The sequence below is a fragment of the Mirounga leonina genome, unplaced genomic scaffold, assembly GCF_011800145.1.
Source record: "Mirounga leonina isolate KUSES-001 unplaced genomic scaffold, KU_Mleo_1.0 Mir_91, whole genome shotgun sequence".
Lineage (NCBI taxonomy): Eukaryota > Metazoa > Chordata > Mammalia > Carnivora > Phocidae > Mirounga > Mirounga leonina.
The window spans coordinates 24,882,201-25,026,379 of record NW_023270839.1 but is presented as its reverse complement, the minus strand read 5'-3'; the positions used below and the strand labels follow the sequence as shown (position 1 = coordinate 25,026,379).

Below are 144,179 nucleotides of genomic sequence, written 5' to 3'. Positions count from 1 at the left end.
GGTTTAGAGAAAGTATCATCTCCCTCAGTACAGAGCCAGAGAATGAATCATTGTCGGAGCCTGCACTAGATCATTTTCACTCTGAATCCCCGAACCTCGGCCTACGTGGATGACTTCACGTCTCCCTTCGCTGGGAAGACCAGGGCTGGCCAACATGGGATGCTCAACATCACCCTTCCCCGCCTCCAGTCTTGCTCTGTTCTCCTTGCTGCTCATCCTTAGCTGCTGCCTTCACAGCCAATCCTGCCCCTGAGCTCCTGACCTCATCCCCTCCTGCCAACCCTCTGCCCTGGTTCTGTCCATCAACCCCTGTCTCAGTCTTTATTTTCTCTTTGTCTACCAGTTATCTCTCTTCCGTCTGCAAATAAATTTGGACTCCTCCAACCAACTCGTAATGTCTTACCCCCTTCTCATCTTCCTTTTACCCCACAAACTTCTAGAAAACATTGTCTCTATCCCAGTTTTCACATCAGCACTACATTTCTAAGATCTGAATTCTGCTTGACTGCTTGAAATGACTTTTATAGTGGTCACCAGTGGTTTTTTGGTCACCGATGGTTCAATTGCTAAGTCAGTTTTCTTCTTCAATACTCTGAATCTGTCTACAATCTGCCTCTTCCTTTTTTTTTTTTAGACATCTTCTGTTATCTTCTAAAGCAGTTCTATTCTTCCAGGAAAGTTGAAAGAATTACGCAGTGAACACTCATACACTCACCATCTAGAGTCTACAATTAACCACAATTAATATTTCACTAAATTTGCCCTGTCATCCTGTGTAGCTGTCTATCATCCATCAACACATCTTATTTTTGGTGTGTTTCCAAGTAAGTTACATTTTTCTTTTTTTTAGTATCTTTTTTTAAGTTTAAATTTTGCTAGTTAATATATAGTGCAATACTGGTTTCTGGACTAGAATTCAGTGATCCATCACTTACATACAACACCCAGTGCTCATCATAGCAAGTGTCCTCCTTAGTACCCATCACCCATCTAGCCCATCCCCCACCACCACCCTCCATCAACCAAGAGTATGTCCTCTGTTATTAAGAGTCACTTATGGCTCGTTTCCCTCTTTCCTTCCTTCCCCCCTTCCCATATGTTCATCTGATTTCTTTCTTAAATTCCACATGTAAGTGAGATCATATGGGATTTGTTTTTCTCTGACTGACTTATTTCACTTAGCATAATACACTCTGGCTCTCTGGCTCCATCCATGTCTACCACATCTTCTTTATCCATTCTATCAGTTGATGGACCTTTAGGCTCTCTCCATAGTTTGGCTGTTGTTGATAATGCTGCTATAATATCTTTCCTTTATATCTTATTTTCTTCCACTCCTTCCCCTGCAAACCCAAGCCCTTGCCCTTACCACCCTTTCTCTGTCTTTGGCCTTGCCCTTGGTTTCTCTTCTGGCAGAACATCTGTGTACAAACTCCTCCAGCTTCTCTGTTTTCAGCCATTACCTATTTCTCCAGCTATAATGCCATAAGCATTACATTGCTTGTGTTAGGATTGAACTCAGCATTTTCTCCTTGACTCCAAAGCACAATCCTCTACTGATTTACTCATGTTTATTAATGGCACTGCTATTCTTTCATTAATCTGCAGTCTTTTGTTTTTCTCACACTCTGGGCTCCATATCAACTCAGTCTTCAAGACCTAGGAGTCTACCATGAAATCTTTTGAATCTACCCAACCTCTCACATTCCTATTGCACCTTTCTAAGTCCTGGTCCTCACTTGCTCACATGATTCTGAAAACCCCTTCCTTGTCTCCAGTTTCATTCCTCTAAACCCTTCTGTATGGTACTGCCAGATTAATCCTTCTGGAGGATAGATATTGCCCTTTTCAAAGGCATCAGTGATCTCATTCCATTATTGAAGACATCTATCTATCTATCTATCTATCTATCTATCTATCTATCATCTATCTATCTATCATCTTTGGGATCATTGCAATCCTTTGATGGATGAGACTTTCAAGGATGAAAAGTGAGCCTGGCATAAACCTCAGTAGAGTAGGGCTCCAATCTGTCTCTGTTAGATAAGGGTTTGCTAAATACTGAGTGTTTATACAAGTGTCCTGGAAATCACACTTTCTGGCTGAGACTTGGATTGAGTCCTGGAATGGGACCTCCCAAGCAAAAGCAGTAACCCTAAGGCTATAGGCCTTATATTGACAGCCTTTATGACTCTCCCCCTTCAAACCCACCTCTGCAGCCCCCAACCAATGCACTATCACAGGAGTCTCTGCTCCCCACCCAAAATCCCAGTTTCCTGTCAGACACTTCCTGTGTCAGAAAGTGAAGTTGTCTGCCATATTCTGCCGGGAGCATTACTAGTGTTCTGTTTGTTCTGTTTGTTTTTTGAAAGTATGACTGTATACCACATTTGTAAGTGTTTCACAATTTGTTGTTTGCGCAGCCTGGAAACTCCAAGTGTAGCAGTGTATACGAGAACTGTTTAGAACAAAGCCAGGCAACAGGTAAGTACAATTGTCCTTCCCCATCTGCCTCTGTCCTTATCCCTTGCAAGTCGTATGGTTGTGTGCGGCCCTGGCTCTTAAATACTTCATGGGGAAGGCGGGTGTATATAACCAAACACATAATGCTTCGGCTGCAGGCTTCCCACGTTCTGAGAGGCCCAGAATTACCACATGTGTGTAGTTTGGTTTTGCCTCGCACTTCTGTGCTCTACCACACCATCGTTCTACCTTAGGAGGTCTTGCACTGCTGTCACGTCATGAAAAGTCTTCCGGGAAAACTGCTTTCTCTGCTTACAACTCAAGGGAGTTCCACTTCAAAGAAGATCAGACATTAAGCTAATATGAAAATTGATGCGTGTCAAATCCATTAGGATTAAGATAAAATCTTTAAGCAGAAAACAAAAAGAAATCTGAAATATGAGAGTCCCAATTAGGGGCCCATGTAGCCCACACTTTCCAGGGCATTAAGTGTCTTATTACTGCCGGTGATAATTGATGTTGGGCACAACTTTTCCGCAATACAAATGTAGAACGTCAACCATCAGATTGGAAATATTTTTCATGAGGTTATACTGCTAGTTAGTCATTTAATTCTTATAAATTGTTGAAAGTACTTATTTCTTTGGGAAGCAAAGTTTTGCAGCATTAGAGGGTGAGAGAATTAGATGGTATAAGTAATAGGGTGGAGGATAAAGTTGGATAACCACACTTAGGGACTCAAATTAAATTAGCAGGAACTTGCCACCTAGAAGGTAGTCGCTTCTAAAGATACCTTTATACTTCTCATGGAATTATGCCAATGTAATCTATTAATTTTATTATTATTTGAGAGAAAGAGAGAGTGGAGAGGTGGGGGCAGAGGGAGAGAGAGAGAGAGAGAGAATCCCAAGCAAGCTCTGCCCAGCGTGGAGCCTAATGCAGGGCTCCATCTCAGAACCCTGAGATCATGACCTGAGCTGAAATCAAGAGTCAGACGCTTAACTGACTGAGCCACCCAGGCTCCCCTAATTTTATTATTTCCTATACAAGGGGGATACATGAAAATTTATCATTTTAAAATATATTTTTTTAAGATTTTATTTATTCATTTGAGACAGAGAGAGAAGTGCATGAGCAGGGGGAGAGGCAGAGGGAGAGGGAGAAGCAGGCTCCCCACTGAGTCAAGAGCCTGATGTGGGACTCGATCCTGGGACCCCAGGACCACAACCTGAGCCGAAGGCGGACGCTCAACCATCTGAGCCACCCAGGCGCTCCTGAAAATTTATCATTTTAGGTACAGCTATGATTGCTATCTTTCTCCACTGTGCAAAAATAATAGGAGTAGTGAGTTAAGACAGTATTGTTAATTCTTTAAAAATATGGTTCTTTTTGATAGATATTAAAATTCCCTGCCATTCTTTAAAGTCATTTACAACTTTAACCTAACTTTTAATAATATGACTAAAACAAATTAAATTAATGGGAAATGTAAATGTCTTTTTACAACTATGCTCCCTAGGAGCTATATTCCTCCCTCCCTCCTTTCCCTTAGTCGGAAATCCCTAACCTAAGGATTTAATAGTCAGGAACATATCACATATGCCCAGTATTACAGTCATTTCCTACCTGTGTTGAAGCTCACTTGGAAATATCTCTACATCCTGTTTCATCTCATTCTATATTCTTCATTTATACAACACTTCACTCAGTGGCTATTTACGAGGACCTCCTGTGGATCTGGCACTACGCAAGGAAGTAGGAATGGAATCACAACCAGTACTCATGTTGTTTGCAGTTTAAGCAGGAAGACACACCTTAAGCAAATGCTTACAAATAGGATGACTGTTTCAAAGCCCAACATGTCATGAGAACAAATAACAAGGAAACCTAACTTGATCTGAGGGGCTATAGAGGGTCTCCCTAAACTTTCTACTAGCAAACAACCAAACCAGGACCCGAGGGATTAGTGGGAATTATCCAGGCACAGAGAAGGAAACGGGGAAGGAGGGGCGAGAGAGGGAGGGAGAGAGAGAGAAAAGTATAAATGGGAACCAGAATTCCTGGTGTGGTGGGACCGCTTCCTAGATCACTGCAGAGAGAGGACAGGGGAGAGAGAGAGTCTTGGACCTAGATAGAGTCCTAAGGAACTCCAGAATTTTGAGTCCTATACAAATCCCTCTCTCCCAGCTCATCCTCCTCCTTTCCATTAAATAGTCATCGTGGCACATCCTCCTGTCCTCAGTCACCTGGCTTCTGAAGGGAACTCACTGAAGGAAAACCCTCGACCTTCCTAGACTGATGTAACATATGCTAAATCACAACACGACCATTGGAGAAAAGGAGTATGGTCTCCTTTTTTCCCATCAAGAACCCCAAAACATACATTTATGAAGGAATTAATGGATATAGAGGTACTGTCTCAATCTTATTCAAGATATTTCTTTTTGTAAGTGTAACCTTGTCATAGAATCCGATTTATTGTTTCTGTTTATCTTGGTTTTAATTCTCCTTCAAACCCAACAAACAATGTAACCCCTTATTCTTTCATGGTATATATATGCCTTGAGCCAATATAAGCAGATCCAAACTTACGAACAGACTTTATTTGGAGCCTGGAATATACTTTTCCAGAATTAGTTAATTCCAGAATTAATTTTAGCCATGATGGCTATCTCCTAGACAAGTGCACCATGTTCTTGTATTCTGGTTTGCTTGTACTAGAGCTTAAATGTATATTTTGGAATGACAGATACAATGATAGAAGATTCTATTGCAAGTGCCTGTTCTTCAGTTGCACTCCAACTGTAGGATAGCCTGGAACCAATACAGAGCTACCTTCCTTGTGGTGGCCTTGAGCTAACAGTTTGTAACTGGGAACCTTTCAGAATCTTGGGGAGGTGAGAGATGGTTTTTGTAGTTTGGAAAAAGTCCTCCAGCTGGATACTTTTTCCCCCTGAAAATCATAGAGCTACAACATTGTTTCCTTAGAAAAGCAGGTTCTAAGTTCCAGTGAGGAGCCAGAATGCTAGGAAGCCATCTCCCTAGACCTCAGCCACTAAGACCATAGAGGGATAGAAGAGCTCAACCCCTGCTCCAGGGGCCACAATAATTAAGGCCACTTCTATTGTGGTAGGAAGGACTTTGCTACTATGGTGTCCATTCATTCACAGATACCCAGAAATCAGGTGTTGCTAGCTTGGGGCCTGCCTGTGACTACTTGGGCCTATGTTTAAAAACTATTCTGAAATTCTTGACCAGTGAGCAAATTAATAGCAGTTGCCAGAATAGCAAATACAAGTATTTTATGGCTTTTCCTAGAGATTTATACATAAGCATTTGAGAGACACCTATACAAATATTTTCAATAAGGTTTGGCTCTTTTCCTCCCAAGACATTTATTTATTCAAATACTGACTTAAAACTTGAATTCCAGTATATTATAAATACTGCAATAGGCTTCTGCTTATTGAAGAAGTTAATTATATTTATCACCAGACTTATAAAAGAAGTCTATCCCTACTATTAAATTCCCTTATGGAAAAAATTAATTAGCAAAACAGAATAATGTTTCCCTGACCCTCAAGTTAAAATGGAAATAAGATACTTTTAATCAAAAAGACATTAAATTCCCACAAACCCTAAAGGTTTGCACTTAAAAACTTTGGTACTTAAAGTATATACACTGTGTACACCGTGTATTTGTTTTCTGCCACCAATCTTCTTTTCGGCAGGTTGCATAGGTTCTTGGAGTAATAGTTGGCAGAAAGAAATTTTGGAATGCATAATGGCTGGCATATGTGGTTAAGCTCTTGTCATCCACACACTTGACCCAAGAAAGATTTTAAATTTGTGTATAGAGTGAAGTACATATATATTTTTTAAGGCAACATTGCTGAGTTAAATATAATAGTGCAGTTGAAGAAAAGGAATAGTCGTTTTCAAGAGAGACTGGGCAAGATATGAATGCTTTTGTGTAATCCTGTGGAATGGTAAACCTGATGTGGTCAGCTCATGCCATGCTCTCTAAGGGGCAGATGAGTCAATGCCCCGTGCTAAAGGTTGATTCAGAACATAGTGCTGAGAAAGGAAAACCAGGTAGACATTCAGCATCTGTTCATTCTGCTGACAAACATTTTTCTTTTGAGCACCTGCTTCACACCAGGCATTGAAGATGCAGAAAAATCACAGATAAATGGGTTCTAGTCTCTTTTCAAGGACTCGAGGAATTTGCAGTCTCAAGGGGAAGACAGACAGACAAGGAAACAGATACCTACATTATGTTATGGAGTGGTACCTGACCCAGCCTGGGGGAGGGAGGGACTAAGAGAAAGACTTCTTGAAGGAGGTGGATTCAGAACAGAATCATAAAGGACAAATAGGGATTAGGTACAGAAAGGGATGGGAGGAGATAAGAACCATGTGCAGAGCCCCAGCATCAATGAATAAATAGGTAACTGAGCAGCTATTATCTATTAAGCAGGCACTATTCTCAGTGAGTGTCTCACCCACATTCTTTCATTTATCCTCACAACCATATTTTAAGCTAGGCACCCCCATTTTACAGATATGAAAACTGACACTTAGAGACATTAAGTAACTTGCTCCAGGCCACACCAACAGTAAGAAGTATCACAGGGATTTGGACTCAGGTCCATGTTAATTTAGAAGCAGACCTCTTACAAACACTTTTGAGCATAGTCTACTTTCAGTAAATTTTTATCAGCAGACACTCCTAAATAAGTGATAATTCAATCACATATAAGTTATATATATATGCTAATATGTTATGCATGTCTTATAACACACAAAAATTGAGCATTTCAAAGTTAGAGTTAATTAATAAAGACATTTTAAAATGTCTTGCTCGAACCATGAGAGACTATGGACCCTGAGAAACAAACTGAGGGTTTTAGAAATGAGTTGGGTGCGGGGATGGGTTAGCCTGGTGATGGGTATTAAGGAGAGCACGTACTGCATGGAGCACTGGGTGTTATACGCAAGCAGTGAATCATGGAACACTTCATCAAAAACTAATGATGTAATGTATGGTGATTAACATAATAAAATAAAATTTTAAAAAATGTCTTGCTGACATTCATAGAAAATGTTAATATGTTATGTTAAATATGTTAATATGTTAATAAAATTATGCTAATATGTTATGCATGTATTATAACACACACCCAAAACAGACAATTTCAAAGTTAGAGTTAATGATAATAAAGACATTTAAAAAATGTCTTGCTAATTATAGTGGCTGAATACTATCATTAGATAATATCTCAATATCTCAAGATGATATCTAAGTGTATACTGGGATGTACACTGGGATGTATATTGGGATAATGTGTCCCAGGATACATTTAGAGCATTTACTGACAAAGAAAATAAACATAAATCCACATTTTGAATCTTAATCATTTTAACTTTTGGGAGGCCAAAGTTCTGATCTAATTAGATCATTCTTATTTATAAGCTCATAAGGCAACTGAGGAAGAGTTTGTAATAAAAGAATGATCTTAAATCTTTGATTTATTTGCAGTGATCTTTTAGCCACTTATCCATTTACAAAAGTAAGTTTAGTTTAAACTAGATAATATAATTCATAAATCCATGTAACCAAGCAAATGGAGGAGGCTGTCATGTGTTGTAAAATGCAACAAAGAAGCGAGGTGCCCTGACCCCCTGTCCTTCTTTAGAAATCCCACGCCTCCCTCAGGATATCCCACATACGGAGTGTGATGGGGGACAGCATGATGCCCAAGAGCTGGCAGACCAAGAGAAAAGAAGGAGTAGGTAGTAAGGCTGTAGTCTTCTGACTGGGCTTCCCCTATTTGGTGTACCCTTGAGTTTCTGTATTTTATATTATAAGAATTATAGCACTATTCATCATGATGTGAAATCCAATATAAAGTTGGTCCTTTTGGGGCCACATTAAAGGGATTTAATGACAGAGACAATAAAAGGACTGATGTTTTATGGTAAGACAATGGAATGTCAGTGTCACCACTTCAGGTCAGCCTCGTAGGAATCTTGTAGCACATACGGCCAAAAATATAAATGTACTTGTTTAAACAGAAAAACAAAAACATTCTCTCCTGGCATTCTGAGGACAGAACCGTCAGGATGGTACAAAATACCTCACACCATTAGGTAGTGAAATATGGTGCTAGCATCCATTCATTCAGTAACTATTTGTTGTCATCTTATGTGCTGGGTGTGTGCTAGGAGACAGGATCGCTCCCTACCTTCATGGAACATGCAGTCTAGATGCAGCTCAGGCATTAAACAAAATGACATAATAAAATTAATTACTCTTGTGAAAAGGTCTCCGAAGGTGAAGAATAAACTTCTAGGAAAGTGGAGAGACTTAGTGTAGTCTGAGAATGTCAGAGAAGGCTCTGTTGAGAAAAGAGATGTTTAAACTGACACCTGAAGAGGGAGAGTCATGGAGGAGAGTGGGAAGAGCATGTCAATCAGAGAAGATGGCCTTATGGTGGAGACTGTCCTTCAAGAAGGTCAATGTGACAGAGGGGCACGGGGGTACAAGGGAAGCTGGGTAGGCGGAACCAGGGCTTGGGGCTTGTTGAAGAGTTTGAGTTTTATCCAAAGAGCAATGGGAGGCAGTTAAGGGGTTTTTAAACCACTGGAAAATATGATCAGATTTCAGTAAAAAGATCATTTTGGCCACCGTGTATAGCATAGAATGGAAGAGGAGGGAAGAGTAAGAGGGAAGAAGGAGATTACCCGAGGGGTGAGTTCTTTCCATTGTATACCAGAATAAACATCAACAGTTGGTTTGAGGCTGAGCTTGGCAAAACAAAACTTTGGGCATAGAGAGAAGACAGACTTTCCATTCTTAATAATTTAAGTAATGAGGCTTTTGAAAAGCAGTTTAGGGGCGTCTGAGTGGCTCAGTCGTTTCGGCATCCAACTCTTGATTTTGGCTCAGATTATGATCTCAGGTCGTGAGATTGAGGCCCATATTGGGCTTCACAGTGGGTGTGGAGCCTGCTTAAGATTCTCTCCCTCTGCCCCTCCCACCCCAGCTCGTGTGTGCATGCTATCTCTCTAAAAAAATAGTGGGGTGCCTGGGTGGCTCGGTGGGTTAAGCGTCCGACTCTTGGTTTCAGCTCAGGTCATGATCTCAGGGTCGAGGGCTTGAGCCCCACACTGCGCTCTGCACTCAGTGCAGAATCCACTTGTCCCTCTCCCCCTGCTTGCTCTCTCTCTCTCAAGTAAATAGAGAAATATATAAAAAATCTTTTTAAAAACGCAGTTTAAATAATAGATATTCAAGTTCTGTATGGCACATGTGTTTTCTCGGTTCCTGGACCGCAGCCCTGAGCAGTGTTAAGTGCAGGTTTGTGTTGTTTGCTGGACAGTTGTCTCTTTTTTTTTTCTCTCGCCGTTCCTCTCAGGTCTTCCTGGTTTGTTTCCTGTCTGGTGTTGAAGCAGTGGGTCAGCTGAGGGGCCGGCAGGGAGAGTCTGGGAGGCCAAGGAAAGGGTGCTTTCTCTCAAAGCCTGGTGCTTATCTTGTTTTTACAGGTCAAATCTAGAAGTCAGTATTCAAATCTGTATAGGATGGGGGTGGCTCTTCCTATCAGTTCTAGACTCAAACATGATTTTACTTACTGTTTACAAGGTAAAAGTATGATACGTTGATCATTAATCACTGCAGGTAATACACTGGAGAGAGGAGTGCAGTCCCATCGAGATGCCTCATTAATGAAGCACACCTATCGAGTGGATTTCTTCAATGACCCCTGCTACATAAATACACAGGCTCTTCAAAGTACACTTGGCTCTGCCCCAAATCAAAGCTCAGCTCACCCCCTGGGGAGCCCATGGCACCGTGAAAGTAAGTAGCTGCTCACCGTCTGTATTAGCTTCCTGTGGCTCCTGTAACAAGTTACCACAAACCGGATGTCTTGAGGCAACAGAAATTTATTCCCTCACAGTTCTGGAGTGGTTCCTTCTGGAGGCTCTGGAGGAGGATCCATTCCATGCCTCTCTCGTAGCTTCTGGTTGGCAATTCTTGGTGTTCCTTGGCTTATAGACACATCAGTCTCTGCCTCAGTCTTCACATGGCCTTCAACCTCTGTGTCTCAAACCTCTCTCTCCTGTGTCTTCCAAGACAATACCTTTCTCTTCTAGGTCGGCCCTAAATCCAGGAAGATCTCATCTTGAGATCCTTAACTTAATTACACTGCAAAGACCCTTTTTTTCAGATGAAGTCACATTCACAGAGACTAGGGATCAGGAATTGAATGTACGGGGGCCACTGATGAACTCACCACATTGTCTCTCATTTTCAGGAAGGCTATTTCATTGGCCTCATTTTCAGGGGACGAAAATGATTCTTTCTTACTAATTGTGGAGATGTTATGGATTTCAAGGTTTTGCGACTTTGATTTTGAATAATCTTTTCAGATACTTTAATGGCTCCCAACTTTTTGTTTCTGCTGTGTGCTTTTGCTAAAGGAAGGACTGTCAAAGCCAGGAGATAATTTTGAATTTGTTGGCTTGCATGAGGAACAGTGACCATTACTTGGCTCTGCTTAGTGATGGTTTTAATTTTATTCATTTCAAAACTTCTTGGTGAGTCATCTATACAGCACTAAAATAAAATGGCTCCTTTCTTCAGCCATATACTCTGAGTAAAATACAGTAAGACAAATATCATTTTCCTGCTAAATTGCTTCCAGGGGTAAATACATAAACAGGAACATAAATAAATAAAAGCAAAACAAACCAAAAGCCTACAATCAATTAAAAAATAAGTAAGCCAAAAAATGCTTTTTATAAAATATTAAAGTCTGTTGGGTTCAAATTTGGGTGAGCCAAATTTGGTTCACTCCAAAGATGGAGAGCCAATCATTCAGAAAGTCCTTTTGCTAGCCGAGGAAGTCTCTCCAGACTGCCAAGGGCAACTTTCCAGCTGGTGTGAGCAATGACAAGATGAAATTTAGAAGGAGATTTTGCTGAGCCTGGGGCTTCACCAGACCACCTTAACTCCTAAACTAAGAAACAAAGGTCCTCATTGCCCAGCCACGTGACAAGTGAGCCATCCTCTTGTAAGCTTTCTAAGATCAGTCTTGGCACCCAAACAACCTGGTTGGATTCTCTGGAAGCAAACACTGAGATGGGGCTTTGGCATGTGGGGGAGGGGTCTTTATTGGGATCACTATCAGAAAGGGAGGGGGAAGAAGTAGGCTTGGGCAGAGGGAGCAGCAGGCCTGACAGAGCCTCAGCTAACCCTATTGAGAGTATGTGGGGCCCATCCTAGTTGTCCCACACTGGGCCCAAAGGGCTGGCCTTTTATCCCACTTGTCTCAGTCTTTAGGTATAGGCTGTGTGAGGAAGGGCAAGCCTTTGGGCAAGGCAGCTCTCTGCAGGTGAGGCAGACCCTGAAGGAGCAGTCATCTGCAGGCTGTCTGATGACATCTGGGGACTTGGTCCTTCACTGAAGAGTTACAGGGGTAGTGCATCTCCGTGTTCACCACAGACGGTATCTTGTATCATGGATGATGGGATATGCAGTCAATTCATATTTCTGCAAGGAACTTAACTGTTCAGTGTACAGTGACCAGTGTGGATAAGGCGATATTTGTTGGAGGGACAGTTTTTTGAAAAAAGTTTCTGGAACTCAGGTATTAAAAGTAACTTGCTAAGAATATATACTTGATAGCTTCCATTTCATGGACTTTTCAAAGCAACAATGAATTATTAGAAAACTCATTTAGTGGGTGGCCCAAATTAGGTGATCTGGGATATTCATTGATTCATAACTGCAATTCCTTTATAAACAGGTCTCTAATGTCAAAAATCTTTATAACTCAGCCAGGATATGGAAGCAACCTAAGTGTCCATTGATAGACGAATAGATAAGGAAGATATGGTGTGTGTGTGTGTGTGTGTGTGTGTTATGGAATATTACACAACCATAAAAAAAGGATGGGAGTGTGCCATTTGCAACAACATGGATGGACCTTGAGAGTATTAGTCAGAAATAAGTCAGACTGAGAAAGACAAATGCTGTATGATTTCACTCATATGTGGAATCTAAAAAGAAAGCAAATGAATAGACAAACAAAGAGCAGAATCAGACCTATAAATACAAGGGAAAAAACTGATGGTTGCCAGAGGGGAGAGGGTTGAGGGGATGGCAAAATGGGTGGAGGAGAGTGGGAGATACAGGCCTCCAGTTATGGAATGAATAAGTCCTGGGAATAAAAGGCACAGCATAGGGGGAAAAAATCTGTATAATTTAAGCAAAGAAACGTTGCCTTTTGCCATAGACAACTCAAGGTAAAAATCAACCTATAGTAACATTCCTGTCATTAGTTGAAAGTAAATAAAGCCAGTTTTGTCCAAAATTGCACTGTCAAAATGTGTTTTCACTGATTTCAGCCTTCTTTCTTCATCCTTTTGCCTCTCCCTGCATTGATGGCAACATGTTTAATAATTTAGGCTTCTGGTACTTTTTCACTCTTTATTTTACTTCCTACTAGGCTATAATGTACCATAGCCCTCCTGGGCTTCTTGCTACCATTGCTCTTTCAAAAAAAAATAATTCCAACTCCAAAAGTATAAATACTGTTGATTTAATAAAAATGAAGTAAGATGGAATAGGGATAACTTTATACATACTTTTTTGCAAAATGTCTTAAATACACTTTTTAACCTTTTCTCCTTAATGTTTCCTGCTATTTCTTTCCTTACTTCCTCAAATATCCTCGTTAGCTTCTTTAGACCTACTTAGCCTCCTTTTCCAGACAGAAGCTTACTGATTAGTTCAGTAAGACAAAACAAAAACAAATCTAGAGACATGAACCTAGTATCTCTCAAGCATGCCTCCTGGGCTCCTCAATCCATCCTATCACACCACCATTATAAGAAAAGCTCAACACAATCTTTATTTTTATCAAACATGGCAGAAGGAAATTATTAGCATTGATATGATCTAATTTGTGTATCAATTTATTGTTTCAGTATAAGCAGTCATAACAAAGAAACTCCCTCAATATAACTGTAAAAAAGAGCAAAGTTTACTTTCCCGGTAGCCCACAGATTGGTGGTACAGGACTGGTAAGACAGACTGCTTTGTGATTCTCAACACCTGGCTTCTATCTCTGGTCTAAGGTGTTGCATCTCTGATCTAAGAGTTTCAGTATGGTCTGAGATCTTTAATCTGGTCTAAGGTCTTTGATCTCTCATCTACAAGCTTGGGCTCTCACTATCACATGAGCATTCAGCCAGTAGGAAGAGAGAAAGGCAAGAAGAGTGTGCATACATTTCTTGAAAAGACAGGACCCAGAAGTGGCAGGCATCGTTTCTTTTCACCTGCCCTCAGCACAGCTTAGATATGTGGTCATACCTAGCTTCAAAGGACCTAGAATAGTTGTTCTGGCTGGGTGGCCATGTGCCCAGCTATAACTTAGGAACTCTATAATGTCATGCAAGGGAGAACAGATATTGGTATACAACTAACTGCCTGCTGCAAATATCCATGAGCTGTTCTTTTCACGTAGAACACACTTGCCCTCTCCCAAGGGGAGACCTTCAAATATCTCATACAATTAGTGCATCCAGCTTAAAGCCCAGGACATCTGGATGATGTGAAGTCCTCTTGATCAAGATTGGATGGGGATCCTTATTATTTGCCAAGTTGTCTGTCCCTTCCCACACCCAAAATTAGTGCTGAAAAGAGGGATAAGATAACCGTAACAAAAAACATATGTTCACAAAAGGGAAGCACGCAAGACACACAGGGGTCACTGGTACATAGCAATAACTGAATCCCATCGCTCAGGAATTGTGAAGCCTCCCTGAGCTGGAAGTAAAGAAAATGATTTGCTTGGACTCTGGTTCAGCTTTATGAGCGGAATCTCCTTGTCTGTTGTTATCTGTGGGCCTGGGCTTTATCCTTTGGGTTGTTCCCGTCATTATGCTCTGTGGACACATCTAAAGTCCATGTTGGAGAAAGCGCCTTTCTTAGGGGCGTCACCACATTTGCAGCCTACTTTCTGTAGGTGTGGGCTTGATAAATTTAGAAGCCAAAAGCCATAGACAAGGAGGGATTGTGATTCATTGGCAATGTAATTTCTTTAAAAACCTAGTAGGATTCTACTTTATTTGCTTAGAGTCAGTTCCTCATGAAATTTCCTACAACGTTACTTTACTATCCTCCTATTGCCTGAAGGATGCCTTCTCTCTTTCCTGTTATTGGTAATTTTTGTGTTCTCTCTTCTTGATCAGTGTTCTTTGAGATTTATGAATTTAATTGATCTTTCTAAAGGACCCAGGTTTCGGTTTCATTTTCTCTATTGTTTTCTATTTTCTGGTTCATTGATTTCCATTTTTATCTTTTTTTATGCTTTCCTTCTACTCTTGGTTAAATTTTCTCTTCTTTATCCAATGTATACTATATTTTCTTCTATTGGCTTTATAGTTTTATTTCCATAATAAAATATTTACTGCACATGAACTTTATATTTTCTGTGAGGTAGGGGGTCTAACTTCATTTTGCCTATGTAAGTGATCCAATTTTGCAAACACCATTGACTAAATAATCTCCTCTTTTTCTAATGTCACTTTCCATTGGACTAGATTCTTTCTATGTATGTGAATCTGTTTCTGGGCCTTATTGCCCTACTTACCTGTTTAATACCAGTATATTAATTAGTATAGCTTTGTAATATATCTTAATAGACACAATTCTTCCTTTATATTACAAATAATTTTTCTCTGGGTACTATCTCAAACTTTCACTTATTATTGACATTATACCAACTTTTTAGACACTTTGTAGAGGTGAATGTATTTTTCCCCTCAATAATTCAAATAAATTCCTATTTTATAATTTTCACACACCCAAGATTCCATACTGATAAACAATATATGGTCAAACAAGGTAATGCTCTGCCTTCCTGTTCCAGCTCTCACATTGTAAAGAAGTATCCTTTTGCAGTCCATTTAGTGCCATGTATTTTGCATTTTGTGCTATTTGTTGATGGTTTTGCCCTTTAGAATAGTCTCTGAGTGTTGTGTGGAAGTGCTATCTATTGTTCCCAAGTGCAGAAGATTGTGATGTACCTGATAGAGAAAATCCACATATTAGATAAGCTTCATTCAGGCAGGCGTTGGCTGTAAGTTCAGTGTTCTTGAATCAACAATATACATGAAATAAGGTGTCTTTAAACAGGAACACACATAAAACAAGGTTATGTATTGATCGAATGATGAACATGTTCTGACCTGAGGCTTGGAGGAATCTAACCCTGGGAACAGTGTTTCAGTTTTGACTAATTCAGCGTTCGTAGCAACTTTGTAAAAAAAAACAAAACAAAACTACCATCAATGAAGAGAATTAACTACTTACAGTCCTCTCAGATCAGAGATGGAGTCATTTTAACATGATGTGGCGGGGGAAGGGTTGGCTTTTCTTCCCACAACAGAAAACTGAAGATTGTCCCCCAACCCCAACACTTTTCTCATGAATTTAATCCCTCTTCTGAATTTATCCTTAGTTATATGACTATCCTGACATTTGTATACCTTTTTTTATTCTATAAATAGATTTTTTAAAATTCAAAAGTAACACAAGTGCTCATGGAAGAAATCCAAATAATAAATACGGTATAAAAACTAAGACAAAATGTACCTCCTCAAGTTTCAATACTGGATTCAACTCCTAGATAGTAACAGTTTCTTCTGATTACTACCAGAATGTTAATGCATAGTTAAGTACCTGTCTACCTACTTATGCATATCTATCCATCTATATACCTACCTATCATCTATCTATCTCCTTTAAAAATAAAGTTATTTTCTTTCTATACTTGCTTACTTCACTCTTCCATTTTAGACATTTGTCCAAATTAGCATGTAATATCCTTATTTTCTTTTTTCCAGTTTTACTGAGGTATAATTGACATATAACATTGTACTAGTGATTTGATATATGTATATATTGCAAAACAATTAACACACTAACTTTAGTGTGGTATCCATCCGTCACCTCACATAGTTATAAAATTTCTTTTCTTGTGATGAGGACTTTGAAGATTTACTCTCTTAGCAACTTTCAAATATGCAACACAGTATTGTTAACTATAGGTGTTATATCCCCATTCCTATTTATCTTATAACTGAAAGACTAACTTTTTACCACCTTCACCCATTTCTCCCACCCCTCACTCCCTGCCTTTGGCAGTCATCAGTCTGTTTTCTGTTTCTGTGAGGTTTGTTTTTTTTTTATTACACATATAAATGGGATCATGCAGTATTTGTCTTTCTCTGTCTGACATATTTCACTTAGCATAATGCCCTCAAGGTCCATCCATGTTGCAAATGGCAGGATTTCCTACCTTTTTATGGCTGAATAATATTGTGTGTGTGTGTGTGTGTGTGTGTGTGTGTGTGTGTGTAGAATCAACCAATCACATTTCCCTTATCCATTCATCCATCAGTGGATATTTAGGTTGTTGCCATGTCTTGGCTTTTATAAATCATGCTGCAGTGAACATGGGGGCACAGGTATCTCTTTGAGATAGTGATTTTTTTCCTTTGGATATATACCAAGAAGTGGAATTTCTGCATCATATAATATTCTACTTTCAATTTTTTGAAGAACCTCCATACCATTTTCCACAGTGGCTGCAGCAATTTACATTCCCACCAATAGTGCATGAGGGTTTTTTTTTTTCCTCCATATCCTTGCCAACATTTATTTCCCATCTTTTTGATGATATTCATTCTAACAGGTGTGAGGTGTTATTTCATTGTGGTTTTGATTTGCATTTCTCTGATGATTAGTGATGTTGAGAACCTTTTTATGTACCTGTTAGCCATTTGTATGTCTTCTCTACAAAAATATCTATTCAGTTCCTCTGATCATTTTTTTATTTGGATTGTTTGGGGTTTTTTGCCATTGAGTTGTATGTGTTCTTTGGATATTAACCCCTTATCAGATCAATGATTTGCAAATATTTTCTCCTATTCCATAGGTTGCCTTTTTGTTTTGTTTATGGTTTCCTTTGCTGTGCAGATTTTTGTTCTGATGTGCCCCTTACCTGTTTATTTTTGCTTTTGTCACTTTTACTTTTGGTGTCAAATCTAAAAAATCATTGTCAAGACATGTCAAGGAGCTTACACCTTATGTTCTCTTCTAGAAGTTATATGGGTTCAGGTCTTACATTCAAGTCTTTAATCCATTTTGAGTTGGTTTTTGTGTATGGTGTAAGACAGGGGTCCAATTTCATTCATTTGCATATGGCTGTCAAGTTTTCTCAACATCATCTAGTAAAGACACTATTCTTTCCCCATTGTATGTTGTTAGCTCCTTTGTCATAAGTTAATTGGCCACATAACTGTGGGTTTATTTGTGGGCTTTCTATTCTGTTTCATTGATCTATGTGTCTGTTTTTGTGCCAATACCACACGGTTTTGATTACTATAGCTTTGTAATATAGTTCAAAATCAGGAAACATGATGCCTCTAGCTTTGTTCTTTTTTCTGAAGTTTGCTCTGGCTATTTGAAGCCTTTTACGGTTCCACACAAATTTTAGTATTGTTTGTTCTAGTTCTGTGAAAAATGCCATTGAAATTTTTGATAGGGATTGCATTGAATCTGTACATTGTTTTGGGTATTATGGATACTTTAACAATGTTAATTCTTCCAATCTATGAGCACAGACTATTTTTCCATTTATTTCTGTCTTCAATTTTTTCATCAATATGTTAGAATGTTCAGTGTACAGATCTTTAACTCCCTTGCTTAAATTTATTCTTAAGTATTTTATTTTTTTTAAGTTTTATTTATTTAAGTAATCTCTACACCCAATGTGGGGCTTGAACTCACAACTCTGAGATCAAGAGTCACATACTCTTTGGACTGAGCCAGCCAGGTGTCCCAGTATATTATTAATTTTGATGCTATTTTAACGGGGATTGTTTTCTTAATCTCTCTTTCTGGTAGTTTATTAGTGTATAGAAATACAACTAATTTTCATAGATTGACTTTTTATCCTACAACTTTACTGAATTCATTTATTAGTTCTAATTTTTTTTTTTTTTGGTGGAGTCTTTAGGGTTTTCTAGATATAATATTATGTCACCTGCAAATAGAAACAGATTTACTTCTTCCCATTCAATTTTTATTTCTTTTATTCTTTTTATTTTTATTTTATTATTTTTAAATTTAATTATTATTTTTACATTTTATTCCTTTTATTTCTTTTTCTTGCCTAATTACTCTGGCAAGGACTTCCAATACTATGTTGAATAAAAGTGGGGAGAGTGGGCATCCTTTTATTCCTAATCTTAGAAGAAAAGCTTTCAGCTTTTCACTGATGAGCATGATGTTAGCTGTGGGCTTGTCATATATGGCCTTTATTATGTAGAGGTACATTTCCATCATACTGACTTTGTTGAGAGCTTTTATCATGAGTGGATATTGAATTTTGTCAAATGCCTTTTCTGCATCTTTTGAGATGATCATTTGGTTTTATCCTTCATTAATGTGATGTATCATATTGATTGATTTGTGGATGTTGAACGATCCTACATCCCTAGAATACATCTCATTTGATCATGGTGTATGATCCCTTTCTTTTGATGTATTGTTGAATTTGGTTTGCTACTATTTTGTTGAGGACTTTGCATCTATGTTCATCAGGGATATTGTCCTGTAATTTATTATTATTTTTTGTGTTGTATCCTTGTCTGATTTTGGTATCAGGGTAATGCTGGCCTTGTAAAGTGAGTTTGGAAGTGTTACCTCCTATTTTTTTTAGAAGAGTTTGAGAAAGATTGGAATTAATTTCTCTTTAAATGTTTGGTAAAATTCACCTGTGAAGCTATCTGGTTCTGGACTTTTCTTTGCAGGAAGGTTTTTGATTAGTAATTCAATCTTTTTACTACTAATTCATCTGTTCAGATTTTCAATTTCTTCATGATTCAGTCTTGATAGTTTGTATGTTTTTAGGAATTTACCCATTTTTCTAGGTTATCCAATTTGTTGGCATATAATTGTCAGAGTAGTCTCTTACGATCCTTTGTATTTGTGTGGTTCACTTGTAATGTCTCCTCTTTCATTTTTAATTTTACTTGAGTCCTCTCTTTTTTTTCTTGGTAAGTCTAGCTAAAAGTTTATTTATTTATCTTAGTTTAATTGAGTATTTTGTGTTGTCTTTTTACTCTCTATTTCATTTATTCCTGCTCTGATCTTGGATATTTTTTTTCTTCTATTAAATTTGGGCTTAGTTTGTTCATTTTAGATTAGCCTTGAGTGTATAGTTAGGTTATTTATTTGAGATCTTTCTTTTTTCTTAATATAGGGTTAATTGCTTTGAACTCAAACTGCCTTTGATAGCATCCCATAAATTTTGGTGTGTAGTATTTTCATTTTCATTTGTCTCAAGATATTTTCTGTTTATCTTTTGATTTATCCTTTGACCCATTTGCTGTTTAATTTTCACATATTTGTGAATTCCCTAGTTTTCTTCTTGAAATTGATTTCTAGTTTCATATCATTGTGGTCAGAAAAGATGCTTGATATTATTTCATTCTTTTAAACTTTATTAAGGCTTGTATGTGGCCTAACATATGATCTAACCTGGAAAATGTCCCATATGCACTTGAGAAGAATGTATATTCTATTGCTTTTGGGTGAAATGTTTTGTAAATGTCTGCTGAGTCAATCTGGTCTAATGTATAGTTTATGTCCAAAGTTTCCTTACTGATATACTGTCTGGATGATCTATCTATTGCTGAAAATGGGATATTGAAGTCCCCTACTACTACTGTGTTGCTGTCTATTTCTCCCTTTGCATCTGTTAATATTCACTTTACATATTTATGTCCTCCTATGTTGGATGAACAAAGCTTTGTTATTTTCAATTGTTTTATAGTATTCTATTGTATGAGTACATCATAGTTTATATAACCATTTCCTTACTGATGGACGTCTAATTTTTTTCAGTCCTTTGCTAATATAATCATTACTACCCAAAAATATCCAGTTGCATGTGCTTTTTAAAAATTGAGTGCATCAATATGCTACCTTCACAATTCACATTGGTTTCTTTAAATGTCTCATTCTTTATCATTGGGAATACTTGTAATTGTTTAATCTGATTTTGCTTGTCAGATTTTTTTCTCCCGTAAGCCATATGCCTCCTCTCTGAGGTTTTGCCCATCAGCTGCTTATGGGTGTGGATATTCATATCTATCTTGAGCTTTCCTGAATTTCGGATTGTGAACAATATGTCTTCAGTTGCCATAGGAACTCCAAGATGACATGATTACTTTATTCCATGATTCCTATCACTTTTTTTTTCTTTTTAAGGTCTCAATTAAATACAGAGCAGCCTTCCTTGTTCCTTCCTTAACCTCAACTACTTCTGAGAAAAGATGTTATTAATTATATCAAGTCAATAACTTATTAAATTTTGTAGGGCAATTTTATATAAATAACTAGGTTTAAGTTATAATTGTCTTTCTCAAAGTCTACATTATGTAAGACAGGAGTCGATAATAGGTAATGCACCACAATGTTAAAGACTAGTTGTAGTTGGTGATGGGACCATAGGTGATTAATTTTCTTTGTTTCTCTGTGTTTCCCAGATCTTAAAAAAGTCGCATGCCTAACTTTTAAAATTAAAACAAAAAAAAAATTTTTTTTAATTTTTTTTTAAGATTTTATTTATTTATTTGAGAGAGAGAGAATGAGAGACAGAGAGCATGAGAGGGAGGAGGGTCAGAGGGGGAAGCAGACTCCCTGCTGAGCAGGGAGCCCGATGCGGGACTCGATCCCGGGACTCCAGGATCATGACCTGAGTCGAAGGCAGTCGCTTAACCGACTGAGCCACCCAGGCGCCCCTAAAACAAAAATTTTTTAAAAATCTGTCAGATATTCTGCTTTTAGGAAAATTAGATTTTCAGTAAATGTTGAGATGATTGAAATGTCCCAGTACAGTGTATGTTGTTATTGTGCGAATTTGGGAAACTGTGTTAGGAAAATATTGTCCATATCCTCAGGCTGGCCCATGATCTGTTGCCTCTTTTCAAGATGATATAATGTCTGTTTTTCTTTTGTTTTGTCCTTGTCCAAAAGCTCTCCACCCTTATCTCAGAATAAACTGGAAGCCATCATGCATTACGATGTGTGTGCCCACACACATGCATGCAAACATCTGTCTTCCACTCACACACTTTCCCTCTCACACAAACATACACAGCTGCTTATCAGAGTTCTCTGTTATGCCTGAAAGCACGCAACACTAAGGCCAACTTCATTTATTATTCATCAAATTTGGACACATTTCTTCAGCCTTTTTCTGGCAATAGTAGATAGATCTGATTGTTTGTAGAGGCGAATATTTTCAGCCATCTAAATATAGACTAAAGATATCTTCAAAAAGATATATTTTTGAATGCTGCATCATAATTGTGCTATGCAGAGAGAAGTTCCTAAGTAGAGACAAAACTATAACATATTAACGGAGACTTGAGTTATGTCTACAGGGCCCTGGTTGCCTATATCAATAACTTCATGAGATTGTCACGTATAAGTTGTAAACTTAAGAGTTAAGAGGATTTCTCATTTGTGAGACCCTTGCATAAGGGCATGGAAATACACCTTTGCATTTTTAAAGATGGAAGCTGGTTTCTATGCAGAGGATCCTTTGCATTTAAAAAGACAAAGTCTGATTTCTGTGCTTATTTTCCTAGTAAATTTGCCATATAAAACATATATCTTTTACCTGGATCAGACCTAAGAATTTTATGTTATTACTTCTGGATAGCTGTATATCATCCTGATAGTCTTGCTATCTATTAGGGACCATTATAGGTACTACAGAGGTAGACTGGTTAGACCAATTTTGAAAACTGAAAGATTTTCACATTCAAGGCAAGGGTCTTAGGGGGTGGAGATTAAGAACTTGGACTTTGGAGTCAAATAGATCTCATTTCAAAGTCCAGATTTATAACATATTAGTAGTGTGACTTCGGGTAAGTCATTTAGTCTTTAAAATACATTTCCTTGCCATTTCTAGTTTTGAGAATGAGACAAGATAATATGTAGACAGCATTAAGCAGTACCTATCATACTTGATAAATGGGAACTAAACAATAATTATTATCACTATGAGTATCCATAATACAATTAAGTGCCACCTGGATATACCTGCTCATCCCCACTGCCCTCAAATCTAGGTAATATTTATTCTGCGGAACCATGGGGAGCTGCCTCAGACCAGGGTCTCCCTGATGTTTTGCCTTCTTTTACCTGATTAACTCTGCTTTGTCCATGCAGGTGAATGACACAAACACCAGAGTGGTCACTTAATAGGAATGCTGTGAGGTTCAGCATAGCTTTGAAGTTTGGGGTCAGAAGCACCTCTGAAGCACATTAGTAATTTGATTTAAAAATAAAAAGCTAAATACTAAAAAGTGGACAGAGTCTGAAGTTACTGTAGACATTTCCAAAGAGTTTGGGAATGTTTTAGAAGTTACCTGTGATCTGGGTACTGCATAAGCTTCTTTCTCTTTAACATACAGACTCTGGGACATAAAGTGCCTCTCTCTGCAGTTATGAAAGCAGTTCTCGTGGGTCAGTTCCATTTCTCATCTGAAAGGAAAACTCCTGCACTAGGGCAAGCCTTTCCCGGTAACAGAAGCCAAAGGCAATGTTTGGACCTACCATTAAATTAAAGCCTGTTGCAAGTTCTGGAAACAAAAACCCCATTTGTTCCAGAAGCAGCATTATTTAAACAGTGCATGGCACACAGTAGGGCCTCAAGTTGTATGTGCTGAATGAATGAATGGAAGAGGAGGTAACTTGCTGGTGTCTCTATTTATGTTTTGACTCTAGAAGCGCCAGAAACTGTTCAGCCAGGTGCCACGGCCCAGCCTGCCAGCTCACATTCTTTGCCCCATATTAAGCAGCAGCTGCGGAATGAAGACTGCTACCATGGCAAGCTGAGCAGGAAGGCTGCAGAGAGCCTCTTGGTAAAGGATGGGGACTTTTTGGTTCGAGAGAGTGCAACATCTCCTGGCCAGTATGTGCTAAGTGGACTACAGGGAGGCCAGGCAAAGCATCTTCTCCTGGTGGATCCTGAAGGCAAGGTATTATTGACTTCTTATTATGGTTTTCACAGGATGTTGTAATTAAGGTTATTCTGAATGATTGGTCCAAACCCTCATACTGAAGCATGATAAAGCTAAGGGGTTCCTTTCTCTTGAACACTCTAGCTGGAGCAGGAAGTGTTAACTAAGGACTAGTGGAGGGGTTTGAGAGGGAGCCACCCTGAAGGATCAAGTAGAGGACAGCTCTTTCTGCCCTTCTCACTTCAATTCAGAGAACTAAGTGAATACCGACTACATGGAAGTACAAGGATTCACAGTTGACCATTGTTCAGTATCACATACATTGTCCTTGCTATCACAGTGCTTAGCCTATAATTTCATAAAACAGATGCTTAAATAATTATAACACAAGTATGAATGACATAAGAATGGTTCAACCAAAGCATTATGGTGTTTCTCAGAATAGAGGGGTGCTGTGTTTGAGGCAAACTAAAGGCCTTGCTGGGTCTGACATGTAAGATGAACCTTGAAAGACAGCAACATTTTAAAAGAGGTACATTTGGAGCATAGGGAAGGAAGCGCAAGAACAGACAGAGCAGAAGAATGGCATTAAGGCAATAAAAAAATGTATGGCTAGTCAGAGGATGCCTGTAGACAGAAATGATCCTGGATAAAACACAGTTAACAAAATGGTAATAGTCTTTCCCTATTAATTAGTTTAAATGTAAATGGATTAGGCTCCTCAGTCAAAAAATATAGAATAGCTGAATGGATATAAAGCAAGATCCGAGTATATGCTGTCTAGAAGAGACTCACTTTAGATTTAAGGACATGACTAGTCTGAAAGTGAAAGGATGGATAAAGATATTCCATGCAAATGATAACCAAACAAGAGCAGGGGTGGTCATACTTGTATCAGACAAAATAGACTTCAAGTCAAAAACTGTCAAAAGAGACAAAGAAGGACATTATATAGTGATAAAAGAATCAATTCACTAGGAAGATATAACAATTATAAATGTATATGCACCCAACATCAGAGTACCGAGATATATGACACAAACATTGACAGAACTGAAGGGAGAAATAGTAACACAATAATAGTGGGAGATTTCAATGCCCCACTTTCAATAATGGATAGAACGTCCAGTCAGAAGGACTTGAACAACAGTGTAGACCAAGTGGACCTAACAGACATAGACAGAACATTCCACACAATAGCAGCAGAATACACATTTTTCTCAAGCATACTCAGAGCATTCACATGTTAGATCACAAATACTAGGATGGATCACATGTTAGGTCACAAAAACAGGTCTTAGGAGATGTAAGAAGACTGAAATCATACCAGGTATCTTTTCTTATCACAATGGAATGAAGCTAGAAATTAATGGCAGAGAGAAAGTTCACAAATAGGTGGAGTTAAACAACACACTCTTGAATAACCAGTGTCAAAGAAGAGATCAAGGGGAAATTAGAAAATATCTGGAAACAAATGGAAATGAAAACACAACATACCAGAACTATGGGATGCAGCAAAAGGAATATCAAGGAAGTTGATGGTGATAAATGCCTACACTGGAAAAAAAAAAAAAAAGATTTCAAATAAACACTCTAACTTTATACCTCAAGGAACTATAAAAAGAACAAACTAAACCCAAAATTAGCAGAAGAAAGGAAATATTTCAGATTACAGCAGAAATAAATGAAAGGGAATAGAAAAATAATGGGAAAAATCCACAAAACTACAAGTTGGTGTTTTGAAAAGATACACAAAACTGACAAAACCTTTAGCTAGATTGGCTAAGAAAGCAAGAGGGAAGATTCAAACAAATAAAATCAGAATGGAAAGAAGAGACATTACAACTGATGCCAAATTAAATGATTAAATGATTATATTAAATGATTGTAAGAGATTATTAAGAACAATTATATGCCAATAAATTAGATAACCCAGAAGAAATGGATAAATTCCTAAAAACATCCAACCTACCAAGATTGAACCATGAAGAAATAGAAAATCTGAACAAATTACTAGTGAGGAGATTGAATCACTAATCAAAAACTGTCCAATAAAAAAAAAGTCCAGGACCCAATGGTTTCACTTGTAAATTCTTTTAAACATTTAAAGAATTAATGTCAATGCTTCTTAAACTTTTCTAAAAAAAAATGAAGAGGAGGGGTGCCTGGGTGGCTCAGTTGGTTAAGCATCTACCTTTGGCTCAGGTCATGATCTTGGGGTCCTGAGATCCGCCCTCCCCCACCATAGGGCTCCCTGCTCAGTGAGGAGTCTGCTTCTCCCTCTGCCTGTCCCCCAACTTGAGCTCTCTTGCATGTTCTCTCCCTCTCTCTCTCAAATAAATAAAATCTTTTTAAAAAATGAGGAAAAAATAGTTAAAAATTCATTTTATGAGGCATGCATTACCCGTATGCCAAAACTAGAAAAAGATACTACAAGAAAAGAAAACAGAGGCCAGTATGTCTGATGAACATATATACAAAAATCCTTAACAAAATACTAGCAAACTACATTCAACAGTTTATTAAAGGATCATATATCATGACCAAGTGGGATTTATCCCTGGATTGTCAGGAAGGTTCAACAAAGAAAATCAATTGATGTGGCACACCACATTAACAAAATGATAGATAAAAATCATATGGTCATCTCAATAGATGAACAAAAAGCATTTGACAAAACTCAACACCCTTTCATGATTAAAAAAAACAACAACAACACTCAATGAACTAGGAGTAGAAGGAAATTACCTCAGCATGACAAAGGCCATATGTATAAAGCCTACAGCTAATACCATATCCACAGTGAAAAACAGAAAGCTTTTCCTCTCACCACTTTTATTCAACATAGTACTGGAGGTACTATCCAGAGAAATTAGGCAAGAAAAAGAAATAAAAGGCATCCAAATTGGAAAGAAAGAAGTAAAATTATCTCTTCACAGATGATATAATCTTATATGTAGACAATCCTAAAGATTCCACAGAAAACCTGTTATGACTAATAAACAATTTCAGCAACATTGCAGCATACAAAAATCAGTTGCATTTGTATATAATAATAATGAACAATCTGAGAAAGAAATTAAGAAAACAATCTCATTTACAATACCATCAAAAAGAATAAAATACTTGAGAATAAACGTAACCAAGGAGGCAAAAAACTTACACGTTGAAAACTACAAAACATTGCTGACTGAGAGAAATTAAAGAAGACACAAATGGAAAGACATCCCATGTTAATGGATTAGAAGATTTAATATTGTTAAGATCTCCGTATTACCCAAAGTAATCTACAAATTCAATGCAATCTCCATAAAAATTCTAATAGTATTTTTTTATAGAAATAGAAATACACTTAGTATTCGTTTGGAACCACAGAGGACCCTAAATAACCAAAGCAATCTTGAGAAAGAAAAATAAAGCTGGAGACATCACACTCACTGATTTCAAAGCTAGAGTAATCAAGCCGGTATGGTACTGGCATGAAGACAGACATATAGACCAATGGAACAGAATAGAGAGCCCAGAGATAAACCTATGCATATATGGCCAAGGGATCTTTGCAAATGTTGCCAAGAATACACAATAGGGCAAGAATACTCTATTCAACAAATGGTTTTGGGAAAATGATATCCACATGCAAAAGAATAAAATTAGACCCCTATATTACACCACACACAAAAATTAACTCAAAATAGATTAAAGACTTGTATGTAAGGTCTGACACTGTAAAACTCCTAGGAGAAAACATAAGAGGACAATTTCATAATGTTGCTCTTGACAATGATTTCTTGCATATAACACCAAAAATACAAACAAATGCAAAAACAGACAAGTGAGACTATATAAAACTAAAATTTCTGCACAGCAAAGAAAACAATCAATAGAGTGAAAGACAATCAGAATGGGAGATAATATTTGCAAACCATCTGATAAGGGGTTAGTTTTCAGAGCACATAAGAAATTTCTACAACTCAATAGCAAAAAAACAAACTGATTTAAAAATGAGCAGATGACGAATAGTTATGTCTCCAAAGAAGATCTACATGTGGCCAGCAGGTATTTTAAAAGATGCTCAACAACCATAATCATTAGGGAAATGAAATCAAATTCACAGTAAGATATCACCTCACCCCTGTTAGGATGGCCATTATAAAAAACAAACAAACAGAAAAGAACAAGTTTTGGTGAGGGTGTACGGAAATTGTAACCCTTGTGCCCTGTTCATGGGAATGTAAAATGGTGTAGCTACTGTGGGAAGCAGTATGAGGTGTCCTCTTTTAAAAATAGAACTCCTATATGGTCCATATTTATTAGATGGGTTTTCATCCCAAAAGAATGGAAATCAGGACCTTAAAGAGACATTTGCACTCCCATCTTCATTGCAGCATTATTCACAGTAGCCAAGTGGTAGGAACAAGCTTAATGTCCCTTGATGGATTAATGGATTAAGAAAATGTGGGGTGTATATACATACACACACATACAACGGAATACTATTCCGCCATAAGAAGACAAAAGTCCGTCACATGCTACAACATGAGTGAACCTGGAGAATATCCTGCTAATTAAAATAAGCCAGGGGTGCCTGGGTGGCTCAGTTGGTTAAGCGACTGCCTTCGGCTCAGGTCATGATCCTGGAGTCCCAGGATCGAGTCCCGCATCCGGCTCCCTGCTCGGCAGGGAGTCTGCTTCTCCCTTTGACCCTCCCCCCCTCTCATGTGCTCTCTCTCTCTCTCTCATTCTCTCTCTCAAATAAATAAATAAATAAATAAATAAATTAATTAATTAATTAAAAATTAAAATAAGCCAGCCACAGGATGACAAGTACCGCATGATTCCAATTGTATGAGATATCAAAAGTAGTCAAACTCATAGAAACAGAAAGTAGAATGGTAGTTACCAGGGCCTGGTGGGGAGGAGGAAACAGGTTGTTGTTGTTTAATGGTTATAGATTTCAGTCACGTAAGATGAAAAAGTTCCAGGGATCTGCTGTATGGCATTGTGCTTAAAGTTAACTACACTGTTGCAAGACTGTTGAATCTCAGATCTGTACCTCTGAAACAAATAATGCAATATATGTTAAGAAAAAAAAGAAGAAGAAGAAGAAGGTAGCGGGAGGGGAAGAATGAAGCGGGGGAAATCGGAGGGGTAGACGAACCATGAGAGACGATGGACTCTGAAAAACAAACAGGGTTCTAGAGGGGAGGGGGGTGGGAGGATGGGTTAGCCTGGTGGTGGGTATTGAGGAGGGCACGTTCTGCATGGAGCACTGGGTGTTATGCACAAACAATGAATCATGGAACACTACACCTAGAACTAATGATGTAATGTATGGGGATTAACATAAGAATAAAAAATAAATAAATAATTAAAAAAAAGTTAACTACACTGTTGAACACTTAACAACTTGTTCAGGGGCTTCATCTCATGTTATGCTTTTGTTATCTCTCTCTCACACACACCTACACACACACACACACACACACACACGTTCCCGTGCACCTTGTGACTGCGGCCACAGCAGCCTGTGTGTAAACCTGGGCAAATGGTGGAAAGCTCATGGAGTGCAGGGGGCCGTTATCAACTGGGAAGAGGGACAGTCAAATGCAGTTCCAGTCAGTTGCTGCCATTTGGAGTAAGGACCCAGGGTAGCCAAATGTGATTTTCCCAAAGAAGCCACAAAATGAAATTTTTATAGGAGATCTCCCCATTTTTAATTCAAAATACTTACAAACTCTCTGTTGGGCACCTTCTACCTTAAACTGTCCCCCCACCCTCCCCACAAACTAAAACATCTCCTGGTATGTTTGGCTGGAGAGTGGATGGTTTATAATCCCTGCATTGGAAGATTAACTTGACATTTGTATGCAGGATTGCTTAGAGAAGAAGGTAAGTAGGGGATTCTAGGTAAAAACTGGTGAAAGCCTGAACCAGAATGGAGGTAGGAGAAATATAGAGAGGAGGGCAGAGTGAGCTGGAATTTACACCACAGACTGGCAGGACTGATCAACTGATTTGATAAGGATTGGGGTTGGGATGAAGGAGATCAAAATGTTTTCAAGGCTTGGAGCCATTTCAGAGCAAGTGGGAAACCTTGTGCCCTTTTCCTCTTAATCCTTGAGTGCGTATTTCCCAAGAACAGGGATATTCTTTCACATAGACATAGTACAGTGATCAAAATCAAGAGATTTAAACATTGATACATTACCATTATTTAATCCATAGTTATATTCAAATTAGGTCAATTATTCCAAAAAATGTGTGTTTTCTTTAATATGCTGAAAATCAGTATCTAAACAACTAAATAATCCCTTGTTAGAGAGGTAGCAGAATCATGTAGCAAGGTATTCTCTGGCTGCATGATTTCCTGCTCCTGGGCAATTCTCAGCCACCCTCCACACAGGAGTATATTACGGCCAGTGGCGTCATGATGGAGAGTAGTATCTTCTGCTCATGCCCAGGGTGAGGACACAGTAATACTAGGGAGGAAAGTCCTCAGGAGAAAGCAGGTGCAGGGAAACCAATTTGCTTTGGCATGCAGACAAGAAGCTCCATGTAACAAATATTTATGAATCAGCTACCATGAAGTCTGCAGGAAGGAGACATGAATGCCTATTAGGAGAGTCTGAGGAGGCTTCTTGAAGTAGACAGGATTTGTGTTGAGCCTCCAAGGAGAGGCAGGACTTCTCTAGAAGGGCCTGCTTCCCATAGACACAAGATATTTTGGAAACAGTCTGCTTGCTGAGTTATAATTGTAATCCTGGGATTCATGCTTGTATATACAGTTAAATATTTATAGGAATGGTAACATGATAGAATATATCAAACAGTAACATGGCAAAGAGGTTGGTTGCAAATTTGGATTGGGTGACAGTGTTTATCATTTTTCTAACTGAGAGGGAAAATTGCTAAAAAAGGTAATAGGGAATGAGACAAGTGTTTACTAAGGGATATAGAGTTGAAAAGTGATTTTTTTTGTTATTCATCCAAATATCTCCTTCAGGGATGTGTCTGGTTTTTTTTCCTGATTGTTTACATCTTTCAGGAGAACTATTATCATTTAACCTAAATACTTTGTACTTCCTTTTCAAGGTAAGGACCAAGGATCATGTATTTGATAATGTCGGCCACCTTATCAGATACCACATGGATAACAGTTTGCCAATCATCTCTTCCGGAAGTGAAGTAAGCCTTAAACAACCAGTGAGAAAAGATAATAATCCAGGACTTTTGCATTCCAACAAATGACAATTTGGAAGTACCATCACACTGGTATTTCAAGAAAGTTCATTTTGTGTTAGGACACAAAGATAATACAACTTGGTTTATAGACAAAATAGAGCACAAACTGTGAAGTACATTTTTTTCCAAGACCATCATGGACTATGTCCTTTATAAGACAAAGAACTAACAAAGATGGATCTTCAGAAAGTGAAAATCAGAAAAGGGGAAGAGGATTGGTCCATTTGAAAAGAAATTATACATATGCACGGATGTCACTTTTTAAGGCCATATTACATTGATAGCAAGCTAAAAGCACAATTGAAATTTCCCATGCTAGAGACTACTTGGATGAACTGCTGGGGCAGTGGTATGTGCCTTTCAACTTGATAATTTGGGGACATTTTCATATTGGGGAGATTAGTTCTAAGTGTCTTCATATTCTCTAACTATAGAACTATTTGCCAAAAAAAATTTTTCCTTGTTACAAAAATAAGAAGCGATTTGCTTGATAGTTACTGACTTTATTACATTTTCTGTTTAGTAGCACTTTCACTGCAATGTTAAAATAAATTTGATGTTGAATTTGGACTCTGTCTATGCCAGTGGAATCAAATCAAAAGCCACTAAAAGCATTGGTCTGTTTCACTGGCCTGTCCCATTTACAAGTTAAAGGGGTGGAGCCTAAATTCTTTGGCCTAGTATTTCTCGATCTTTGCTATTCGGACTGTTTGTATGCAGCATAGAATAAGCTGAAGAGAGGACAAATCTATCAGTCATTCCTATTTCACCATATTTCTCCCTCTTTCCTTCCCCTCGGCCCCCACCCTACAAGCAAAGGAAGCTCATGAACGCCTGGATTTAAAACATGGCAGACAAACTGGTGTTCTTCATATTCAACATCCAAATTGGTTTCATTCTTATTTAAAGTATTGAATGCATTTGAAAGTATCAGGAAATATCCTCTTGATTGGCTGTGACTGAATCATAGTCTTTCACCTACTGTGTCCTTAGCATCTTTTCTAGATATGATCAGACAAAATGCAGAAGGGAAGAGACATATTGAAGGAAATAGCTGGAAAGGTTTGCCACATGTGGGTACACTGGTAAACTGGTGGTGTGATAAGTGTTGTGTAGAGAAAAGTGCTGGCCAGGTCTCTTGATATGACCTTGAGCCAGCTGCTGAACCCATCTGGACTCCAACTTCCTTGTTTATGAAATAAGGGACTTGGGCTAGGTGAATTCAGAGGTCTATCTCAGCCCTAACATAAGATGAGCCTATAAAAAGCAAGTTTTCCTTTTATTAGGGGTCAGTGTTGATAATCAGTTTGTATAATGAAGGTGAAAATGAGCTTTTTCCTTTAGTCTGTATCTATACTCACAGAATGAATGGCACGACTGAAACCAACATTCAGGTAGCAGAGACCCCGAGCCTTCCCATCACAAACAAGGACACTTTGGAGTGCTCTCAGTAGTGACGGTGGAGGTGGATTTGTTTGTTTGGAGAAGCAGAAAACGGCTTCAGCCTTTTACTTGCCTTTGCATAGAGTGGTTTGGCCATTACTTTAGGATGCTTTTTTATCCTGAGTAATCTGGACAGTTGCCTTAACCCCATTTCATTTTGGCTATGTAGATACAACTTAATCTTTGTAACTGTGATATATTTGCTAAGTTTTAAATAAAAGACAAGAAACTTTTTTTGGGGTGGAAATCATCAGAAATCAAGCACACACAACTGTAATATTTTTTTCTGTAAAGGTTTATGATTTTATTCTACTTCTACTGCCACTGATTGCTTAGGTAGGTTTGTTTCCTTTTACACAACTAGGAAATAATGGCTCTTTCATCAATTTTATATATACCTTGGTTCTTGGTGATCTGTCCTCACAAAAGGGGGTCAGCATGAGTATAGGTCATAGAAATTTATGGGTGACCTAGTCACCCATCTGAGACAGAGCAGGGGTTGTGGTCTCAGTCTGGTTGAGCAGGGTGTTAAGTGGGTTGCAGGAAAAAGTTCCTGATAGAAATAGATGCAGAGAGTATAAATGATATGAGCAGTACATGGATCCTGGTACATGATGCACCAGTACATGGATAATCAGTATTTGACTGCAATGTTATAGTAGTTAGGTAAGCAATACTGCACTTACAAGTACCACAGACACAGTTAAAAACAAAATGAAACAACAGTAGAAATGTTTGATTGCATGCTATTTTAATGACACACACTTATCTTCATCTGTTTTAAAGTGGAAATCCATTTCCCTCTAAATACCTGTAAACGACTTTTCAAAAAAAAAATAAATGATCTTTGCTTTGTGACAATTGACAGTATATGTCTGATGTTTGGGTTTTGGAAAATGTATCATTTGCAGGATGTATCAGGGTCTTGACAGGAAACAGATGGCTCACTTAAATTGGGGAATTCGAGGAAGATTTAATAAAGGGACTCTTTATAAAGGTGTGGGCAGAGTATGGGGAAACCACAAGGGAGGATGCAGTACCCTGGGGCCAGTGAACAGGTAAGAGGAGATCACCATAACATAATCTGGAGAGAGAGCTCTGTGGGAAGACTGCCTTCTAGGAGCTGTGGCCTCCAGTGGAGGGACTCCACCAGCCCTGGTGACTCCACAAGGAGGAGGCTACAGACATTATACTTAATGGAAGAAGGAGAGCCTTTTGAACAAATGGCATTGGAGCATTGGACATCTGTACGCAAGAGAACAAACCTCACACTTTACATAAACATTAACTCAAATGGGTTATGGATTTAAACATAAAATGTAAAACTATGAAACTTTTAGGAAAGAAAAACACAGGAGAGGGTGCCTGGGTGGCTCAGTTGGTTAAGCGACTGCTTTCAGCTCAGGTCATGATCCCACAGTCCTGGGATTGAGTCCCGCATCGGGCTCCCTGCTCCGTGGGGAGCCTGCTTCTCCCTCTCCCACTCCCCCTGCTTGTGTTCCCTCTCTTGCTGTGTCTCTCTCTGTCAAATAAATAAATAAAATCTTTAAAAAAAAAAAAAAAAAGAAAAACACAGGAGAAAATCTTTAGGATATAGGGGGAGGGAAAAAGCTTTTAGAGCTGATATGTTCCATTAAAGGAAAAACTAGTACATTGCATTTCATCAAAATAATAAATTTTTGCTCTGTGAAAGACTCCAGAAAGAGGATAAAGGGCAAGCTATAGACTGGGAAAAAATATTCGCAAACCACATATTTGACAGAGGGCTAGTATCTAGAACATATAAAAAACTCAAAACTCAACAGCAAAAAAATCTAATTAGAAAGTGGGCAAAAGGGACGCCTGGGTGGCTCAGTCGGTTAAGCGTCTGCCTTCGGCTCAGGTCATGATCCCAGGGTCCTGGGATCGAATCCCGCATCGGGCTCCCTGCTCCACGGGAGCCTGCTTCTCCCTCTGCCTCTGTCTCTCTCTCTCTGTCTCTCATGAATAAATAAATAAAATCTTTAAAAAAAAAAAAAGAAAGAAAGTGGGCAAAAAACACGAACAAACAATTCACTGAAGATATATAGATGGCAAAGAAACACATAAAAATATGTTCACAATCATTAGCCAGTTAGGAAATGCAAATTAAAATCACAATTAGATATTACTATATACATAGCTGAGTGGGTAAAATGAAAAACACTGACAATATTAAACGCTGACCCGAGGAGGAGAAAGTGGAACACACATGCATTCCTGGTGAGAATGTAAAATAGCACAGAAGCAGTTTGATAGTTTATTTAAGAAACGAAACATGCAGCTAATATTCAACCCAATAATTACACCGCTGGGCTTGGATCACAGGGAAATGAAAACCTATGTTTACACAACAACTTGGAGGGGAATGTTTATAGTAGCTTTGTTTGTAATGACCTAAAGTTGGCAATATCCAAGATGTTCCTTCAATGGGTGAATAGGTTAAACAGACTGTGGTACACACATACTGTGGAACACTACTCAGCAATAAAAAGGAATGACAGGCTGATACATACAACACGGCTGAATCTGCAGAGAATTATGCAGCGCAAAAAGCTAATCCCAAAGGTTACATGCTTTAGGACTACATTTACACAACATTCTTGAAATGATAAAATTGTAGAAATGGAGAATAGATTAGGTGTTAAGGAGGGAGTCAGTAGGAGGGGGGAAGTGGGTACAGTTATAAAAGGGCAACACGAGGAATCCTTGTGTGATGCAGTTGTTTTGAATTTTGACTGTATCAAGGTGGATATTGTGGTTGTGATATTGTACTGTAGTTTTGAAAAAGATACTATTGGTGGAAACTGGGTAAAGCTTACAGGAGATCTTCCTGTATTATTTCTTACAACTCACTGCTTGTGAATCTACAATTTTTCCAAAATAAGAAGTTTAATTTAAAAAATGTTGGGGGTAAAGTGTAGAAATGTCAAGAGATTTTAGGAAGATTGCCACTTTAACCGTTGGCACTTTCACTCATCATCTTGGTCGTCCTAGGTCCCATGATACTAGGACTAGAGGAGTCATCTGGATGAGCTGCATGAAGCTACCTTCAAGAAGGTCTTCAACTGTAGTTTGATATTATCTCCAGAGATACACTGACAACATCAAAGGATGACAAACACAGATGATGTGTGAGACATGGCCAGCTCTGCCCAGACTCTCTCAGATCCCCGGAATCATTTTTGCATGCCCCTCTGCTGGTTTCTGTGTGCTGTGTTCCTAAATGCCCACAGAGTGGCTCTTCTTTCTGAAGACAGGCTCAGGTAAGGGGAGCTGCTTTGAGTCACCAAGTGCCTGTGGGTTTCCTTCTCCCCTTCCCTGCCACCATCACTGGTGCAAGAGTGCATTGTCCTGTCCTGATTAAACTCCAGAGCTCCCTGTGGGGTCAGACTGGCCAGCACATCTCCAGAAAGTACACGCCTGCTTGGCTTTTCCCCTTTCCTGTCCTGTTTCCTCACTCCCTAACAGCTTTCTCTGGGAAGCCCTTCCTTAATAGATCCTATATACTCAAATTTTCATCCCAGGGGTCACTTCTGGGAAGCTGACCTAAGGCAGAAGAACATCAAATAACTTTAAACATGTGTCCCATTACAGGACTATACTATCTAAGGGTTCAAATATCTGAACATTTTTAATAAATCCTCTAATTGTCATGTGAATGGTATCATTATGTTGTATTTTATTAATATGCATTGAACATGTTATGTAAGCATTTAAAATATACACCAATTTAATGATCTTGTTTCAAGAAGCAGAAGTAATGTGGCATCTGGGAGGGTCTGTATTTCACACTCAGGTATGATTTTTGCAGCTTTGGATCTTTATCAAATGGTCATTGCCACTTCTGATAGCTTTTACAGATTTTCTGATTACAAGCCTTGGTGTGGTTGAAAATCCTGAACATTAAATCCAGGCAATTGGCTCTCACACTTTTGGCCAAAGACCATAGAAGAGGCAAAAGACCTATTGCCCCACCTATCTTTCATCCTCCAATCCTCTTTTTTTTTTTTTTTTTGGTAGTGAAAAAATAACTCAGTAACACCAAAGAACTGAAGAGAAACCATAGGGATTGCTTATTTATTTACTTTTAAGGGAGAAATATCATTTACCTGATTTTATATTCCAAAATACTGCCTTACAAATTTTTCAAAAAACGAGTAATTTTATCACTTGCCTTGATAGTATGTTGTCAGTTGTTTAAATAGAACAAATTTATAGCTAATACATTTCAATAAAGTATAAGTAAACTGTGGAATTATAAATTATAAATTGATGGCTTTAGTAATAGATGACTGATGATAAAATTTGAACCTGAACTTGAATATTATTTTAAAGTCAAGTTATAGGAAAAGTGTAAATTCATGAATTAAAGTAGTTAACACTACACACAGCTGAGTTAACCCAACAGCTTACAACAAACTTAATTGATGTTGATGAAGCCAAGCAAAGAGGGTTCATAACTAAGACACGGGAATTACTTCTCTTAAAACCCACAGTTTCCTGGGAATGACACTATTTACACCCTTCTTCCAAAAGTGGGTATTTCAGTTATCTTCAAGTATGCATGAACAGGAGTTTTATAATGTTGCACATAGAAATGATGAAACACCATTCTTGGTGAGCTTAAATAATGTGATAATTTTAACTTACAAATTCTAAACATTAGCAATCCCTCCTATTTTACTTGGTAGATTCCTAATAGGTAAACCTTAGTTGTATGTAAAAATAAAAACCTATAAAATTGCAAATTATTTTCCCATGAGAACTGAAGAAACAACTTATGTGGTCAGTATCATTTAATGAACCATCAGGAATATCCTTGAGGTCTACCAGTGGGCCATGGATCATACTTGGAGAATCACCGGTTTAGACTATTCAAATACAATCAATCTATTGTCACAAATGCATCAACTGTTTGGTTGCAAGGAATGAAAACCCACTTGTATTAATTTCCTAGGGCTACTGCAGCAAAGTACCACAAACTAGGTGGCTTAAAACAACAGCACTTTATTCCCTCACAGTACTGGAGAGTAGAAGTCGGAAATCAGGGTGTTGACAGGGCCATGCTCCTTCTGAAGGTTCTGGGGAAGAATCCCTTGCCAGCTTCTGGTGGCCCTGGGTGTTCCTTGGCTTTATGGTGACATAACTCCTTTTTCTGCCTTTATCTTCATATGGCTGTCTTCTCCTTGTGTGTCTTTCTGTGTTCTTGCCTCTTTTTTTTTTTTTTAGGAAATTAAAAATTGAATTTTAAAAGTGAACCTGTACTACAATAATGCATATATTTGTGTGCACGTGTGTATAATTGACACATGATGTTACATCAGTTTCAGGTTCTTCTTCTCTTCTTTTAAGGACACCGGTTTTAGATTTAGGACCCATCCTCATCTGTATTAACTAATTACATTTGCAAAGACCCTATTTCCAAATAAGGTCACATTCTGAGTTCTGGGTGGGCATGAAATTCGGGGGGACACTATTCAACTCCTAAATGACCTGAATCAGCTCAAGTCAAAAGATTGTTTTAAGGTTCAGGTTATCATAGGACCCAAGGAAAAGCTGAATTGTCAGGCTTCACAAAGTGCAAGAATCAGGCAGATCCATGGCTTTGAGTACCAGAAGTTCGTGATCTTCAGTCTAAGCTCTGCCATATACATGTACTTCCATATATGGAAATAAGTGTATTTTCCATAAAATACAGACAACTGTAATAAAAGTCTGCTTCTCTTCTGTATGTTTACCACCTGACTCAGTTTCATGTAGTCTTATTTCAGTTACTTGGGGAGGGAAGATGAGTGGCCCAACTTGGGTCTGGTGCTCACCTTTGACCCAGTCAGGTATGGCCAGGTCTTAGGGTGGTGGGGAAGTGACGGTGGTGAAGTTATAGTGCCTGTGGGCAGGAGTAGAACCGGCGATTAGGGGCTTAATTAGGGCAGGCATTTTGACCCATGAATCAATATTAAATGAGCCCCTAGAATAGTGCTTGGTGCAAAGTGGATGCTCAAAAAAACATTAAATGAATATACTGCAAATAATGGTCTGATCTCCCTCAGTTAATTAACACTCAGTTAAATAGCATTTCTACATTTTAGAATTTCTTTCACATAATCTTACTTCATCCTTTTTATAATCCTGCAAAGTAGATATTATCATTCCTCTTTTTAAATAAGAACTTTGAGGCTCAGAGGGGTTAAATAAACTGTTGTGAATAAAACCTAGTAGATAGGAGAGCTGGAACTTGAACTCAGATCTTCTTTAAGTTCAGTGCTCTTTTAAGGATAGCACTCCTTATTTCATGATGGCTTTGCTTTGACCTGATAAGCTTTGACACAAAAGAGAAGGTAGGAAAAAGGAGGAATGATGGTTTAGCCCCACCTTTATAGATGTTCTGAATGGGAAGGACCACGTCCCATCAACAGCATGACATTTCCCCTTGAAATGTAAACAAGTCTGGTAGAAGTAGCGTCCCTCCCAGCTCACAGGTGTGTCTGCTTTAAAAAGGCAAGATAAATATTGACCCGACATTCCAGAAATAATCTCTTGTCCAGCACATAAGATCTTTGGCAGTTTTTCTCTCTTCCCCCACATTTATTTTTATTACTCATTCTGGAGTAATTTTACTTGTGTTTCTCTGGACATGTTATTAAGTTCATTCCTTGTGTACACCATACCTTACTTCTGTAGCATGCCTTTTGCATTTCTTCAGGCATCAAGTTCTTCTACTGGCTGCCTCCCTTCCAGCCCACTTTTCCACTCTTATCTCTAAATATAAGAATCCTTTTTTAAAAAAAGATTTATTTATTTGAGAAAGAGAGAAACAGAGAGAGGGGGAGAGGGAGACAAGCAGACTCACCGCTCAGCAGGGAGCTCAACTCGGGGCTCTGATCCCAGGACCCTGAGATAATGACCTGAGCCAAATTCCAGTTGGACACGTAACCTACTGAGCCACCCAGGTGCCCCATAAATATAAGAATCTTTTACTTTTGCTGGTCTGGTTTCACATTGCAATCACTCATGCTAATAACCTTCCTGTTGACTCTCTTTTCCTCTTCCTCCAAGAACTTTGTCTGATAGATCCTTTCTTTGATGTTCACTTTTCCCCAGAATCATCACCTATTCTTACGTGGCATGTAGTAAACTATTATTTTATGGTTCGTGTGTGTGTGTGTGTGTGTACGCACACGTGTGTCTTCTTATGTAAGCATCTTGCACTGCCAAAGAGAATAGGTACTTTGAGAGGAGGGGTCCTGCCTCACACTTTATATTCAAGCATCTAGGCGAGGAACTAAACAGGATAAGCAGTCAAGAAAAGTCCATTGATTATACCATAACTTCGCCCAAATCCATTTTTAGAGGCAAGGGGCTCTGATTTATTCTTTACTTTGCATCTTTTGTGACATATTTGAAGGTAAAGGAGATGTGCTCAAATTCTTTCTCTGTCTCACATTAGCTGTGTAGCCTTGGACAAGTCAAAATTTTTTTTTGTCCATTTCTTCTGCTGTAAAACGGGATATGAATACCTGTCCTAGGCCCTCACAGGTTTGTTATAAGGACCACATGAGCTAGTGTTTGTGAAAGAACTTACCAAATTCTAAAGCACTATGTAAGGGATTATAAACATTGTCTCCTCGTGTGCCCCACCCCCTTATATCTTTTATGTGTTCATCTCTGTAAGAAACAGGAATCACTTAGCGTCCTTGCTGTAGCATTCCATCTTAACCCAAGCCTAGTTCCCACTGACAGATGCCTTGGCTCAGGTTTCAACAACTGCCATTTACCTGAATGTTTGTTATTCACATTTTCTGGCACAGAAGCCTTCATTTATTTGTTCATTCATTTATTTACTCATTTAACCAATTTGTTTTGAGTGCCTACCAGGTACCATGAAGCATGCTTGATGTCCAAGAAGTAATGTAAGTACCTCAAGATATTAACTTGAACTGAATAAAACAGACACACAACTAATTATAGAAGATAATAAGAAACATAATAAGTTATGTATATTGTGTACAGATGTAGGAAGGATCATTTCTGTGTGTGGGGGGGGTAGTGTGTCATGAAAGGTTTCAGAGGAGGTGCTCTTCTATCTTGAAGACTGAGTGGATAGAAAGATAGGGCAATACAGGTGAAAGAAAGAGCTTGAGCAAAACAAAAACACCCTGAGAACAGCAGACAGCTCAGCCAGTAATTTCAGTCACTTATTGCTATGGATTGAGTGAGTACTTATTATGTGGCATAACCTTATGCTAGTTGATGGGGTAACGGGGGGTTAGTGTAGGCATCACAGGGGTGGGATGGTGAGGTGGCAAAAGAAAACTAGCTGGATTATGAAGTGCCTTAACCATTTTACTCCATACTGTATTGGAAAGAGTTTTCTCATACGCATGGGAAAGAGTTAAGAAGATAACGTGAACCTAGTGCTACCAACTCCTTGATGTTCACTGCAACCCTTTTAGCTTGGCAGGTAGATTACAGAACGGGCTTTAGTGCACACTGGGCAGCGCTGTCTTAAAGGACGGGTTAACAGATACCTAAAGTGGCAAGAACATTCACACTTGGGGAAATTCAAATAGTGAATAAACATGTGGGAAAATGTGCCATCTCATCGGTAATGAAAGAAACACAAATTCAAACAAGGCAGGACCCAGTAAGAAAGAAACAAGCAAAACTACATCTAAGCCTGTTTAGGTGATGGGGAAGCAGGCACCTTAGAGAATCAGAAGGGCAGGGGCAAAACCCTTTAAGGTAAGGGTTCGGTGGGGAAAGTGGGGGATTCTGGGAGCTGCAACCGAGAATTGAGGTGTAGGAATGGAAAGCGCGGGGCGAGGGGGGCATAGGGGTGCAGGAGGTACAGGAAGGGGCAAGACTGGTTCATCCCCACCAGAGGCCTAAACCCCGGCGCTTGGCATCTCTAAGCAACCGTAAACCCGCCCCGTCTAGAGTAGACCCTTTCGTAATTGGCTCACTAATCCACCAATGGGCGCACAGGAGGACATTCCCGCCACCTCTGGCGCCCGCTTTCAAACAGCCATACATTCGCAACTGCAGGCGGAATTCTCAACCAAGCTTGAGAAAGGCGGAGACTTCCGTCTCCACGCCCCGCCTCGGGCCGGCATGGCCCCGCCCCCAAGCCAGCTTCTAGCCGGCGATTGAAGGAGGCGGCTGCTCGTCAATGGCCTCAGCGCTTCTGGGTTCGGTTGTGACGAGGAAGGAGCTAGCGGATTAGAGTCCTTGGTAAGGGGGTTTGTTAGAAGTCTGTCTTTGGCGGGGACTAGGGTTTCCCCGTGGTGGCAGCATCCGTGGTCTCCGGTGAGTTTCGCTTCGCGGCTGGGCTTGGAGCTGGGGTTGGAGGAGGTGCGGGGTCCTCGGATTCTGGCTGTGGCTTCCCAAGGGCTGACCCGCCCCCTCCTCAGATCCCGTGGTGGTGGACTGTCCGCGGGTCGCGGGACTCAGGCTTTGACTTTGAAGTGTCAGCGAGACCCCGAGTTTCTCCTTGCTAGTGACGCGTGGGAAGCCCTCCTCGCCCCCTGCAGGCTGCGGGGGAAACCCTGAGACCCTATCCTGGGGACCCCCGCTGTGGTCGCCCTGGCGCCGCGCCTGGCTCACAGTGGGTGCTCTGTACACGTGTGTTGACCGAGTGCATGTGACGCTGGCAGCCAAAGCCAGCCAAAGCCAGCAGCCCCAGGGCGCCCGGTGCAGGCACTACAGCTTCGCTCTCGCGGTACCTGTTTGTTGTGCTGTAGTTGACGCCAAACGGAGTTCCTTGGTAAGGCCGCTGATTGATTCTGTAGTTCAGCCTGTGGGTGCCTACTTGCTGCATTCTTCAGGCACCTTGAATCGATTTGTCCAAGCTGCTGTCATTAGCACTGATCACAGATTGTCGTCATCATTTGTTTAAATGTCTATACTCTTTTTCTCTACCAAGTCCTGTTAAGCTCTGTAATCTTGAGTGCATGGTAAATAATTGTTGGATAAATGACCAGGCCTCTTAAGCCTGGTATCGCAAGTCTAAAACAGGCTAGTGTGTTCTGGCTATTTTCATTCTAGAAGGGAAGCTAGCATGTAACCAAGTAAGTAGAATTTCCTAGGGCATTTATAGACTAACCCCTTTGTGGCATTTAACCTTTTTTATCTTACGGTCATGAACTTGAGTCTGATTTAAGCTGAATTTCACCATATCCTTCACAATGCATGGCAATTTATATGTGCTTCCTACATACGTAAATGTATTCAACTGAGTGAGAGCCTGAAATTGAAGCTGTAAGAAAAGTATAAGAAACATAGTCTGGAAGTGCAAAATCCTCCCCTCCTGCCTAGGGCAACAGGATTGGGAGGGCATCTTGAAGGAGGTAGCATTTTCATCCCAGAAGAGGTTGTGTTAGTTGAAGTAAGGTTTCCCACAGACAGCATATTCACCTTTCTTAGATGTCCTGAATGCTCTTTGTTTGCCTCTTTTGTAGCTGCAGACTCCTATTCATAGGTAACAAAACTAAAATGTATCGATGGGTACATAGTGCTAAGCACTTTATGTTCATTATCTTGTGAATCTTCATAACCAATCTTTGAGGTAGGTACTATTTTTACCCCCATTTTATTAATGAGAAAATGGAAGCAGTGTCTTCAAGCTTGCACAGCTGATAGAAGAGCTAGAATTGAGCCCAGGTTGTCTGGATGAGTGCCCTTATTCTTAACCACTTCCAGCAGTATTGTGTCCTTTCTAACCGAAAGTCTTTTCTGTGAAACTTCCCTCAGCTGCCCTGTCTTCTTAGTCAAAGTTAATTTGTGCTTTATACTTTCCTCTGTTACAGAACTTATTACAATGTATCATGGTAACTGTTAATTTATATCATTGTTTCTCTAAGGGACTGTAAGCTCCCCATGGCTGGTATCATGTCTTAGATACATCTAGGATATAAACTGGCACACAGTAGATGCCGAGGAAAATTTTATTGAAATAATGAATCCTAGAGGGCGGCATGAATGTATCATATTCATTCAACAAATACTTATTGTGTGCCTGCCTTGTGCAAAACGTGGGGGACCTGCATTTTAATTCTGCCTTCAGAGAGCTTACAGGTTTTTGGATGAGACAAAAACAGTGCTTTTGGTTTTTGATATTTTGTCCAACTAAACACTCATTGGTTTTCCCTCTCATTGCAAGGAGGGCAAAGGAAACATAACCAGTAACAACAAAATGAGTATTGAGACTGAGCTCTTCTGATCTGAGTGTTAAAAAACAAACAACAACAAAAAAAGAACATAGTCTTATTAATAGGTTCAGAAAAAGTTAGCTGGGAAGAAAGTACTAACTTTAAAAAAAAAGCATACACTACACTTATTCTGCATCTTGATTGTTTAGTGATCAGTCAGTAAATAGAGATGTCATTATTTCTCTTGTTAGTATAGTATCACCAAATTTATTTAAAGGTACTTTTACTAGGACAAATGTTATTTTTCAATATATTCATATGGTAGTTTTCAGGATGGTTTTTGCAGTTCATATGTTTCACCAGCAATTCATGAGGATATCTCTTTCCTACAAAATAGCCACCACTAGGTGTTATTAACTTTTTTTTTAATTTAGTAGTCGAAAATCATTTCAATGTTTAAATGACACTGTGAATTCTTCATGAACTTACACATCTTTTAAGTTAATTGAACATTTAACATTTCTTTTTTTTAAATGAATTGTCATGTCAGTTGCCCATTTAAAATTGGGTTGTCTTTTTCTTATTTCATTTTGAAAGTTGTATATTGGGACTTTGTCATGTGTTTTGCAAATATTTTTCTTATGTTACATTATTTTATCTTTTGACCTTGTTAGTGTATTTTTTCATATGTAATATTTGACTTGTTAATGATGTTGTTAGCCATATAAAGATTTTATTTTTTGAGGTTAAGTTTCTGTCAAGTTTTTCCTTTATGGCTACTGGGCTTACTGTCTTTCTATTTTATTTTTTCTTCTAAAGCAATCTCTTTTATTCTTAATATTATAGTAAAGTCTCTGATAACAGTGGTAATTAGTAGTGATCAATGAGTTGAGGAAAAGCATTGGCTTTTATTTTAAATTTTAGTTAAAATACTAATTATTTATCCACAGTATGTTTATCCAGATTTCTCTTTCTGCCAAAATAGTTTCTTAAGGTCTCCAGTAGTTTGCACTTTTGAGAAGGAAAACTTATTTGTATCTTGTCTTCCCCAGTCTAAAGAGATTCTGGACTTTTCAGATATTTGCAAATTTCTTTAATGACATAGTTTGGATTAAAAAGCCATTCAAAAGACTTACGCTTTGGTCTTTTACATTCTCTTCATTTAAAAATGAAAATACCTTGCAGAATTCACTATTCTCTGAGAAAAAAGTAGCTCTTTATTTAAAATAGCTGTATTTAACAATAGGCTGTTGTAAATCTTGATGTTCTTTTTCGATATTCAACAGGAATTGATGGCATGCTAATGAAGGATTGAAAAAAAAAAAAACCTCTCCTTTCTTTTACCTAATATAGGAGAAATTAACCCAAATCATATTCTGGCTTTAACTGTGAAATACAGGAAGAGGTGGAGAATACTGTAAATACCAGAAGCAGGAAAGATGATTTCTGCCCAGAGAATTCAGGGATGTCCTTAAGGTTCAACTTAATCTAATTTCTTTTAAGGAGCCAGGATTTAAATGGGCTAGTATTTTCATTATCTGTTGAATTCTGTAGACTTGATGTTCACTTGCAGTAATGAAAAAACCCTAGAGACATGAGCTTGTGTGAGTGTTTTTCCCCTTACCATTTCAGCTATATTATAGGCTTTTTACAGTCAGGTCTCTAACTTATGCAGGTGTACAAGAAGGTTTTTGTAGCTGTTGGATGGAGATGAGGTTTAGATTCCCTAAACTTATGTATTTTCCCTCTTAGTGAAAAAGTGCACATTTCCCTTCCTCCTTTTAGCTCTGGCACAAAGAATAGAAAGGAGCTAGTCTGGTCTAAGAAACAGAAGCTGGAAGAGTTTATGTTGATGGAAGGGGTTTGAGTCGATGAGTTGAAAGGGATGGGCTGGGTGTAGGAACCAGAGAGGGAAGGATAAAGAAGTGGACTGCAGATTACAGTTTGGACAAGAAGCATAATTCAGTCCTTGAAAAACAAACAAAAACTTGATGTTTGGGGATTTTCAGCATTAAAATTCATATTTGTGCTAGTCTGTAACACCGCATTTCATCTATTCTGAAGTGCTCATTTCTTTTCAAATTTTAATATCTACAAAGGCTGTAGTTTAAAATTAGTGATGTGTCATAATTTAATTGGCCACATCTTTTTCTTAGTGGTACAAATGGAATGGTGTCATACAACCAAAGGCGCATTAGGTCTGATGAAGTGGAATATCTTTTGCTTGTAGAGCTATTGGCTTGCATAAAAGTTTGTCATCCTAGTTCTCAACTGTTAACACGAGGGAGCTAAGTTCTTTAGGGTAAGATGTATTTGGATGCCTGGGCCTATGCTTCTTTTTTTTTTGTTTGTTTTTATTTTTTTTAAAGATTTTATTTATTCATGAGAGAGAGAGAGAGAGAGAGAGAGGCAGAGGGAGAAGCAGGCTCCCAAGGAGCAGAGAGCCAGATGCGGGACTCGATCCCAGGACCCTGGGATCATGACCTGAGCTGAAGGCAGACGCTTAACCATCTGAGCCACCCAGGCGCCCTGGGCCTATGCTTCTTAATTCACTTCCCGTTTAATGACATTTTAGAGCCTGAAAAATGCAGTGAATGAGTTGTGGCTCAGGCTCACATCAAAGTGCATTTCCCCGGCATGCAGAAGAGAAGAGTGAATGGAAGGCAGTATTAGGCTGGGTAATTGATGACGCCTGCCTACTTTTTTGTCGGGATTATTTGGAACTTTGAAATTCTGGGTAGTCTCCGGTGTAGCATCGATTCCTAAGTATAATTCAAGTGTTCAGCAGGCTTTTGACTGTAAGTATCTGAAAACCCACCTCCTGCTGCAGCTGCCGCCGCCTCTGCCACAGCAGTAACCATTCTGCGGAGAGCTGCTGCTGATGCTTCTGGAATTGGAACTACGTGGTACAGCTTCACACTCTTCACTTCTGTTTTTCCTGAGTACTTTTTGCGAGAGGCTGATTTTATCAAGCTAAGGAGCGGAATACTTAACACTGATATTTTTGTCGTGTGCTACACAGAGCTTACCAGATCGTAAAGGTTTTTGGGTGGCGATCATTAACTCGGCATTTAGTGGCTCTCTTTGTAAAACGTGACATTCGGATTTGTGATACTCAAAGGATGAAGCAAATTGTGGAGGATACTACCTTTGCCATATCTCATAAACCAAATTAGTAACTCTGAGCATATTCTTAAAATTTTTGTTTTGGCATATTTCTAGTTTATCATTTTTTTTGTGGGTGAGCAAAATATCTTGCTGTTTTAAGTTATACGTTCCAGACCATGAGAAATGTCTAGTCACAGATTTATTAGCTTTTTGCATATTTCTTTTATTTATTTATTTGAGAGAGAGAGAGCTAGCAAGAGAGCACGGGGAGTTGGGGGGGGGGGAGAGGGAGAAGAAGCAGGCTCCTTGCTGAGCAGGAAGCCCAGAGGACCCAAGGCAGACGCTTAACCGGCTGAGCCACCCAGGTGCCCTGCATTTTCCTTTTCTATGAGTTACTGTCATACAGCTATTTTCTGTGAATCCCAGTTAATTTGTAAGCATAGTCTTTATGTTTGGAATACCAACCATTTGTTGTGCATGAGCTACATATATCTTTTCCCTGACTGCTGTTGTCTCTGTATGTGTGTGCGTGTGTGTGGCATCTCTTGTGTAGTTTGGTCTGGGGACATTTTATGGGATCCTTAGAAAGCAAGCGTCTTTCTCTTTCCGCAGGAACACCATGTCCTTAGATTTTGGCAGTGTGGCACTGCAGACACAGAATGAAGATGAAGAGTATGACAAAGAAGACTATGAAAGGGAGAAAGAGGTAAGTTTCTCAGAGAAAAGACTCTGAACCCAATCTTAAAGTTTTATTTCCTGATCAAAAAGATACCATCTTGAGTCATTTTGAAGGAATTTGTAATTTTTTGTCACCTCCTAAAACCTGATCAGTATTTGAACTTTTAAAAGGTGGTTGAGTGGAATGCTTCCTTTTTTGAAACAAGACTAAAACACAGTAAATGGTTCGATTCTTTAAGATCTTTTCCTTTAGGAGGTAGTGGTTGGCTTTGGAGGCAGAGACCTAGTTTCTAGTTGCCTGGAACTTTGCCTTGAACAAGTCCAGCAACGTTTTTTGCTTCAGGTAGCTTACATCCTTGTGGAGGCAGGCAGTAAGCAAGTAAACAGATGAACAAAATAATTCAAGTGGGTGTTAAAAATTAGCACTGGTAAGTGCTAAGGAAACAAAATAGGTGAAATTAAAGCAGCTGGGAGGGCACTGGTAAGGGAAGGCCTTTTGGAGGAGGAAATGCCTGAACTGAGACTTGACTCATGAGAAGTAACAGCCAGGCAGAAGCCTGAGGAAGACAAGACATGCAACGAGTATAAAACAGACAAGTTGGGAAGAGCCTGTATATCTGCAGACCAGCCAGAAGGCTGTGGTATGGGGATTGTGTAACCAAGGGGTGAGTGTGGAGACAGCATGAGGAGGTGGGCTAGGGCCAAATCATTTTGTGTCATGGTAAGATGTTTGTATTTTATTCCAGGAGCAATGGGAAGTCAGCGGAGGATTTTAAGCAGGGAAGTGGTATCTGATCATGTTTTTAAAGATCTTACCATCTGCTGTGTGGTGAATGGACAAGGGGAAAAGGAATAAGAGGAGAAGATTATATTTTATTTATTTATTTATTTTTTTAAAGATTTTACTTATTTGACAGAGACAGACAATGAGAGAGGGAACACAAGCAGGGACAGTGTGAGAGGGAGAAGCAGGCTCTCCGCGGAGCAGGGAGCCCGATGCAGGGCTCAATCCCAGGACCCTGGGATCACGACCCGAGCCGAAGGCAGACGCTTAACGACTGAGCCCCTCAGGCGCCCTGAGAAGATTATATTTTAGATACATAGATGAGTTTAACAGGATTCCTGGCACAGAGTCATGTTGAGTAAATGGGGGCAATAGTAGTAGTAGCACTTGGTGAAAGTCAATTTATTAGAGTTGTTTTTAGTTTGAGTCAGATTTCTTGATTGCCTATGATGATAGTCTTCTTTTGTACTGAGACTGTGCTTGATACAATCCATTTTCTAATGTATAAAACAATCCTTTTTAATCATTACTGTGGACTCTTATTATCAACAAGAAGCAAGGAATAGGGTCAGTTGCCCATGTAGCTGGAAGTAGAGTTTCGGGTAGAGCTAGAAAACTGGCAGCTCGGTGGATTTTTGCCCATAGACATTTTGTCTTGTTTGGTTGTGCAGTGTTTTTAAAAGTTCAATCTGTATTTAAAGATTGGAAAATTTCATCTGGCTTGTCTTGAAACGTCCTAAGCCCTGGCCACATGTGCACATGGCAGCAGGCAGGCTGGATCTGAGCAGTGGCTGTCCCTTCCCAGCTGGCCACGGTCCTCTCACACCGACGTGGGCTTATTCACATGGACTTGCCACTTCGCTCTTGTCAGTTCTCTGCCAGGTCGCTGAGGGCATTGGCGCCTGTGACCCTGACCAGGGTTTCCGGATTTTGAACGGGGGTCCTTCACGGCAATTGTTTGTGTGAGGATTTTCTGTTACTTTGTGAACTCACAGCATGAGGTCTTCATGACCCTGATGGCTTTGGATAGTTTGCTGGAATTTAGCTACTGGGATTCCTGAGGGGTTCAGTTTAAGTAATTATTATAGTAGACTTTAAAGGCGAAAAAAATAATCTGACAGGCGATTTTTCATTGGAAAAGATATTAGAGATGGTTAAGGTATTAGAGGGAACTAATTAGAGGTATATTGTGTGGTGAAAGTTTTAAGGGGGACATTAGTTAAAGAGGCAGTTAATTCTAGGTATATAGAAAATAGCCCTAGGGATCACTTCTTGATTGGTTATAAGCTGGGATAAGGAATTTCCAGAGGAAAAGGAGCTCTTAAGAAGTGAAATACCTAAGAATGAGTGTTTCTAGCAGAGTGGGAGAAAAGAATGTATAGCCAACGTGACTCTGACATGATGATTATGTTTTGTGTTAATAAAAAGTGTTTTTGCCTTTTTATTCTTTTTTAATTTCTTCAAGGGAAGAAGAGATCAGAGGCTAGAGGGTTTCAGATTTTCACCAACAAAATTCAGGATTATTCATAAAATTCAACTTATGTATATTTTGTCACTGCAAGTTAAAATGATAAATCAGCTAATCAAACCTAAGTTTGCATATCCATAGGCCATTTCAACCTCCTCAGGCTGTCTGACCCTACCATAGCAGAACATTTCACAGCTTTGGGTGGTTAAAGAAAAGAGTGGTCTTTTCCTGCTCCCTGGTTGGTAGTTTTGGGATTGACAGCTGCATTGTAAGTGTTAGTAGTGGGCTAATGCATATTGCTTTCTCTACTTAGTGAATCACTTGGTATTCAATTCACTTATGTAGGAGGAATGTCTATATTCCTGAGGATGTATTATAGGGCCAAGCAGGCCATATCTGACTCATAGTCTACACTGCTAAGGATTTGTGAGATCCTCTCTCTGTAAGTGGTAGAGTAATCCTGATTTTGACCTTCTGGTATGAAGTCCAGTTGCTGAGTTTAATTTTGGTGCTTTGGGGTCAGTTGGGATTTTGTCCACATTTGCCCCTAAGTCAGTGAATAAGCCACAGTCAAGTTCCAACTTCTATGCCATCTCAATAGCAGCTCTATAATTATGATCTTGCCTTTTCCATTTCTGTTTCCTCCATTGTTTGCATTGAAGATTGAGTGGAGAAAGTGCATTTAATCTTCAGAAAAGGAAATAGTCACTTCATTTAGTAAAGCGATTCAATATTCAGAGGACATTTATTCCAGTGGAATCTGAAACCACATGATTAGACCCATATTTTGAAAAAATCTCCAAGAGTTTTGCAGAAAAGTCAGGCACTATAATCATTTCTAAATTCCCTCAGTTCTCAGTGGTATAATGGTAAAAGTTTGGGCACTGTGGGCCAACGCATAGCAGAGAAGTATAACCCACAGCCTCACTCCATCTTCTACACAGTAAACAGGGCAGATTAGGGTGCAGATGAGTGAGGGTGATGATACCATGGAAATATGCTGTCACTTCAGTTAGTACTCATCTCACTCCTCTTTCTCACCACTTACTGGGGCATACTACTTTCTTGCTGTGCCATTTGAGAATTATGGCTGTAGTTGTCTTTGCTGCTAAGTAGACCTCATCCAAAGTATTCTAGGCAAACTTTTACTTGGAAAGCTGGCCCAGAGAAGAGGAATTTCAAAGTTCTTTTATTAACTCATTCATAACGTAACAATGTGATTTTTCAAAATACCTTTCACTTAAGTCAGTGTGCTTTGTGATTTCATTATGTGATATTACAGACATATAGTTGTTGTTACTGTTGTGATAGGAGTGGTTACAAGCTCCAAAGTTATTGGTGAACACACAGCTTAAGGTAGACTGTCATTTGGCATCTTCCAGTTTGCTGGAGTATACATGTACTTTTCTGCAGTGTCCCCAGAAACAGTTCTGTGATTATGGCCTGCTTCTATGAATGTACGTATGCATTTTGGAGCAGAAGTACTAGTAATCTGTGCTGTCAAGATAACACTTGCTGATGAGGGCTCACTTAGTAATGATCGATTTGAAGCCTGGAAAATGATCTTGAGGAGAAAGGTAGGTGGTTTAAGTAGCAGATGGCAGAGAGAAGCTCACACCTGGCCATGCTGATTTGAGTCCGTTTGGATTTTATATCGGTGCTTCTCTAATAGAATAGTAAAGCTCGTTTGAGCTTGAAATCCTGTATTTTAAAGAGGTAGGGTTTCCATTGCACAGCCTTTCTTCTACTTTTTAATTGCCTTGTTTGATGTAATTATAGAAAGATTTTGACATTTTGTCCCCACTAGAGGGAGTTATGAAGCTAGTATTTGTTTACATTTTATATTATTTGACTTATTTAGTGGCACTTTCTTGTCATCACCGGAGAAAAAGAAACAAGTGGTTTAAGTATTCATATGCTTGATGTTTTTCTTTAGCAATTTCTTATACTTTATCTGGATTGTACCTTTGAATATTTCTCATAACATACAAGTGTTTTTCAGGGGCTGTCACGATGGGAACAAAAACATTACTCTGGCTGACTGTAGCTTGGTTGTACACAAAGAGGTAGAAATAAGTGTCTTCCAGTGACTAACGAAATGTCATGTAGAAGAAAACTAGAGTGAGAATGGAGAGATTCAGGTTCTGCTGCTGGCTCTGGAGCTGTAACTCTCTTTCCTGGGCATGCCACTCACCTTCTCTGGGCCTTGGTTTGCTCCTTTTTAGAAGGAGAAATTTGCCTTGGAGGAGCTCCAGTGTTCCTTCCAGGCCTAAAGTTCTGTGTCATTTGTGGGGCAGCCGATAGTTGTCTAACAGATGCTGCCGTATTTCTTTTTCAGGTATGTGGCAATCTAGACACAGTCTTCCCCACTAACCTAAAATTTAGTTTAACTAATGGAATGGACTTAAAAAAAAAAAATCTTCATGTAATATAATTCATGAACTAAAACTCTGCCTGCCAAGTTACTTGGCCCTTTATCGTTCCCATACTGAGCCTTTTCAAGGAGGTTTTTAACTTGGCTCTTAGGTTAGAATGAAGATTCTGTTTAGTGTATACCCATGAAAGCACTGTTTAATAATTTACATTTTAAAATATCAGAATCTTTTCAGTGTACTTATGAGGTAACCTGTTTAAGAGCCATATGAATGTTGGCTACTCCATTTGCTGCTTTTCTCCGGGGAGATGTATGGTTTGTAATCTGAGAACTCTTGCTTTCATGAGTATTGAAAATTATAGTCTTCGAAGACAGTCTGTTTAGTTAATTTAAGTTGAAAACCCTAACAGGGAACCCTCCTACACTGTTGGTGGGAATGCAAGCTGGTGCAGCCGCTCTGGAAAACAGTATGGAGGTTCCTCAGAAAGTTGAAAATAGAGCTACCCTACGACCCAGCAATTGCATTGCTGGGTATTTACCCCAAAGATGCAAATGTAGTGATCCAAGGGGGCATATGCACCCCAATGTTTATAGCAGCAATGTCCACAATAGCCAAACTATGGAAAGAGCCAAGATGTCCATCAACAGATGAATGGATAAAGAAGATGTGGTGCATATATACAATGGAATATTATGCAGCCATCAAAAAAAAAAATGAAATCTTGCCATTTGCAACGACGTGGATGGAACTGGAGGGTATTATGCTAAGTGAAATAAGTCAATCAGAGAAAGACAAGTATCATATCTCACTGATATGAGGATTTTGAGAAAGAAGGCAAAGGATCATAGGGGAAGGGAGGGAAAAATGAAACAAGGCGAAACCAGAGAGGGAGACAAACCATAAGAGACTCTTAATCTCAGAAAACAAACTGAGGGTTGCTGGAGTGGTGGGGGGTGGGAGGGATGGGGTGGCTGGGTGATGGACATTGGGAAGGGTATGTACAATGGTGAGGGCTGTGAATTGTGTAAGACTGATGAATCACAGATCTGTACCCCTGAAACAAATATATGTTAATAAAAAAAATTAAAAAAAAAAACCCTAGCAAAAGGTTTACACACTGTTCTCTGTTTTACATTCCCCCTAAACATAGGCATTTTGGATGTTCTGCATGGGTTATTGCAAAGTGTTTTGCTGCTGAAGTTCTTTGAGTAAAGGTAGAGGAGTTTATGGAATGGTTTAGATTGCATTTCAGTAGAAGCCTTACCAATGGCAAATGATCTTTTTTCTAAGGGGGGGTGTCTGTTTAATTATTAAACTCAGTTGACACACAATAACATCCCACTGAAAAGATTGCATTTGCGACCAAAAAGCAGTCTGATGAATTTGGGAAAGTAATGAGTGGAATTAAATGTCATCATTTATAAAAATTGTTCTCTTTGGCCTTGAATCTGTTTGGTAGCTAGGTGGACCTTTAACGGGGAAAATTTATAGTTTATAAAAATCTCTACTTGGTAACATGCTAAATTGATCTGATAATTCTGTGTTTTATGGCACAAGGTTCAATGACCAAAAGCAAAAACTATTTGACAGTGTATATGAAAAGGGCACACTTTGATCCTGGGACTGGAAGCCTTGGGGGTGGGATTTTATTCCTGAATGGCCTTATTAGGAGGACTCACTTCATTTAGCTTCCCTCTGTCCTGAGAGTTATGGGAGCCAAGGAATATGGCCCAGCTATGCCAAAGCACTTCATGGAGAAATTTTTTGAAGGTGAATGAAATGCTTTCGAATTGTTAGCATATATGTAAAATATTTTATAAGAAACTAAATACTATAGGGATGATTTTGCCAGTTGATAAGTTCACCTGTGGATCTGGAAGCATTTTGATGAACTTATTGCTTATGCTCAAATTAATTTTCCTCTGTGGATGCCAATTTTGTTAATTTTGTGGTGTCACAGAGAAAGCTGCAAGAACTGCTTAGCTTTTTCTAGGTGAGAGGAAAAAATGTACCTTTCAGATGTCCCTGTCAAGGTTCCCCTTAATTATAAGGCTATGTACTTGAATCTCACTGAAGGTTTAGAAGAAAATATTCTTTCTGTACGGGAGTCCTTACTTGATGTAAGTATGAGAGATTTATTTTGTTATTTTTCTCTGTGTAGTATGTGGGAGTAGTCTTTTTCCTTAAAGGAGTGATGCATAATTATAGACAAAGCAGGTTGGACTACTTTTAAAAGACCTCATATATGTTTTTTACTTAGTGAATTTTGTGTCTTTCTCAAATCACTTTGCTACCTTTCACTTGAGGCATACGTGTAGTATACTAATATGTTGATGTGTTTAACTTTTAGTGGTTCTTTTGTGTTTCTTATTCTTTATATCTTTGGGTTAACTCTGATATGGCTAATTCTCAGAATGGTTTTTCAATTACTCAGCATGAGCAGGTGACCAATAAATCAAGGTCTTGGTTATTAATATTAATATCAAATAAATTTTGAGATGCTTTTCATTGGAATAGAATATTTTTTCTTGTTTCATTTTTAAAGAACAATGGATTGAGAAAACTTTTTAAAAAAATAATACAGTGAATATTAGAAATATATGTGGGATCAAGGAAGTATCCCCCTCCCCTCTTCACATACCCCATTTCCATTCCCAAATTTGACTTCTTCAAAACCCAATTAACAATTGGAGCATTCCTTTCAGACCTTTCTTATAATAATTTTTTTTTTTTTTAAAGTGGGCTCCATGCCCAGTGTGGAGCCCAACACAGGGCTTGAACTCATGACCCTGAGATCAAGACCTGAGCTCAGATCAAGAGTGGGGCCTTTAACTGACTGAGCCACCCATGTGCCCCCATAATATTTTCATTTAACTTTTCACATATGTATTTTCTTTCAGGAGGTTTTTGATTGTAAATGTAATACTCAGATATGTTTTATAGCTACATTTCATTTTTTCTAAAATGGGTAAAAACAACTTGCCATAGACTAAGCCGTAGATCAAGGAGCATCTCATTTTTTTCCCATGTCTTACAGAGTATTTAATATCTTTCACTTATTGCGGGACGCCTGGGTGGCTCAGTTGGTTAAGCGTCTGCCTTTGGCTCAGGTTATGATCCCAGGATCCTGGGATCAAGTCCTGCATTAGGGCTTCTGCTCAGCAGGGAGCCTGCTTCTCCCTCTGCCTGCCGCTCCCCCTGCTTGTGCTCGCTCACTCTCTGACAAATAAGTAAATACAATCTTTAAAAAATTTAAGAAAATAAAATTCCCTCATTGCATAATTTTATGGGGTTCATTTATGCACTGTGGAGGACTCAGTCAACTTGTTAATTTAACTGGTGCTTACTTTTAAAGAGAAGTCATAAGCAGCCCTCTTCTGTTTAATAATATAATATTTGAATTTTAAGACAATATATTGGGAATTGAAGAAAGACATTTACAGGTGTTGAAATTGAATAAATTAGACCATTCATCTCTTAATCACTGTTTATCTTGAAACAATAAATGAATTTACCTAGTTTTTATAGGTAGAATGCTTAAAGATGTGATTTATCTAGAAAAAAATTGGGGAGTGAAATCAAATGCTTTTATGTCAGGTTTGGAGTTACGCTTTTAGAGTGCTCTGTAGCTTTGTAGAAAACTGAGTTTGTTTTTTTTTTTCAAAGATTTTATTTACTTATTTGACAGAGAGAGACACAGAGAGAGAGAGGGAACATAAGCAGGGGGAGTGGGAGAGGGAGAAGCAGGCCTCCCTCGGAGCAGGGAGCCAGATGCGGGACTCGATCCCAGGACCCTGGGATCATGACCTGAGCCGAAGGCAGACGCTTAACGACTGAGCCACCCAGGCGCCCCGAAAACTGAGTCTTAAAGCTCCCTTTTTACTCAACTGTGTCACCAGAGCCGAGTATCATGTATCTTTTCATTGCTGGAATTAGATGGCAGTCTGCTAATTAGTCACTCTCCAAGGGGTTTCTATCACATTATTACAGCTTTTAAGAGCTTCTGGGCCACCTGCTGCTGCTGGTGGTACTACTGTTCTCACCACCTGGGCGAGGTAGAGCTGGCTACTCAGATTCCCAGGGGGATGTGTGATTGTCAAGTCCCCAAGGTCTGATTACTGGTAGAACAGGGTTCTGAGACCCAAGTCTGCCGCATGATAACATAATACGGTGATTGTACCATTATCATGACTTGCTGTGTTTCCATAAAGAAGGTTTAAAATTCTATTGTAATGTTAAGTGTATTTAAATCTAAGACATTTGTAGGAAAAAAGCCTTCTAGTATAAATCCTGATATTATGCATTCCCCTGAACATAATTTGTGTGGAATTTCAAACACTTATTAAATGGAGAAGTTAGGAACATCTTTGACTTCTCAAGTCGAAGTCACTCGTTGCAAGGCAACTTTGGTTTGGCATCTCATGTTTCAGTCAGTGTGATATTGATGCTGACTTTCCTGTCTCAGTTGCAGCTGTTACTCACCGACCTGCCGCACGATATGCTGGATGATGACCTGTCCTCCCCCGAGCTCCACTATTCCGACTGCAGCGAGGATGGCACAGAGGGAGAGTAAGGACCTAAAATCACCTGCACTCATATGTTGCAATTCTATAAGGCTCTTTCTTTTGACTCTCTGTAGGCAATAATGGACATGGTTGTAAAATTGTAGACTAATTCTTAGAATTTTAGGTGAAGGTTAGAGAGGGAAGACGTTAAAATCTTGGGGTTCTTTGTGATATCTGTATCCAAATAAGTGATGGGCTCTAAATCTAAAGTATTGATTTTTCCCAAGACTACATCGCTCTGAGCAATTGGAGATGAATTGGCGTGAGCATCAAGTGCTCCCTAAATCTCAAAGTGTAAATGTAAGTATCGAGTTGATAATGACTTTGGCGAGGGTGGGAATAGATCTTAGTGCCTTTGTTTTACTCTTGTTATCTACTAGGACTATAATGAGATTCGGGATGTATATATTGGAGAGAAAAGTGGCAACGGCTGGGAAGACAGTCAAAGTAAAAATGACGACCAGCGTCCTGGCTGCCATCCCAAAGAAGGTGAAGATGAAGGTGGAAGTGGTTATACTCCTCCAAGTAATTATGAACAGACAGATTTATATCACCTTCCTGAAAACTTTAGGCCATATATCAATGGTCAGAAGCAGGAATTTAATAGTCAACCAACCAATGTAATTAAATTTTCAGATCCTCAAAGGAATCATTTCCAGGTATTATAAGAACTTGACTTTCAGGAGTTTGTGTGTATGTGTATGTGTATATTTAAAAAATGTATGTAAGTGCAATGGTAAGCTTTATTTTAAGTACAAAAATCCCTGAGAGTGCTTTTGTTCAGGCTCGTGCTGAATTAGTCATGCTGTTTTCTGTTTACAATCTAATGAAATCATGATCTTAAGTTAGAATTTTAAAAGAGACTTTCCAGAAAGAGTTAAATGGTAAAAGTTAAGTTTGCCAAACATAACCATCCTCATTTACTGCTGCTTCTGGCTTCTACCACTTAACCATGCTTCAGTGAGAAGCTATGTTCGGGTATCTTGGTATAGTTTTAAAGTGGCAAATCTATGTAGATGATACCATTTAGTTACCTTGATTTTCTAGCCCACCACCTTTATAACAAATTTTAGGTTGAATACTTCAAATCTGTTATCTGTTTTGAGATGATACAGCAGTAGACAGGATGAATGTTAAGGAAAGAAACAGATTTTTTGTCTCCCCCGCCCCCGGAGTTTATTAATGAGCTAAGACCTTAGGATATAGGTGGCTGCCTCTTAGACTTTCTGAGTGACATTGATTTTGCCAATAGCTTTTCTCTTTTTGCCAACAGCTATTCTGTGTCGCCCAATGACGGGATGACTTTTCGATCCTTTTAAGGTGGTCATTTTCTATCTCTATGGAATATTAATTATTCCACAAGTGTTATTGAATATTTATTATATATGAGGCATGTTCTTGTTATTGAATATGTACATTTTTATGTTCCCAAGATGTTGGCATCACCTAAATCATTCTTAAATATTTATATATGATCTTATTTGAATTCTTGAGTGTTATTTATGGAATTGGCCCCATTATATGCTCAGAAGTACAATTAAGATACATAAAATTACATATTATAGACTTTTAATTAACAGTGTTAAATGACTGTAAGTGGTATTTTTAAGCAAAGATGTATGTATGAAGTTTGCAATGGTACCACAATTAAATTTCCTGACAAAATTGAGGTGTCTAATTCAGATCATTTTCAAAGAAAAGGCCAAATCCTGATTGTCAATTTCATTTATCATCTTTTGATAGCAGTATGTTACATCACAAGGTCCTAGTTGTCAAGCTTTGGAACCATATAAAGTGACATATAAACCTTATCAGGCTTCTGCCCAGAATAATGACTCACCAGCCCAGGAGATAGCAGGAAGTGACACATTTGAAAGCCTGCAACAACAATTTTTAGGAGCTAATGAAAGTATGTATCAAGTTTATATTTATTTCTTAATAACAGAATTGGAGAGTTTTGAACACTGACATACTCTTATTTTTTTCTTAAAGTATGATAATGGGATTGTGGTTGATTTTTTTTTTTTTTAAGTTCCGTTATTATTAGAGATCCTGAAGTATTTATGAATAAACTGATATGAAGTCTTGGATTTATTTTAAATAATATGTTGTTGGGGGTAATGTTAGGGGGAGATATAAATAAAGCAAGACTGACCATGAGTTTGTAGTTACTGAATCTGGGTGATGGGTTCATGGGGTTCATTGGACTCTTCTCTCTACCTTATATATTTGAAACTTACCATAATAAAACATGAATAGAAGTTCTTCTCAACTGTATATTTCAGTTGTTCTAGTTGGTTAAGACTTTTCTTTGGATAACATGTTTTTCTTACTGATTTGGAAATTGGAAAATGAAATTCGAGTTTTCTCTTCAATCTTAGATTTTTCATTACTACATAGAAATGTAATTGAGTAAGCCAGCCATTATCATCTTAAGTTTTTCTTTTAATTTTTAGACTTTTAGTGTAATAATTAGGCAACTCTGATATAAAGTACTTAATACTCAGAATTTAAACTAGAGTTATCTTAGGTTTTGTCATGTAGCATTTGCCAAAAAGAATTCCCTTTACATAGTGCAGGTATAAACATGAGAATGAGAAAAGTGTTACTAGAGAGTTTGGAGGAGATGAAACACCCGAAATCAAAAGCCATAATTTATGCTCTGACTGACCTGAATCATCGATTCCTACATTTAACTTTTATCGTCATGCTCTCTGGCATGTGAAATAGCTTCTACTTATTGCGCATGTTGAAGAGCCAGTGTGACTCTAGAGTGTGACGCAAGCTGGTTGTTTCACATTGAAGAAGCCGGGGAAAGTCATCGGCTGTTCTGGATTTCCCAGGCTACACTGAGGAAACTGGACTGCATGTCCTAACTTCAGCGTTGCTTCCGTCATACACATGTGCCGCACGGTAGTTCTAGGGGAGGCCAGGCCTCACTTTATCCAGCAGGAGTCGACAGCAAATATGGGGTCACCTCTCGTGGTGCAGAGGGTTTTATGGAACAAGATGAGGCGGACAGCGTGTGTGGCATAACTGGGTTTAGGCTGAGTAAGCATCACATCAGTGGCCTAACATCTTGGTACTTTTTCTCTCAGTCCTACTGTGTTCAGTTACCTTTGTATTTCTGGCCTTTCTGCATAGATAACCTTATGTCACTCTCAGCAGTCTGCGTTTTATCAAGTGATTTATTGTTTTGTTTAAGTTACACGTTTGCCTAAATTTGACATTTGGAAGTTAATTAGATAACCTAATGGCACCGTAGTGCTGAATTTAGTGATTACAGCTTCTTAGCCCCAGTAGTTAAAAAAATGACTTTGGGGAGAGGTGTGGCCTGTAGACTGCTCATTCCTGGGCTAGTGCTGTTCTAAGTTGACTTGTAACAAAGTTTTCAGTCTTCATGGGTTTCTTTTGGTCTTAACCTTATCTCTTTTTAAAAAAGAAGATTTTTTTGTTTGTTGGCAAGTAGAAGCATTCATAGTTCTAGAAGAAAATGAAGAAAAGTATTTGTCATTTTGTTGTTGAAGCACTATCCTCCTCCTCCACATCACTTTTTCTCTTTTCCCCCCAGTCATTTTTAAGTGGTCCCTAAAATGACTTTAATCATTTCTGAAAGGAGACCTCAAAATTCTTTATTAACTTATTCACTGATTTATTAATACAGCAGTTATGTGCTAGCATGAACATGAATATGATGTAATTCCCTCTCCTGTTTAAAATATTTTGAGAAGAATTTCTAGAAATTTTCTTTAAAAATGGCTTTGTAGAAGCTGATGTACTTTTTTCCCCCAATTTTATGAGAGCATAGAACTCTGTTCCATTGTAATTGGTATATGCTTTTTCTTTAGCCAAAATGGTAGTGACTCAGGGTTATACTCTAGACCAGTGACTTCTTAAACTTTTCTGGCAGTGACCACAGTAAGAAGTACCTTTTTTACATTGTGATGAGGATCTTTGTAAATAAGTATGTATAACTAAAACAAATGTTTCACGAAATGATCATTATTCATGCTGCACTCTGATATATTCTTATTTTTTTAAAAAAAATGCTAGTCACAATCCATTGAATTGATTTCATGATACTAATGAGTTGTATCCACAAATTTACATTTGGGTATGCTTTTATCTAATAAATTATCTTTAATTTTAATGCAGATTCTGCAGAAAATATGCAGATTATCCAACTTCAGGTTCTTAACAAAGCAAAAGAGAGACAACTAGACAATTTAGTTGAAAAGTTAAATGAAAGTGAGCATCAAATTAGATATTTGAATCACCAGCTTCTAATAATCAAAGGTAAGATGACACCTGTTGGGTGCTGTCATTTATGAGGTATACTAAAGCTAGATACCTTGTTTCTAACAGCTCATTTTAAATATGAAGCTTAGAGTGGATGCACTTGGTCAGAGGGCTCATAATGAGTCCATCAGAATGAAACAAAAACCCAGGACTTTTGACACCTTGCCTTGGATTACTTCTCACTAGAACATTCTATTTCAAGGTCCTCATTTTCTCCCTCTTTCTCTTCTATCAGTGAACATTATTTAACTATGCTGATAGCATTCTGTCCTAATAAGTTGTTGATTCCTTATGTAGTTTACCTTGGCTGAAGTATTCCAATTCCCAGAGAGACTTGTGTTTAGCTTGCAGTACATTTTCTAAGCCTGCAAGTTAATGTAGGATTTTAATCCAAGTGAGTTAGTGATCCTGAACTCCTTTGGGCATGTCAAGGAGAAAAATAGAGCCATTACTGGGAGAAGCACATAGAGGAAACACAGTTTCAAGTTATAATTGCTTACTCTTCGTGCTTTCTGTAGTTTTGGTCAGTGGTGAACTTTTCATTTGTAGAATAATTTTGTGACTGAACTCTAGCTTGTTTCAAACTTAATTGATAGTGAAAAGGTCCCTTTCTGTAATGTTTATAAAATTTATTTTGAGAGAAGAACTTGTAAACTGTTACAGTAAAGTATGTGGGAAGAATTTAAGATTAGGTGAATTTAAAAGTTCATTGCATATATGCAATGAAAGCAAATAGTCCTCAGATTCCTTCTTTGATTAGCAGGGACTTGTCACATCTATGTAGCTTCTCAAGTAAACAAATGCTAAAATCATTGTTAGGAAATCTTGTGGTTCTCAAAAGTATACAGTAAGATTTTTGAGGGAAGTGGTTCTGTGTTTTTTCAGTTTTTTGGTACCACTCAGGCATTCTTTTTTTTGGAACTTTCCTGGTTTTCCCTAAATCAACTGAAGTTTACTATCTGAATTGCACCAACATTTATATGATACAGATCTGATATTTGATAAGAAATTGTGAAAATAAGTTACTATAACAGTAACTTATTTATATAAACATTTTTAATGTTGTAGATGAAAAGGATGGCTTGACCCTCAGCCTCCGAGAATCACAGAAACTCTTTCAGAATGGAAAAGAGAGAGAGATACAGCTTGAAGCACAAATAAAAGTTCTGGAGACCCAAATACAAGCACTAAAAGTGAACGAAGAACAGGTAAGTATTTGTCATGATTATTTATGGTAAAAGGTTATTTATTACAGTGAAAAGTTTACTTAACTTTTGGTAATGTAGGACTAAATTTAGCAGAACTTGCAGTTTATATCTTCTTCCACCATAAGCCTGCTTTTGTTTCCCTTACTTTGGAGGGACGGTGCTCACATCAGCCCAGGCACCTGCGCACCAGATAAAAGTCTGCAGGAGACCTCAGCTCGTCTCTTCCCTTTCATCCAGTCAGCTGCTACCTTCTGTTGAGTCTCCGCATTTCTGTCCACATGTCCCTGATTCGGGATTTTACCATTTGTTGTACAAGTGTCTTAACTAGTCTTTAGTCTTTTTTTTTGGTGGGGGTGGGGGGGGGGGGGGGGTGGGGGGGGGGGGGGGGGGGAGAGATAATCTTTTTTTTTTTTTTTTTTTTTTAAAGATGGAGAGAGATAATCTTAAGCAGGCTCCATGCCCAGCATGGAGCCCAACGCAGGCTTCGTTTCATGACCCTGAGATCATGACCTGAGCTGAAATTGAGAGTTGGACACTTAACTCACTGAGCCACTCAGGCGCCCCTAGTCTCTAGTCTTTGACTACTTCTCCAAATTCTCTCTTATGGCCAATCTTTCTAAAATACTGATTGTTTTTCCCTTGCTTAAGGCCTGACCCCACTTTACTTGTGGGATGAAGTGTGGCATGGAAATGGCCATGTGATCCTTGCCTACCTCTTCCCTTATTTTCCTCAAACTCAGTAGTGTGTGTGTTATTTTTATGTACTTGTATACACCGTCTCTTCTCACTGGAAGGTCCTTCCCCCAGCACACTCTAATTGGTTAACACCCCCTGCTCATGGGCTTCCTTTTCCTGAGTCTTCCCTGCCTTCCAGCACATAATAATAGATGGTCAGTATATGTTGAGTGAATGTTGTTGGTGAAAACTGATGTAACCTGTACATATTTTGTCTTACATATTTCTCTTTTCCGCTCTGATACTATCACGACTATAGTTTTATGGTGTGTTTTGAAATGTGGTAAACAAGGGCTACAGTTAGTATTCTTAAAAAAAATTGTAGCTCTTTCTCACATTTTCTTTTCTAAATTTTGCATATCAACTTTTTATGTTTGTAAAAAATCTTGTTGAGATTTTGATTGGTGAGGCATGAGGCATTGTGTTTACCATTTTATCGATGAGTTAATCAAGTTTTGGAGAGGTCAAAATTACTTGCCCAAGGTTACAAAGCCAGTTATTGACAAAACAGCAGCACCTAAATTTCCTGACCCTAGTAGACTTGCCTTTAAAGTGGTGGCACAGGGAAGCCTGGCTGGCTCAGTTGGTGGAACGTGTGACTCTTGATCTGGGGGTTGTGGGTTCGAGCCCCACGTTGCGTGTAGAGGTTACTTAAAATCTTAAAAAAAAAAAAGACAAAAGTGGTGGCACATTCTTTGATTAATGAGATAGATAGCCATTTAATGGTTGGAAATGGTCACAAGTCATTGGTAGCCAAGCTTGGTGGGGGGTGACTCATGAGAGTGATACCATTTTGGAGGTGGGGAAAGAGGGTGGTTAAAACTGAAAGTGACAAGCCTGGTGAGGGGTATTAAAGAGGGCATGTATTGGATGGAGCACTGGGTGTTATACGCAAACAATGAATCATGGAACACTACATCAAAAACTAATGATGTAATGTATGGTGATTAACACAACATAATAAAAAAAAATTGAAAGTGACTATAAAATCTGAGTTTGGTTTTGGATGAGATGTGTGCCTAGTTCTGAGGATGGTTTCATGAAAGAATTTAAACAATGCTGTCTCATATCTGGTTCCTTATCCTTCAGGTGTCAGCTAAAACAAGCCGCCTTATATCTAGAGTAGCCCATAGCTCCATATTCCTACTCTCCTTCATCATGCCATAGGCTATTACTCTATTTTAAAACTATCTGAAATGATCTCATTTGTTTACTTGTTATTGTTTATCTCTTCTCACTAGAAAATAGTAAGAGTTTGGACCTTGCCGGTCTTGTCATCATGTCCTTAAGTGCTTAGAATCCTGCCTAAGTTCTGCCTGAAGTATTCACATTATTTATTGAGCAAATGAATAAATGTCATAAGCACTTTAAACAGTATTCGAATAGTCAATCTCCGGAATAGAAATGAAAAATAAGCCTCATTTGAAATTTTAATTTTTGTGTAAGAGACTATGAGCATTTTTAACTTTTTGAAAATTGATAGTTCTTATAAAAAGTTGAATTGCTTTTATGTAGTAAAATGTTACAACTTTTAGATCTTTTTATAAGTTAGATGTTGCATGTATAAAAAATAAGGCATAATGAAAACAAAAGCAACAACAGAATCACCTAGTGTACTGATTTTCTATCATTGGCATAAATTTAATGGCTTGAAACAATGCGTAGAAGTCTGACATGGGTCTCACTGGGTAAAAATCAAAGTGTTCAACAGGGCTGTGTTGCTTTTTGGAGGCTCTAGGGGAGGATCCATTTTCTTGCCTTTTCCAGCTCCTGGAGGCCAGCGGCATTCCTTGGTTTGTGGCCCATTTTCATCTTCAGAGCCAGAAGTCACTGGTTCTGACTTTCCTGCCTCAATTTTCCTCATTTAAGGACCTTTCTGGATATATTGGGCCCACTCAGATAATCCAGGATAATTGTTTTTATTTTAAGGTCATCTAATTAGCAGTTTTAATTTGGTCTACAGCCTTACTTTTTCCCTTGCCATGTAACATAACATATTCACAGGGTTTAGGGATTAGGACATGGACCTCTTTTGGGAACCATTATTTAGCCTAGTACACCATTATTATTCAACAACTGTATAGGTACAGTTTTCAAAACTTTGTTGTTAACAAGTGATCGTTGACAATTTTTATCAGTCAAGAAACAGTTGTCATTTTTCTGTGACCCAGCAATTGGATTGGCCCCCACACTTGGCTCACAGAGCAATGCCAACAGCACTGGGACCACTGTTGTAGCAGCAGATTCCTTGTCTGGTACCCACATCGCTGTCATGCTGAGCAAAATCCTCCATCACTCTCCTCAGGTAACTACAGAGTGTTTTTCTCAGTGGATGTTTCCAGCAACCATGGGCCTGATGGGTCCCAGCTAGAGAAGTCTCAAGAAACTAAAGCCACTGTAGGGAGACCCTTTCCTTGTCTATATTCTTCTTAAAGGATGGTTGATTTTTAGCGTTACAGTCCATAAAGAGAGCACAGAGTCAAAATAGCGTAAACATGGCTATCCTGTGTGTATCCACTAGATGATTAAGAAGTCCAGGACAACTGAAATGGCTCTGGAGAGCCTGAAGCAGCAGCTGCTGGACCTCCGTCATTCAGAATCACTTCAGCGTGCTAGAGAGCAGCATGAGAGCATTGTGATGGGCCTCACGAAGAAGCATGAAGAGCAAGTGTTGTCCTTACAAAGGAAATTGGATGCTACAGTTACTGCGCTTAAGGAACAGGTTAGGATGATTTCACATGAGCAACTGTTCTAAACGAGTAAGGCTGGTTATTTTTTGTAACTGATATTTTGTGGTTCAGCATGCTTGCAGTAGGTGTTTATGAGTAAAACTTAAAAGCCAATGATTTTTAATCTGTGAAGATGTCCTGAAGGCTTAATTTTGGAAATTCTTTCTCTTATAATTGGTTAGTGCTTTCTCAATTCTCACAATACTAGTCCTTTATTTGTAGAGTATTTATACATACTGTTCTTGTTGCCCTAGAGTAAATCCATACTGAAAAGAGTGAGTGTTCTGGGAGCTGGTCTTGAGAGGTTGTCCTGGTAGCTTAACCAGTAGAAAGCCTTTCTTGGGCAATTTACCTGTCAGTAAATATTGTCTAGAAGTGGTTCTTGGGAGAAGAGTTAATTTTTGAGAATAATGTAATAACATAAGGAGGAAAGTCTGGTCTAAAATCACTGAGATGTGAAACTTGAGCATCTCTCACAGTCTGTATTATTTTTGCCCCAAAGGGAATAAAGTGTAAGATGAGGGTGACTCAGGTGGTGGGTTTGCTTGTGTCCCAAACAAACCCCAGGTAATCACTTGAACGAATAAAATTTCAGAGTGCACTTTTCTTCTTGTAATTTCAGAATTAATTTAACCCAAGGGAAAAGAGCTGAAAAGTAAGATGGGAGGGTATGGCCAATCCCACCACCCTTAAAATTCATCCTGATTTGGGTTGTTATTTTTTATTTATATGACTGACTAAATTTTTCCATGTGTTAGGTAGAAGTACATAAGATTATGTACATAAGTACTGCATTATTGCCAGTAATAATTGTATACCATGTTATTTTTATATGTGTTTATATGAGTTTTTATTAGATTTATTTTCCTAAATATACTTTTTTTTGTATAGAAAAATATTGTGAGTTTGGTGTGGAGGCTATCTGGGGAAAGACAAAGGCTATGCCAAATTATTGAAAAAATCTTTAGTATTTAAACAAATGGCATTTGAGATATAGTTTTATTTATTTTGGCTGTGTTTATGTAGTAGCATTAAAGTTAGTTGGACTTGGACAGTGGTCCTTCTTGGATGACTAGAGGGGTGGAATCTGGTGGCTTTTCCTTGCAGGGTTGAGAATCTCTCCATTCTCTGCTGACTTTGACATGTTACACAGGGGAGGGCTAGAAGAAATTCTTGCTGTGTTCAACCCCTGTGTCCACTCCATTCTCTGTTTTCACCACTACCCCCCACCCCACCTGCTTCAATAGAAAGACACTGGACTAGAACACAGAACAAAGTCTTGATTCTGTGCTGACTGGGCTTCAGACCCCTGAACCACAAATTGAAGTTGTTGATTAAGGTCTTTTCCACTGTTACACTCTGTGACTGATTTTATTTTATTTTTTTTAAACAGACCATACACTGATGTTAGTCTCTGGATATAATTGCATAGCTGCTTTGCAAAGTGATGATTCCAAAGTGTTTATAGTTTTTCCTTTTGGGAATGTTTCTTAGAGTATTTCTTTTGTGCTGTCAATTTGGCATCAGTTGGCTCAGCAGTATTTTTAATAAAAAGACAATCCATATTATCTTAGAATCCAAATTGAGATTCCTGACTAGAAAGTTGCTGTAAAGATCAACCAGGAGCTAGGTAGAGGTGCCTGCCTATAATCAGAAAAATCTATGAGTGTTCTATACAGAGGGGCTTGATTTCTTAGAGTAGCTGATAACCATACATACATTCTGCATTTTGCCCCTTGCCCTCTTTTTCTTTATAAAATTATTGAAGAGGTATATTAAATATTTCCCTTTCAGATAAATCTTTTCCTATGTTCCATTTAGCACATTACTAAGACAAATAAAACAATTCTTGGAAGATAGTAGCAAGGTACAAATAACTGGATAATTTAGTAGATGAATAAGTTTGCCAATTTCTAGGTTCTGAGCAGCTCTCACATAGTTACATACAGCTGTGTCCCTATGTGCTATAGTGTTAACAGAGTTTACACTACAGTGTTAACAGAGCCGATGTTCACACGTTGTGCTAGTTACACAGACTTTTAAACCTGGCATCCCCTAAGGCACTTTATGACTAGACGCCAGGGCTTTGATGGATCCTCTCAAATTGTGGGTATGATTTTCTTTTGGGTGTCAATAAATGTGGTTTTTTTGAGAAGACCCACAAACTTATTCAGCTTTTCCAAGAGGTTCATGTCTCCCCTTGCAAAAGGTTAAAAATCACTGCTTTGTGAAAAACTAGTTTTTGGTGGGAAAGGACTACAATTGTAAACTAATCATTATTATGATACTCAGCCAAAGCTTCTTGGGAGCTCCGTGTTCCTTCAGTGACAGAACTCTCTAATAGCAAACCATCTCCTGGACTCTCCCTCCTGTCTTCTGTCTCCCATTCATGGAAGTGTCATTTTCTGAGGTCTCTGAATGTCAGGTTAAGATCTCTGATTATCTCCTTGATGGTATAAAATCTTTCTTCATTCTGGTCTTGAAATCTGCAGCTTCGGGTGAAGTTGTGGACTTTGGTTTCTATGTCATGACTTTTGCCTGGTCTACTTTCCAACTTTCCTTTAACGTTATATTTAAAGGCTCCACTTGAAACACCTTCTCTTGGCTTAGAGATTCCCACAGACCTCTGTGTGGTCTAATCCTCATGTCTCTGTGCACTAGAAATCTGTTCAATTCTATTTGCTCCCATAGATTTGGCTATTATCTCTGTCCCCACACTTGTTCAGTCTTAAAGCTGTCTGCCTTTAACCATCTTGAGTTGAATGTTCTCGCTCAAGCTACCCATAGAAAAGAAGGAACCACTCATTTTGTTTCTTGGTATTGAAACTGAGCAGGTTTTTGAGTGTAATTGGTTTCCCTGAACTTGTCAACAGGAAACAATGTGGTTCAGTCGATCGTTGCAATATTGCCACAGTCAGCCTTCTCTTTATGTTTTTCAAATCTACCTTTTCTTGAACTTTCTTTTTGCCAGTTCTCAGTCTCTTATAAAAGTTATTACGGCCTCCCCGGCCCATAAATGTTGTCTCCCCACCCCTTCTCACACACACATTCACACTGTCATTAATGTTAGCCCATTCATTGTGTTTGCCATGTTATTTTGGCGCTTTAGAACCATGCTTTTCAAGCTGGCCTGGGAATCAGCAGCAGTGTGCCAAGAGGTTTGCACTGTTGAATAAACATGGAGCAGTTTCCAGAAGCTTCATTTTGCTCAGAAATTTGGTAGAAAAAATTTAAAGCAGACATGACTACATTACGAAATAGAATGCAAAATTCACATGAATTTTTTAACTAAAATAGGAGACTTCAGAGTCTTTCCTCCGCTTAATGATGCTGTCAGTATCCTTATAAGGTGTACCTTGTGTTACTATCCTTAAGGCATTTTTGGGCTTTAAGTTATCCAATGGATCAGGCCCCAGATGCCTTTTCTTTGCTTCAAAGCCCTTTTCTTTTTACCACTTATTTTCTTCAGGCCTTTTCAGGTAACTTTGGCCAATTAACTTACTCCTGCCTGTCTCATTCTCTGCCTTTCTTGTGGAATTCAGCCTGTGTAGTCTTTTTTAAATGAGAAGTGATGATTTCTTCTGCCTAGTCTTGGGACTTCCATGGCTTATTACTCCCAAACACCTTTTTCTTTTTGAAGAAATTTTAATATATTGTATACATGCTCCATATTTTTCTATATATTCCCTTACAGTTACACGAATGTGTGCACACACATACACACATTTATCCTGTCTGGTTTTCTTTGTAATTTATTTTTAAAGGTTGTTTGTTCCTTTGTTTTTGTAGCACTCACTGTGTGTAAGGCACTGCATAGGTACCTTCAAGGAGACTTTATTAAGAAAAATAAGACATGTAAAAGGTAGAAAGAAAAACAGAGAAACAGATTAAGTATAAAAGAAGTTCAGAAGAGAGTGAGATTATTTTTGGCTGCCAAAGTAGAATGAGCTTTTGGCTCTTCAGAATAGAGCGAGTTTCCATGTATTTATCTGAATCCTTGCTGTCTTGGGATACAGATTCCATGGTTCAAAGTGGTCTGCCTAAATATATATACATACACTTATACTGATAGTGTAACATGCAAATAGGAGTGTAATACATTTTCTTTGGCTTGAATAGAATCTAATTTTAGAATATCAGTGTCTTGTGATTGTAGAACAGAAAGGACTTTAGAAATCACTGAATTTAACCTTTATTAGCATAATTACAAAAGAAAAAACAGATGGAGAAGTTGATGACTCACCCGAGATCATAAAAGTTTGTTCTAACTCCCAGTCCTGTGCACTTAACCTTGTAAAAGAGGTGACGCTGCTCTGTGATGATTTTATGTTTGACCTAAAATCCAATTATGTATTATATTTGTTAGTTCAGTATTTAATAAGTGATCATGACAATGACTTCTTGAATACTTTTTCTACTTAGGAAGATATTTGTTGTCATTTGAAAGATCAAGTGAAAGAACTGGAAAGGAATCAAGAAGCAACCAAATTAGAAAAGACTGAGATCATTAACAGATTGACGAGAAGTCTAGAGGAGAGTCAGAAGCAGTGTGCCAACTTCTTGCACTCAGGTGGGTGTCCGGGATGGACTCTTGTCTCCCCGGGAGGCTAGTATAATGTGCAGAGCAAACATAGTAGGATCCATGAGTTATAAAAATCCAGCAAAGGCAGAAAAGATCGTCAGTGACAATTTTTTTTAGCATTGTTATCATATATGTATAAAGGTATACTGCATTTTCATTAGATAATTTAGAGAACACAGACAAGTACAAAGTAGCAAATACAAATAACCAATCATCCTACTACACAGAGATAACTGTTGCTAATGTTTTTAATGTATTGCCTTCAAGTGAAATTGAACACATACACATAGGTAATTCCCTGCTTCTGCACATAGTGCATTTTTGAAAACATACCAAAGCTGAATATACAAAAATTAAACAATAAAATATATGTTAGAAGGTAGGTTTTATCCTTGGGAAGTAAAAATGATTATGAAATCCCATTATATTTTGCTTTTTAGAATCAGTCTGATCATGTATTTCTGTCATTTTGTGAAACTTCTTTCTTTAATTTTTTTTTTTTTCCTCTCACACTTACCTGGTCAGTTGAAGCTAGGGAGTTATATTTTTGTCATGCTTAAGATTTCTCATATGGTTTCCATGGTATTAAGTTTGAGACATACACTGTTTGTCATTAGTTTCAGCAGTACTTTTATTTCTAATTCATTTTTATAGAATGACATTAGAGTAAAAGGCAATAAAATAATCGCATGTTTATGCAAACTATCCTACCAACAAAACTGCCCTGTGTACTGGTGAGTAGCTCCTGCTGTGAAAATAGCTCAGTGGTTATTCATGACCTGACATATGAAAGTCACACTTGGCATGTAAAGCCAATTCAGACTGTTGGTACAATGTGTATCAGAGTAGCTTACTCAGAAGTTGAAAGTACTAAAGTCAGAGACTGTCAAATATGTGTGTGTGTAGGTTTTGGTGGGGGCAAAATTGGCTCATACCCTGTTTGGACCCCCCCACCCCCCGTTCATTTTTGTATCCTTGTTTCACATGGTATTATTTAGTGAGCCTTTTTTCTTGCCACTAAAGGCTTTGAAAATACGATTTTCTTTAGTTGCATAATATGCCGTCATTACTTTGCTTAACCATTTCCCAGATGCTCATTTTCTTTTGAGGAGGCCCAATAAAGTCCCTTTTAAGGGAGCCTCCCGTAGTACATTTAAAACATTAGGTTACCGAAGTTTCCGAAGCATGGCCCGAATATGCTTTTTTCACATGTGGAGGTGGGGGTGGTGGAAATAAAAGCATTTCGAAAGCAGCTAAAGGCAGCAAGATGTAGTTTTCTTATTAGAGGGTAGAAATGGGTTCCAAAGAATTTTTGCTTTGGCTTTCTGTGAGTTGGAACGTTATGCTCCTATTAAAGGACTCGTGGAGTATTAAGGTCTGTAGACGTGGCTGATTTGATTCATAGCAAGGTCACAGTAGTCCCAAGTCTTCAACTTCCCAAGGACATATGATGAGCCACACTAAATGTGTAGACATGTTTTGGAAGTGTCTGGACCTCTGCCTTCTGGGTCCCACTGGCTACACCTTTGTGCTCCTAGAAAGGTAATGAAAAGGTAATAAAGCAAAACTCCACCTTCTGTAACCTCAGTGTTCATCTGTACATCGTGGGTACTTTGTCCCTTTACCTTTGGTGTACTCTATGACTTTTTTCCCCATAGGCTCCGTACAGGAGGTGGCTCAGCTACGGTTCCAGCTGCAGCAAGCACAAAAAGCACATGCTATGAGTGAAAACATGAACAAGGCTTTGCAAGTGAGTGTTGCCACTTGGAAGAGACTCTGTGGGTAACTGAATTAGGCAGTGCTTACATCACTTTTCTGAACCTTGGATTTCTTTATAAAAGAGGTAGTTGGACCATCTCCAGACCAGGCACTGAGAGTTGTTCACAGTCTCACCCACACAGTTAGGTAGTCAAGCCCAGGTCTGTCTTGACTGCAGCCGCAGCCCCCCCCCCCCCCCCCCCCCCCCCGGCCCCATCAGTCTGCCTGTCGCCTCCTTCACATGGCGTGTCCTTTCATTTCTGGGTGTATCCTGGAGATAAGTATATCTACAGGTGTGGGAGACCTGCAGTTTCACTGCGACTCTCTCACATCCTCCCCCAGCGCTACTTACATTTTCCACTGGAGGAAGAGTTCCAGTATTACCTCTGCTGGAAAGACATATTTTGCCTTTTCCCACCGGCAGACTAAAGTACAACACGTTCTTGGCAAACCAGTCCACTCTGTCCTCTAGAAAGCCAAAAAGTGCTGCTGTCAGTTTCTCAGCTCAAGGGACACTTTTTGTGGAGGACAAAATGTAAGCGAGGGAGGTGTGAAAGAAGCTCCTTACATTTGCTTTCTCGTTCATTTATTCATTTGTTCGTTCAGTTTACTTGAAAACTGATATGTGCTGGCCTTTCTGAAGTTATATATACATATATATAAAGTTATTAATATATATATTGTACACCCATGTTCATAGCAGCATTATTTTAGTTATTTTTAATGTATGTGAAGAAGCATTTCTGATCATTAAAATGAATTTTGAAGCATAAATGAATGATTCTTTCATATAAGAAAATAATTCTCAATAATTTTGTGTTTTAGGAAGAATTAACAGAACTAAAAGATGAAATTTCTCTCTATGAATCTGCTGCAAAATTAGGAATACTTCCAAGTGACTCAGAAGGAGAATTAAATATAGAACTCACTGAATCATATGTGGATTTGGGTATTAAAAAAGTCAACTGGAAAAAATCCAAAGTGAAGAGGTATTAAGAAAATCGTTTACTATAGACATTAATAGTACTGATGATACATGTAATTGAGTGGCACCAGGCATGACATGACTAGGTGGGACAGAAGGCTTTAGTTATTTCTAATGAAGTATAAATGTCTGAAATCAGAATGAACAGAAACCTCAACTATTGATATTGTACTGTCTTCAGTACCAATAGGTACATCAGTTTCAATAAGGTAAAAATGATGAAGTTGAAGTAAAGTTAAAATATACAGAGTAAATTCTATGACTCAGGTTATGTATCTTTTATTATTAAGGCAAGGACATATTATCTTTATTCATACTGTGTGTTGAAGGCAGGTACATGTCATTTATCAATGGCATGTGAGAAAATAAACATTAATTTCCCCTAGGATCTTTCCTGTGACCTTACTTTTAAAATGGGGATTCTGTCTTTTATACCACTGTTTAACACAGATACTTTAGCAATCTCATGAAAAGGGAGGGCCTTATCATCCCTTGTAGGGACTGATGGGGGAGGGAGTGGGGTGGTAGAAGAGGGAACACATTTTGGTACCATTAAACACTTAAAAGGTGAATGAAGGATGGGATGTACATTCTTGAGGCACTTGTGGTCTGGAAGGAGCTATGCAAGGCTCTGGGAGTAGAGTACAAAAGATGAGGATAAAGCTCTCCCTTCCAGCAGGGTGTTTACATTTGCCTGGGCAGGGAGAGGGAGACATACTTGTGAGCAGCTACGTGCTGTGTGCTACTCGTTATCCTTGACGAACAAAGAGGCATTTATCCAGTCATTCCTTCTGCTGGTGTAGGAGAAGGACGAAAGATGGGTGTTTGGCAGAGACTGCATTTAGGCTAAGGAGAGACTTTCTTGAATGCATTCAAATGCCAGACCCCCATGGGCCAGTCTCTAGTTTCAGACTGAGTTTACCATCGTTATTGTTCCAGGAAAGTGTTTATCACCTGTTGTGTTTCAGGTATCATGCAACTAAATACAAGTGTATGAATCTCCTGAAGGGTTTGCTCTACAATAAGTTTTAGAAGTTAAGTATTTTAATCCTGTGATTCCATTTTCAAAACAGTAAAATGACATTCAGAAAATTGAAATCTCAAGTGATGGGGTACTCCTGTGAAACAAGGTGTTAATTCAGTTTAGTAAGGCTCCATTTATCTGGAGGGTCAATCTTTAGGGACTCTCATCTTGACAGATTACAGCTGCAATCCACAAGGAAGCTAGGATGCAAATAGCACAACTAGCATATATGGTGTATTTAGTGGGAGCCACCCTCAGGCTTTTATCCCAGGGCCTTATTGACTTAGATTTGTTTGTATCCCGTGAGTTCTCTGAGTTCCTGACTGTAGAGTAGCTGGGGCAGAGGGCTAGAAGAGGTAATACCAGTGTTTCAGTCAGCTAGCTCGGCCTTAGCGAGGAGAAAACTACAGGAACTACAGCTGTGATCTACCTCAAAATGCCTACAGTCATGATCCTGAGTTTTGAGGAAAGCCTTCATCTTTGCTTAGTTAATAAAAGCAAAAAAGGATGTATATATTATATTTTTTAGACAGATTTACATAAAATTTTGAAGTTAAAATGTAGTTATCTGGAAAATTTACTGCTGTGAATGCCTTGTTTCCTGTTCATGCTAGATTAGTTCTAAATGGCTAGTGGAAAGAGCATGGTGTTGAGACCCAGATTTTGTTTTGATTTGTAGTTTTGCCATTTATCACTAGCTTTGTGATCCTGGGCAAGTTTCTTGGCTTTTCTGAGCCTGTTTTCTCATCAGGTTTTTTCTATTAAGTAGATTATAGATGTCCCTTGGGGGTTAAAATGAGGATTAAAATATAAAGGACCTCATATAATATGTTCTTGCACATATTAGGCGTTTATTTTTAATTTTTAAAAAAATTATTAGTGCACAAATGGGGAGGGGGAGAGAGAGAGGCTCTCAGGCAGACTCCCAGCTGAGCATGGAGCCCAACAAGGCTGGATCCCAGGACCCTGAGATCGTGATGAGCCAAAATCAAGAGTTGGACGCCTAACTGACTGAGCCACCCAGGCGCCCCACACATATTAGACATTTAATTGTTGATAGTTATTCCTATTATCATCTAGTACATGATTGGTTAAAATACACCATTGATCCAGTTTTCATATTAATTCTCTTTTAATTCAACATATACTTCGTAAAAGATTTTTGATCCTCATCTTAACCTTGAGGAAACATCAGATCTATATCTTCATTTTAGGGTTGGGAAAACTGGAGCTCAAAGGGCTGAACTTTTTTGCCCAAGAAGACAGACCATTAGCAGCAGAACCAGTCCTTGAGCCCAAAACTTTACTGTAAATCTGTTGGTTCGTATTTACATGACAATCAAACCTTTTTACTTTCAACTTCATTCTTCCTTATGTCTTGTATTTTAGAGGGTTAAAGATTCAGTTCATCTCAAAAAAGATTTTTCTCCAGTTTGTTATTACTTTATTTTAATTTGAGCTATAATTAGCCTGGGAATTTGGAAAATAATACATACATATGGTATGTAAAAATAATATGTTTTATTTTTTCAAGTAGACTTACTTCATCATGATATCTACTAAAATGTATTCTGCTTCTGCCCTTTAAATTTAATTAGTACTCATAGCCAAAATCCTACAGTAATATAAAGCACATTCCTGTGGATATATCCAACCTGAGACATCACATCACTGTCATGGTAAAAGGATTTCCGCCACATTCAGCTGGGAAGGTGGAGAATAAGGACAGAGTGAGTGGTCATTGAGTTTCAGCTAGAAGACATCCTGTGAATCACAGGATTAGTGAAAAAAGGTTTAGCTTGTAGTGGTCCCACCCACCAGCAGTTTAATAGATAAGGATTCAGCTTTGAGGAAAAAGTAAAAATATTTATTCGTAGATCAAAGTGAGAGGAGATATAGGAGAGAATAGATTTGTACCTTTTCTCTGCTGGATTGTGATTCTTAGAACAAGAGGAAGCCACAGTTTTCCCAGTGTCGAGAATTTTAGTTCTTTGTTGACTTGAGCTGCTTTCAAATCACTGACCCAAATATTAGCGGCTCCAGCTTTTATTCTCAACTGCCACCTCCCTCAAGCTACTGCTTAGTAAATTTTAAGGGTTTAGACTCGGTGTTCTATTTCACATTCATGGAATTTGAGTAGCTAAATCTGCATGCAGCTTGCAGACAGCTTCCCTCTCCCTTATTATAGTTGGCTGCGAAGTTCAAATAATAAACATTTAACAAGTGGAATGCCTTTTCCCTTTGGTCTTCTCAGCAGGCTTCATAAGGGACTACAGTTTATTTGGACTTAGGGGAACTGACTTCCATGGGGCTCAGCAGGACTGGTCACCACTGCTGACTTTTTCTCTTTTGGGAAAGAAGAGAAAATTATTTTAGCAAGCACTTTCTCTGCTCTCTGACTTGGCTCCCTCTAGGAGTACATGATGTGCTATTTTAGTGGTCAGCATTCAGTAAGAAAAGAAATTAGGGATGCCTAACTTGTTAACCGAGCGAAATAAGCCTTCTGCTAAAGGTTCGCCACATCTTACAGCACATGAAGATGCAATGTAATATATTTTATACTTCTTATATAATTCTATTTCTGTGAATTATATTTTTTATCTTGTATTTCTATTTCTATGTAAATAGGAGTGGTTTAAGTAGATGAGATCTGTACAGACATATTTACACCATATCTATTACTTATACAGATGTTGTGTGTATTGATAAATATGTAGTGTATTGTAAGGAACTCCTTTTATAATATGTTTAAAAAACCCTAATATTCATTCTCCTTTTCCCTCTGTCTCTCTGTACGTGTGTGTGTGTGTGTGTGTGTTCTGAAACTGAAGAACAGTAAAAATTAAACTCAAGATACTATTATTTATTTCTCTTTTTAGAAATACCTTTTAGTTTTTTAGAACAGTTTTAGATGACCTGAAAAATTAGTGCAAAGAATTTCCCTATACTCTGCACCCATTTTCCTCTATTAACATCTTAACACCAGCCTGGAATCTTTGTTACAATTAATGAACTAATATTGACCCATTATTATTAACTGATGTCCATAGTTTATTTAGATGTCCTAGTTTTTGCCTGATGTCCTTTTTCTGTTCCAGGATTACATCCAGGATACCACATCACATTTAGGAATCATGATTCCTTAGGTTCCTCTTAATTTTCCTTGTTTTTGATGACCTTGACAGTTTGAGAAGTACTGGTCAACTATTTTGTAGGAAGCCCCTCTTGGAATTTGATGTTTCTTTTATGATTATATTTTTCTCATGGGTTTTGTGGAGGAAGACCAGAGAGATGAGGTGCCATTTTTATCACATCATATTAAGGGTACATACTATCAACTATTTCTTTTCAAAAGTAACTTTTTCCTTTATTATGGAAAAATTAGAAAATACAGATTAAGAAAAGAGAAGAAAAGTAAAAGCAACATCATCTTATTTCACCTCCCATGAAGAAAACCACTTTTAACACTTTGGTGTGTAATTTCCACATTATCTGTTTTGTATATTTCTGAAAGATAAAATAATATTGAATATATTGTTTGATAATGTGTTTTTTAAAATTATATTCTGAAATCTATAGATGACAATAAATATTTTTGTGTATATTTACTGATGGATATGTGGATGAAGGAACTGCAGTAATACATGTTAATTTTTTTATGATAAGTAATGCAATATTCTTATCACAGGCATCTTTGTTGTCATGTCTTTATGCACATTTTAATTTTTATTAAGATTTTATTCATTTAAGAGAGAGCACAAGCAGGGAGGAGGGGCAGAGGGAGAGGGAGAACAGGCTTCCTGCCGAGCAGGGAGCCTGATGTGGGGCTTGATCCCAGGACCCTGAGATCATGACCTAAGCTGAAGGCAGTTGCTTAACCAACTGAGCCACCCAGAGCCCCCACATCTTTATTTCTTTAAGATTTGGGTGAATATCCTCACTAAGAGGTGTGCACATATTTGAGGTTTTTGATACATACTGCTAAGCAGCTCTGTAGTTTGATTATTACCCACATCATATGGCAATACCTATTTCTGTGTGTCCTAGCCGGTGCTGAGAGTTTTCCTGTTTAAAGTTTTCAACATCCCAAAAAAGAAACCCTATACCTACATTCCTCATACATTCCTCATTACCCCTTCTTGTCCTCACAGCTCCAGGCAATCACTAATCTACCTTCTATCTATGGATCTGCCTCTTCTGTACATTTCACATGAATGGAATTGTATAGTATGTGGTGTTTTGTAACTGGCTTCTTTCACTTAGCATAAATGCTTTCAAGGTTCATCCATGTTGCAGCATGTATCAGTGCCTCATTCTGTTTTGAGGCCAAATAATATTTCATTGTGTGAATATATATCACCTTTGACTTATTCATGCATCAGCTGATGGACATTTATTTGAGTTGTTTCTACTTTTTGGCTTTATGAATAATGCTGCTAGGAATATTTGTGCACAAATTTGTGTGGATATATGTTTTCATTTCTCTTAGATATACAGTGACCCTTGGTCAGTGCATAGGTTAGGGACCCTGATCTGCTGTGTGGTTGAGAATCTGCATATGACTTTTGACTTTCCAAAAACTTAACTGCTAATAGCCTGCTATTGATGGGAAACCTTACCAATAACATAAGCTGTTGATTAACACATATTTTGTATGTTATATGTATTATATATTTTATTCTTACATTAAGCTAGAGAAAAGAAAATATTGAGACAATCATAAGGAAGAGAAAATACATTTACGATACTGTACTGTATCAAAAAAATATCCACGTATAAGTGGACCTGTGCAGTTCAAACCCATATTATTCAAGGACAACTCTTTATCTGGGAGTGGAATTGCTGGGTAATGTGGTAATTCTATGTTTAGCATTTCAAAAAATGGTCATACTGTTTTCAAAGTGGCTGTACCATTTTATATTCCCACCAGCGATGTATGAGGGTTCCAATTTTTTTTTTTTAATTTATTCATTCAAGACACAGAGATAGAGAGAGAGAGCAGGAGCAGGGGGAGAAGCAGAGGGAGAGGGAGAAGCAGACTCCCTGCTGAGCAGGGAGCCCGACGTGGGGCTCGATCCCAGGACCCTGGGATCATGACCTGAACCAAAGGCAGACGCCCAATCATCTGAGCCACCCAGGCTCCCCAAGGGTTCCAATTTTTTTATATCCTTGCCAACACTTGCTATTTGGCTTTGACTTGCTAATGATGTAGTTTTTATTTGATGGCTAATTATGTTGAACATCTTTTACTGTGTTTATTGGCCATCTGTATATCTTCTTTGGAGAGATCTCTTCGAATCTTTTGCCCATTTTAAAATTGGGTTGTCCTTTTATTGTTTTGAGAGTTCTTTATATATTCTGAATACAAGTCCCTTGTCAGATATATGATTTGCAAGTATTTTCTCCTGTGGGTTCTCTTTTCATTTTTTGATAGCATCCTTTGAAGGACAAAGGTCTTTAATTTTATGAAGTCAACTTAACATTATTTTTTCTTTGGTTGCTTGTGCTTTTGATTTTCTGAGAAACCATTCTCTAACCCCAGGTCCTGAAGATTTATACCTATGTTTTCTTCTCCAAGAGCTTTATCTCTTATATTAGGTCTTGGATTCATTTTGAATTAATTTTTACTATATGATGTGATGTAGAACTTCATTCTTTTGCACGTGAATATCTAGTTGTCCCAGTACCAAAATTGTTTTGACATCCTTGTCAAAAATCAGTTGACTCTCGGGGCGCCTGGGTGGCTCAATCGTTAAGCGTCTGCCTTCGGCTCAGGTCACGATCCCAGGGTCCTGGGGTGGAGCCCCGCATCGGGCTCCCTGCTCAGTGGGAAGCCTGCTTCTCCCTCTCCCACTTCCCCTGCTTGTGTTCCTGCTCTCACTATCTCTCTCTCTCGTCAAATAAATAAATAAAATCTTTAAAAAAAAAAAATCAGTTGACTCTCAATATGAGGATCTTTTTCTGGACTCTCACTTCTGTTCCATTGATCTATCTGTCGTTATGCCAGTGCCATACTGTCTTGCTGTAGTAAGTTTTGCAATTGGGAAGTATAAATCTTTCAACTTTGTCTTCTTTTTCAATATTGCTTGGGCTGTTCTGGGTCTCTTGCATTTCCATATAAATTTTAGGATCAGTTTATCAATTTCTATACAGAAACCAGCTGAGATTTTGATTGGAGTTACATGTAGTCTGTAGATCAAGTTAGAGGAGTATTGCAATCTTCGCAATATTGGGTTCTGATTCCTGAACACAGGATGTCTTTCCATTTATTTAGGTCCTCTTTAATCTCTTTCAGTGTACTACTCATGTATTCTTTGTGTGTGTGTGGTTTTCGGTGTACTAATCATATACTGTTTTTGTTAAATTTACTCCTAAGTATTTTATTCTCTTGGCTATTCTTTTTGCTGAATTGTTTTAATTTTATTTTCAGGTGGTTAATTCTTAGTGTATAGAGATACAATTGATTTTATATATATCGATGTTGTATCCTGACACATTGTTGAACTTGTTAATTTAGTTCAAATAGTTTTTTAGCGGATTCCTTAGGATTTTTTAGGTATAGGATCATGTCACCTGATAGAGATCATTTTATGTCTTTCTTTCCAATCTGGATGCCTTTATTTTTTCTTTGACTAATTGCTCCAGCTAGAATCTCTAGTACAGTGTTGAATAGAAGTGGTAAAAACTGATATTCTTGTTTTGCTCCTCATCTTATAGGGAAGCATTCGCTCATTCTCCATTAAGCATGAATGCTAGCTGTGTGTTTTTCACATATATAGGTGTTCTTTAGACTTTTTTTCACTTAACATTTTGTTGTGAGACTCATGGTGTAGCATGGAACTGTAGCTCATTCATTTATATATATAGATATTTAGTATCTTTATTTGTGTGAATATTCCAGTTTATTTTCCATTCTACTAACTATAGATTCTTAATGTTACTTCCTAGTACAATGTGCATACATTTCTGTTGGGTATATACTTAGAGGTGAAATTGCTTGTAGTATGTGTATTTCAACTTTACAGGTAATGCCAAACTGTTTTTCATTGTGGTTGTGCCAATTTACATCTCCATGAGAAATGTATGAAAGTCTTAGTTGCTCTGTCTCTTTCCTGACACTTGGTATGTTAAGTTTTTTACTTTCAGCCATTAATGTGTAGTGATATTTTATTGTGGCTTTAATTCGCATTATCCTGGATTACTGATGAGATTGAGCTCCATTGAGAAAAACTGTTTATTGGCTTTTGGGTGTGGGGTGTGTGTGTGACTTGTTCGTGTCCCTCCTCAGTTTTTAAATGACTTTGTGTTTGTGTATGCATGTGTTCTGTTGAATTGTAGGAGTTTTTTCTTTTTTTAATATCTGTTCCAGATATGAGTTCTTTGAAGGTTATGTGTATTGTAAATATCTTCTCACTTTTTAACCTTTTAATTTGTCTTTTGATGAATGGAAGTTTTTTAGTTTTAGTCAAATTTATCAATCATGGTTAGTGCTTTTTATGTTTCCTTTAAGAAATCTTTCCTGTTGGGGAACCTGGGTGGCTCAGTTGGTTAAATGGCAGACTCTTGGTTTCGGCTCAGGTCATGGTCTCAGGGTCCTGGGATCCAGCCCCATGTTGGGCTGTGCACTCAGGGGGGAGTCGACTCAAGGATTTTCTCTCTCTCCCTCAGTCCCTCCCCTTGCTCATGCACTCATGTGCCTTCTCTCTAAAATAAATAAATCAATCTTAAAAAAACAAAAAACCTTTCCTGTTATCCTGTGCTGCCTTCTAAAAGCTTTAATGCTTTGCTTTATACTTTAGTTTTACCATCTCTCTGGAATTGCTGTTTCTGTTAGGGTTTTTCTGATTATTCTTGCTTGTTTACACATGCAAATGAACTTTATAATTAACTTGTTCTACTCCAGGAAAAAATCCTGAGAATATTTTTATTAGGATCACATTAAACATATACATTGACCTAGGGAGAATTGATATTATTATGATGTTGAATTTTTTTATCCAATAATATAGCATGTCTTTTCATTTGCTTAAATCTATTTTTGTCTCTCAAGAGTGTTTTTGGAATTTTTTATATTTAGGTTTTTGCACAATTCTTATAAAAGTGATGCTTAGATATTTTATTTTTGTAATAGTAAATAAGGTATTCATTTCTATTATTTCTTCTTGAGTAATGTTTGTACATATGATTTCTATATTTTTTTGTTGTAACCTGTTACTTTTAATTCTCTTATTGTTTGTAGTAGTTTTTCCATTGTATTTTAGGTTTTTCTAGATATAATTATATCATTTGCTAATGGAGATAATTGTAGCTTTTTTGTTTCACTTATGCTCCAACTTGCTTTCTCTTTAAGGTTACATTAGAATTCCTCTATTTTATTTGGATATTGATAGCGTGAATGCTGTTTTTCAAAGTGACTGTACTATTTTGCATTACCAGAAGCAATGTCTGAGGTTTTTGTTGTTCTACGTTGTTGTTAAAACTTGGTGGTATTAATCTTTTTTAACTTGAGTATTTGTAGTGTGTGTGTAGTGATAATCTTACTGTGATTTAATTTTTATTTACCTAATGACCAACGATCTAAGCATCTTTTTTTTTTTTTTTTTTTTTTGAGAGAGAGAGAGAATATGTGCACAAGGGAGGGGAGGGGCAGAGGGAAGAGAGAGAATTTTAAGCAGGCTCAGACCCAGCATGGACGAAGCCCAACCCTGGGCTCAGTTTCACAATTCTGAGATCATGACCTGAGTCAAAATCAAGAGTTGGACGCTTAACTGACTGAGCCACCTAGACGTCCCTAAGCATTTTTTGATGTGCTTTTCTTTCCCTTTCTTCTTTTTTTCTGATGTGCTTCACTGCCATTTGTTTATGTCGTTTGGTTTTTATTTATTCCAGGATACAGGCCCTTTCTCTGATCTATATGTTGTGAATATTTTCTTCTACTCTGGTTTACCTTATCTTGTTCTTAATGTATCTTTTGAAGAGCAAAAGTTTAAGTTTTTATGAATTCAAATTTATCAGTTATCTCTTTTAAAAGAGTTCCTGGCTTTTTGTTCTAATGTAACTCTGTCACAAAAATTTTCTTAGGACTTTAGAAATTTGATAGTGTTACCTCTTACATTTAATTTATTATGAATTAGTTGTTTAGTATGGTATGAGGTAAGGATTGATGTCCGTTTTTTTTCATATCAGTATCCAGTTGATCTGTCAGAAAAACCTCTCTTTTCTCATTAAATTGCCTTGATATCTTTGTTGATAATTAATTGACCATTTGTGGCCTGTTTCTGTACTCTCCTTTTTTTTTTTTAAAGATTTTATTTATTTATTTGACAGAGAGAGACACAGCGAGAGAGGGAACACAAGCAGGGGGAGTGGGAGAGGGATAAGTAGGCTTCCCGCCGAGCAGGGAGACCGATGCAGGGGCTTGATCCCAGAACCCTGGGATCATGACCTGAGCTGAAGGCAGACGCTTAATGACTGAGACACCCAGGCGCCCCTGTACTCTCCATTCTGTTCCCCTACTTTTTTGTTAGTAACACTCTTGGTACTGTAGCTTTACAGTAAGTCTTGAAATGTGTTGGGCAAGTCCTTCAACTTTCTTTTCAAAATTGTTTTGAGTATTCTAATTCTTTGCATTCCAAAATAAATTTAATGATTACCTAGTCAATTTATACAACAAAGTCTGCTGGAGTTTTAACTGGGATTATGTTGAAGCTATAGACCAATTTGGGGAGAATTGACATCTTAAGAAATTGCTATTTGTCATTTATACCTAAATAAAGCTGGAGGAAGAAAAAAATTGAGTCTTCCAATTTCAGAACATGCATGTTGTACCTCTCTATTTATGTCTTCTTTAGCTTCTCTCCAGTAATGTCTCGTAGTTTTTTTTATAGATAACATTTTCCTTTAGATTGAAGAATTTTCTTGAGCATTTCTTCTAAGCTTCCTTATATGATGATGTCCTTCTATTTACTGATTACAGAATTCTGGATCAATTGTTCTTTTATTTCAGCATTTTAAAGATATGTTCTTCCACTGTCTCTGCCGTTCGTGGTTTCTGAAGAGAAATCCTTGTTATTTGGACCATTATCTTGTGTGTAATGTGTTGTTTTCAAGATATTTTTCCCCCTTTTCAGCACTTTGATTAAGATGTGTCTTAAATGTTTTTTGGTTTTTCTAGTTCATTTCATTTGGTGTTCACTGAGTTTATTGAAAATGTGAATTTATTATGTCCTTTACCAGATTTGTGAAATGTTGACCATTATTCAAATATCTTTTCTGTCCCTGCTTCTTTCTTCTCTCCTATTCTAGGTCTCCAATTATACAATTTAAATTTTTTTTGTATTGTCCCACAGTTCCTGAGACACTTCATTTTTTTCCAATTTTTTTTTCTGTTTTCATATTGGATAATTTCTGTTGAGCTATTTTCTATGATTACAACTCACTAAAAGCTCAGACAATGGTCAGCATGTTTTAGCAATAAAGTATGTTTTAATTAAAGTTTGTATATTGTTTTTTAGACATAATGCTGTTGCTCACTTACTTGACTTCATTTGTGTCACTTTACTGCAATATTTGCTTTTCTGTGGTGGTGTGTAACCAAATCTGCGATATCACCATGGTATGCCTGTATTAGATGTTTTTATATTGTGTAGAAACTTGTATAGATGTTTCAAATCTCAATTTATTTGTCCAAGCCTTTGCCACATTGGTTTGAATCTGTCCTTGTATGCATAGCTCAAAAGTTAGTCATTGTGAGATTTGTGTGTGTGGTTCAAATTTCAGTTAAATTCTCCAAATATTTGCTCTGCTGGTTTGTGGGTCTGTTCTGTGCATGCATAGTTCAGGGCTTAGACTAAGGCTTGTACATATTTTCAATTAGCAATAATCGTGCCTCGGATAAACCTCATTGGCTATGATACTGCCACTGCGCAAAGCTTGCTTGTACATATTTATGTACAGAATTCATGACTCCTTTCTCTGGTTCTCTCCTCTCCAGGAGTCTTCCTGTGCTCTCTTTTTATCTTGGTTTTCAGCAATTTGTTGTTAATATAACTTATGGTGGTTTTCTTCATTTTCTGCTTGAGATTCATTGAGCTTATAGGTTTTAATAGGATTTTAATTTTCATCAAATAGAATTTTGTTCATTAAAAAAATTTGGGGAGTGCCTGGGTGGCTCAGTTCATTAAGCGTCTGCCTTCGGCTCAGGTCATGATCCTAGAGTCCTGGGATTGACCCCTCTGTTGAGCTCCCTGTTCAGCAGGGAGTCTGTTTTCCCCTTTCCCTCTGCCCCTCTCCCGCTTGTGCTTGCTCTCTCTGTCTGAAATAAATAAAAATCTTTAAAAAAATAAATTTTTTTTCTGTCCCCTTCCTCTCTCCTCTTCTGGGATTTCAGTTACAATGGGGTTAGAAAACTTAACATGCTCAGTATATTTCTGTTTTAGTCTTCTTTCTGTGTTTAATTTTGTAGAGTTCTATTGTTATATCTTTATGTCTGCTGATCTTTTCTGCAATATTAAATAAGCTGTTAATCTCATCGAGGATATTTTTCATTTCAGATGTTGTAATATTTAGTGAAAGTTCACTTTGGGTCATTTTTATATCATTTATTTCTTATTGTGTTCATGTTTTTTTTCTTACCTTGAACATATAGAATATAATTAATTCTACTGCCAGCATCATTGCTGGGTCAGTTTCTATTGATTGATTTTTCTCCTGGTTATGGTTTATATTTTCTTTCCTTATTTGCATGCCTCATAAATTTTGATTGGATGGTGGGTATTTTGAATTTTATGTTTGAGATGTTAGATTTTGTTGTATTTATAAAAATATTGTTATTCTTTTTCTGTGGCACACTTAAGTTTCATGGAATCCATTTGGTCCTTTTAAGCCTTCTTTATAGGTTTTGTTCGGTCAGATTTAGAGCAGACTTTATTTAACCTGGGGCTAATTTGGCCCCATTACTAAGGCAGTATTTAATATTTTGTGAATTAGGAGGTCTTTCCACTATGGTTCATTGGAACCCCCAGTATTCCCAGCCCTATTCCTTTCCTGTGGTTTCCCTGGCTTTGCAGTAATATTCTCACATGGATATACGGATCTCTAGAGTTCTTTCTGTGTAGTTACCTTTCCCATAGTATTTCCCTCATCAAATTCTAGCCGTTTTGTCCTTCCCAAACTTGGTGAGATTGCTAGGCAGTCTTTGGCTTTTCTCTCCCTGTGCCGCAGGCTGGAAATTTCCCAGGGAGAAAGCAGGAAGGATCACAGGGCTCACCTTGTTTGTTTTCCTTTTCTGAAGGATCATTATGCTCTGCTGCCTGTTGTCTCATGATTGAAAATGATCATTTCATATATTTTATTTGGTTTTCTTGTTTTTTAGGGCAGGAAGAGAAATCTGGTACTTTTAATCTATTATGGCAAGGAGCAGAATTCTCATCTCATTCCAGTTTTGAAATTTATTGAAACTAAAGTTGGAATTAAATTAGCATGGTTTTATTTTTGTTATTTTTGCCCCAGTTGCTCAGATAACCACTCAGACTTGTGTATAAATAAAAGAGATACAGGGGCGCCTGGGTGGCTCCGTCGGTTGAGTGTCTGCCTTCGGCTCAGGTCATGATCCCAGAGTCCTGGGATCGAGCCCTGCATCGGGCTCCCTGCTCAGTGGGGAACCTGCTTCTCCCTCTCCCTCTGCTGTTCCCCCTGCTTCTGTGCTCTCTCTCTGTGTCAAATAAATAAATAAAATCTTAAAAAAAAAAAAAAGATACAGAAATTGTTAGGATGACTATTTTACTTTTCACTGCCTCCTTTATTTTCGTGTTGTTTCTCTTAGGGTCATAAAGGGCATACATATACAGCAGCATGCAACTTAACCAAAAGCAAAAAAAGCATGCCATATTGAAGTTCACATGGTTGAACTCCTTTCAGTGAGGCAGGTGGTCTAAGCATAATAATAGTCTTCTTATGAATAGACTTCTGTATATGGGGACATAGCAAGGGTGATACCCTTGTGTATGACAGAACTTAAAATTGCTTTTGAAATACTAGTGTATAGTTGTATAGGTCACAAAATATGGTCACAACTGCGGTTAGTTTCAAGGACTAACCATGCTTGATTTGTTACTTGCTTTAACATTAAATATGATAACTTCTCCATTAGCATTGTACAGCAAGAAGAGCCAAAGGACGAGCTTTCCAAAGATGAGGTCATTCTGAAGCTGAAAGCAGAAGTGCAGCGTTTGCTGGGGAGCAACGCGGTGAAGCGTCATCTGGTGTCTCAGTTACAAAATGATCTCAGAGACTGTCGTAAGAAAATGGAAGCTCTCCAACAAGCAGAGAAAGATGAAAACATCACAGTTGAGGTTTGTAGAATTTGTAGACTCAAAAACCCATTCTTAAAAGGTTTAATAAAGAAAATGCTTACAATCTTCACATTTAAATCAAACCTTTGTCTTCCAGGGTTTCATTTGACGTTATTTAGAAGTAAAGTATAAAGAAGGGAATGCCACATAAAGTAATATATTTTCTAGTTCCTCTTGGCATCTCGTAAATGAGATGCTAATTAGGTAAAATTCCTTTACCATAAATCCAAGGAAGCAGTCTACATAACAAAGTATCTGCATTTCCTCAAAATTGGCTTATACCAACAGTGTTCTAGTCTTTTTTTTTTTTTTTAAGATTTTATTTATTTATTTGACAGAGAGAGACAGCTAGAGAGGGAACACAAACAGGGGCAGTGGGAGAGGGAGAAGCAGGCTCCCGGCTGAGCAGGGAGCCTGATGCAGGGCTCGATCCCAGGACCCTGAAAACATGACCTGAGCTGAAGGCAAGCACTTAACTGACTGAGCCACCCAGGTGCCCAACAGTGTTCTAGTCTTAAGTTCTCCTCAACTAGATCCTTCAGCATTTTGTCCATGAGATTTCTCTGGCCCATGTTCCTGTAATAAACGTCATTCTATATAAGGAAATTAATTACGTAGTGGTGGTGTTATGAGTGGGAAAGGCACAGAAACCACTTAAGTCAGAATCACTGACTCCACTTTTATATCCTTCAGTTAGCGTCCTCACTTTACAGATGAGGAATATGAAGCTGGAGGAAATAGTAATTTAACCAACAGGTATTTTTTTTAGATAAACACTCAAGTTGACAGTCATCTAATTAGCCCATGGACACCTTCAAACTATGCCTTTGCTTATTTCCCACATTTCTAATGAGCTTTCTACTTAGTCTATAGCATTAGAAAGCAGGGTTGGGAGGTATATGGAGTAAGAGCAAATCGTTCTGCTTAAGCTTTTTTTTTTTTTTTTTTTTGTAAAGCTACTCTGTGCAAGGTCTTGTGGGATTCAGTGGAAAGAAACAATGGCCATTCTTTGAAGGAATTTAGAATCTAGAACAGCACTATCCAGTTGAAATATAATAGAGCCACATATGTAATTTAAAATGTTCTAGTAATCCCATTAAAGTAAAAGTAATGGTGAAATTAATATATTTTATGTAACCCAATATATTCAAAATATTTTCAGTATGTAATCAATATAAAATTATTAATGAGATGGTTTGCATTTTTTTTTTTTAGATTTTTTTTTTATTTATTTATGTATTTGAGGGAGAGAATGAGAAAGAGAGAGAGAGAGCACATGAGAGGGGGGAGGGTCAGAAGGAGAAGCAGACTCCCCACTGAGCAGGAAGCCCGATGCGGGACTCGATCCTGAGACTCCAGGATCATGAGCCAAAGGCAGTCGCTTAACCAACTGAGCCACCCAGGCGCCCGAGATGGTTTGCATTTTTTATGTTTGTGACAAGTCCTTGAAATCTAACATGTATTGTCCAGTTACAGCACATTTCAATTTGGATAAGACACATTTCTATTTTTTATTTAAATTCGATTTAATTAACATACGCTGTATTATTAGTTTCAGAGGTAGAATTTAGTGAGTCATCAGTTTCATACAAAACCCAGTGCTCATTACTTCAAGTGCCCTCCTTAATGCCCATCACCCAGTTACCCCATTGCCCCCCCCACCACCCCTCCAACAACCCTGTTTGTTTCCTATAGTTAAGAGTCTCTCATGACTTGCCTCCCTCTCTGTTCTCATCTTATTTTATCTTTCCTTCCCTTCCCCTCCATTCATCTCTTTTGTTTCTTAAATTCCACATATGAGTGAAATCCTATGGTATTTGTCTTTTTCTGACTTATTTCACTTAGCATAATACCCTTAGCATAGTTCCATCCACATCATTGCAAATGGCAAGATTTCATTCTTTTTGATGGCTAATATTCCATTGTGTGTGTTTGTGTGTGTGTACCACATCTTCTTTATCCATTCATGTGTCAGTGGACATTTTTCAAGTGCTCAATAACCATATGTGGTTAATGGCTACCATATTCAACAGTACAGATCTGTAAGGAGATGGACATATATAACTTCGTGTAATAAGGATGATACTAGTTGCAAGGTGCTCTGAGAAGGAATGACTAACCAGGCGTGTTTGTAGGGGAGATGGTAAGGCAAGCCTTAGTGAGTGAGGTCTTTAAGGAGGGAATGTTTGATCTCTGTCCTGAAGGATAAATGCAGGGAAGAAGGTAGGAAGAAACATTTCAGCCTTGAGCCAAGTATATAAAAGGATATAGCAAATAAACTGGTGTGACTAAGGAGTAGGGCATGTGAATAAAAGTCTACATTGTATAAGCTCCATCTTTCTGGAATCTTTGAAGCCACAAATATATAGATACTATATCAATTTCTGGAATAATATCATAGCTGGCATTAAATCCTGAGGTTAATGAAATAATATTGAGCTTCTCTGCTTGCAATAGGGATGTTAAGAGAAAGAACATGTCAATTTAAACTTCCTTGGATTTTTTTTTTAAAGAGAACTAGGTCATCAAAATCCTTTCTTAAAGCCTTTCTAAGTATTGAAAAGGCAAGCAAAAATACTTATGTAATCTTACTTGGCATGTTTCTTTTATGAACATTTAAAAGTATTGTTGTATTTATTGCTTTATAACCTTGTAGTATATTTTATGTTTGCTCATATCCGTCTTATACAGAACAATTAAAGATTATCACAGAGAGTCTGTTGTCTTTGCTTTCATATCATTTGACTATTCAAACAGTGCTGCTCTCTGACATTTCCAGGATCATAAGTGATGAAGATTAGGAGCTTGTCCATATGCAGCACTATGCACTGATTGGGAGTGGACCAAATCCTGTGCTGTTCATTCCAATCGAACAACTGGGCCATTAAGGTAGAATGTAGCAAAGTTCTTAGGAAGATCAGTCTAGCAGTCAGGACCCATATCCACACTCTTTTTTTTTTATTATTCTGTAATAATAGAATACAGAGGCCTTTCTGTATCTGATACTCAGTAGAGATCATTACCTAACCACGAGCTGTGGTTAAAGCCATACTCTGATTCCAAGATACTTGATAGGCAATGCTCAGTAGCCAGCTCAGAAGGTTCCTAGCCAGAATCTTTTTAGACATAGGAATTAGGAAGATAATGTGAGAATTGGTGTATTACATGTCTTGTTTTCTTGTAGGTAATGTCCTTAGTATTCCAACTCTAAAAGAGGTTTCATTGTAACACTCAAGTGGTCCTTTCCTTTTTCAAGATCTTCCTAAGGGTTTTTGTGCTGATAGGTACAAGTACCTAGTCCTTGTGTGCCTGCGGTGTGATAATATGTCAAAACTGAGTGTAATAGCCGTGAAAACTGTTTTCCCATGTATCAGTATGATGTTATTTTCAATCATTTCATTTCATGGTAATAAAAACTCGCCGGTGGGGAAGGAAGCACAAATGAGTATCATAAACTTTAAAAAGTTGAGGCCAAGTTAAAAAAATGAAAGCCATTCTAATGAGTCAGTAAAATCCTTGAAAGTCAGATTAGTACCCCTACATCTGGAGAGAAGGTAACAATAGGTATTCGTAGCTCTTCTCTTTCTGACTAGAGTAGAAGCAGTGGCTTCTGGGCAATGGGGGCAAGTGAAAGGGGAAAGTCAACAACTGGAGCAGTCTCCCTGTAAAGAAAAGCGAAGGCTCTGAATTGGAAGACTGAACCAGAGCCTTGGTGTTCTGTCACCCCACATGTGAGACGCACATTACCTGCCCAATGAGGAGAATGAATCTTGACATAGGATATTTTTTAGATATTGTGAAAGAGAGCTCAGACTTCAGGTAAATACCTAAACCAACCAGTCAAATGGAGTAGATATTTAAAAAAAAAATCTCTGTGGCCCCCGCAATGAATAAAGAACTCATAAAGGTAGATAAGGAAGACACTCAGAGGTGAGAGGAAAAGGAGAAGTCGTATAAACAGGCAAATCTGGGAAGATGAAAAACAGATGAACAGTGAAGGTATGTAAGAGGTTCTGCTGTGATGACAATGCAAGCAATGCAAATGAAAGCACTTGTTGGCTACCCTTACCCCATCAACTACAGTAATTATTTCAAGACAGCACTGCCATGGAGGCAAAGAGAGTTGGGCAGATTCTCTCAGACTGTCTGACAGTGTACATTGGCATGACCTTGTGGGAAACAATTTGCCAAAGTCTGTCATGAGCCTTAAAAATTGTACCTGTTGAATAAAATACAGATCTATGAGTTAATACTGATTATACAAACAAATAAGTACAGAAATAGAATAGATGCTAAACTTACTGGATGTGAGATAAAAAATAGAATATTTGCATAGTCTCAAAGTATCCCCTCATAAGCTTCTTATTCCTAATAAGTAGAAAAATTGTGACTTTACAGTGAAGGTGCCTGCAGACACCACCTTCATTTATTGATCATCATCAGTGATGACACACATTGATATCATGTGTTTCCTGAAGAGTACACACATCACTTCTGTGGCATTCATGCCAAAAAATGGATGCCTGGGTGATAGACATTGGGGAGGGTATGTGCTATGGTGAGCGCTGTGAAATGTGTGAGACTGTTGAATCACAGACCTGTACCTCTGAAACAAATAATACATTATATGTTAAAAAAAAAAAAAAGATCGTAGGAAGGGAAAAATGAAGGGGGGGGAATTGGAGGGGGAGACGAACCATGAGAGACTATGGACTCTGAAAAACAAACTGAGGGTTCTAGAGGGGAGAGGTGTGGGGGGATGGGTTAGCCTGGTGATGGGTATTAAAGAGGGCACGTTCTGCATGGAGCACTGGGTATTATACGCAAACAATGAATCATGGAACCGTACATCAGAAACTAATGATGTAATGTATGGTGATTAACATAACAAAATAAAATATATATAAAAAAAGGATGACCTGAATTTAATAATGAAGTAATATCAAAGAAACCCAAATTGAAAGACATCTTACAAAATAACTAGTTGACACTTTTTTAAAAAAGTCATAGGTTTGAAAGACAAAGACTGAACTGTCTAGATTGAAGGAGACTAATGAGACATGACAACTAAATGCAATGTGGAATTGTTGATTGGATCCTGAACTAGAAAAAGGATGTGAGAAGAAGATTGGAGAATTTTGTATGGGGTCCGTAGATTAGTTAGTAGTACTGTATCCTCGTTAATTTCTTGGTTCTGGTCATTGTACTATGGTTATATTTGGGGGCGGTGATAAAAGTTATATGGAAATTATTTGCACTGTTTTTGCAATTTCTTCTAAGTATGAAATTAGTTCAAAAGCAGAACTTGGAATTTTTTAAAAACCTGAAAAACTTTTGATTTCTTTTTAACATTTAGACTAAAATAGAGACTTCAGAAAACCTAACTAATCAATTATGGCCTGGCTCTTCTACTTCTGATACCATTGTCAAAGATGACATTCTGCAACTTAAAAATGAAATTCACGTTTTACAACAACAAAATCAGGTGATTAAAAAAGTTTCCTATATTTTGTGAGAATTTTTATGACCTCACTAAATTCAAAGGATATAACAGACTTTTCAAAAATCCAGAGGCGATGTGATTTAGTAGACAGCTTTATTAGTAGGTGAATAAGGATTCCAGTCATTTCCCTTTATTGGTCATGAGATAGTAGTTTCATCAGAAGGTAAATTAGTATAATTCCAGTTTCCTGTCTATAGAGAAACATGGCTACTAGAGGTGTTCTTCTCTTGACCAAAAAGTTAAACCTTGTTTATTTATATAGCTGTGATGATTATTAGATTCTAAGACTTATTTTTAGACATCAGTTAGCTAATACTTCTCTGGTTAAATGTTTTCATTCCATATGGTTCAAAATGAATTCAAAATTTTAAGTCTTAATGCTATCAGAAAGCTACTTGTCAAATAAATGAATCTATACTCTTCCAAGGCTTAAAGAGACTTTGTAGAATTATGAAAATGATACATAAATGTTACAGGGTAGAGATAAAGCACAGAGGATATTAAAAGATAAGATTGGACTAATCAGTGAAAATAATGTTTATTTCCTCTAACTACTTTATTCTTTTGTATCTAGGAACTTAAAAAAACTGAAGAAAAACTGAGAAATACAAATCAAGACTTATGTAGTCAGATGAGACAAATGGTACAAGATTTTGACCGTGATAAACAGGAGGCTGTGGATAGGTAAAGTCTATATAGAGGTCTAATGCCTGCCTCCACCTTCCATCCCCCATGCCCCCATGCTAAAAAAAAAAAAGATTCAAGAGAAGTTATGGAGTGAACCCTCCCTGCTGAGATCTTCGACTGAAGAAGAGGAGTCCCTGGCTTCTCAAATTAGAATTCGGAACCCATTTTCCATGGGAATGATGTTATGTAGTGGGTCAGGTTCTATAGCACCATCAAAACTGTAGTTCATTGAAATAGTATAGCTTTATGGTTTTTATAGGCTGTCTGGGAAACTATTCTTTATAAGGAAGAAGTCTGTGGGAGGGAGTATGTCTTCCAAATACCAAATCATAAACTTGGAAACAGATTTTTGGAACATAACTTACTTGTGAGTTGGGTACTGCTAGTATTTATGTTTAATATAGATACTTTGGAATTTTGGAACTATACCCTATTATTTCAATTAATTTTTTGTAAACAGTCCTCAACCAAAGACTATTACCTGAAGGACTGGAGCATTCTCATATCCAAGTTTCTAATTTTTCTCTAGAAACATTTGAAGAAAATTTTGAAGATTCTTTAAGCTCATCCACTGGGAATTATTACCACTTTTGGTTGGGGAAAACCAACCTGACCTTAATTACAATTTGCATCAGAGGTTGGAAGTGGGTAGGGAAGGAAGAAAAAGAAACCAGTTACTTCATCTTGGTGTTTCTACTAACGCTGGGTACTGCCATAGATTCTATTGTCCGCTCTCTGTTTCTAGGTGTGAGAGGACTTACCAGCAGCACCATGAAGCCATGAAAGCCCAGATACGGGAAAGCCTGTTAGCAAAGCATGCTTTGGAGAAGCAGCAGCTCTTTGAAGTTTATGAGGGGGCTCGCCTGCAACTTAGGTGAGAATGAGAGTTAGCTGCCCTTTAAGCTGTAGAGACAGTATTCTCCTGTTCCGTAGTTGAGAGGGAAATTGTTTTGCAACTCTTGTATTGTTCTGCGGTCATTTAGTTGCCGGTGTTGTGTATCCAAGGTCTGACTTAGATAAGACGAATAAGGAGATGGCTGCCGTGCAAGAATGTTACCTGCAAGTGTGCAGAGAGAAGGATGGTCTGGAGTCGGCTCTCAGGAAGACCACTGAAAAGGAGCAACAGGCTCAGGAGAAGGTACGGGACAAGCTCATGTTGTCTTTGCTCCATCTCATTCCTCTGGCCTCATTGCTGTCATGGAAACCAGTCCACTTGTTCTCTTGTGACCCGGAAACGCCATACGGAGAAGTCTCTTTACTTTTGGCTGTATCACACCAATACAGCTCACAAAATATAGTAAATATTGAGATGATTATTAAAACATGAGTAGAAAATGGAATACATATAGGAGAAATGGATTCTTCCTTATATATTTATCCTAAGAGGCAAAACAGATTCTAAGAATAAAAAAATAAACAAGAGTGGCCCCAAGTCACTGTGAGTCTGAAACCCAGGGATCCTTGTTTTGCAATTATTTGTTGGCTGCAGGCAAACCTACCTAGTCCTGTGAGCACTGCACAAAAGATTCCCTCAGACACATTTTCCTCTGACCCACTTCTCTCTCAGTACCTAAGTATCATTTTCTTCTTCTGGGGAGAAGGGCAAGAATTTGAACTTGGGACTTATGACAGGGAAGGTGGTGATATGGAGCTACAGAGAGCAAAGTCACACTGTTAGTGTGACCCGATCTTTCGGGGAAGTTCTCACTTTTAGGGAAGCCGGAGGGGCTGCTCTACTCCCTCCTCCTGCCTGAATCTTCCAAGTTGCCATTGGTGAGTGTCCAGGAGTAAAATCACACATAAACAGTCGCCCCTCTTTTCTTCCCTGTTCTGGCCAGAGTCTCATCCAGACGCACGTCTGACTCTCCCTTCCACTTTGGACCAGCCTACAGACCACAATTTGAAAGCCACCTGCGTCAAGATTAGGAAATATTTTTAAAGGCTTGAGTAAATGTTCTATACAGAGGTTTTCTGAACAAAGTTACATTAAAGCAGGCTATTGCTACTACAGACTTAAAAAGAATTAGTAAAGAGCAGGTGAGGAATTAATTTAGCTCATTTAATATTTTGATTATTTTTGAATAGATTAGTATGGTAAAAAACATGCCATGTGTACATTATCATCTAATGGAAGAAGAACTTCTAAAGGGAGCTATTTTAGTTAGTGCTGGCAATATAAAAGTTAGAAGGGTTATTAAATTACTTAGAAATTAAGGACTTAGCTTTCAGTAATGTTTAAAAAAATTAAAATAGGGAGAAGATCTCTACTGTGATTCTTTCTTTTTAAATATATAAATTGACAAAGAACAGAAGAACGATTCTCAGGTGCCTGGGTGGCTCAGTCGTTAAGCTTCTGCCTTTGGCTCAGGTCATGATCCCAGGGTCCTGGGATCGAGCCCCGCATTGGACTCCCTGCTCCGCGGGAAGCCTGCTTCTCCCTTTCCCATTCCCCCTGCTTGTGTTCCCTCTCTCTGTCTCTCTCTCTCTGTGTCAAAAAATAAATAAAATCTTAAAAAAAAAAAAAATTCTATCAAAGAGGTCATTCTTTTCAGGAATATATTTTCTGGTACTTTTAAAAGAATCAATTTAGCTATAAAATTGGATCTCATATAATCAGTCACTTGCAGTTAACAGCACATACAATATTGGCTCATGAATGCTTGTGCAGGGGCGCAAGGAAGGAATGTTAAAACTGCTATTTGGCCCTTCCAAAAAAACTTACAGGTTAAATTTTTTTCTTTAAAAATTTCAAATTGTCGTACAGTGAAATTGACTCTTCATTTGGTGTAGAGTTCTATACATTTTTAACACAGGATTTAGCACATGAATAGAGTGATGAGGGTACAGAAGACTTATGGCCCTGCAAGACTGCCTTGTGCTAGTTATAATCACCCCTACTGAGAGGGCCCGAGTACTTACCACACTAGAAGTATAATTCCTTCCCTCTCTGGGAACACTTTAGTTTTTTATTTAGATTTACATAAACCCATTATAAAACTTAGTCATCTTCATAAGCCAGTCAGAACAGAACTTTAAGAGAATTTATTAATCTCTTGATATCCTCCAGAGGTAGGCAGAGATATACCAATCTGTCTTCCTAGGAAATGTTTCATACTCACACCATGGAAGAATCTTACTACACTCAAGCAAGCTAGGGAACTTCAGGGTAGCCCTTCTGTGCAGAACGTAAGCCATTTTCCCTGCAGTTGGCTTTCAGGTCAGTAACTTAGTCTGGATACAGAATTTATAAGATAGGTAACCCCAAGAGCCCTAGGATGTATTTTCCTGTTCCATATGTGTTCTTTTCTGAGACACTTATTGAGTCAGGCTGTGGGTTAAGTAGGAGCTCAATTCCAAGTTTTAAAACTTTTATTAACAGAACTTCCCTCACCTGTTAGCCTGGCTTGTTCAGAGAATGGGAAAAACATCATACACACAGAACCCTTCAGACTGTGTAGTAATCATTGGAGGTCATGAATTTGCAGACAAGACAAAGGTGGGCAGTATTCCCATTCATAATGTCATTTCTATATACCTTAAGACTCATTTATACAACTGTAATACATGCTAAGTCAGGCCTTAGAAGTTAGAGTTCGTTTGCTGTCTGGGACATACAAATCAAGTTTAAATGTTTTAAAGCCGTCCAAAAATTTACTTCCCTTTAATGATAAAACTTAAAAATTAGATATTCCTGTAGTATGGTCAAATGGCAGATCCCTGTGCTCAATAAATCTATTACTTTACTTCTGTCAAGAGAGGGAAGCTAGGTTTTCCTCGCTGTGGTAGATTGCAAAAATGGCCACACGTTCTTCCTGTCAGTGAATGCACGCAGTATTATTGTAGTGTGACTTTGTAGCTATTCTCAGTAAGAGGTGGTCTGTTTCATGACAAACTTTGGCCAATGGGACATTAGTATATGCAAAAAGAGCCTTAAAAAGCATTTATGCATTGGGGCTTACAAGCTTGATGATCTGAGGAACGCTGTGACCACCACCATGTGAATGATCTGGGTTAACCTGCTGGGTGATGAAACATGTGACCAAGTCATCTGTCTATCCAGACATCAAGCTAACCCCCAGACATGTGAGTGAGGCCGTCTTAGACCGTATAACCTCAACTGCCTGCAGAGATCAGCTGTGTTGACTTAGGTCAGAACCACCACCCAGCTGACCCAGAGAATCATGAGACATAATAGATGTTTGCTGTTTTAGTTTAGTTTTGTTAAATTTTGGCTGGCTTATTATGTAGAAAAGCTGATCTATGCACAAACATACAAATACACAGAAAATTGGTAGCAGTTTTCTGCTGTGAGTCAACAGGAAGTGTAGATACATACGGAACCAACTCCTGAAGGATAGATATACACAAGACAATTTGAGGATTCCTTCTAAAGTCAACAAAAAATAACAACGATATACGATGTAAGCCTGGACAACATTCTCAGCCATGTGATTGAGACTGTCCTATAGCGTTAGTACAACTATAGTTTCCATGACCTGATTGTGAGGAAATGGGTCCTTTAGTCACCAGAGAGTTTCTGAAATCGCACAACACTGAACAAAACTAGGTGGCATCTTTTTGGCACATGCTATTGGTGGAGAGGAATCAGATGGCGATTCAGACCAAAATAAGCCAGGTCAGGTGTGAGCCAGAAAAAACCCAGACAACCAGGTAGTCATGAATCAGAACTAATGGAAAAGAGACACCGAGCACAAGCTCTGTTGCTGCCTGGCAAAAGGTATGTGAAGTGTATACTTCTCTGGCATTGTATTTTGTGGGCTTCAGTGGCATCTCAGTGGAATGTCCAGAGAACCATTTAAAAAAATTTCAAATGGGAACTGTTACCGGCCATTTTGATCCCCGAGTAGAGCTTTATTGGAGTTTTTCGATCAACTGGATTCCTAGAGTAAATAGAGAATGTTATATTAATACTTCAAATTATTAAATTTTATCTGACGCTTGACAGTTACTATCTGATAATACTTCAGCTAGTTTTGATAAAAGTTTTTGTCTTTGGTAATGAAAAAAATATACCAATCTGAATTTATTACAGGAGGCATAATTTTTAAGATAGACCAATAATTTTTGGCTTGCATCTGAATACAAGTCTTTCAGAAGTATACGGTTTTTTTCTGGGCTATGATATCTAATGGGTCCCATGATGGGTGGGGTGTAAACATAAATGTCAGTTTCACTTTTTAAAAAGTTGGTCTTCTGGGAATATATTTATTGAATAGATGCTTTTTCTTTTAATATAGCCATCTCTAAATTTTTTATCCAGTATTTGAGATCTAAGGTCTTTACAAGACAGTTTATTAAGCTGATTGAGTTAGCATGTAGGAAGATCATTTGTCTTTGTTGCTGCTATTACATGCATGTAACCATTATTTCGTATATTTGACTTGGAGAATATTAGTGTTATACAGAGATAATTTACTTGAATTTTGTTTAAAGAGACAGCTATTGGAGGAAAGAGAAGAATATGTAAGCAAACTGCAGGTGGAACTTGAAGAAAAGTACCAAGATATCCTTATGTTGGAAAAGAACAAGTGGCTGAAAGAACAAGAAACTGATATTAAGCAGCAGGTTGAAAATGAAGTGATGTTAGCCAAATCACACTGGGATGAGGAACAGAAAGAGGTGTGGGTTAAAATTTCTTTCTAGTCACCATGTTTAAAAAATGTAGTATTAACTGTTGAGAGATAGTTCTTCCTGAAGAGACGTAGTTTTTAATTGCCAAGTACTTACATAATCATTTATTTCGCATCTCAGAATTGGGCTTTTGACAGCTCAGCTTACACTAGTTTTTTTTATTTTTTTTAATTCTCCCCCACCGCCTCCCCTCCCCCCCACCCCTTGACTCTTCAACCCAATTCAGGATATAATGGTTTTTGGAGGAGCACTTTTTTGAATCCTCAAAATGAAACCCACATCTAGTTTCATATTGTGGAATGATTCAGATAACTCCAGACCAATCTGGACCAAGACCAAGAAAGAAGTAATGATTGGGCAGGCTCAGAAGCTCAAAACATTACCTCTGTTACCTAAGTAGCAAATGAGATTGCTAGTAGTTTTCTAGAAAATTTAGAACCAAATTATGATCTTGAAAACTTAGTTGGAAGTGAAATAAATTTTCACGCTTATTGAAAGGAGATTCTTTTATCCACAAGATTGCTATTAACTGGAGTTGGGACCACCTAAAGGTGGACTAGTAGACCATTGTCCTGTTTTTCAGACTTCCCTGCTTTCCATCCCCCACCCCCCACCCCCGAAAGCAATTCATTAGTCTAGTGCTGGCACCTGAAATTCTTTTACTCGTCATATTTTAATATAAAAATATATATTCTGGAATATATATATGTATATATATATATATATATAAAATCTGGATAGCACAAAGCAAATTCTCTATTTTTACATTGTTGCAAATTGTTTTTTAGTTGAATTTGCTAACCAGTTTTACCAGGAGGATGAGTTGGAGAGCTAATGTTTTTGTGAGACTGTAAGGAAAGCATAAACCATTACACAAGGTTGCTATTTCAGATGCAGCAATACAGCCTGGGACTGTGGTAGCCAGGGAAGCAGTTTGAGAACTCTGGATACCCAGAAGGTGGAAAACAGGAAAAGGGCAAAGCTTGCTTTTCAGGAAAAGCCCACTGTTTCACAGTTTTGCCTAAGACTGACTGTGTTTGGATCCATCCCAGTACTCTGTTGAAAGTAGAATGTTATCATTAAAACATTCTTCTAATAATGCGTCCCCTTCTTGAATGCACAGTTGACTCAGTAGAATTTAATATCATAACAAACAAGATTCTAATGTGTTCAAGTAAGTAAAACTATTTTTTAGATTGTTCAGTTTTAGGTCCATTAAGTAGATTTAACCCAGTGCCTGCTTTGTGGAAAGCCTGGTGTTGATGGAAAAAACACATATTAATAGAAGTTTTCTTCTTTAAAAAAAGAAAAAGAAGAAAAGATTCGTGCCGTCTTTGTAGTGGCAGTGTTAAAGCTTCCAGAAAGTTGCATCTTGAGAGCAAGATAGCCTGACCTTATGCAGTATACTTAGATCCTCCATGTGATTTATGTCACGTATATACACAGTAACTTTCAGGATTTACTTGAGAATATATTTTCATTGACTAAGTTTCTAAATCTCATGTAATTGCTACAACATTGTCTAAATTGTTTTCTAACACAGCTGTGGTTGCTCTTTTGGCTAGCTATTCTAGTTTTGCTTATTTGAATATTTTTTCATGTGATTTTTCTCCTGAAAACAGATCAAACAAGAACTTTTTCAACAGCTTGAAAAGGAGTGGCAGTCTAAGCTGGATCAAACTATAAAGGCCATGAAAAAGAAGACCTCAGATTGTTGCAGCCAAACTGACCAAGTAGCCACCATGGATGTTATTTCCAAGAAAGAGATGGCAATTGTGATAGAAGAACAGAAGCGGAAGATCCGGCAAGATTTAGAGCAAGAGAAGGAGACAGCTATCAGTGGGGGCTTGAAGAAACTTGAGGTTGAGTTAGAACTCAAATACTGTGAAAATATTGCCAAACAGGTAATATTAACGTTTTATTATTGTAAAATTATTGGAACTGCCTATTAATGAAAACCTGTAAAATGGTACCATTGAACTTGTTCATAACTTTATATTTTAAAAATTTTGTGCATTGTAGGGTAGAGAGCCTCTTATGTTGTTACTAAAATTTTCTTCATTATATTTCCTGTCACAAAGCTGTTACTCCCTTGGTTTTTCTGTGTATTCTTTAAGTTTTCAGAATGTTTGCTCCTTTTTCAGTCTAAGCTTTAGGATGCTTGAGGTTAAAGGTGGTAGTTTTATAGCTGAATGAAGCACAATTTCACTATGAATCTTTCGTATCTAATTTTATAGAAAATACTGAAGTAGTTATAAAAAAGCAAACTTAAAGCAAGTAAGATATTTAACAGTGTTTACATTGAGACTTGCAGAGTTGAATCTGCAGGCATGCCCCTTAAATGGGATGTTGTCTGTAAATCCCATATCCTGCCAGAAAGCGGTGCCATTGCCTCCCCGTGGAAGCACTTAGAAAGCTAGCTCACTTTTAACTGGGGCATGTTATTTGGTTTCCAAGAAATGTCATACTGAGAAAAGTATAGCTCTGTATAAATGGAATAAAGAGTTAATATTTTTTTCAATCTGTATTATTACAGTGATTCTTGAATTTTTTGGTTTCAGGATGCCTTTCCACTTTTAAGAACTTAAAGACCCTAAAGAGCTTTTCTCTGTGTGTGTTATATTCTATTTACTGTATTGGAAAATAAATCTGAGAAATTTTTAAAAAACAAGAATACTGAAGCATGCTTGCCATTGGCTGTCAGAGCAGTGAGATATCACATGGCATGTAGCCTCTGGAGCATTGTATTATTCACACATGAAGGAGAGGGAGTGAAAAAAGATAAGGTCTGAATATTATTTTGAAAATAGTCTTGATCTTACAGAGCACCTGGCAGGGTATTTAGTCCCTTAGAGGTCCCTGGACCTTAATACAATATTCTTTATTTTGTATTTACTATTTTAGACCTATTACTTATTATAAACTCTTAATACCTGAAGTAAAGTTTTAAAAAAATATATTCAGCTTTTGATAAAAACTTGGCATTCTGCCTATTTATTAAATTGTTCTGCATGATTTTACAGGGAACCCTTACAGAATGGAAACATAAGCAAATATATGTAATGGTGTCAAGGGCATCTTCAGTCAGTTAAATAATTTCCTGAAATGTTTAAGGTTTGAACAGAGTTCAGAAAATGTTCTGCGGACAAAGAGACATGCTGAAGGGTGCTGCTTTGATGTATATGCAATCACAGATCTTGTAAAGAAAAATAAATAGCATGATGTAGTAGAAAGGAAATATTCATAATAACTTTTTAAGGAATATAAATTTCTATAGAAGCTTTATCTTTTCCCCATATTTTTAACTCCCTGGAATTTACCTGCAAATATATTTAGCATTTTACAAAACAATTCAGCCCCTTATGTCAGCTTTGGTTTTGTATGTTTGTATGGATATAGGTATGTGTGTGTCTGTGTGTATTTCAAAATAAGGAAAGATTATTTAATAAATTATCTTGTGGTAACCTGTGACAGTTTTATAACCAGATAGCCCTCATAATTCATCCAGTCTTACATTTTTGCCTGAATTGATGTATCCCCCCTCATTCTTTAGTTGCAAGCTCAGGATAGACAGCAAGAAAACTTGCTCGGTACTAGGCTATAAACTATATTGGTGCATGCTGGCATGTGTTAATGTGTTTATATGTAAGGCATGAGGACTGTGGATATGGTGGGTGTACTGACTGGACAGCAGCTGACCCCAAGCAGCATTCCTGCATGTCTTCTCCTTTTCCCTAAGAGAAAAAGAAGTTTGTTGGAAATGGCAATTGGTACTTTGTATGAAGCTTTCCAATAATAGTATTGGCCATCAAACATTTATAGATTCCTGCTTCCTGTGGTGACATTTGCATGGGACAGCATGGGAAGTTTCGAACAGAAGGATTAGAATCTACTGTTTGGGGTAAGGTGGAGTCCTAGAAGTCATTGTAACTAATGTAGTGCAGTACAATGTGAAATACACATGAAATCGTAGTTGCTATTTGCAAATGGGATCTTTGAAATTTTATATCTCACTTTACCTCTTTCTCTTGCAATATCCAATTGCAGGTAGAAACAGCTGTACAAAATGCTCGTCATCGATGGCTGGAAGAAATGCCTGACCTTGCAGAGTATAAAGCACGTGTAAGAGCAGAACAGAAGAAGTGGGAAGAACAACAAGAAATCACTGTGGCCAGACGGGTAAGCGCTCTCCTGGAAAGAAGCTTCAGGGCAGCCTCTCTCCTGACCTCTCATCTTTGTCCTGGGAATTTGTATCTCCTCACAGTGTTATGGAAGGATTAAATACAATCATACATGTTAAGCATTAGTTCAGAGTCTGGCTGATGATGTCTGTTCTCATCATCAGGATGTTGAGGGAGAAAGAATGTATTTTAGGGTCTTGAAACTCTCATAATCAGGAGGGTAACCTTAACTGTGAAACTAAATCCCGTTTGATCTTGCCCTATCTTTAGGAGGAATTCAGAACAGGTGTTTATCTGTTTATTAATAGCTGTACAGTATCCTTTTACTTGCTTTGTTTTCTGTGCTCTGTCAGTAGTCTTACAATCTTGGAAAATAGCCAACTCTCCTTTCCAGATATGTTGTTTGACCAGAAACAAAATCATTTGCATTCTCCCAATTTATTAGAGTAAACCAATTCTAATCAGAATGCCAATAAACTGAACATGGTTTAGAAATTTGACACAATAATACTAAAATTTACTTGGAAAGGACTAGAAATTTTTTAAATGTTCTGGAAAAGAAATAGTAGTCCAGCCCTAACACATAATAGAATATGTTGGAAAGTGACAATTCAGTGTTGAGTCACAAAAGAGAATTCTTTTTCATTCTGTATTATACAGACTTAGAGATAGAACCAACTATGAATAAAAGCTTAATTGTTTCAAAACAAGGGGATAAGGAATTATTCCATAATAAATAGTCTTATGATAGCCAGATAGCACTTTGGGAAAATTAAGGTTACCCACGCATGCATCACAATAAAGGCTAAGTTGATTAAGAAGTTAAACATTTTTAGGGCAATCCTCTCAGGTCCCCTCTCTCTTCGGGAGCTTTGTACCATCGCTCAATAGACTTTGCTTTACTATCACTCAATACATTTTGCTTTGCTGCCCATTAAAAAAAAGAAAAAGAAGCTAAACATTTTTCAATGAACATATAGAAAAAAGAAATTGAATATTTCAGATCTGTACCATAATTCAATTTTGGGACAACAGACATAGTAGCAAAGATAAAGAGGATAAAATAGGTACAAACATTTAAAACATCTTTGCTTTTGTAATTAAAAACAGTGACAGGATAAGAATAAGGAAAATAGATGAATTAAGCATGAGAAACGTTAATACTAATATACAATAAGAAAAACAATACAAACTTATAAGAAAAACAAGAATCTGAGGATAAGTACACCAGAATATGGACATACAGTCTTCACAAAAAGTCAAAATAACAAACTTTGGGTGCTATTTTATGCCATATGTCTACATTCTCTCTTAATTGTAATACAAAAAATATAATAGATCGCAGTGTCAAGTATATACTGTTCTCCCAATATTACAACCATTTTGGAAAATAATGTGTGTAACAGACATTGTAAATCATTCATATGTCATGTTCATAATCTTATTCCACAGATCACTTAAGGAAATAATTCAGCAAGAATAAGCTATTTTAACGTTTTTCTTAAGTTGTGTGATAGTACGCAGGTGTTCATTGCATTATTCTCTATACTTTTTAGTATGCTGACATATTTCAAGAAGAAATTTAAGAGGGAGAGAGAAAGGAAATAATGTGATGATGTGCATGTGTCTCAGAGCTCAGAAGTCAAGAATAATAAAGTTGGGTAGAATGTAGAAAATAAAGTAGTCAAGAGATCTTTCCCTAAGGTCACAGAAGACCCGAATGTATGGGAATGCAGAAATAGAGAAATGAGAGGACATTGTGTTGCTTCTCAAACTTTAGCAGGCATGAGATGCCCCTGGAGGGTTCGTTAAACAATTCCTGGGCTCTTTTCCTAGAGATTCTGATTTGGTGGGCCTAGAGTGAATCCTGAGAATTTGCATTTCTAACAGACTCCTAGGTGATGTGACACTGCTGGTTTTTAGAGCACACTTGGGTGTGAGTAGCACTATTCTAAATAATTATTCAGCCACAAAACATAAGTTAACCTCTTGTGGATCCTTCCTCCAAACCAAAGAAGGTGAGCAAGGGCTACTTTCATAGCATTGGCTGGAGGGTTCTTGTAAGATTAGAGTGATCCATCAAGATCTAAAAAAAAAATTTTTTTTTTAAAGGTTTTATTATTTGACAGAGAGAAAGATAGCCAGAGAGGGAACACAAGTAGGGGGAGTGGGAGAGGGAGAAGCGGGCTTCCCGTGGAGCAGGGAGCCTGATGCGGGGCTCGATCCCAGGGCTCTGGGATCATGACCTGAGCTGAAGGCAGACGCTTAACGACTGAGCCACCCAGGCGCCCCAAGATCTATAAAAATTTAAAGCTAGTTTGTCCAGAGTCCAGAGTTGTCAAGTTGGTTCAGTGGTTCCTAAATTTAGCTGCACATTAAAAAAACTTGATCTTTTAAAAAATACTGTTGCCTGGCTCCCATCCCCCAGTCTTTATGTTTTAATGGTACAGGGTGTGGCCTGGGTATTAGGATTTTTAAAGGCTTCTCAGGTGATCTAATGTGTGGCAACTATCAGGAAACCCCTGAGTTGCTTAATGCTGTCAAATTTGCTTTGCACAACTTCGTGTGAGAGGATGCACACTTTTGGTGAGATCAGCAGTTCATCCAAATTCCATGGGATCTGCCACCTCCACCAAGTCACCTAGTAATGATTTTCAGGCATCCACTGTGACAAGACTGCTTTCCCTAACAGCACTCTTTAAACATGTTTCACATCACTACTGAATTATTCTGCTGGTAGCAAAAGAATTTTGCTGTGAATTCTTTTGTAAAGCTCATCTTAGATGGTGGGTTCCCTCAGTAGATTTAAAATACAATTAAAAAATTTTGATGTATGTGTAACTATTCAGGAATACATCATTGAATAAAGGTGTATAACATGTTTAAGAATTTTTTAGTTGAAGGTGTTTGCTAAGATTATATAATACCTGAAAATTTGGGAAACAGATACCTTTTTATTACAACATCCAGAGCATATATATAGATAGTATTGATTACTAGCAATCACCACTGTCCAGGCCAAGCTTTTGGAGATGCCCGCTTGTTTTAACACTTATATCCTTGTGACTTTTTTGAATTTATAAAAGAGACTCAAGGTCATTATCTAATTTGCACCTTATGTAGATGAAGACACTAAGTACAAAAGAGATTAAGTGACTTTTCTAAGGCCATACAGCCAAAAGTAATAACTACATAACATGTATTGAGTCCTTATCTGCCAGGCTCTGGACTAAGTGCTTTAAATGGATTTTTTTTTCGTTTGTCATTTATTCCTAACAAAATTCTATCGGGTAAGCATTATAATTGTCCCCATTTTATAGCTGAGGACCCTGAGGCTCAAAGAAATTGAGGAATGGGCGTGTGGTCCCAGAGCTGGTCGGTTTACTGCAGGAGTTTGTCCCCAGAGCCTGCTCTGTTAAGCACTGTGCAAGGCTGCCTCAGCAGTCAAAGGTGGGGTTAGAGCTAAGCCTCGGTTTTTTGGTTCCCTGGGGCCTTTTGGTTATGTACTATTACTGTCTGTGATCTGCCAGCCTTGTTGTTCTGTCATAAAAGAAAATTAGATTAATGAGAAAATGACTTTTTCTGTTTGGTATTATCATTTAATGAACTGTGCTAACCACTGTGCTTCCAGTAAAATGCAATTATGTTTGTCAGCAAGTTGTGCAGGTGTGTGTTATATTTCTAAGTAATAGTAAGATTTCTTTATGAGGCTGCTTTTGCTTCATGTAAAAGATACTTCATTTGTCGTGGGCTTGGGTAAAATTTGAGGCTACATCTGTGTAAAACTAATATGAATTTTTTTCGAAGGTAATTTTGGGTAACTGTATAGTTACATATTTTGGGGGTCAGTTTAAATTTCTAGTTCTTCAAGAAACTGGTGTTTTTTATTTTTTTTTTAATTTTTAATTTTTTTTTTTTTGTAAAAACTGGTATTTTTTTAATAACATAGGACATAAAATATTAGGTCATTTAAAATGAAAGAAAGGGGGGCACCTGGGTGGCTCAGTCCATTTAGCATCTGCCTTGGGCTCGGGTCATGATCTCAGGGTCCTGGGATAGAGCCCCACATTGGGCTCTCTGCTCAGCAGGGAGTCTGCTTCTCCCTCTCCATCTGTCCCTCCCCCTGCTCGTTCTTTCTCAAATAAATAAATGAAGTCTTTAAAAAAATAAATTAAGGAAAGGATCTTTGAGTATAGTATGAATATATTGTAGTACCAGTGTCTTATCCCAAATAGTTACTTTAGTTTAATTTTTTAATTAATGAGATCATAAAGAATTTTAAATGTACATTGTTATGTCTTTTAGATATCATTTGCTATTTCTGAAGCTAAAGAGAAATGGAAAAGCGAGCTTGAAAATATGAAGAAAAATGGAATACCTGGAAAAGAATTGGAAGAGAAGATTTATTCTCTTCAGAGAGAGCTTGAGTTAAAGAACGAGGAAGTCCCTGTGGTTGTCAGGGCTGAGCTGGCGAAGGCCCGGAATGAATGGAACAAAGAAAAGCAAGAAGAAATCCACAGAATTCAAGAACAAAATGAGCAAGATTACCGGCAATTTTTAGATGATCACCGAAATAAAATTAATGAGGTGCTTGCGGCAGCTAAAGAAGACTTTGTGAAACAAAAAACTGAACTACTTCTTCAGAAGGAGACAGAATTGCAAACATGTCTAGACCAGAGTCGTAGAGAATGGGCTACGCAGGAAGCCAGGCGGATCCAACTGGAAATCTATCAGTATGAGGAAGACATCCTCACTGTACTTGAATTTCTCTTGAAGGACACCCACAAGGAACATGTCAGTGGTTCAGAGAACAAGCAGCTCTTGGAACTCGTGTCATCTTGTTCTTCAAAATGGGTGTCTGCCCAATATTTTGAAAAACTAAAGGCCTGCATACAGAAAGCCTTTCAAGATATCCTCTCCCTAGCTATAGAAAATGCCAACTCCGAGTGGGAAAAGGTATGTTCCTGATAAGTGAAACGCGCTATTAATAAACATCAAAGATGATTGTAGAAGTCGCATAAGGTAATTTTTCCTTTCTTCATTTTACAGTTTAATAGACGTAAAACTTGAGTTTTTACCAGTGGTTTAACAACTTTTTGTAGTGAATCCAAAGGATTTCATTTCTTTTTGCCAAAAAAACTTTGCTTCTTCATGGTGCCACAAATATGAGGCAGAGCTTTTAGGCTCTAGACCTCTTTTTCCTAAAAAATATACGCTGTTCTTTGTAAGGGCCTGAGCTTTGAGAAACTGAATAACTCTCATTCCTATTTTTGTTTTTTGGGCATGACCACTTCAAGAAATATGCATCGTATTAAACTAGGGTTTCTTAAGAGCTTCTAAAGAGTTTGGAAGCCTATTTCTTGCCCTCAAGGAATTTATCTCACAAAGGCAAAAAATGCCAACCAAGTGCAAAAAATATTGTTGTAGAACAAGCAAATAGAAGTATGGCTCACTCAAACAAAACTCTGAAGCCCAGTTTTGTTGGTCTACTATATATATCTGTGCATGTAGAATGAGTTAATGGTATTCTTTTAGTTGTCTGAATAGTCTCTGACACCAGCTTTTAGTTTTGGTGGAAGATTGAAGAAATGAGATATGCGTGAAAAATCCAGAATGATATGTAGGCATTGTGATCAGCCAATTTCAACATTTGGAATTAGAGGTAGAAAAGAAAATGCCAATATTACAAGGTTTGAGAAGAGACATAAGAGTTAAGTTTCATTAAGATATCATGATTAACGATTTTCAAGGCCAGGATTGAACATTTGGTATTAATACTTATTGGAAATTTACGAGCTGGTAAAAAAAAATCTGAGTTCCAGTCCCACGCTTGAGGATAACTAGTCTGTTACCTGTGTAGTCATGTATTATAATTGCTTATCTGAAAAAGAAAGTACAAATCTCTCGCCTAATTCCTTGGGTTTTGTAGGATATGAATGACACAGCTTGGCCTTTCTCCCTCCTGTGTTTGAGATAGTACAGAATTTTAGATCCAAAAGTTACCTGAAAGATCAGTCTAGCCCATCCCAGTTCACCCCAGTTGATACCATTATTCCGATTTCAAAAGATGTGAAAGCAATCAGTTAAGAGTTGTTTTCAATGTAAAAACAACTGGGCAGGATCACTTCCCATGAATGATGCTTGTAATACTTAATTGAAAATTTTTGGAAAAAATAATTAAGAATTATTTATAGTGAGTTTTAAGCATGAGCAGTGATGGGAAACATGGGAAAATCATGTTATATGCTTTCACGTTTACTTTCCTGAAAAGGCAATCTCTACTACAAAAATCAGGAAAATGTAACACCTTTCTTCTATTAATATATACTCAATCCTGGGGTCTCTGTGTAGGGTTTCTGATTGTGCTAGCAGTGTTGAGATCATCTGGATGACTTAATGTAGCTCACATGTCTGTGGAGACAGAATCAAATAATTTGGCTAAGAACTTAGACTTTTATGGCTTTTGTTGGGTGGGATTAGATTCTATTCCTGAGAAAAGGGTGGCTTTGAAATGCCTACTCTGGCATTTGTCATAGAAGAATACTTGATCTTCTGCTGTTTGAACAATCCCAGCTCAGGACCTTGAGGTAAAGCAATGATTGTAACCAGTGATTATAAGTTTGCAATATAGGTGCCATAAATATGAAGAACTATGAATTATAATTGATTAAATTTGTCCTTTTTAGAACTGTTTATAAAAATTAAAGCAGGAAAAAAATGATCAGTATATATAAAACAAGTCCTCATTAAAATACCTTAGATCAAAAATTTTAAAAAATGGACAGGATACAATCAATTGAAAATGTAGTTTCCATGAAAATGAATGCCTTATTGGAATACATTAATACAACAGGTCATGATGGAAAAAAGAAAACAAAAATATCAATGGGAGCAGAATTTTCGAACAAATTTAAGGATGCATGTTCTGTCTTTTCTTACCACCAAAGTCAAGTTAAAACTAAGACAAGAAGGTTGTTGCTCTTGCTTTTCTTGTCATCTTGGCTTTTCTCCAGTTTTAAGTAGCAACTGGAAACCTTGGCTACCTTAGAGTTCAACTTTTATTACTCCCTTTGGCCTCAGCCTCATATCCCCTTGATTGCCTGGAGTTTCCATTTTCTTTATAACTGCTGACTTCTGCTTCTGATGCACATTGTAAGTAGGTTTTCCAATAGCCAGTTAAGAGTTTCTTATAATCAAAATCAAGGCTTCTAGAATCAAGCTGATATGTGGGTTTTAAGTAATTAAACAAGGCAACTTTTTCAAGATCACCTGTTCTGTTCCTTTGGGATTTGGTAGTTGTCTAGAATCTGAAAACACAGCTGCCTGGGTGGCTCAGTCAGTTGAGTGTCTGCCTTCAGCTTGGGTCGAGATCCCGGGGTCCTGGGATCGAGTCCTGCATCAGGCTCCCTGCTCCATGGGGAGCCTGCTTCTCCCTCTCCTCCCTGCTCGTGCTCTCTCTCTCACTATCTCTGTCTCTCTGAAATGAATAATTTAAAAAAATTAAAAAAAAAGAATCTGAAAACACTACCTTAAAAGGATGCCTCACCATTAATGAATTTAGTAGCTGTATTGCCGGAACAGGGATAGAATACCGAAAGTGTTCAGTAAATGTTAGTGAAGAAATAGTCTTGTGCAAGATGTTTAGGTTAGCTTCAGTTTCTCTCTCTAACTTTGGAATTCAACTGAACTTCCTTATAAAATGACAGTATATATGAAAGTATTTATAAATGTAACATACTGTATAAATGTAATTTTTAATTTGTGGAAGACAAAAGTTTGATAGTTATAGTTTCTGAGTTTGACCTCTGCTGCAGTAAAAATGTTCTGGATTTTCAAGAACAATTGTGATTTCACATAGTATGTCCTGTGATTTGACCACATAAGCCATTAAAATATCTTAAATTCATATATATGTGTGCAAACTGTAACTCTTATCTGTCTCATAGTTGGCCCACCAGACCTCTGTCAGATAATGTTCTAATTCGAAAATCACGGTCATTGTAGACTAGTTCAGAGTAATGACAGTATTCATGTAACACCCTAAGAAAAATACTGGTGATGGTTTAAGCAAGATTTTTTTCAGGCAGTGTTTTCTTTTTATGTTTTTAATACGAGCATTTTAAATGGAGAATTGTGTAAAGATTTTTACATGGCATTAACTATGCAGATACTCTCTTTCAGAGAAATATGGCCAAGATCTCTAAGGATCCAGCCACAGAGGTCACTGGCAGAGGAGACCCTGGAGTCCTGGCAGTCCATCCTGCACCTACTTTTGGATGCTGTGCTCAGGCCTTGGCCTTGCAAAAAACAGAAGCAGAAGCTGGTAATGGGATTTTATTCCTACTGATCTTTGTTCCGTCTGTACTCACAGTTGCAGAGGGTTGCTCTGAGGATAAAAGGAAGTCAAAGATGTGTGCAGCTTTTATGAGTGAATGAGTGGGTAATATTACTCCTACCTAATCTGTGTCTTCTCCCTAGATTTCATTTTGCATTTAGGAGATGGGGATACTTTAGACCCTCTTAATTCTATCCTTTCATGGTCTTCCCTCCACTCATAAGTAGGTCTTATTATAAGGAGAATAATGAGAATTTTAATAGAACAGTCATGTTTTTATTCCCTGGCTTTATTGAGAAATCGCGAGTTTCGCATAAAAGAATTGCCAAATAACTGGGACCTTTTTGTTCATGTTATTGAAGCTTATTTCAACCATTTTTTAATGGAAATCTTTCTGATGAAATGTTCTCAGATTTGTGAGTTTCTTGAGGGCAGGAGCAGTGTTTTATCTCTTCCTCTCCGATACATGGCAGAGTGTGAATGGCACATAGTTTGTGTTCCTTGAATATTTGGTAAATTAATAGCTTAATGTTCCCATAATAACTTACAGTTGTTATTATGAAAAAGAATTATTGTATTGTACTGAAGCCCCTTGATGTATTCAGAGCTCACTGAAGAATATTGACTGGGCTTCTATTGCCTAGTCATTGAGAATTCTGAACCAAGAACTGACATATCCTTTATTAGCTCCAATCCTTTTTAAGATACTGATCTCTCACAGCCTGCTCCTTCCCTCCACATACAAACACATACCCAATCTTTCTGTTTCTTCTCTGCTGTGTCTGTTGCAACCTGGGAAAGAACTTTGAATTGCCAGAACAACTCAAATGTACTAGGTTAATAATCTTAGTTTCCACAATTTCTAATTTAGTAAGTAATATTACCAGAATTTTAGAGAATCTCTGCCTTTCCTAAGAAGTCAGTTGACTATTCCTGATCATCCATAGGCCCTTCTTCCTCACTTCTAGATTCTAGGTGGTTGAGAAGCTCTTATTGTTCATTAGGTGTTTAGGAATACTACCTTAATTTGTATTTTGTTTCTTATTTTTCACTGTCATTGTATATCAGTTGTTTTTATTTAGAATAACCAGAGATTTTTTTTTTTTTTTTAATTTATGAAATGGGTAGCAACAAGTTTTAGGTATTATTTGGCTTTGGGAAGTCCTATCAATATGAAAGGAATTTGTTTTTACTTAAGACAAATCAGACTACAAAAGGATTTTTCTTTCTTCAGTCTTTTTTCCCTAAAAACAAACACATTAACCAATTCATTAGGAAGGATTAAATAATCCAAAATATATATTAAGTGCTGTAGTCCTTTAGAATATTACCACCAGAGAGTACCATTGTTAACTATTTGATTATAGTCTCCTAATATCTTACCATTTTTTAAAGTAAGTTAAATGATTATGAGATTCTTGATACATGCAAAGACAATATGTGATGCACATGTAAGTTATGAAGCCTACCACCCAGGAGCCCACTCTTTGACTTAAGACCTAGAGCGTCACCAGGACTGTTGAAGACCCCTGTGTGTTTGACCACAGTCCCATCCCTATAACTTCCTTACAATCCAAGGTAACAAATATTCTGATTTTTAAAAATTATTCTCTTGCTTTTCTTTATGTTTTGACCAAATACAGGTATCCTGAAAAAGCTGCTGTTTTGTCTCCTAATATTATAAAAATGTAGTGTAATATTCATCGTAGTCTTTGTAACTTGCTTTTTTCCACTGATATTTGTCTGTGTTAATGCATGTAGCTCTAATTGCTGTGTAGTGTTCCATTCTATGAATATACTATAATTTATTCTCTTGGCAATGGACATTTGCCTGGTTTCTAGTTTTACAACAGTGTCCTAAATGAAAAATATAAATACCATGTATGATACCAGTGTGATACTTCATTAATTCTTTGATGCCCATGGACATAAAATGGCGCCATTCAGAGGAAACTAAAGTCAGGAAAGAGCTAAGAATAATTCTGCTGAACCAATGATTTTACATCAAATTTTTGGGGACTGGCTTTTGAGCCTGTGCCAATTTGTGTCCCCACTTTATTTTATCAATTATATTAATAGTAATCACCTATTTTTTGTATCACTTTTGATATTATTTAAATTTTACGAATTCCGTATTACTAATAGCAGTAGCTGTTATTTATCGTATGCTGCTCTCTGCCAGGTACTGTGCCACACATATTTTATACATTTGTACCTCCTGATAGTTTTAAATGTTTTTTTCATTTGGAGACAATTTCAAACTTACAGAAAAGTTACAAAAGTAAAAATAGTTGCAAGTAACACTCATCTGTCCTTTACCTAGATACATTTGTTGATAACATTGTATACAGTTTTATGCTCTTCTGTGTGTATGTGTATGTGAACATGTCATTTTCTTTCCTGAACCATTTGAGGATGTTATATACATTGTGCCCTTTTACCCCTAAATACTTCAGTGTGTATTTTCAAAACATAGGAATTTTTTCTTTTATAACCTTGGTATAGTAAATTAAACATTTGATGAAAATACTGTGTCAACCTGTTTGTATTCTAATTTTGTCAATTGACCCAATAATGTCTTTCATTATTTTTCCCCCCCACAGTACAGGAATCTGTCCAGGCTCAGGTAGTACCTTTAAATGTCATGTGTCTTTAGTCTCCTTTAGTCTAGAATATTTCCATAGCCTCTTTTTGACTTTTATGACATTGACATTTTCGAAAGGCTTACTCTCCCCTCTCCCCACCACTCCACCCCACCTCCAGCTTTCGGTAGAACTTCCCTCATTTTGAGTTTGTCTGGTGTTTCTTCATAATGAGATTCAGGTTGCATTTCCTTGGCTGGAACACTGCATAGGTGATGTCTTTGTCACATGTGGAGGTGCACAGTGTCCATTTGTCTTTTATTGGTGAAGTTCATTTGAGCACCTGGTCACGGCGTTGTCCATTTTCTTCAGTGGTTTCCTCCCACCTCACAACTAATAAGCAGTCTGTGGGGAGACACTTCTAAGACCATGAAAATGTCCTTCTCATTAAACATTTCCCTTATATTTAGCAATCATTGATGATGTTTGTCTAATTCAGTCTTTACCATGGTGGTTGCAAAATTATAATTTTTTTGCTCTAGACTTCCCTCTACTTTTACCAGTTGACACTTGGCATGTTGTTATAATCATGAATCCTCCTGTTATTTTGTGTACTCATTTGTTTATTGTTTTGTTTATTTATAAATCTGTCCGTCAATCCATCTACCTATTTACCTATCAACTTAACCTACTTACCCATCTATCCATCCATTCCATTATGGGTAGGATTATTGGTATGGCTCATGAATTCCTCTTTTTTTTTTTTTAATATTATAATTCATTAGTAAACTTCGTGTTCAAATTGCCCCATATTCAGCTACTGGAGCCCTTTCAAACTGGCTCCTTTGTCCTTGTGATGTTCCTGTATTTTTCAGGAATTTCTTTCTGGCATTCATCTTGTAAACACCCTGTCCCAGTACTGGACTTAGCCATTTCTTGAAGATCCTTTGTTCCTTTTAGTGGGGAATGGTATTCAATACTAAGAGCTGAACATCATGTTTCATAGCAATTTTTTAAATGGATGGTATTATTTAATTTTACATAGTAAAGAACTAAGTCTCAGGTTATATAATATACTCTGAGCGACACTGCCAATAAATAGTATAAAGAAGATTTAAACTCCGATCTCTCTCTCTCTCATAAGCATCACGTTCTTTTCAGTTGCACTGTTGACTTTCTTTAGTCATGTCACCTGGTTTCCTCCATTCCTCCTTCCTTTTTTAGTTTGTAGTCTAAATTGATATAAAGGTTTGCTATCATTTAATTTTTGCAGATAAGAAAAAGATCCTTGAAATTAAAGATTCATCCTGTGGACACTGCTTCCAAGAACTTGAAAAGGCAAAGCAGGAATGTCAAGATCTGGAAAGAAAACTGGAGAAATGCTGTAGGCATCTTCAGCATTTAGAAAGAAAGCACAAAGCTGTAGTGGAAAAAATTGGAGGTTAGCATTTAAAGTAGCACTACTACCGGTATAAATCTCTTTGATCCTTGAAATGTTCAGATGTGACATTTTAGTTAATGTGGGCACCGATTCTCTTCGAGGATTAACGTAAACTAATTTGGACCTTATTTTTACTGACCAAATTATTATTCCTGAACTACAAAGAGGAAAACTGGAGCTCTGATTAAACGGTCACATTCCCTTCTTCCTTTTTGGATTGAATAGATAGTGCCCAGTGTGTGTCAGGCAGTGTTCTAGGCACTAGGGACACAGTAGTGAAGACATTAGACGGAATTCCGGTTCTGCAGTAGATGTGCAAGACTCTGTTTCCTTTTTTCCAAGAAGCTTATCATCAAATGAAGAGACCTAAAAACAGATTAATAAATAGTTGTAGCACTGAGTGCTCCTGGTAGTATGCTCGTGTACACTTGGCAGAAAGGATGTGAGTGAACTCTTCCTCCTATCTGAGTTAAGGAGGGCTTGACTAAGCCTTGAAAGATGAAGGTATTTGCCAAAGAGGACAGCATTCTAGGCAGAGGGGAAAGCTGTGCACGAAGACATATGGGCCTGGTCTGGCATCCTTCCAGTCCATTCTTCACCGTGCTGTCAGGGAGATTATCTGGAAGGGATAGCTTCTGCTATCTTCTCTTGCCCTTCTGCACCAGGGAGGCTACTGGGCTTCTGAGGCCGCTCCCTCTTACCTTTTACTAGTCACTTATTTCCTGTGCTCTCTACTTTGTGCATTTGAAATACTCAGATTGCTGAGCTGGTCAGGAATTGTACTGCTGGACCTTGCATACAGTTTTGTCACTCTGCCCTACACCTTATCCTTTCATTCTCATTTGGCCTAACTCTTCCTCACCTTTAGGGTTCAACTGAGAAAGATGCCTTATCTGCAGATCCCTCCTTGATTTTCCCGTCTGGGTTATTCAGGCCACTTCTGTGTGGCCCCATAGCACTCTTGGTTCCTACTCTTTTACCATTCTGTATTTAATTTTTTGGTTACTTGCCTGATACCCTTTCCAACCGATACATTCCCTGAGAATGAGGAATATGTCTTATCTTGTTCATCATTGTAGTCATGATGCCCTTTTTTGACTGAATGAAGGGTTGAATGCAAGGGTCCCAAATAATTGTGTGATCCAGAAAAAAACAGATAGGTTCACTTTTTTTCTACATTTTAACTCGATTGCTTGCCTGGACAGCAGTCACCTCCTGGCTCTTTCTGCTTCCAATCTTGTCCCTCCAAGGCTTTCCCCATCAGGCAGCTCCAGTGACCTTTTAAAAAAGTAAATTGGATCATGACACTCTCTTGTTTAAAGTCCTGTGGCTTAGCTGGCCCTCAGTAGGAAATGCAGACACTTTATCTAACATCATCTAAGAAGCCTTTCATGATGCAGCATCTGCCAGCCCCTTAGCCTTGTCTTGCCCCAGCCCTTTTATTCTCTCATAGGGCCAGAGCATGGATTTCATTGTCACTTTTCTCTTGTCTGTTTTCATCTCCATTTACCAAAACATCTTCTTCTCATCCTGATCACATTGCCTGGTTAACTCCTACTCCTCCCTCTTCCGGTGCATTGCTTCCGTAGGGAAGCTTTCCTAACCACCCCAGACTTGGTTAGTTTCTTCTGTTAGACATTACCCACAGCTCTAATGATTTTTCTAACGTTTATCATATCATCCTTGTAATTAATTTTTGTCTGTATTGTCCTTTGGAGTGTAGCCTTGATGATGACAAGGATCAAGTCCTGACCGAGCGCTTAGTGCACAGTACCTGGCCACAAAGCACGCTCAGTAAATACTGTTAACTAAGAGGAACCACCTGCTTCACTCCCACCTATACTGCTTAACAAGTCTGTTAGAGATAGATAATCATTATTCTAAGGCAAGACAGGATTTTAAGAATTTTGAGGTAAAAATTTGAACAACTGTAATGCCCATGGTGATGGCTTCGCTCTTCGGTAGAAGCCAGAAGAGTAAATGAGCTATTTGTAGCTCTTGAGTAATTTGATGGAAATCAAGAATATTTGTTTTACATATAAAATGACAACGGCAGCGAGATAAGATTATTATTTATAAGTAATATTTAACACCATACATTGTGATCATAGTTATTCTGCATGGTGCTTTTTGAGGCTACCTTCTGTAATTCAAAGACTTAGAAAGAATCCAAGAAGTTGGTACTTAGCTCAAAACAACAGGCTGATAAAAGGGATCGGGGTCAGAATTAAGTCATTTGATAGTTTGATTTCAGTGTTTGTCTTAACGTACATCTCTTAGTTGATAATGTTTTTGCTATTATGGTTGCTTTTTTGTTAAATTCCGTTTTCTACTGTGCTGGTAGCATTTGTTGAAAAGTGGTGGAGTAAGAGTGAGTGATTTAAAAATATACAAGTTATGTCTAGGAGGAATAGAGTGGCTCATTACTCAACTTACAGGGTGTGTTGAGAGGGTGGCGTGGTAGGAAAGACGGTGTGTCCTGTTCATAGTTATTAAACACTGGTATTGCCAGACTTTGTATCAGGCACTGTGCACTTATGATTTTACTTCTGTTATCTTAAAGGTAAGTAATACTATCTCCATTTAACATATGAAAAAACTCAGGTTCAGAAAGCGTAAGTAATTTGCCTAAGCTCATTTAACTGGTAAAGAAGCAGAGCTAGGACTTAAACCCATGTCTCTCTCACTCTGAAATTCATGCTTTGTCCTCCATTCCATATGGACGCCATTAGTCTCCTCATCCTCTTTTCAGAAGTTCAAAGAATTGAAAATCTTACATTAATTGTGAAAGTGGTACCTACTTAATCTTAATTTTCTTTTTATTTTGTATAGCAGTGCTTGTTCAATGATCGTATATATGAGCATAGACTGTACCAGGATCCAGGAGGAACATGAAAATAGAAGACCCAGTATGTTTCAACAGAGCTTCAGTCTAGCTGGGAAAAAATAGATGCATGTGAAACAGTTGGAAGCCTATTCCAGGGCAGTGTGTAACCCAAAGCAAGATGTGGATGTAATACAGTTTTTAAGTGCTGAGAAACCAGAACAGGGAGTGGTCAGATTAGGACTCATCAGGAAACGAATGACACAGGGAGCAACTGCCATTTGCACAATCTCCTCTATAAACATTTGCACTGGGAATTTTGGGGAGAGGAAGACTGAGGGGTAAAAAACAGATTAATTGACCAATATACCATTAATTTTTTTTTTAGAAGAGAATACTAAAGTTGTTGAAGAATTAATAGAAGAAAACAATGACGTGAAGAGTAAATTGGAAGAACTGAGAACACTTTGTAAAACACCACCAAGGTAGACTTTTACTATTTTATTTTTATTTTTAAATTTATTTTTATTTTTTTTTTTTTTTGAGAGAGAGAACAAGTGTGAGCGGGGCATTGGGGGGTGGGCAGAGGGGGAGGGAGAGAGAGAATCTCAAGCAGCCTCCACACCCAGCACAAAGCCCCACTCAGGGCTTGATGTCACAACCCCAAGATCATGACCTGAGCCGAAAATCAAGAGTTTGGTTGCTTAACCAACGGAGCCACTCAGGTGCCCCAACTTTTCCTATTTTAAAGAAATTGTTTATTTCTAAGTATTTTTTTTATTTTGTAATATCAATTATAGCAATAATATTCATACCAAGAGTATAAAACTTGTTATATAGCAAGAAGTATAAAAAAAGAAAATCTTCCAAAACCCTATTCCTAGTAGATACCCTCTGTTAACCTCTTGTTTTATATCATTTAAGCCCCTTTATACTCACATGTGCATGTTTTAAAAACTGGGGTTATCATGTAAGCTATTTTATAAGCTTTTATTAATATAATGTTATAAAATAAACATTTCCATATGTCATTAGATATTCTATAATGTGCTTTTCAGTAGCTGCATATATTTTCATCATGTGGATTTATCATGATTTATTTAAGTAACCATAACATTTGTTTCTATTTTTCTTCTTTTTTAAAAAACTATATAGTAAAGATCCTGATATATGATTTTTTTTTTTTTTTTAGCACATCTCAGTTGGATGTTATTGGAATATATAGATAGCTAGATATTTTTACTTAACAATCTCTGTTTCCAATATTTGGTTCATTTTTAGGTCATTGTCAGAAGGGGCCATTGAAAATGCTTGCCTGCTATGCAATGGGAGGGCCTTGGAAGAACTTCGTGGACAGTACATTAAAGCTGTAAAAAAAATTAAGCGTAAGTCTCTGAGGAGAGTTCCAGGATTTTAAGGTGGTTTGAGCCTTTTTTATTACTAGCACTAGTAATTTGGGGGAATTTTTCAAACTACTTGTTCTGAGATCTTATCTGCTTTTTAGAAGAAATTAGTGGCCCCTTTTCTAAATTATGCAGCAATGGATTTTTTTGCCCAATATCTTTTGGAAGTGACATGAGGGTAGAGCTATTTTATATTGTTAATTATCCTGTTTCTTTTTTGGGCACTAATGTTAAACTAAAAATTTCATAATCTTAAAACTTAAATAACTAAAAAAAAGTCATGTGAGTTTTAAATTAGCAAGTATTACTTTCTACCATAAGCTTTTATTTTATTTATTTTTAAAGATTTTATTTGTCAGAGAGAGAGAGAGTGAGCACAAGCAGGGGGAGTGGCAGGCGGAGGGAGAAGCAGGCTCTCCACTGAGAAAGGAGCCTGATGTGGGACTTGATCCCAGGACCCTGGGATCATGCCCTGAGCTGAAGGCAGCTGCTTAACTGACTGAGCCACCCAGGCATCCCTCTACCATAAGCTTTTAAAGACCATAGAAAATAGATCTAGCTAGGCATTATTCTGTTCTTTCTCATTATTTCGATAATGGATTAAGTCATACGTGTAAATTTGTTTATCAAGTCCTTTGCAGTAAGAGGCATACCTTGCAGAGCATTTCTCTGGTTTATGTTTTCTCAGTAGACTATCTCCTGTTTTTTAATTATAATATTGCTTAGATTGTATGTATGTCCCAGAACAATAACTAGTGCTGATACAGGAGAAATGTATGTTTACCTCTTAAAATTGCTTTTATTTTTAACAAAATGAGTGGGAAAAGGTCTTAAGTTCCAGATGTATTTGTTAGATCATCATAATCCTATGTAGTGTTCTGAAAAGCCCACTCAGTATCAATAAAGACAATTTACTTTTCAGTTGTTGCTGGTGCCAACAGTGTCCATATTACTACAAAACAAACAAAGCAACTTTTTGTTAACAATCACATCAGTTGGGAAGTGAAATTTTAAGCATTTTTTTCATACTCATATGCTAACTTGTATGTGTGTGTTTTGTTTAACATTTTAGACATTGGCTGGAGGTTTTGTGTTGACACGTATTCCAATTTAATTTATACCACTTCAAATAATGAGAAATAGTCTTTCAGTTAGTATTTTTTGCACAGAGCATTTAATTTTCAGGAAGAGCTTACTGATATTAAGGGAGATTCCTTTATGAATTGAATCTTTAATATAACAGAGTAGTGATATTCTAGAGGTAGGATGTAGCCCTAGATTTAGTAAAAAAAACGTTGACCTTAAGTAATGGTAGTCTCAATCCAATCATGTTGAATCAAAGATAAAAAGAAAACTTGAAAGCAGTGAACTATTTTTGATTGATTGATTGATTGATTTAAAGATTTTATTTTTTTGTCAGAGAGAGAGAGAGAGTGCACAGGCACGGGGTAGCGGCAGGCAGAGGGAGAAGCAGGCTTCCCGTGGAGCAGGGAGCCCGATGCGGGGCTCGATCCCAGGACCCTGGGATCGTGACCTGAGCTGAAGGCAGCCGCCTAACCGACTGAGCCACCCAGGCGTCCCTGTGCACTAGTTTTAAATGTATATTTCAGAAGGCAACATAGGTCTTATCCTTCTCCCTGGCATTTTGTACATATCTCTCATGGATTATAATATTATATTTACTTGGGTACGCATAAGTGCTGCTGAAAGAATGGAATAAATAATGAAACATGGATTTTCAGAGCATGAGTAAATGGGAATATGAGTCTCTCTAGTTCATATTGCCTCCTTCTATCTTTCTGTGTCTGGTTCTTTTTTCCTTTCATCCTCACCCTTTAGGTATATTTTTTTCTCCTCTCTTACTCAGACAATACATAATCAAAATGTGTAAGTTTCTGTATCGTATTTATTTTCTTGCCTCAGTGTTTTAGAATATGACAGTGTTTTCCTAGGGATTATGCTGTTTCCTTAACATATGTGGCTATCATCATTCTAAAAGGACTTTTAGATTATTTCTCCTTTGAGTCTCCTAAAATAGTGATCTGAAGCATTCCATTTTAATGATTGTGGAAAAGTGCAATGTTTAAACTATACCTCTAGTCACTTCATCTCCCAGAAAATTGATCTGAAGTCTGCCTCCCCTGTTTTTGAAAAACTGGTAGTAAACATGCATTTTGTGGGAATTCCTGTCTCCCTACCAACTCCCTCCCTCACCTCCCCACTAGGTGATATGCTTCGTTATATTCAGGAGAGTAAGGAAAGAGCTGCGGAAATGGTAAAAGCAGAGGTATTGCGAGAACGTCAAGAAACCGCCCGAAAGATGCGCAAATATTACTTGACTTGCCTCCAACAGATTTTGCAGGATAATGGAAAACAGGAAGGGTAAGTTCAATCTAAACAAACAGTGTGTCCTGAGACTACCAGGACAGCATGTTGTCATTTTCTAAACATTTTCCTTAACCACAAAATTAACTATTTCTACATGATTGGCCATTAGGGGTTAAGAGAGGCTTATGTCTGTACTACCCTAAATATTGGCAGAACTAATAGGAAAACAGAAATCCTTGGGCTAAGGAAACTCATTTTTTCCTTTAAACTATTATTAATTTAATATTCTGGAATTCCCCACAGGGCTGAGAAAAAGATTATGAATGCTGCTAGCAAACTTGCTACAATGGCAAAATTGCTGGAAACGCCGATTTCTAATAAATCCCAGAGCAAAACTACACAGTCAGGTATGTCAAAATGAGTCACTAAAAGGGTTTTTTTCTCCCTTCTCTCTTAAATATTTAATATTTTTAGTATGAAAAAGAAGGAATGTAAGGAGTGAGAGTTAATTTATAAAGTTGTGTCTGTGTTTTACTTAAACTGGAAACTTACAAAAAAGAGCATAGAGTTTTCAGTTTGAATAGGCAGACTGAGCATACCCATCAGCTTCCTATAGTTGCTTTCATTCCTAGAAATGACAGGATAGATTTTAAACAAGTTAGTAGAAGAGAGGGAATAATAAAGATCAGAGCAGAAATAAATGAAATGGAGATTTAAAAAAAATAGTAGGAAAGGTCAACAAAAGCAAGAGTTGGCTTTTTAAAAAGATAAACAAAACTGATAAGCCTTTACCCAGACTCCTCAAGAAAAAAAGAGATAGGACTCAAATAAAATTAGAAATGAAAGAAAAGTAACAATTGACACCACAAAAATACAGAGGATTGTAAGAGACTGCTACAAAAGACTATGTGCTAACAATGAATTGGACAACCTACAAGAAAGGGATACATTTCTCAAAATATACAATCTTCTGAGACTGAGTCAGGAAAAAAATAGAAAATCTGAACAGACCAATTACTAGAAATGAAATTGAATTAGTAATTACAAAGCTTCCAACAAACACAAGTCCAGAGCCAGACGTATTCACAGATGAATGCTACTAAACACTTGAAGGAGACTTAATGCCTGTTCTCAAGCTATTCCAAAAAATACAAGAGGAAGGAAAACTTCTAAATTCATTTCTATGAGGTCAGTACTACCCTGACAGCAACCTAGAAAAAGATACTATAAAAAAAAGAAAACTACAGGCCAAATCTCTGATGAATATAGATGCAAAAATCCTTGACAAAATATTAGCAAACTAAATTCAACAGTACATGAAAAGGATCATTCACGATGATCAAGTGGGATTTGTTCTGGGCATGCAAGGATGGTTCATTATCCACAAATCAATCTACATGATACACCACATTAACAAAATTAAGACAACAAACCATATGATCATCACAATAGATGGAGAAAAAGCTTTTGATAAAATTCAACATCAGTTCATGATGTTTAGAGGGATTATACCTCAACATATAGTCCATATATGATAAACCCACAGCTGACATCATACTCAATGGGGAAAAACTGAAAGCTTTTCCTCTAATATCAGGAACAAGAAAAAGATGTCTACTCTCACCACTTTTATTCAACATAGTACTAGAAGTCCTAGAAACAGCAGGCAGACAAAAAAAAATCCAGATTGGTAGGGAAGGAGCAAAACTCATTTTTTGCAGATGACATGATACTATACATAAAGACAACACCTAAAAATGACTATAGTTAATAAATGAATTCAGTAATGTTGCAGGATATAAAATTAATATACAGAAATCTGTTGTGTTTATATACACTAATAACAAAATATCAGAGAAATAAAATAATTCCATTTATAGTTGCATCAAATAGAATGAAATACCTAGGAATAAATTTAATGACGGAGGTGAAAGACCTATCCTCTGAAAACTTTAAGACATTGATGAAAGAAACTGAAAATGATGTAAACAAATGGGAAGATATAGCATGCTCATGGATTGGAAGAATTAATATTGTTAAAATGCCCATATCACCCAAAGCAGTCTCCAGATTCAGTGCAATCCCAGTCAAAGTGTTGATAGTATTTTTCACAAAAATAGAATAAATAACCCTAATATTTGTATGGAACCACTAAGACCATGAATAGCAGAAGCAATCTTGAGAAAGAAGAACAAAACTGGAGGTACCACAATTCCAGATTTCAAGCTATACGACAAAGTTCTAGTAATCAAACTGTGGTACTGGCACAAAAATAGATACATAGATGGATGGAACAGGATAGAGAGTCCAGAAATAAACTCATGATTATATGATCAATTAATCTACAACAAAGGAGGCAAGAATATACAATGGGGAAAAGACAGTCTCTTTAATGATGGGAAAACCCCCCAGCTACATGCAAAAGAATGAAACTGAATCACTTTCTTAAACCATACATAAAAATAAAATGTATTAAAGACCTAAATATTTGTAAGACCTCAAACCATAAAAAAAAAAAAAGAAAACATAGGCAGTAATATCTTGTACATTGGCCTGAGCAGCTTTTTTCTAAGTATGTCTTCTCAGCCAAGGAAAGCAAAAGCAAAAATAAACTATTGGGACTACAGCAAAATAAAAGTTTCTGCACAGCAAAGGAAGCAATCAACAAACCAAAAGGCCACCTCCTGAGTGGTAGAGCATATTTGCAAATGATACATTTGATAAGGGGTTTATATATATATAATAACTTCATATATAGAGAGAGAACTTCAACTCAGCACCCACAGAACAAATAATCCAAAAACTAAAAAATGGGCAGTAAACATGAACAGACATTTCTACAAAGAAGTCATAGATGGCCAAGAGACATGTGAAAAGATGCTCAATGTAAGTCATCATCAGGGAAATGCCAATCAAAGGTCCACTGAGATATCACCTCACACCTGTCAGAATGGCTAAAATAAAAAACACAAGAAACAAATATTGTGAAGATGTGGAGAAAAAGGGACCCTCACTGTTGGTGGGAATGCAAACTGGTGCGGCGACTGTGGAAGGCAGTATAAAGGTTCCTCAAAAAGTTAAAAATATAACTACCTTACAATCTAATAATTGCACTACTGGGTATTTACTCCAAAATACAAAAACACTAATTCGAAAAAATATATGCACCCCTATGTTTATTGCAACATTATTTACAATAGCCAAGACATGGAAGCAACTTGACTGTCCGTCACTAGATGAATGGACTAAGAAGATTTCGTACACAGACACCCACACACATACACAGAAATATTACTCAGCCATAAAAAAAGAATGAAATCTTCCCATTTGTGACAACATGGATGGATCTAGAAAGTATTGTGCTAAGTGAAAAAAGTCAGACAAATACCATATGATTTCACTTATATGTGGAATCTAAAAAACAACACATAAAACAGAAACAGTCTCATAAATACAGAGAACAAATTGGTGGTTGCCAGAGGGGAGGAGGTGGGGCTGGGTGAAACTGATGAAGAAGATTAAAAGGTACAAACTTCCAGTTATAAAAGAGGCAAGTCACAGGGATGAAAAGTACAGCATGAGGAATATAGTCAATAGTATTTTAATAACTTATTTGGTGATAGATGGTAATTACACTATTGCGGTGAGCAGTGTATAGAACTAGAACTGTTGAATCACTGTGTTGTATGCCTGAAACTAATATAACATTGTATTGCAAGTGCACCTCAATTTTTAACAATGTATAAATAATTTAAAAATAAAAAGTTACAATTGATAGACCAGAAGCTGTGAGAAATCCCTGAAAGACTGAAGAGGGAAACAGTTCAAAACTGCCAGAAGATGACAGCTATAAGTAGGAGCAGTATCAAAACTGTTCCACATATGAAGGCAGTATGTTGCAGGAGAAGTAGTAAGCCTAGGGGATACCAGTGAGGTAATTATAATTAGTTGATGTTCTCAAGCAGCAGTAACCAGGTGGGGCCACCCTCTTTATTAATCCTTCTGCTTTCCCTTCCCCTACCCCCACCATTGGGCTGGAGTAAGAGCAACAGGAAAAAAGAGTCTCAGAATAGGGCAAGGCTCTAGATGGCTAATCACGCCAAGGAGGAACTTAGAGCCCACATGCCCAAAGTACCAGCTATTGGGTTTTTCTACCCTTCAGCTTGTTCCTTTCACAACACTCTCAACTTTTTTAAACAAGCTGATGCCATACTCAGAATATCTATGAGATAAGCATTCAACCAAGAATCACCAAATACCTATAGAAAGCCAGCACCATGATAAAAGACACCAAAATCAAAATAAGACAAAGCAATAAATAAATAAATAAATAAATACAACTTATACCTATGGATACAAGTAATAGAACAAATAAAAGGACCTGAGAATGTTAGCAAAGTATAGTATTCTCAAAAGAATGTAAGAATATATTGTAGAGGAAACTAACAAATATGCCTAAGAGGTTTACTATTTTCAAGGAAAGGATATAGTTACTGGTAACTCTAGCCATTGCTAGAAAAATACAAGTTTATGTATGTGTATTAAGATTTATGGCTAGCTAATAGAGAAATAGAATATATAACTCTCAAACTAGTAGGGGAAAATTTTTGTAAGAAAAGGTTTTCAATCTAACAGAATCACAAAAGAGGAAAAATACAACTAGAAAGCATGGGTCAATAGAAAATTATTGTAGGGTCAAAACATCAGCAATCACACTAAACATAAATAGGTTAAACTCACTTATTAAAAGACCATAATTTCCATTTTTTTTAAAATCCAGGCATATGTTATTTCTATGAGAACATTCAAAAATTTGAAGTGAAGGAATTGAGAATAACATACTAAGCAATGCAGCATTGATATTAGATAAATTATAAAGTTAAATACAATATTAAGCAAATTATACTTGAAAGGGATTAAAGTGAAGTTGCTAATTGTAAAGAAGACTCCTAAGAACCTATAAATGGGTTCTTTCTCTTCATGATAAAATAGCTTTAGCATATATAAAGCAAAAGCTGATGGAAATATGTGAAAAAAATCAATAAATTTCCAGTCACACAGGGGGATTTTGAATATATCTATGGGGAAATGGGGCTTTTGAACTTCTAGAAAGCTTGAAGCAGAGATTGTTCAGGAATCCACAAGTCTGATATTGGTAGACATTCTTTTAAAAAGCTCAAAGATTATTTGTGTAAATTTGGGAATGGTGATGTGAACCTTGGGTGTAAAAGATTTGGGGCAACTGTGAAAGTGTCCCTAATAAAAGCAAACCCTTTTCATGATCTAGGGACCAAGGTACACTACTCTGAGGTATGATTTCTCTGATTTAATGCTATGTGGCGGCTTTGCTTCTGATCAGATTCCTTGTCTTAGGTAGATTAAATCAGAAACTCCGTTTTAGCTTTTACTGTGTGTGTGTGTGTGTGTGTGTGTTTCCGCGTGCGCCCGCGCGCGCGCGTGCTTGCTTATGTAGACGTTGGGCACTGGGGTTCTTTAGCAAATTTTCTTCATCAGACAGAATTGGAAACGTTGCAGTTGGCTCTTGAAATGCAATATCTGTTGCAGAAAATAATAGATCAGATGTATAACAATAATGTCAGATTTCAATAACAACATTGCTTAACCTTATTGAATGGATATATGTAAAATAATATTTTTAAATGTCCAGCCTTGATGTATTTTCTTTGAGAATGATTAAAATATATGCATTCTTTGGAAATACATGAAAACATAATTTTTTCCCCTCCTCTTTCAATGTTAATTTTCTCCTAATTTTGTTTTCTCCTAATTTTGTTTTCCCCTAATTTTGTGTTCCTTTGTATATAGTAGTACTACCTCTGACTTCAGAGATGCTGACTGGAGTTGAAAAATCAAAAAGAAATGATGTGACTCAGAATACATCACGTCACACTGAAAGCAAATCAAACAGTATACAAACTATCCCCAGAAGTATGTGTGACCAAGTTCCTAAGAGAAGGGCTGCTTGTAACTTACGAAGACGATTAGAGGACGCAGAGCATGGGGACACAAAGCACATGGGTTCCAAAGGGTCACACTCAGCCTTCCAGCTTGGGGATAACAATTTTAAACACCCAGACATGTCGCCAAAAAATGTTTCTCCTGAGTTTGTGCCTTGTGAAGGTGAAAAAGGCTTTGGTTTGCACAAGAAGAAAGACCTCAGTGATATTGGCTCTGAATCACTTCAGCATTCAGCCGTATACCCCTTTCTTGGATCCTTCGGAAATAAACCCTCACCTAGATATACCCCTAGTCTTTCTGAATCTGGATCCACACATACAACCTTTCGAGGTCCTAATGAAAGACTTGGTTTAAAAGTGTGTAAGTGTAATCCATTAATGGAAAGTGAAAATGCTGCATCTGAGAAAAGTCAAAGTTTGGGTGTTCGGGAAACTCTAGTAAAGGATGGAGGGGACCTGGATGACCCCATAGGCTGGCATTCCAACAGTGCCACTTTACCCTGCAACAGTCACGAAGTGTCATTTTTATACGGTAGACCACAAGAAACTCTGGATATACCAGCTGAAGCTGTTAATTTCAAACAGTTTTCAGCAGCCAGTTGTCTTTCAGATACAGAGAAAAATAAAATGATTTGTCAACCAAAGAAATGTCAGAGTGGTCACACTTCAGACCTGTCAGAAGAAACCCTTTGTTCCCAGCCAGAGATCGGTATGACTCTCAGACACCCACCTCATCATAAGGCTGATATATTAAAGCCAGATTTCAAAAAACTGAGCAGTACAGTACCATCATATGTGTGTCGGCAGCCTTCGAGAAAATTAATTGCTCCTCTATCTAGCCAACAAGATAGTGGCTTTGATAGCCCATTTGTCAATCTAGACTAATTGTTGTACAGTGTTTAAGAAAAATCATTAATATATTGACAAGAAAGCTGGAAGGGAAGACTTCATACTGAAAAAATTGTGGACTCTCTATTTTGACATGTTTTAGTAACATCTATCATATGAGTAAAGTGTTCTCATAAAATTATTTGAGATATTAATGTTGCCTTAATCTTCCAAAGGCCTGATGGTGTATGTGTAATCTGCTTCTGTGTGGTGCTTTATATTTGGTTGCTAAACCATCTATTTTTATACTTCTAAATTAGCATTCTGTGCAGTGTTAAATTATTTAAATAAACTTGCATATTGCCTATTGAATTGTTATGAATTCTTTTGTAATTCATAATATAGAAATGTTATACTGATATGTTTGAAATTCATCCAGAATAAGATATAAATCTTGATGATTTGTATGTATGATCAGCCAAATTCAGTATTTGAAATTAGTCACGTTTAATGAGGTTGTAGATTTACTTGATGTACTTTTCCTGGAAATATCTACTCAAAATTTTGATCCTTGCTCTCAATTAGTGGAAAAGAAGTGTTTCAAGGATTGCCACAAAATACATAGTTGTGTCCTCGTTTCATTATTTAAAATATTAATCTGAATTTTTTTTTAGTTGACATTTGCATTATTTCAAATCTCATGTGATAGCTAGAGACTTTGTCTTTTATGGTTTCACAGAGGCTTTCTTTCATCTGAAATACTACTTTTTAAAAATTGAAATAATGAAACATCATATAGCGAAAAATTTTAAACCATTCATGAATAGTGCAGAATTGGCTAACTTAATAATGCTATGGGTAGAAACTTATAATTCTAAACCATGTAGAAGTGAATGTCCACCTAAATAATGTTTCTAGATGAATTTTTTTTTTTCAGATTCCTGGAGATGGATATGAAAGTTTTAGGTGAGTGCAAGTGCTTTTAGAAAACCTTTATTATAGCTTTCCTTCATATCTCTTACCCTCAACTGTGTTATGGACTGTGTTTGTGGGTTGATTGAGTGTATTTTTTTACCAGGCTAAGTGGGGTGGTGGTTGGATGGGTGGCAAGGTGCATCATCCTCCTGCTGATATCCATCTCTAAAAGCAAGAACCTAGAAGTGAGCCTTTCAGGACTTGGAAAGCACTGTCACCTTAACTGATGACCTGATGTAGCTAAGCCTAGAATTTAGTCCTGGATTTCAGCGTTTGAGTTGACATGAGCTGAAAAAAGGAACATACCATCTCTTCAAAGTCTCACTTGTATCCCTGGAGACATACTGTTCCTTTTCCAATAGTTAGGGTGTCATTTCTTAGTCTAGGAAAAACCCCTTAACCATCCATGTTTCACATGGATCTGGTTGGTGATTGATAGTTTTAAGCTCTGGATATAATTGAAAATCTAGCTCATTGATCACCTACTTTTTCGTCTTTGTTTTAAATCCTTGTCAGGTATCTCGACCCTCAACATCAAGGTTGAAATTGGAAATCATCTTGGTTTCTGCTTCTTTTTTGGTGTCCTTAATCTTTTTTGATGCCCATAATTTCAGTAGGATTAGGTTATTTTGTCCACTCCACACACCAAGGAAGGTTTATCTTGAAGGGACTGCACAGCCAAAGTACCACTGGCGATTTACATCTGTCTGAAGGGCGATGTCAGAACAGAGAGGAGGTTGGGGCCTTAGAGATGTCATGGTCGCGTAAATCCTACTGCATCATGGTGCTTTTTCTTTTTTATATGTTGCTGGGTTTTATTTGCTAATATTGTGTTAAGGATTTTCATGTGAGTGCTCACAAGGGATATTGGTCTCTACTTTTCTTATGATACCCTTATCTTGCTTTGGTAAAAGGGTAATAATACTGGTCTCAGAATGAGTTGGAAAGTTCCCTTGCCTCTGTTTTCTGAAAGAATTTGTGTAAGATTGGTTCTGTCACAGCCCTTTTATTTGGCTGGTTATTTATATCCCTTCTTTTATCCCTGATTTTGGTATTCCATGTTATCTCTTGTTTTTTTCTTAGCCTAGCTAAAGGCTTACCAATGTTGTTGATTATTTTTCCCAAAGAACTTTTGGTTTCTTTGTTTTTCTTTATTGTTTTTCTGTTTCCTATTTCATTGATTTCTTTCTCTTCTGATCTTTATTTCCTTCCTTCTGCTTGCTTTAGGTTTAATTTGCTCTTCTTTGTCTACTCTTAAAGTGGAAGCTTAGATTACTGATGTGAAACCTTTCTTTTCTAGTATAGGTATTTAAACTTCTGAATTTCCCCCAGCACTGAATAAGCTATACCTCATAAATTTTGATATGTTGTATTTTTGTTTTCATTTAATCAAAATATTGTCTAATTTCTCATTTCTTTTTTGAAACCATACGTTATTTAGGAATATGCCACTTCATTTCCAAGTATTGGGTATTTTCTGAATTTCTTTATTTTTAATTTATTTGTTGGAGAATATACTTTGAATGACTCAAGTCCTTTCAAATTTCCTGAGACTTGTTTTATGTCTAGCATATGGTCTATGCTGGAGAATGTTTCACATGCATCTGAAAAGAATGCATATTCTTCTCTCATTTGATAGAGCATTAAAAAATGTCAGGTCAGTTGGTGACAGTTGTTACTCAAGTCTGCTATATTCTTGCTGATTTTTTGCCTATTTGTTCTGTTAGCTATTAAGGGGTAGAACATTGTAATTTCTAACTATAATGGTTAAATTGTCTATTTTTCCTTTCAGTTCTGTCAGTTTTTACTTCATATATTTTGGGCTCTGTTTTTAGGTATATACACCTTTATACTTTTATGTCTTTCTTATGTATTGACCTTTTATTATTATCAAATGTCTTGCTATGTCTCTAGTGATATTTCTTGTCTTAAAGTCCAGTTTGTCTGATATTAATACAGTCATTTCAGCTCTCTTATTATAACTGTTTATGTGGCATATATCTTTCTGTCCTTTTTCTTTTAACTTATCTGTGTATTTTAATTTGAAGTGGGTCTCTGGTAGTCAACGTTTTGTTGGATCTTGATTTTTGTTTTTTGTTTGTTTGTTTGTTTTCCTATACATTACAGCTTTGCCCTTGGATTGGAGTTTTTATTCCATAAAATTTAATAAAACTTTGGTTGGATTTACATCTGCCATTTTGCTATTTGCTTTCTCTATATCTTTTTTTTTTTTTTTTAAGATTTTATTTATTTATTTGAGAGAGAGTGAGCAATGGGGGGCTCAATCCAAGGACCTGCTAAGCACAGAGCCTGATGTGGGGCTCAATCCCAGGACCCTGGGACCATGACCTGAGCTGAAGGCAGATGCTTAACTGACTGAGCCACCCAGGCACCCCTGCTCTCTCTATATCATATGTCTTTGGGTTATTCCTTTATTCATGATTTTGTATTAAACATGTTTATCAGGGTACTGTTTTAATTACTCTTAAGTTTTTACTATTTTTAAGTCATTTTCTAAGTGGTTCTAGGTATTACATTAGGCATCTTAACTTATTGCAGACTACTTCAGATTAATATTAACTAACTTCTGGTACAATATAGCAACTTTGTTCCAGCATACCTTTATTTCCTTCCCCTTCCTTTGTGCTATTAATTGTCATATATATTACATTTGTGTTTTATTTTATATATATCTACACACACATATACATACACACAATACTGTTATAATTATTACTTTATACAATGTCTTCTGAAGAATTTAAGAGAAGAAAAGAGGATATATAAGGGAATGTATATCATTTAAAAATGTTTACTGTTGCTGCTGCTTTTCATTTTTTCCCATGGATTCAAGTTACTGAGTCTATTTTTCTTTCTTTCATCTAAAGGATTTTTTTTTTTTTTTAGCGTTCCATGTAAGGTAAGTATGCCAGCAACAAATTCTCTCAGTCTTTATTTTGGAATATACTTCAAATTAATTTTTGAGGGATAGAATTTGATGGAATTAGAATTTTTGGTTGTCATCCCTCCACCCCCAGGACTTTGAATATATCTTTCCACTTCCTTAGGGCCACCACTGTTTTTAATGAAAATGTATTTTCCTGTTTGTGATGAGTTGTTTTTCTCCTACTGCTTTTAAGATTTTCTCTTTGGCTTTCAACAATTTGAGCATAGTGTGTATAGGTATGCATTTGTTTGTGTTTATCCTGTTTGGGATCTGTTGAGATTCAGGGATATGTAGATTTATATTACCAAATTTGGTTTTTGTGACCATTATTCTTTCCATTATTTTTTCTGCCCCTTTCTGGGGCTCATATGTATATTGATATATTTGTTGTTGTGCCATAGGTCTTTGAGCTCTGTACATATTTCTTTAATCTTTATCATCTTATGTTTTAAATTGGATAATTTTTATTCATCTGCAAGTTTGTTGATTCTTCTGCCATCTAAATTCTGTTATTGAGCCTGTCTAGGAATTTTCAGTTACTGTTTATGACTCTAGAATTTTAATGGATTCTTTTTAATAATTGCTGTTTTTCGAGATTCCCTGTTGATTCATTGTCCTATTTCCTTTTAATTCTTTAATCATTGTTTCCTTTAAATTTTTAAACGAATCTATAATGGCTGCTCTATAGCCCTCTTTTTTTATTGTAGTATGAACACTAACTTGAAATCTGTTCTCTAACAGTTTTTTAACTGCACGATACAGTAATCGTTAGCTATGGCACAGTGTTGTACAGTGTTGTACAGCAGATCTCTAGAACTTCATCGTCTTGCATAACTAAAATTTTATACCCCTTGAACAGCAACTCCCCATTTCTTCCTCCTGTACCATTCGACTCTGTTTCGATGAGTTCGGCTGTTTTAGATATCTCATATATGTAGTATCCTGCAGTATCCTTTCTTCTGTGCATTGTAGTCTTTGTTTATTAAATTCAACATCTGAGCACAAACATGGTTTCTCTTAATAGTTTCTTTCTTCAGTATGGGCCACACTTCACTATTTCTTTATATGCTTCATAAATCTGTTGAAAACTGGAGATACTATGTAACATATTATAGCAACTCCGAACTTGACATCTGTTCTCATGAGGGTTGTTGCTGCTTCTGTGGTTATTGTTGTTAATTTGTTTGCTTTGTAATTTGCCTGGACGTTAATCTGAAAAATCTCTCTCCTGCAGTGTGTTTGCTGATTTCTCTGCTCAGTTATTTTAGTTTATGTTTTTATTTTTTAAGACTAGCTTTTATTTATTTATTTTTATTTTTTTTTAAGATTTTATTTATTTATTTGACAGAGACAGAGACAGCGAGAGCAGGAACACAAGCGGGGGAGTGGGAGAGGGAGAAGCAGGCTTCCCATGGAGCAGGGAGCCCGATGTGGGACTCGATCCCAGGACCCTGGGATCATGACCTGAGCCGAAGGCAGTCGCTTAACCAACTGAGCCCCCCAGGCGCCCTAAGACTGGCTTTTAGAGGATGCCCCTGCATATGTATAGTTTCGTGGTCATCCAATGATTAGTCAGAGATTGTACTCAAAAACCTTGAGTTAGTAGCTTTTCCACCCTCTGCTGATATATCCGTGGGTGTGTGGAGATAAGCATACCAAGTTCAGACAATTTTTTTTTGTCTTCCTCCACTTTTACTTCCCCCTGAGCCTTTCCAGGTCTTCTGTGCACATGTGTACATCCTCTTTGTCAGCCAAAGGATATGTGGGAAGCTCGGGCCCTTTAAGTCCTCCCTGTATATAGGAAGGAGCAGCCTCCTCAGGCACAGATGCATAGAGAGCATATTTAGCCCCTCATTTGCAGTCTTGCCAATTTTTGCATTAGTCTGCTGGATTCTTGTCTCAAATGAGACCACAATCTCAGGCAAGCCTCAGGCAAGTAGAACTATTCACCTTCCTTGTTTTTGTCCGTCTAACACCCCAACTGCTGGGTGTGGGCTTCTTGCCTTCCACTCCAGATTAAGTCAGTCCACTCTGGGAGAGAAGCTATTAATTTTCACTGCTATCCCTGCCCTGTTAACACTACCTAAACTCATCAAGCTGGAGAGGAGAATGGGAGTTGCCCCAGGTAACAATGCCTCAGAGTCCCCTTTCCAAGTTGTTATTTCCCTTTGGTTTATTTCCAGAGCCCTGAAATGGTTTTTGACAGTTTTTTTTTTTTTTTCCCCCTAGTGTTACAGTTGTTTTCTGGGGAGGAGAGGAACTGCTGACCTCTTACACTACCAGAAGTTCATTATTTTTATCTATTCTTTTCTATGTACTAATTTTCTCTTTATTTTATCTTGCAAATTTTTTCTTGAAAAACTTTATAATCCATAAAAAATAAACACCTGTATACTCTTCATTTAGATTTACCAATTGTTAATTTTCTACAGCTGCTCTATATTTATTTGGAAATACACACACATGCATGCATGTATGTAATATACAAGTTTTTTCTCTTAACTATGAAAGCTAGTTGCAGATACCATGGCATTTCATCCTTAAATACTCCAACATGCATCTCTTAAGAACAAAGACATTTTCCTACATAAATACAATTGTCGTATTTAGGAAATTGTATACTGATAAACATATACATAGTCTATATTCAAATTGCTCTAATTATCACAATAATGTGTTATAACTTTTTTTTTTTAGATTTTTGCTGTCCACTACCAGAAGTTCATTATTTTTATTCTCCTAAATTCTTTTCTATGTACTAATGAGACCACAATCTCAGGTTCTCAAACTGAGGACCACTGCTTTTCTTCCATTATGACAAATACTCAACCATTAATTTTCATTCACTAAATATTTATGACATGTAACAATTGCTTTTTACTGTTCTAGGGGGGATACAGCACTTACCAAAACAGATGAGTTTCTATCCTCATAGCTCTCACATTCTAGTCAGGGGAGACAATAAATACACATAATTTATGTAGTATGTTAGAAGCTGGTTAAGTGCTATGAAGAAAAATAAGGTCAAGTAAGGGGAAGAAACAGTGATAGGAGAGAGGTGGTCACAAATTTAAATGGGATAGTGGGGGTAGATCACACCGAGATGCTAACATTTGGGTAAAGATTTGAAGGAATTGAATTTAGCTTTACCATTTCTTACATTCTCGACTTCAGGAACTCTTATTAAACATAACCTCATCCTCTGTGTCTTTTAATTATTCTTTTGTATATTTTTAGCTGTGCTACTTCATGGAATTCCTCAGTATGAGCTTCCAGTTTGCTAATTCTGTCTTCTTTGATTCCATTTATGGAGTTTTTTTTTAATTAATTTAATTTTGGGATTTCTAGTTGATGTGTTTATACCTGTGTTTTTTGATATAATTTTTGCTTGTTTTGTTTAGTAATTTTAAAAAAAAATTCTATTTATATATCTAGAGACTTAAAAATACTTAAAGTTACTTCTAGAGTAATTATTAATGTCACTTGGGAGTGAGGTCTTTACCCAAATTGTTATTTCTATCGCATTTCATAGAATCAGTTCCCCCGGTGTATGGAATTTTAGCTTGCAGTGCAACAGTGAATTCCTTCTGAATTCTCTCCGTCCACCCTGTCTAGATTTTTGTGGTTGCCTCTGCCTGGACCCTTGGGTCCCCAGTTCCAGAGCAGGTCTTATATAGGTGGTTTCTGATCCATTAGGGATACCTTAAATCTAGTCCCTGAGCCAGCAGGCAACTTGGCCCAGGTCCTGGCTGCAAGGCTCTGTCTGTCTGGATCCTCTGGGCTCTGTAGGTTTTATATAAGCTGTGGCCTCGGGCAGTGATTGTTGTTCTCAATCACCCCAGGGTCAGGAAGCTCTACCTGGGTTACTAGTTTAAATAGGTAGTTTTTTCCTTTATTCCCTTTGGGTAGGTTAATCCTTGATATTCTGAAGAACTCCTGGCCACCTGTACTGCTTTTGGATCCAAAACAGGTAGTACCTTACTTTTCAAGTCCTCAGAAATATCTTGGTTTTTAATGTCTTATCTTTTGGGTTTTTTTTTTCCGTCACTGCTATATGTTGGCAGATGTTGGATACTCCCCGAGAATTAAAATGCCATCAGTGACTGAAAATCTGCTTTGCCGTTAACTCTTTGGCCTTCAGCTATTTTCTTAGCGTCTCTGGGCCTCAGTGTGTGCTGTTATTAAGATTTAGGCATGGGGCGGGCTCCCTGTTCAGCGGGGAGTCTGCTTCTCCTTCTGACCCTCCCCCCTCTCATGCTCTCTCTCTATCTCATTCTCTCTCTCAAATAAATAAATAAAATCTTTAAAAAAAAAATAAAAAAAAAAGATTTAGGCATGGGGGCGCCTGGGTGGCTCAGTCGTGAAGCGTAAAGCCTTCGGCTCAGGTCATGATCCCAGGGTCCTGGGGTCGAGCCCCGCATTGGGCTCCCTGCTCAGCGGAGAGCCTGCTTCTCCCTCTCCCACTCCCCCTGCTTGTGTTCCTGCTCTCGCTGTGTCTCTCTCTGTCAAATAAATAAATAAAATCTTTAAAAAAAAAAAAATTTAGGCATGTCTCACAACTAGTTAATGATTCAGGTAAACTAGATCTAAGAGTGTAAGAAGGGGAGTAGTGGGAAATACAGCTGGAAAGGTACATCGAGGCTACATCATGGGTGGCTTTGAATGCAAAGCAAAGAATGAGAAGTTTGGTTCATAGAAAATGGGGAGTTATTGGAGGTCAGGTAGCATGATGTAGAGAGATTAGTGAGACCGTGTTGCAGGCGGCCTTGGAGGAGCAGAGGAAATAGGGGAGCCAGGAGGATGATGTCCTGGCACAGTTTAGACAGGAGCCAGGCCAGAGCCCAGGAGCAAGTGGTCAGAATGAAGAGGTGACAAGATTGAGAATAGTACAACAGTAGGTTTAACGGGACATGCTGCCTGATTGAATATAAGATCAAGGGAAAGAGAAGCACCAAAAGGGATTTTAGAACCTGGGTGATTGTGAAGATGATTGTTCCATCTATAGGTATTAAGAAATCAGGAAGAAGTTAGGACATGGTGATTTTAAGTGTCTGCCTTACACTGAATACTGCAAGGCCCAAGCCTTTGGTGGGCACATGTTAGTGATTATGGCTACTTCACACACATTAACTTCATGCTGAGCATTGTGGCAAGCACTTCATTAGCTCATTTAATCCTCATGGTAGTCTTTTGAAGTAGGCTCCATATGGGCACTGTTTGGATGAATGAAATTGAGGCTTAGAGGGGTTAAATAATTTGCTCAAGGTTAACACAGCTAACATGTGGAAGAGCCAGAAGTCACACCCAGGTCTGTCTGGTTTTTTTTTGTTTGTTTCTTTGTTTAATAAACTTCATTTAAAATAGTTTTAGATTTACAAAAAGTTGCAAGTATAGTACAGAGAGTCTCCATATACCTCTCACCCAGATTCCCCTATTGTTAACCTCTTCCATTTGCCACAACTAAGGCACTGATTTCATCTAGGGTTTTTTTTTTTTGCTTTTTGACCTTTTTTTTTTTCACTCGAGCGCCCACGGTCCTAATCCCTATACTGTCTTTATTTGAGTTGGCTTATAGGTGAGCTGGAATTTACTTTAAAGGAGAGTTCTTTCCTTTTCCCTCTCCTTCCACTTCTCCCCTCTGCTCCCAAGGAAAATGAGTTCAGCAGGCTTCTCCACATGTGAAATCAGTTTAACTTGCTTTCTTGGTAGGATGTAGGAAAAAAAAATAGGTATTACTCTTTAGTGAAGGTTTATGGAATAGGACATTATGTGGAGGCTATTTTGAAACTAGGAATTTACCAACACAATCGAAGAACCTATAATATAATAGGACCATCTTTTGTAATTTTAAAATTCAACCAGTAATGGTTCATCTAAAAAGAAAAATTAAAAGACATTTAGAAATTTCTTAGCAGTAAATAGGCCATGCTAGAACTTCTTGATATTATTATAACAACATTTTTCCTTAAGGACCAGACAGCAAACTAATTAGAAATCAAACTGATAAATGTCATTAAAGAGAAACTTTATTTTTAAAAATAATATAAATGGAATGGATTCTTAAAGTTCAGCAATAATATGGAAACTTTGAGATCAAATTAAATTTTGTATTAAAAATGTTGTCTGATGAGTAAATTGAATAAAACCAACAAAAATGTGGTTTTTAAAATTATTTTGTTTTGGTTCAGGCATAGTCCTTGTCCTCACAAATTTGATTTCACAATTTTTTTTAAAGATTTTATTTATTTATTTGAGACAGAGAGAATGAGAGAGAGTGAGCACATGAGAGGGGGAGGGTCAGAGGGAGAAGCAGACTCCGTGCCGAGCAGGGAGCCCGATGCGGAACTCGATCCGGGGACTCCAGGATCATGACCTGAGCCAAAGGCAGTCGCTTAACCAACTGAGCCACCCAGGCGTCTTTGATTTCACAATTTTATTAGTCATGTTGTGTACATAATGTACTAGACAAAATTCTGCTTCCTGTATTTCCCCAACCATATGAATCCCAGAAACAGTTCATTTTTATAAGAACATTGGGTGAACCCAGTTCATGCAGTATATGGCCCTATAGGTGTTAATGGTTTCATTGGCTACCAGTTAGTTTTTCTGGAGATTTTTTAACAATGTGGTGCAGTTTCACAATCTACCCTGCAGAGTCTCCAAGACTTTGATTGTGCATTAAATAGTTAATTTGATTCTTGGATGTTCAAGTATTCACATAATTATGGTTTCTGATCTTCCTATGAATTCAGATTTCTGTTGTAATTGGTTAAAAGTTTTTCAAAATTCTTACCTGTTAGATTTCTTAAGGTTTGGGCTATGTATAAACACAAGTAATAGCATATGGTTTTTGGGTTATCTATAATGGGCCGATTACCATATTAAGCTCCATACATACACTTTGGTCCCATCCTTCCAAAGTAGGTTTTCTTATCCTCATTTTACAGAAGAAAAAGAGATGAAGGGACTTATGCAAGGATTCTCGTGCAGCTGATAAAGTATCCAGAGTGGCCATGGGGTTACCGCAAGGTAACTATGAATGCAGATGTTCACTAAGCATTGTCCATAAACCCAAACCATATATCTCTAACATTGATGCTGCTTCTTTCCCCCAAAATATATATAGATGCTACTGTATCATTGATAAGAGGGCTTCATACTAAAAACAGGAGTTGCTGCACTGTCCCAAAGAAATGCCTTCTTAAAATCAGATTTGGTCTGTGCTGCATAGCTCAAATCCAGTTAGTACAAACCATATTTTTCTCAGGTCAGAATACTGAGGTAGTGAGGGGCACCTGGGTGGCTCAGTCGTTAAGCATCTGCCTTCGGCTCAGGTCATGATCCCAGAGTCCTTGGATCAAGCCTCGCATCGGGCTCCCTGCTCTGCGGGGAGGCTGCTTCTCCCTCTTCCACTCCCCCTGCTTGTGTTCCCTCTCTCGCCGTGTCTCTCTCTGTCAAAAAATAAATACAAAATCTTAAAAAAAAAAAAAGAATACCGAGGTAGTGATTAGGATCAGACTTTGGAATCAAAGATGGTTTGGATCTATTACATAACTTGCCAGTGAGCCCAGATTCCACCTCTGAAAAATGAGGATATGTGGCTGTTGCTTGTGTACACAACGTTACCACCCATTTCTTCCTTTTCGTCAAAGCAAGGAGAGGGTGTCTGTTCCTTCCTCTCAGGACTCTGTTCCAACTCAAGAGCTAACCCATATTTCGCATGAGCTAAGCACAGTGGCTCCAACTGCTATTGCAAGTGACTGGTTTAGGGTGGGCATATGACTCAGTTCTGGACAGTGGGATATGAGGGAAGGGCTGGAGGGCTTTTGGAAAGTGCTCCTTCCTAAATAACATCTGCTCGCTGGATAGAACTGATGTACAATGACGAATGTGTAACTTCTAGATCAGAAGGGAGAGCCACTTTCTAGATGTCTTACCTATTAAAAGCAAATTATCCCCTTCAAGTCACCTCCTCCTGAATAAATATTATATGAGGTTTATTGTCAAAGGTCTTTTCCTTGGAGCAAATCAAATTGTTTACATCTGTTCGCCCACTCAGAAGGAAAAATGGATACTAGAAGAAATGCTGAACATGCCCCGAATCAGAATATGTAAGGTTAATCAAAGAGGCCTCCTTAGAAGAAATGAAAAGTTTTGTTGTTCTTAAAAGAGGTGTTCAAAGATTTTAGAGCCAAATGCATATGGATATGGGCAGTGTTGTGGGTTTGTGGCGCGCAATGGTCAAGTCTTGAGACATTGTATAAACTTAGTAAGTTTAAGTAGCACGGGGACAGGACCCGTGGGCTGAAACAGTTGCACTGTGGCTGTGTGAAGCTGGGGGTTACATGCTCAGGGCTCCAGGGAGAGCGGCCGTGCAGGGAGTATTAGATCAGAAACGTCTTCTTCGAATTTCTACCCTTAAAACTTGCCCAGGCTTTCTTTGGTGCTTATCATTCAGCTGGATATTCACTAGCGATGAGATGTGTAGGCAGTCATGAGATCCTTTAAGAACGTAGCAGCCAGCACCTTTTTGATCTTTAATTGAAACTATGCAGGCTATAGGTCAGCCTCTGGGCTAAAGGTGAACATTTTTCTGCCTGTCCCCCATGAGGCACCATAAGATTAAAACAAAACAAAACTAAAAAAATGAAGACATTTTGTAAGTCCCTCAGAATAATTAATATGTTGCTGTAGCTGATAAAATCTATGGCCAGATAAAACTTGCAAGTTGAAAAATTTGGAATCCTCTGACTTCCCACCTCTGCCTAAGATCACAAGCAACCAGCTGCTCTCATCCCCCTTCCCATCAGCCTTTCTAGAGTGGTCGGATCGTAGTCTCCCAGAAAAGGTGCAAAGATAGGTGGCGGAGGAGCCAAAACTCAATGCCAGACTTAGCTTTCAAAATGTTCCCTGTGATAGAGGCTCGATTCAGAATACTCAGCTGGCCAGAGAAATGCTTTTGGATATGGCACAGTGATTGACATTTTTCAGTGCTCGTTTTCCAGCAAGGACAAATATTTGATTATATAATGAAGAAGTTATGTCTCCTGGCACCCAAAGAACTGACCTACAATGACAAGTGTGCAACTTATTAAGCAAATTCCACTGAGCCTGCAACACGTACTAGTTGTTTTCTCAAGACATGGAGTTGCTTTACCACCAAGAGCCCTTTCCTCGATAGTTCCAGCTGGCATATCTCACTCTCATTCGGATCTGTTACTTTGTAATCACACAAAGCTTCCCTGTGGGTTTTTTAAAATGCAAAATAATTTGATGTACTCTCATTCCCCTTTGCTGCCATGATCCTGGAGACCGTGGATAATTGTTGAAGCTCCAAACCCATAATGCGAGTTTCTATTGGAGAAAGACCGGAGAGCCCCTCCACAGTGGATCTCATATACTGCCTCCTCTGTGGGGCGGGGGGGGGGGGGGGGGGGGCGGTGCAGCTTCGTTTTCCTAAGATGCACGTCCTAAACAGAGATGCCTGCTTTCCATTTAAATGGGTATAAAGTGAACTCCCTTTGTTCTGGAGAGCTCACTTAAGTTCATCCAGAAATCTTGGCTCTATATGTTACTGGAGTTTCTCCTTTTCCCATAAGGCATGTGGGATGGATGGTTGTGCCAATGGTGAGCATAATCACTGCAGTCTGTTAGATTAACTGGCACAAATTGTGTGTTTGCTGAGGAGGGATAGAATCATAAGTGGAAATACCTCCATGGAGAGTATCACATCGCTGTCATAATAGGTTAAGCTTTGGTGAGGCTTTGGGAAGAGATAAGGGTAGCAGCGGCTGCCTACTCTATGCATTTTACTTAACACCCAAAGACAGTGTAGCAGATAGAATGATCAATATCTATGATGAAAATTTGTGAGTTTATGTTGTCTTTAAATTGTTAATGTATACAAATAGTAAGCTAAACAGTATAAGATGTATTGTGAAAAGCCTCCTTCCCTGCTCTGATGCCCAGATCCTAGTTCTCTAACCTTGAAGCAGAACCGTTACTCTGAATCTGTGCACATAGGTATAGAAGTATATATAGCCCTTATTTTACATAAGTGGTAGCATATTTTACCCTCTATTCTGTGCCTTACTTTTACATCAAAACTTTTACATTTAAAGCAAGTGGATGAGCAACAAATTGGCATTTTTTTTTAAATAGTGAAAACTGGATAAAAAATGGTCAGTCACTTCTAAGTATGGGGTGGTCTTTCACAGATAATTTATAACTGACGTGTGAGGTGACCTTCTAGTGGGGAAAGCTTTCCTTATCCCAAGGAGAAGATGGAGGCAACCTGACAAAGAAGGACAAAGCTAAACACAGGTGTCCCCTGCTACCTTCTCCTCTTTACTGTCTGATTCTGTCCCTTCCTCCAGATCTTCCCCTCTGTGCCATCTTCCCAGACCACCCTTCCCAGAGATGCCTCTCTATCCCTCTTCCTCTTCCTTCTGTAAATCACTCCCAGTTCTTTTCATCCACTCTTTCCACCTCCATCCTTTTCACCCTTTCTGGATTCCCTGACTACTACTCTTCCTTACCTTGGAGTTCTTCCTTCTTTAGTTGGAGTGGAGGAGCTACCTGTGTATTGATAAAGAACAGTAAGGGTCATAACAGCTGGAGTCTGGAGAGGATGACACTGAGTGGGTGACGGTGTGGAGGAAGTAGCCCAGGGGCTGGAATCACGACTGCCTTCCACTGCCTTCCACTGCCTTCCCTACCTTCTCAGTTGTAAGAAGTAGTGTTATCAATCAGGGTTCAACCAGAGAGGCAGAATCAGTAGGAGGCGTAGGTAGGTAGGTAGGTAGGTAGGTAGGTAGGTAGGTAGATATTAAGAGATTTATTACAAGGAATTCGCTTATGCAATTGTGGAAGCTGGATAAGCAAGTCCAAAGTCTATAGAATAGGCAGTCAAGACGGGAAGAATACTGATGGGGATAGAACCCTGTGGGCACAAAGCTATTGCCCACAGGCAAGGTCTCTGTTTCTTGTAAGGCTTTCCAAACCATTAAGTCAGGCCCACCCAGGATAATCTCCCTAATTTACATATTCTCATTAGGGACTTCACTTACATTTGCAAAATTCATAGCAGCACCTAGATTAGTGTTTGATAGAATAACTGGAAGGAGACATGTGAATACAACAAAATGGCCGCCATTTTCTTTTCGTTCTCCAAGTCTTGCAAGAAATTATGTCGTATAGTGCACCTTATCCAGAAACATACTAGAGAGGGAATTCTGGCTAACGCAGTTTAACCCAAGCAAGTTGAAACACTACAAAGTCATCACAGATAGTTAATATACTGGGCAGTTGCTGGGAAAATGCCCCAGTTCTTGCCAGGCCAGATTCATCCTGGAAGAAATCACAGCTAATTATTGCTTCACTGCTGCTTTTGTAGTGTCCTTAAAATGGCAAAAGCAGAAGTAGAACGTTCC

At 37.8% G+C, this 144,179-nt stretch overlaps 2 protein-coding genes and 1 pseudogene across 4 annotated transcripts in view; 2 read left to right on the top strand and 1 right to left on the bottom strand.

Annotated features, from left to right (window-relative positions):
* The window catches only part of SHC4 (SHC adaptor protein 4), a 129,186-nt gene extending 96,063 nt beyond the window's left edge, over positions 1-33,123 (top strand). Inside the window, exons 9-12 of the mRNA XM_034993613.1 lie at positions 2,424-2,484; positions 10,145-10,324; positions 23,345-23,598; positions 30,673-33,123. Coding sequence (XP_034849504.1) covers positions 2,424-2,484; positions 10,145-10,324; positions 23,345-23,598; positions 30,673-30,828 — 651 coding nt within the window. The 3' untranslated portion in view covers positions 30,829-33,123. The remainder of the gene's footprint in view (positions 1-2,423; positions 2,485-10,144; positions 10,325-23,344; positions 23,599-30,672) is intronic.
* A 7,928-nt stretch (positions 33,124-41,051) lies between these two features.
* CEP152 (centrosomal protein 152) lies at positions 41,052-129,197 on the top strand. 3 transcript variants are annotated; one of them, XM_034993707.1, is made up of 28 exons: positions 41,052-41,592; positions 47,154-47,247; positions 56,312-56,415; positions 56,639-56,711; positions 56,792-57,070; positions 58,155-58,320; positions 60,567-60,707; positions 61,779-61,918; positions 65,175-65,375; positions 69,805-69,952; positions 71,623-71,714; positions 72,548-72,711; positions 86,882-87,083; positions 92,440-92,568; positions 93,161-93,270; positions 94,019-94,147; positions 94,279-94,411; positions 98,728-98,913; positions 100,548-100,829; positions 102,973-103,104; positions 107,412-108,062; positions 111,288-111,429; positions 115,297-115,464; positions 118,677-118,773; positions 119,570-119,673; positions 121,917-122,073; positions 122,323-122,426; positions 127,846-129,197. In XM_034993707.1, exons 2-28 carry the CDS (start codon positions 47,161-47,163, stop codon positions 128,880-128,882), a joined length of 5,358 nt encoding a protein of 1,785 aa, XP_034849598.1. In that variant the 5' UTR covers positions 41,052-41,592; positions 47,154-47,160; the 3' UTR covers positions 128,883-129,197. The 3 variants fall into 3 exon arrangements, with proteins under 3 accessions (XP_034849598.1, XP_034849599.1, XP_034849600.1); XM_034993708.1 differs by lacking the exons at positions 41,052-41,592; positions 98,728-98,913 and having other exon boundaries at positions 46,910-47,247; XM_034993709.1 differs by lacking the exons at positions 41,052-41,592; positions 98,728-98,913; positions 115,297-115,464 and having other exon boundaries at positions 46,910-47,247.
* LOC118003802 lies at positions 84,504-84,664 on the bottom strand (annotated as a pseudogene).
* Positions 129,198-144,179: the final 14,982 nt, after the last annotated feature.

Bases quoted from the DNA above. Each gene is read 5' to 3' on its own strand.
- CEP152 (XM_034993707.1), top strand. From the start codon at position 47,161: ATGTCCTTAGATTTTGGCAGTGTGGCACTGCAGACACAGAATGAAGAT. The intron at 93,271-94,018 runs GTAAAGTCTATA...CTCTGTTTCTAG, and splicing joins AAACAGGAGGCTGTGGATAG to GTGTGAGAGGACTTACCAGC. The intron at 103,105-107,411 runs GTAAGCGCTCTC...TATGTCTTTTAG, and splicing joins AAATCACTGTGGCCAGACGG to ATATCATTTGCTATTTCTGA.